The 110,073-nt window shown below is 41.4% G+C and overlaps 3 protein-coding genes, 1 long non-coding RNA gene and 2 pseudogenes across 4 annotated transcripts; 3 read left to right on the top strand and 3 right to left on the bottom strand.

Moving 5' to 3' along the window:
* Nucleotides 1-5,176: 5,176 nt before the first annotated feature.
* Nucleotides 5,177-20,975, bottom strand: LOC128105081 (alcohol dehydrogenase class-3). The gene is made up of 9 exons (XM_052729927.1): nucleotides 20,851-20,975; nucleotides 18,441-18,542; nucleotides 16,579-16,720; nucleotides 15,750-15,837; nucleotides 10,604-10,823; nucleotides 10,218-10,478; nucleotides 7,465-7,600; nucleotides 5,730-5,868; nucleotides 5,177-5,425 (listed from the first exon to the last, which is right to left on the bottom strand). The coding sequence occupies exons 1-9, from the start codon at nucleotides 20,860-20,862 to the stop codon at nucleotides 5,401-5,403; spliced, it is 1,125 nt and encodes a 374-aa protein (XP_052585887.1). The 5' UTR covers nucleotides 20,863-20,975; the 3' UTR covers nucleotides 5,177-5,400.
* Nucleotides 20,976-32,665: 11,690 nt separating this feature from the next.
* On the bottom strand, nucleotides 32,666-49,912 carry LOC128105079 (all-trans-retinol dehydrogenase [NAD(+)] ADH4). The gene is made up of 9 exons (XM_052729925.1): nucleotides 49,895-49,912; nucleotides 48,532-48,633; nucleotides 47,754-47,892; nucleotides 46,406-46,493; nucleotides 44,084-44,315; nucleotides 39,926-40,186; nucleotides 36,703-36,832; nucleotides 35,596-35,734; nucleotides 32,666-32,690 (listed from the first exon to the last, which is right to left on the bottom strand). The coding sequence occupies exons 1-9, from the start codon at nucleotides 49,910-49,912 to the stop codon at nucleotides 32,666-32,668; spliced, it is 1,134 nt and encodes a 377-aa protein (XP_052585885.1).
* LOC128105083 (uncharacterized) lies at nucleotides 38,476-81,308 on the top strand. Its single transcript, XR_008216196.1, has 7 exons — nucleotides 38,476-38,863; nucleotides 44,068-44,233; nucleotides 55,738-55,793; nucleotides 56,414-56,534; nucleotides 57,481-57,528; nucleotides 71,134-71,213; nucleotides 80,341-81,308. It is a non-coding gene; the product is annotated as an uncharacterized LOC128105083 (long non-coding RNA).
* On the bottom strand, nucleotides 72,200-84,775 carry LOC128105082 (alcohol dehydrogenase 6). Its single transcript, XM_052729928.1, has 6 exons — nucleotides 84,210-84,775; nucleotides 80,491-80,578; nucleotides 80,169-80,385; nucleotides 77,305-77,565; nucleotides 76,021-76,156; nucleotides 72,200-72,342 (listed from the first exon to the last, which is right to left on the bottom strand). Exons 1-6 carry the CDS (start codon nucleotides 84,349-84,351, stop codon nucleotides 72,200-72,202), a joined length of 987 nt encoding a protein of 328 aa, XP_052585888.1. The 5' UTR covers nucleotides 84,352-84,775.
* Nucleotides 84,697-90,674, top strand: LOC128106698 (BRCA2 and CDKN1A-interacting protein-like; annotated as a pseudogene).
* On the top strand, nucleotides 89,797-89,895 carry LOC128106776 (uncharacterized; annotated as a pseudogene).
* Nucleotides 90,675-110,073: the final 19,399 nt, after the last annotated feature.

Raw genomic sequence — 110,073 nt, 5'->3', positions numbered from 1 at the left:
TTAGAGGAACAGTTTGTATTCTTACAGAGTTGGTAAAGTGGGGATAGTGTTCAATCTATTCAAGTAGAAAATAAAGCTTCAGAACAAAATCTTGGGATAGTTTTGTGAAAAGATCAGACATGCTGGTAGGAATGCTTTCCTTGGTTTGATTTAAAACAAAACAATGTTGATTCTAGTCTAGTTATATATCTCCAATTAAAAATAATTGATTTAGTTTACAAAGTATCCACTTTCATCATTGTACAACCACTAGTTAATTTTGGTCAGTACTGGGATTGAACTGGTGGCCTTGTATATAGTAGGCAAGTGCTCTACTCTGCTGCAACATCCACAGGTTAACTTGTAAGATGGTCGTTCTTTTTTATCCTGTCTTGTACTTACGTAGTTATAATCCAAAAAAGAAAACATGTCTGCCCTTGGTACTAGTGCTTTTTTTGTTGCTAACAACACTCAACAAAAGCAACCTAGGGGGAGATTTATTTGGGCTTATAGGTTAAAGGGACATGGTGTATCTTGGAAGAATGGTGTTTTCCTGTGTCCTGTAGCCATTCAGTCCCAAATAAACACACAGAGGCTTATATTAATTATAAACCGTTTGGTCTATGGCCCAGGCTTATTACCAACTAGCTAACTCATTTTAACTTAACTCATTTCTATTATCTGTGTATCGCCACGTGTCTCATGGCTTTACTTGAGTTCCATTACATCTTGTGTCTCAGGTGGTGGCTTGCAGCGTCTCCTCTGACTCCGCCTTTCTTTTCCCTGTATCTCTCTTGGATTTCCCGCCTGGCTGTCTCCTGTCTTGCCATAGGTCAAAGCAGCTTCTTTATTAACCAGTGGTAGCAGCATATATTCACAGCATACAGGAAGACCATTTCATAGCAGAATGGTGTCCTGGTAGAGCATCAAGCTTGTGTCCTCAGGAAGCAGATGAGATTATGCTGGTGCTTGGCTTGCTTCTTCCTTTTCCTCTTTGTGTTTATTCCAGTACCTTAGCCCATATGATGTTGCCATTTACATTCAGCATGGGTCTTCTCTCCTCAGTTAAAACTCTATGGAAGCACTCCAGACACTCCCGTGTGTCTTCTAGGTGACTCCAAATCCAGTTATTAATGAAAATAAATGATCACATTCCTTTGTTTTGTACTTTTTGTGGATAAGCAGTTTAGAACTCCTTCACCGGCATGTATAATGCTTGTCTCCCATGTGTTTTAAATTATAGACAAGAAGGCTGGGGATTTGCTCTTGTTCTTCTTACTGTCTTCTAAATCACTTCTGGTTTGGTTGAAATGGACAACAGAATGCTCTACAAAAGTAGATACACACCCATGGTGTATGTAAATGAGCTCTATCTTTAAAATGTTTATTCTTGGACTAGAGAGATGGCTTAGTAGTTGAAGTGTACTGGCTTGATGCACAGTTGTGAGCACCAGAGTTGTGATCCCAGCACCCTTGTCAAAGCCAGGTGTGTCCCCACACATGCCTGTAATCCCAGTAGTAAGGGAGATTGCTGGGGTTTGCTGACTGCCAGCATACCTCAAAACCAGGGGCTCCAGGCTCAGTGAGATGCTGCCTCAAAGGAACAAAGCAGAGTGGTAGAGAGGGATTCCTATTTTCTTTAGTCTCAGTGTAGCTGTGTACTTCTACACACACATCTTACAGAAAATAAAATCTCATGTTTTGAAAATTTTATAGGAAAGTTCAAAGTATAGTGGAGTGAAATATTCGTTACCTATGTCCAACTGTAGAAATTTTGCCACTTTTGCTTCATATATCTGTCTACTTTATATACTTGGTCCTGGGATTGAACCCAGGGCTTTGTACACAAGAAAAGGGTATTATACTTGGCCTGTTACTACTTCAACACATATTTCTTTAAGGGTGTTTGTTCCAGGAGTATAGATATAGAGTGCTCAACTAGCACACGAGGCTTTGCAGTTTAATTCTCAGTAAGTACCCACACCCCAGGAAAGAATGATCAGAATGTAATTGTTATACCAACGAAGTTTTAACATTGTTGCATAATAAATTATATACAGACTCAGTTTCCCCCAAGGTTCTTCTGTGCACCCCACCCTGTTATGGAGCAGTGCTTCTCTTCGTTCTAGAAAAACTCCCCTTTTAGGGTTTTAAGAAATTAACACTAGAAAAATTGTGTCAGTTGCATATAAAAGTCTAATTCTCATGAGGATATGCTGAGGAGAAATATTTTGACAGACTTCATAGACATCACATTGCATTCATTATGGCCCGTGAGTTGTCATAGTATTCCAATGTGCTTGATCACTTCGTGTCTGTTCCCATCCTTGTGAATTTTTTAAACAAGTAGATTGGGAGCTACTTGAGGCAATATGGATATCATGTTCACACACTGATTTTAGCATTCATTGATATTCTTTCCTAAATCCACCATTTCCTTGTATTTGCCCTGCAAGTTTGATTTCCCAAATCTAGTATTCTATTTATACTGACATATTACAAAGAATATCACTATCAGCTCATAGATTCTTTTGTTGAAAGGGTCAGGGCAGGTTGGAGACAGGCTTTGTGTAGCCTTGGCTGTCCTGGAACTTGCTCTGACTCAGAGATCTGCCTTCCTCTGCTGGGATTAAAGGCACATGCCATCACTGCCAGGCTAGATTCTTAAATTTTTTATTGAGAATTTTATACAATATATTTTGGATCATATCCCCCACCCTCCCACCTCCTCCCAGATCCACCTTCATCTTCCTACCCACCCAACTTTGTGTTTTCTTCCACTTTAAACTCATTGAGTCCAATTTGTGTTGCCCAACTGCTCAGAGTGGAGGCCTGCCCTAGAATGTGACCCCAGGGGTTGCTCCCTAAGAGCTCCTCAGTTAGTGATGGCATTTTGTGTTCTCTCCTGTCTTCATGCTGGGACTCTTGACTTGATCACATGCAGTTCTTGTGTGCGTTGTCACAAACTATGAGTTCCTATGTGCAGCTTCTAGGTTGTATCTGGAAAAGTTTGCTTGAAATCACCTACTACCCATGGCTCTTACAGTCTTTCTACCCCCTCTTCCACAAAGATCTGAGCCTTGGAGAGGGGTGTGATAAACACATCTCATTTAGGGTTGAGCAATCCAGTTATTCTCTGCATGTTGACCAGTTGAGGATCTGGTAATTGCCATCTACTGAAACTTCTGTGAAGAGGGTTGAGAAATCCCTCTGTACAGCTTAAAAAAAAAAAAAAAGATGGGTTAACAAATTCCCCACCAGTACCTGCCAGTGCAGATTTCTCCCAGGGTCCAGAGTAGACACTACTAGTGGCGGCAAAGAAATTAATCTGAGGGATATCAAAAGAATCTAAGCATACCGAGCTCTATAGCCCATTCACTTTATTCTTCTAAGTCAATTCTATCTACACAGCTTCTTTTGTGTTTTCATACTTAGCTCCTCTCTGTCCCTTCTGTTTTCTCACTGTTCTATCTTAGTTCTTTCCATCTTTGTTCTCCCCCAAGTCTCTAGTTTCCAGTTTATATACACATACAATCAGCAATTCTCTGGCTATGTGGCTTTCTGGTAGGGCAGGGGAAGTTTACTCAGTTGCTAGGCAAAATGCGTCACAATGTGTAGTATTTGGTTAGTAAAAGCACTTTCGCTCTGAATTAATTGCTAAGAGGGAATCTTTAGAACTTGGTATAGCACCTGGGCTGAGATAAAAGAGGGAGGGCAAAAGCTTAATAATTCACACAAGAAATGAAGCTTGGCACCTATCATCTGCCTGGCCTTGTCCATTGTCTCCTTGGGTCAGTGGGAATATTTACCTTATCTCAGTAACTAGCAGATGGCCAAAACACCATCCCAGAATTGTAAGCAGTAAATCTCTTAAATTAGGGTCTTGTGTTAATAAACCAGGGTGAAGGTAAGGAGTTGATTTAATTGTTAGTGGTTATTTTCTCTTATCTGTAGGTGAGATGAGCTAATGCTTATCTATCTGGAGTCTGTCCTTGGATGTAGGAGAAGTATCTCAGATGAAATACTTTTGTCTGGAGAATAGCCCTGTCCAGATGTTTGCTAATAAATAAACACCACTGAGGAATGTTATTCAAAATACCCCAATAGTATATGGGAAGTTGTGCTCAGTAAATGATCATTCACACTGTTGGAAGTTCTTGGGAAAATAATCAAATGGGAAAGCTACAATAGCACACAAGAAATTCACTGCAGGACAGTGAATTAAACGGACAGTAAATAAAAAACAAAAACAAAAACAAAAACAGTATCACCGATACTCCTTGAGTTCTGGCTTCCCTCTGGAAAAGTTCTTGATTCTTCCAGCTTTGCCGATATCAGCTGAATTCCTACTTCATATTTCTGCGGCTTGCAGCAACGGGTAAAGCTTTTACTTGGTAAACTTACTTTTTTCTTGAGTAATGAGGTTCTATTGTTCACCTTCCCCACCCAACTCTCAATAACAAACAAGCCAAAGATGCCATTTTCAGAGAAGCAATGACCAAGACACTAGGGATCTGATTTGAACTGTGTGGCTAGGGGGACAAATTATACCTTTGTGCACTGATATCAGGGCTTAGCAACATCTTATACGACAATGTGACTGTGAAGTAAATTTGCATCATCAGTAGCTAGGTAGGTCACCAGTTAATTCAGGTTCTGTTTAAACTTAAATCAGTATATGAGCTCTGAATGAGAAGACAAGTCATGCTCCTGCACACTGTTCTGCAGTGATCACAGCATGGCCTCATTTTGGGCTGTTTGGGAGCAGTTGAGTATACATTTAAGCAGGAGGTAATCCTCTGGTGCTTTCTGCATGCCCTTTATTTGCAATATTTACCTCACACATGGAACTGTCAGGGTGCAGTTGACAGAGTATACTGCACTGTTTGTTCTCAAAATTCTACCAAAAGAAGCCCTATGGAGTGGGCAGAGCTGAGTTCACTTGGCCACTTGGTTGCTGTCAAGACAGTACTATGCATTTATTATTAAAATATCTGCCTTAATAAAACTTAACAAAAGTTTATTGAATGCTTTGTAGTATACATTCCTAAAAGGTATTTGCTGACAAATACTCTAATCTTGGCTTGTTAACTAAACTCATGTGGATGAATTAAAAATCAGCCTTTCTTTTGGGTCAACACTGTTTCTAGACACTGTACTGGGCAGAGAGACGACAAGATTACAACTTATACACAAATGCAGAAAGTATTTTTATTATGTAAAAGCATTTCTTGATGAGCAGCAATTATTTATGTGAAGAATTAAAAAAACTGACTTGCGATTATTTGCCTTGTCCTTGATTAGAGCCATGATTACACACATTCCTTCTAGTAGTTTCTGAAGTCTAAGAGGCTTGCAGGTCTGTCAGTCTGTTCTTATCACAGGAAAAAAGTACAGGATGGACAGTGTTCTCTTCTGAACTTACACCTTTAGAACAGTTCGAATGCTGTGAGAGCAAGAAGAATAAAATTTGAAAGATGAACTAAAAAAATTACATTTATTTATTCCATGTGTATGTACGTGTATGTATGCCTCATGGCATGTGTGTGGAGGGCAGTTCTCTTTTTCTACCATATGGGTCCTGGGGATTGAACTTGAGCCATCAGGCTTGGCAGCAGGCACTTTCTCCCTCTGAGCCCTGAATGGTGAATTTTTAGACCACTGATATTCTATTTGTTTTGATCCTCTCTCCCTCTTTAGGTATCAGGTCATCACTACTTCTGTATTATACAGCTGAGTTGAAAGCTCACCTTTTCCCCGAGTGCAGCAGGTCGAAGGCTTTGTTAATTTGGTCGAAGGGTAGATTGTCAGTCACAAATTCGTCAACTTTTATCTTTTTGGACATATATTCAGACACCAGCTTTGGGACACTCTCTACACTCTTCCAGCCTAAAAGAAATCACATTCTTAAGGATAAATTAAAAAAAATAATTTGTTTAACTTTATTTTATGTACATTGGTGTGAAGGTGTCAGACCCTCTGGAACTGGAGTTGTGAACTGCCATGTGGGTGCTGGGAATTGAACCCGGGTCCTCTAGAAGAGCAGCTAGTGCTCTTAACTGCTGAGCCATCTCTCTAGCCCCTCTTAAGGATAAATTTATGCGACAAGTTTCTATGGTGTACCTAATTAGTCATGTTCCTTTCCTGGGTGACACTGATACAGTTAAGAGGTTAAGTAGAATTCAAGGGGAAATGAAACATCCTATAACTGGTGTGAAGTGGAGGAAGAATTAGACACATCCGTAGCTGTGAAAAAGTACACACTTAGAGTTAATTGTTCTTTTCCTATATTAGGGCTACTAAACACTGGGCCTGATGACACAGACCTGAAAAGTTAGTTACAGTGGAGGCTGAGGCAGGAAGGATTGTAAGTTCAAGCCTAGTCAACTCTGCCTCAAAAACAAACAGCTTATAATTCTGCCGGAGAGCACTTGCCTAGCTAGTACGTGTAACTCTGGCTTCAAAGGCCCTTTCAAATCCAGCTCCTGGAATATGGTGCCCCCAGGAGCATGTGCCAGTTAAATAGTTCCAAGATACTAGAAACTATTTAGTCAGACTGACATCTCCTAAGGTAAACAGTATAGTCATAAAGAAGAAAATTTTGGTCATGCCCTCATTTTAGCATTTACTTTCCAAGGCTTTTATTGTGGGTTTCAAAAAAGTTGGTTCAATACACAGTCTGGGATCTTGACACATTCTCTTCAACAGATCATTCAAAATGTCTGGGATATTTTCCGCCCAATAAGGATGATAGGATAGGTTTGGTTATTTAGTTTTTTGAAAGCCTGTAAGAACTACGGAGGTCATTCATTCACAATAGTTGTGAGACATGTTTTGGTATCTTCTCCCCAGCTGAGCACCACAAAAGACTCTTTCTCCAATCTTCTACCTGTAGTTAGATACTGCCAAATGACTAAACAATGATTACACCAGGGGAAAATGATCAGTTTGATAGCTTTTAGTTTGCTAAAAAGTTTTGTCAATGTTTTCGTTTAGGACTCAGTATTGGTTACTACAGAAACCAGTGTTATTCAGAAAGGAGTCTGATCACACCCAATGATGGCTGCATTCTCTCTTGCTCAATTAATTCTTGCTCTCTCATTCTTTTGGGTCTTACCTTTTTTTGAGACAAGGCCTCACACTGTGTAGCTCTGGCTGTCCTGGGACTCACTATGTCCACCAGGCTGGCCTTGCACCTGCCTCTGCCTCCCAAGTACTGGGGTTAAAGGCCGCTCCACCTTGCTCTTGCCCTCCTTTCACAAGTGTGTATCATTTGGTTCTGTTTACTTCAGAAGCCGAATGCCTCCCCAGCACCAGCAGCCAACACTGATTGATTCTGAAAGCCTTCTTTTCAAGTCTCCCACAAACAATTCATGATGGAACTAAAACGTGTGATGATTTGTGTTCATACAAGACAATGAGACTGGGATTTAAATTACACCAATGGAAACAGAGTAGAGAAAATCTACTTCTCCACTGCATTACCTCCAAAGGCAGTGCCTTTCCACGTGCGGCCTGTCACCAGCTGGAAGGGACGAGTGGCGATTTCTTCACCAGCAGCAGCTACGCCAACCACCACACTGACTCCCCAGCCTTTGTGGGCTGCCTCAAGGGCTGCTCTCTGCAAGCACAGAGATAATAAGATGGATCACAGGTGTCTGTGAACTGCAGAGAATGCCCTCTTACCCAGAAACTTCCAGCGGAGGAAGGGTGACAGAGCCGTTTAAAAATGGCAACAAATCCCCACACTTTTTACAAGTATCTTTAAAAATTAACCTGAGTATTAAATGGGACAAATTTCCTTTTCTTTTTAAACTTTATATCCTATATCCACAATGAAAATGAATGAATCTAGACTGCTTCTCTCTCATAAGTTATAAAAAAAACCCACTACAAATGGACTTAAATTTAAGACCTGAGACTTTCAAAGTACTAGAAGAAAACATAAGAGAAATACAGACACTGGAACAGGGAACCTTTTTGGGTAAGATTTCAAACAACACAGGAAGTGAAAGCAGAAACAAACAGATTGAGCAAATAAAGACTTCTGCACGGCAGAGAACACCAGAGTGCACACAGATCATTTGTAAAATGACAAGAAACCCCTAAACTCCAACAACAAAGAGCCAAACAACCAGGGCCAGGGATGTAAAAAGACATTTCTCCAAAGCAGACACAGAGGGCAAACAGATAGCTGAAAAAATGTTCAACATCACTAGTCACTCCTGAGACTCAAAACCACAACACATCACCTCACTCGAGTGAGAATGACAGTAATCAGGAAGGTTACAAAGGAACTTTCTAGAATTCTCCATGAAAGGAGGAGGAGGAGGAGCAGGAGCTGTCCACCCTTCTGGCCTCAGCTTTCTCATTAGCTGTAGAAAGTGGGTAAGGAAACCATTTATTGTGATTGTTTTTTTCTTGGGGTGGAGGGGGGTAGTCAAACCCAATGTTACCTAGGAAGAGCTAAAAAAGGCCAGTAGAGAATCCAAATGAGAGAGAAAGGCTTAAACAGATTTCTCAAGCCTCTGAGAGTCTGATTCCAACAGCAGGGAATTACATGACAAGGGAGAAGAGCAGGTAATTGAGAATGGTGCAGGTGGGGACTGTGGTTCCGACATGGGTGATGGTTTCTGGAGGAGGAGGAGAGAGGAGAGAGATGGAAGTGTACATCAGCTCTCAGTGTCCTTGGAGAAGGTCCAAAAGAAAAAAAAAAAGGCTCTGCAAGTGTCTGTGACAATGTGAAGGCCAAAGAGGTAAGAAAGGAGCTGTTGGGAGTGTAACCTCAAGTGCTCAGGCCCTGTGATGAAAATCAGTACTCAAAAGCTAGGACAGGGACGGGCTCAGCAAATTCAGTCTGTGTGCATGAAGTGCCAGGGTCACGGGGGACAGCTTGGTCCCAAAGACAGACTGAGCTGCAATGGAGGAGAGATGGTTCAAGGGCAGATTCTACAAGTTCATCTTGAAAATGAACTATGGCTAGAAGATAATACCGTCTGGTGTAGGAAAAAAAGCCCAGGATTGAGCCAGGGGATACTGTTAGATTAGAGGGACCATGTTGTTTTTATTTGATGAGAAAACCTTTTATATGTACCACCAATACAGCTTCCAAAAGCCAATACCTACTCTTCACAACCAAGTCACACTCATCACCTCATCCAAGACAGACTGTCAGCCACTGAGGAGACATAGAAGGTGAGCTAATTGAAGACATCCCAACACATCATGAAACATGCCAATACCATATGGAAAGACCTCATCATCAAGTTAAAGCTAAGATTCCTAAGAATGACGTACGTCTTCTCTCCTCATAAACTCTCTGTGCCAAAAAAACTTCTTCCTAAGAGAAAGGAAGAGAATGATGAAATGGATCAGGTAGAGCTGGGGGACTCTGACCCAAACAAGAATGGAGCAGCCACGTGTTTGCCGTAGCACAGCCCAAGTGTCTGCAGCTGCTATTCATACTTGACAAAGCTAGACAATCTTGAAGGTTTCCCCCATTTAGGCAAGTGTAAACAGTACACAAAGGATTGATTGTTACCTGGTAATCCAGCAATGTGCAAGTTTTATGCTTCTAGGTATCAGTTTAAAAATAAAAGTAAACCCCAACTCAAAATTAAAGATTGTAGTGCTGGAGAGAGAGCTCAGCGGTACAGAGGACCAGGTTTCAGATCCTGGTACCCACAAGGTGGCTCACAACCATCCCTAACTCCAATTCTTGAGGATCCAATGACCTCTTCTGATTTTGTGGGCACCAGGCACATGTGTGGTGTACATTATGTACACAAAGGCAAAACATTCAGACACATAAATCTAAAAAAATTTTTTTTTTTAAATTCAAGATTTCAGTGCAAGAAGCTGTCAAAAGTAACTGTAAGACACTCACTATTTAATGTTACCTACGTCTGTTAGAATCTGCATCCTTTACTCAGGTCACCATGTAAGGATGTGTGTGCACATCCAATTCCAAAGCTTGTGCTCTCCACACTATTCAGCTTTTCATTCCATGCAGTCAGAGGCAAAGAAACATTGTTTTGTTCATCTTTCCCTGATCCCTTCTATCACTTCCCACTCAAATAGTTCCAAGTAGTTGAGAAGCTATTACCATCCTTCGCTTTCTTTAGAATTAATTCCTATCAAAGCTGTTCCTTCCAAAACAAAATCACCTTTAATCTTAAGGAAACTGCATTTTAAAAAGTATTATAAGCAGAAAAGAATGGAGATACACAAATACTCACCATGACCTTCACATTGCCAATACACTCAAAGGAGTAGTCTACTCCCCCATCTGTCATCTCAATGAGTACTTCCTGCATGGGTTTAGTGAAATCTTGGGGGTTAATACATTCAGAGGCTCCAAACTCTTTAGCCTTTGCGAATTTATCTTTATTGATGTCGATGCCAATGATTCGGGATGCACCAGCCACTTTACAGCCCATGATCACTGCCAATCCAACTCCTCCCAGGCCGAAGACGGCACAGGTAGAACCAGGCTCCACCTATCACCAAAGACAGTCTGTAAGCAGCAAGCCAAGAGTCACGGCCTCACAGGACAGTCACTGTTCCAGCCATGTCGCACTGGACTGAATTAAGGCAGAAGCTGAAGCCCAGGCCAGTCTCTTACCTTGGCCGTGTTCACAGCAGCACCGTAGCCGGTTGAGATGCCACAACCAAGAAGGCAGACTTTATCCAAAGGCGCTGCAGGATCAATTTTAGCAATGGAGATGTCAGCCACAACTGTGTACTCAGAAAATGTGCTGGTTCCCATGAAATGAAAAACAGACTTCCCTTTGCAGGTAAATCTGCTAGTGCCGTCTGGCATTAGTCCTTTCCCCTGAGTGACTCTAGAGAAGAAGGGAAAAGGAAAATGGAAGGGTAGACTCATTTCCTTAACTCTCGAGAAAAAAAAGTCAGTTTAAAAATAATACCAGCAAATACTCAGAAAAGTATACTAAGTCAAAAACTCCTAACTTTGAATGCAGTGGTTCTCAACCTTCCTAATGCTGTCACCCTTTAATGTTGTGGTGACCCCCAACCCTAAAATTACTTTGCTGCTACTTCAAAACTGTAATTTTGCTACTGTTATGAATCATAATGTAAATATCTAATATTTAAGATATCTGATGTGTGACCACTATGAAAGGGTCATTTGACCCCCTAAAGGGGTTGTGACCCACAGGTTGAGAACCGCCACTCTAATGTATTCATTAACAACTTTCCACATTCCAACAAAACCTTACTAGATAAACTTACAAAGACTGATCGTACTCAGCTTCGGTATCCTTCTGGGATCTGCATACCATAAGCACTATATCCACCTATGTTCTATCTCAGTTAAGTTGTGCTATCAGAACAGAACTGATTTTTACAGGTTCAACTTCTGTGACATTATTTTAAAATTCTATAAAAACTTACAAGCAAATAAGGCTTCATAAATGATGAAGCCCAAACTAAAATTTATACAAGAAGAGATTCTAAACAATTATCTAACTCATCTTGTAAAAAACAAAGGCATCTCCATAGAGCTTCAACAGGATAATATTTCTCAAGGATTTGAATTCTACCCCACCTCTTCTTGAGACAGGGCTTCACTATGTAGCCCTGGTTGGCCTTCAGGGTGATATGTAGACCAGAATGGTCTCAAACTGAGAGATCCACCTGACTCTACCTCTTGAGTACTGAGATTAAAGATGTGCACCACCATGCCTGGCCTTTCTCTTTGACTGTGGTTAATTATCACTAGGGTGTGATGATATTGTGTTCCCCAATATATTGTGTACCTTAATAAACTTATCTGGGGTCAGAGAACAGAACAGCCACTTATGGTGATATTTTATTTGTACTGAAATGTGATTTTATTTGTATGTTAATTAAAATAAAGTTGCCTGGGGGTCAGAGCTAATAGCAAGCCATAGCAGAGCCGGGTGTTGGTGGCGCACACCTTTAATCCCAGCTCTTGGGAGGCAGAGCTAGGCGGATCTCTGTGTGTTCAAGGATACAGCCAGCACTGGAGACACACACCTTTAATCTCAATACCAACCATAGAAGACCTGGAGGTCTGTACAGACGGGCAGTGACGAGGAGGTCATGTGGTTGGGTTTACAACCAATGAGAAGGCAGAACAGAAAGTCTATATAAAGACAAACACACAGGAAGTAGGTCTCTTGGCTGAAGAGGATAGCTGCAGCAGTGAAGGGTAAGGCTCTTAGCTCTGACCTCTTGGGCTTTCATCTTTGCATTGGCTCTGTGTTTCTGATTTAATAAGACGGTTACTTCTACAGCCACTAGATATAGAGGCCAGAAAATGGTGGCACACACATCTTTAGTCCTAGCATCCAAAGGCAGAGATCGTCTGGATCTCAGAGTTCAAAGCCACACTGGAAACAGCCAGGCATGGTGACACACGCCTTTAATCCCAGGAAGTGATGGCAGGAAGCAGAAAGGTATATAAGGCTTGAGGACCAGGAACTAGAGCCTGGTTAAGCTTTTAGTAGCATTTAGATTTATTCAGGTAAGGACTCAGAAGCTCCAGCTCAAGGAAACAGGATCAGCGGAGAAGTTGGTGAGGTGAAGAAGCTGTGGTTTGTGTTCTGTCTCTCTGATCTTCCAGTATTCACCTCAATACCTGGCTCTGGGTTAGTTTTTATTAATAAGACCTTTTAAGATTCATGTTACACTAGGGGGAAAAACAAGCAAGCAAAATGCCCCCAAAACAACTCCCTAACCTCATTTATCTCACAAGAGATGGGGAACGAGCATTTGCTTAGGAGCACAGGCCCAGTCAGATGCTGATGGCCCTGAGCCACTTGACGAAGTGTTGCTTCTGGTGCCTCATTGCAGTGTGGAGAAGCAGCAGCGTCTTCCTTGTGGATTACTGCTACAAAACTCTGAATGTGTGGCATGAAAAGCATTAACACTGTGTCCAATGGTGTGAGGGTTCACTGCATGTGTGTAGGTCAGAGGGCAACCTTACGGTGCTGCTCTTAGTCCCCCCACCCTGTCTGAGACAGGGTCTCTTTGCTACTGTGTCAGTTAGATAGCTCATCTTCTGACTGTCCTGTCTCCTTCCATCTCCCTAAGGGCGTGTGGGACTACACTCTTGTGCTGCTGCAGCTGGCTCCGATGTGGTTTCTAGGGATCTAAAATTTCCCATCTGAGCCATCTTCTCAGCTGCAACATTTGTCATTTCTAATACATACAATAACCTGATAGACACTCAGATAAATAGTTTGAAATTTATACACGAATAAATACACAAATGAGGAGAAAACAGGTCTTCTACACATTGTTGTAGGAGTATAAACTCTTCCATTCACTTTGGAAAGCTGTGTGTGTGCTTCTCACAACTTAGCCAATCAAATCACAGGAATCCACCTTGAGAAAGTAGCATACATACCCAACAAAAAACCGGTAAGAATGCGGCGCTAATTTTAACAGCTCCCCTTGGTATGACCTAGGGGGAGCTAGGTATTTGGAGTGGAGTATGACAGAACAACACAAAAGGAGACATGCACACAGAAACGTGGACACTGCTCAGAGACACAAATAGAAGAAACCTGACAGCACATGCCTCGTGATCCAACTACACAAAGCCCTACAGGGAAAGCTACCAGGACAGTGGTGTCTTCTGCATGAGTCAGGTATTCGTTTGGAAGGGACATGAGGAGCACAGAGCACAGTGCTTGCAGAGATCTCTATCTGTACCTGGGAGAAGGGTCTACCCAGCAGGTAGGTATACAGGTAAACATTTACTGGGCTGCACATTTACAGTCTGTGTACCATGAGTAGTGTACTGATGTATGGTCTACCTCAGTAAAAAAGGGCAACAAACAAGATCGAAATGGTCTCAAAGGGTCCTCAAGTGGCAAGCCATACCTCACAACAGAACTGCCCTTTCTGTGTCAAGGGGCTTCTTATCTCCTGTAGGCTTCACACAACCCTTCTGTGGTAATTTTTATTACTTTGATTTAATGGGCAATAAAATAGCTCATAAAAAAGACTTCATTTCACTTTAAAAATCATGTTTTTCCTTGCAAATTTAGCTGGCTGTTACAGGAAGGGAATGTATTTAGAAAACTCTGACTCCCCTATCCCCACCACCCTTCTTTGGCTCTTTCAAACAAGACCATACATCCGTAGTCTGGACTGTGACCCTCCTGCCTCCATTTCCTGAGTGTTGAGATTACAGTTGTGGGCCACCACGCCTGGAAACAAGCTCCTGTTTTATATCTTAATGCCTGGTGAAACTGGGCAAACTTGGAGATTGCTAGGCCATGATTTTCTCATCCTTGAAAAATGCTTAGTAACGCTGACAGTGAGGCCTCTTTAAAAGACAGAATTAAGTAACTCCCGTAAAAAGCACTATATAAATCACCACACAATTACTTGCTGTGATCTATTATTTTTCTTGCGTGTATAGGTCTTTCGCATGTATGTATATATGTATGTATGTATGTATGTATGTGTACCATGTGTGTGCCTTGTACCCTGAGGCCAGAAGAGGGTATCAGTTCCCTGGAACTGGAGTGACAGATGGCTGTGAGCCACCATGTGGGTGTTAGGAATCAAACCTGGGTCTTCTGGAAGAGCAGCTTGTACAACAAGTGCCTTTTGGACCACTGAGCCATCTCTCTAGCACATACTTACTGTTAATAAGATCTCTTATTATAAGACTATGTTAAAAGAGGGCTGGGGAGATGGCTCAGCAGTTAAAAGCACTTACTGTGTAAACATGAAGATCTGAGTTCAAAGTGTAGAATCCATGTACAACACAAGGCATGACCCCATATGCTGGTAACCCTAGTGCTGGGGGGGCGGGGGAGAGGAAGCATGGAGTCAGGCCACCCCAGGAGCTGCTGGCCAGGCAGCTCAGCTGGAATGGAGAGCTTCAGTTTGAGACCCTTTCTCAAAGGAATGCGGTGGGGAAGTTGTGTAATAGTTCCCTCTGAAACTGAAACATGACATTCTACAAGGAAACTCCTTAATCAGAAAGGTAAACAATTCAGAAGAGCTTCAGGAAGTCCCTGAAACTGGCCGGATTCACTCGGCCCCTTCTTGCCAGAATAAGCAATAAAAGCTAGGAGTCCCCTTCAGACAAGCTGCAAAGAAGACTCGCAGACCAGAGCAGCGTCCTGGAAGAGGTTTAGACCAGCACAGGCACCTGGAAAGGACACTCTGTAACTTGTTGGGCTGCCTGCAGGCTGTGCAGTGTGCCCCATGTTCCCGGCTTCTGTGAGCTGTCACACATGCTAGGATGGACTTTGGTGATGCAACTGTCTTTGAGTATTTCTGCTCCTGTATGTAACCTCTCATCCATATTCCTATAAATAACCCCCAATAAAACTCATGGTTCGCCGGGCGGTGGTGGCGCACGCCTTTAATCCCAGCACTCGGGAGGCAGAGCCAGGCGGATCTCTGTGAGTTCGAGGCCAGCCTGGTCTCCAAAGCGAGTACCAGGAAAGGCGCAAAGCTACACAGAGAAACCCTGTCTCGAAAAAAAAAAAAAAAAAAAAAAACTCATGGTTCATTTCACCAAGCTGGACTTCGGTAGTATCTGTACTTTGGTCTGTGGTGGGGTAGACATATGTGTTACACCTTTCCAGGAAAAGAGTTTTGTCATGCAACAGGGAGGAAGATGAAGGTGGGGCGTGAGCCTCTTGGATGCCCTGCTGTGGCCCCTGCATGTGCAACAGACATACACATAGTACACGTATGTACATTAGATTTTTTTAAAAAGAGCTATATATATATATTTAAAAAAAGATACTAACCTTATCTTCTGGCAAAGGTTTGTTTTAGGATTCAGACAAAACTTGCATTCTCCACACTGTGGGATGTACAGGGGGATGACAGTATCACCTGGAAAACAGATGTGAGGTTGTTATCCTGAATGGCGCAGCTGGTTCTAAGTGAACACAGCAATCCTCTCACTTCCGTCAACAACCTCAAGGCTTAGAAACGCTGTCTAGGGCTGGAGAGATGGCTCAGAGGTTAAGAACACTGACTGTTCTTCCAGAGGTCCTGAGTTCAATTCCCAGCAACCAGATGGTGGCTCACAACTATCTGTAATGAGATCTGGCTCCCTCTTCTGGCCTGCAGGGACACATGCAAACAGAACACTGTATACATAATAAGTAAATAAATCTTTAAATAAATAAATAAACTGTAAGATAAATTAAAAAAAAAAAAAAAAAGAAACGCTGTCTAAAGAGCATGGTCCAGACACTAGCCAGCCATGCACAAAAAAGTACGTTTCCAAGTTTTTGATCTTAATGAAACTCTAAATAACTGGAGGATAAGGAGGATGGTATGTTTCAAAAACACCAAATCATTGATGCATCTCTAAAAATTCATGCTTAACTTGCCAAAACTGCTTTATGGTAATGTACTTAAAACAGCTTCAAATGAACAGCTGCTTGAAAAATCAAAGAGGAAAAAATGCATCCAAATACTTGTCCTTCTAAGATAAGTGAAATTAACTGTGACAACTTTTCAGGTGATGACCTGCTCATAAATAAATAGCTGTATAGTTATTTAGACAGTAATGTCCTCACAGAAACAAGCCAAAATCATTATGAGTGAATTAAATGCTTTCCTTACCTGCCTTCACCTTAGTAACCCCTTCACCAACGCTTTCCACAATTCCAGCACCTTCATGTCCTAAGATCACTGGGAAACACCCCTCAGGATCAGCTCCACTCAGGGTATAGGCATCGGTGTGGCAAACAGCAGTGGCAATGATCTACCAGGATGTTAAGAGAAAAAGCATCTAAGTATGCACGTGCAGCTAGAGATAACACATTTTGCAGCTTTTTAGATACACGTCTTTAATAATTTTACTTCTCTAAAACGAGCATGTTTATAATTCTTAGACCTGGCAGACTTCTTGGCAGTAATGAGAATGGTGGTGTGTTAACATGTAAGGAGGTGTGGCATAGCTATTTTCTTTCTGGTGTATGTGAGCAAGCAGAGGTAAAGCTGGTGGCTTTACCGTACCGTGCCTTCAGTAAAGAGGATCAGAACAGCGAGGGCCATCTCACTGCTGGCTTCCTACCTTGGGGGGAATGTGATGCCTAAGAAGACACTGTTTCTGAGAGGTACCTGTCTGTCTGGTCTCTGCCAAAACTCAGAGCTTTTAGTGGAACGGAGTTTTTTTGCTGACATACACAATTTCTACTCAAACAAGCCTTTCATTGGACTTCTCTGACTTCTAATAATTGTGTCTTGGGGCTGGAAAGATGGCTCAGTGATTAAGAGTGCTTGCTGCTCTTACAGATGATCTGGTTTTTCGTTTTCAGCACCCACATCAGGCAGCTCACAACTACCTGCAACCGCTCTGGGCTCCAATGCCCTCTGGTCACCTCAGGTTCCTACATGCACTTGGCATATATAAACTCACAGAGGCACATAAACATAAACATTAAAGAAAAAAAGCAATTAAATGCAAAATCTTGTTTGTATTTATGCTTTTCTGCTTCTGTCCTATGTACTCATTCTTTGCTGTAAGCCACCAATTTCCTGGGGATGAAAGCTGTCACTGTGTCCACATTACCCATCTCAGTTTAGGACAAACTGTCTTTACTGGCAAAAACACCAATCAGCTTAACTTCTGAACATGAACAGAAATACACAAAGTATTTTAAGATTTCAGAGTCTTAGATCTTGGCTGAAAAGGGCCTTGAAAAGCATTAGGTTTTGGGCTTCTCAACCAGATACTTGTGAGCCTTGGGACACAGGCTAGTGTGCACAGTGTGTCTGGCAGTGTCATGATGGTACAAGAGACCAGTGACTCTTTTCCTCGAAGAGCAACATTGTTTCAGAATGCTAAGGAGCAAAACACATGTAATGGTTATGACTTTAAAACATTAACTTTTCCCCAAAACAAGTACAGAGCAGAGGGTAAAACGAAGTTTTACAACTGTCAAAGAACCAAAGGTCTCTCCGGAATGCTGTCTTCTGCCTCTCTCTAGGGGTAACTTCTTTTCTTAGCCACAGTAGAGGGTAAGGCGCAGGGGACTCATGAATCCACTGAACCCTGGCCCAGTCCATCAGGGGCAGGGTCTTTTAAAGTTCTCTAGGCAAGGGCAATCTGTTTATTGCTCTCATCAATCAAGAACTCTTTTTCCAGTTTTCTGGAAGTAAACTGAAGACCAAGCCTATTCTTTGACTCTACTACACCACACTGTGAGTTATGGGATCAGCAGAAAGGAGAGGATCATATAAAGCCACCTTAAACCCAACCATAAAAGTCCTATCGTGGTAGTCCACTAATCCGGAGGCTTGGCTTCTTAGCCTGAGAGCAAATACAAAATGATGGAGAGGTTGATTCTGCAGCTGGAAGGCTTCCAATGCCGTCTCCTCGACACCACCCTTTGGGTTAATCCTCTGCGGCCCTCAGCCCACTCCTCTATGGGGAGACCTAACTGTAAGCTTTTTCCCACAGTGCCTTGCTGTAACGTTACCTTAATTCGGACTTCATGAGCCTTTGGAGGTGCTACTTCTATTTCCTCTATGGAGAGAGGCTTTCCGGCCTCCCAGGCGACTGCAGCCTTGCATCTGATCACCTGAAGTGGGGAAAAGGGAGTAAACAGTTTATCCTCCTAAATTAATAATTACTTCACGGTCGAATCAGATAACGATGAATGCTAATGTGGAGTGTACCAGGGCTGGGGAGATGGCTCAGTGGGGAAAGGCCCTGCTGTGCAAGCATGTGGAGCAGCTCAACTCCACAGCACACTTGGATGTAGTGGTCTGTCTGTAATTCCAGCACTCAGATGGTAGAGAGGGGATCCTCAGAGCAAGCTGGCTGGCTAGACTAACTGTACTGGCAAGCTCTGAGTTCAAGTGAAAGACTCTGATTAAATACATATGGTGGAGAGCGACTGAAGAGGACTCCGGATGTCATCTTTAGCACTCCACATGCCCACATTTGAACACGCATACACACACTCACACACTCCAGATTCGGATACATGTAAAACTAAATAAAGTGAACAACACATTCACAGAAAAACGTATACCTCTGAATGAGATGGTGAATTGTTTTCTAGGTTTCATATAAATAATATACTTAAAAAAATATATTTGAAGGGCCAGGGATGGTGATGCAAACCTTTAGTCCCAGCACTTAGAGGCAGGTGATCTCTGTGAGTTTGAGGCCAGCCTAGTCTACATTTCAAGTTGCAGGACAGTCAGGGCTACACAGAAAGATCCCATCTCAAACCCTCCCTGGAAAGTACACCACCACCACCACCACCACCACCACCACCACCACCACCAAACAACAACAACAACAACAACAACAACAACAACATCAACAACGCGCGTGCATATACATGCAGACACATAGATATTTGAAAGGCTGAAGAGATGGCTTGCTGCTCCTGCAGAGGGCTCTAGCTAGGTTCAGTGTTCAGTATCTACATGTCCACCCTTACTTGTAACTCCAGTGCCAGAGGACCTGTGCCTTTTTCTGACTTCCACAAGCTTCTGCATGCATGTGGTGCACATAAACATACACAGATACACATTAAAAAATTTATTTAAAAAAAGCATTTAATTGACACACTCATGACACTGTACAATGTATAAAGAACAGATTAAGATACAGGTCCTGCTGGGTGTGGAGGTGCATACCTTTAATCTCAGCACTGGGGAGGGAGAGGAAGGAAGATCTCTGTGAGTCTGAGGCCCACATACAGAAAGTTCTGGCCCAGCATGAGCCACATAGTGAGACTTTGTCAAAAGAAAAAAAAAAAAGAGGAAAAAATAAATACAGGTCCCAAGTTAGGGATGTAGCTCAACGGCAGAGCACTTGCCTCGAATGCACAGGCCCTGGATTCGATCCCTAACACAACAAAAGGCAAGCCAAGCTAAGAACAACAATAACAACAAAATTCCACCCCGATCCTGTCAGTAGGTTTGACAAGTAAGTCAAGGAACCACAAGTTTATTACTATGTATCCTAATAATCTTTTCCTTGGGATAGCTTATAAAACACCACTTTAATGTAAAACTGCACAGTGGAAAGGATCCTAAGAAATATCCAAATGGGAGATATGTAAAAATACCATAACCATCTCTTCTGTGTTAGCTAACACATTAGCGATTTGCCATGTGTGGCTACTGAACACTAGAAAAAGGTCAGTGTGAACTGAGATCGATTATAAATGTAAAATTTTGAAAGCTTAAAAGAGTAAAAGTATCTCAATTTAAAAATACTGACAACATATTGAAACAGTGCTGTGACTATTAGGCTGGGTAAACATGCCATTGGAATTAATTTTATGTGTTCTTTTTAATGTGGCTTCTGGAAAGTTTAAAATTCCATATACAATTTACATCGTGCATCTAAGGCAATGAGCTACCACAGCGATTACACCCAGCACAACCCTTCCTTACCACAGAAGCATGCCTAATGAGGAATGTTGGGTTTTGTTACTTCACTTGATGCTTATGAAATACGTTGACAGACTAAAGGTTGCAAGCCACCGGGTTTACAGGAGATGGGCTTCAAAGTCAATAAACACTAAAACGTGATTTAAAGAAACAGGTACACGGTGCTGCACACGGCAAGCGAAGGCCGGAGGAAGAGCCTGACTTTTCTTAGTAGTTTTGAGCACGGTCAGTGCTCCAGCTCCGCCATCCTGCAACTGCGACGCGGGCAGGCTACTCCATCCCGCGTGAAGGGCACGGGCCTCTCCCCAGCCGGCTCGGGCCGAGCAGAGCAGAAAGCAAAGCTGCTCTCCAAGCGCAGGGCCGAAACAAAGCCTCCCTGCCCTCGCTGCGGCTGCGCTCGCCTCCCGAGGCTGGCGGCAACGTGCCACCCGGGCGCTCCCTTCCTCTGCTCGGGCCCATCGCGCGTTTCAATACCTGGTTCGCCATGTCCGCAAGTTCGTAAGCTGCACGTCTACTAGTGTAGCGGATCCCAGGTATGGGCGGGTCGTGCGTGGGAGGCGGGGCTGAGCGCGGGAGGCGGGGCTCTAAAGCAGAGACGGCGTGTGCGTAGGGGCGGGACTTGAGAGGGGCGGGCCCTAACACCGGAAAGGGCAGGACTTGAGTTTTGGCTCCCGCGCTGCCCTGCAGAGGGCTGGGGTTTTGTCCAGAGCCGGTGAAACTTTTTGCTCCGGACTGGTCTGACCGAGTCGCTGCAGAGCATCTCTGTGGAATTTCCCTGACTAGTTTTAGTGCAGTCGTTGTAGGTAAGGCTTAGAAGTGAGAGAAGTATAACGTGAAGAAACCGGAATGCCACTGAACCGCGTGGAGGACAAGCCACGCCTTCCGTGTCGTCCCCTCTCCCCTAACTCGTGCTTGGCGCTTCTGGGTACAGGATACATCAACGCTGCTTCCTGCTGTGAGACTCCTGATAACTCGGAACACTAGAGGGAGAGAGAGAGGCCGTCCTGGAAACAAACTGCCCCAGCTTCGGTTCCAGCAGCTTCTGATGTGTTCCTGGGATTTCAGGGGCCATAGGTCACGGGGAGAAAAATTAGCAGGAAGGGAATGAGGGAGCAGAACGGGCGCGTTTTAAGAGCAATCCTAAATGCTGCTTGTAGCCGGGGAGTTTTTGTTGTTCTCTTTGTTTTTCAAGGCTTATTTCCTGAAGACAGACCTTATGAGTTGACGTTCTCCACAATACTGTTCGAAGCCCTTCCCTCAACTCACACTAACTCACACTCTGACTTCTAACTTATATATAATAATTATAGGATGACCACCAAATTCTGTCCCCAATCAAGGTGGCTTTCCTAAATGCCAAGCTTGAAGTGCAGAGTACCTACTAGATACCTGTGTGTATTAGGGTATCTCATAGTGCTTACAACTCAGCTCATTTAAAACTAATCTTGTACTTTCTTCTCTACATCGCTGTCGATGGGAAGTAATGCCCATCTACCTGTTCCAGCCAGAAACCCGAGAATCACAGTGTAGGGTACTTAGATTGTCCCAAATGACCAGAAGACACCCGATATGCAATTGCAGAAAGCAGCTTTATTCTCAAGACAGAAAAACCAGCATGCTAGGGTCCACCCAAAGTGGCATTCACCCTAGGGAAGAGTGAGGCAGTTCCTTTTAAACTTGCTTAGTGGAATTCCAGCTGTGGTTAGGTGTTCCTTGAAGTGATTGGGTATAGACCCTGACTGATACAGGAGTCATTCAGTGATTGGTTCATGACATCTGCTGAGCAACTGTGGTTGCTATGTCAGGGGTCTGAAGACCGCAAGAACAGTTCCTACTTGTGGTGGGGTAGGGCACTGATTGGCCACCGCACTGAGCATACTTCCTGAGGGTCTGGTTGAAGTCAGACATGAATCACATAGGATAGTGGGGTAATATGGGGCACAGGTCTTAGCAAACTGGCCCCTTAAAAAACAAACAAACAAACAACTGGTTCTGATGCCTCCATTCCTCCCTCCCTTGAGTTGAAACATAAGTCAAATCTTTGAACTTAATGGAGTTCTATATTATTTGTAAGCTGGGACCTATATTGGCTGTGAAGGACCATTAATTTAATTGCTCCTGTGCATTCTTTTATAGTACAGAGGAGCGTGTTGACTATATATGGCCCAAAAATCAGTGCTAGCAGTAGGATCAATAGGGGTCCTATCAATGTGGTTAAGGTGGTGGCTCATGGGGACCATGAGAACAAGGTTTCGTACCAGTTAGAACTGTCCCTTCTTCGTTTTTCTCTATCCTGTAACCTTTTACACACCAGGGGCAGATTCTTTTATCAGTCTGAATGGTTAGTGTAGAAGCAACATTGTTGTCCGAGGGCCAGGCATAGTCCTCCCTGTTGTAAGAGGAGGAGGTCTAACCCTGGTGGTTCTGTAACACTACCTCTACTAAAGAAATGAGGGATGATTCGAGGTGGGAAATAGATTTTTCTAACTCAGCCAGATCTGCATCAATCAGGGCACCTAAAGTTTTGTAATTTTCATGTTGTAACACAAGGGCAGTAGTGCCTATTCCAACTATCCCCAGACCTACCAAAGTGAGAATCAGGAGCGCTGAGACTGCTGTTGTAGGGAAGATGGCTAGGTGGGTTCTCATAGTCTCATCCGAAAAGAAAGAACTTGAGGGAAAATCTGAAAGGACACAAAATCCTGAGTTTTGTTGTAGTGTCTGGGTGTGTACACATGGGGTAAGACCTGTGGAGCATGCCCACCAGATGCCTTTAGGCACCTTGAGGTAACAGGTGGTGGAAGTCCTGGTAATAAAGTGGATGAAGTTGCAGAGGGGCAGATAAGCCTCCTAGAATGCAGGATACAAAGGCCAGTCCTGCTGATGGATACTAATGTAAGCTTGGGGTGTGTTCCCCATGGGCAGGTCAGAATTATTTAGGTAATCATATGTAGCCAATAGGAAAAGAAAAGCTTGATTAATTGCTCCTTGGGACCAGGAGAGTACCCTAGCAGGGGTGATATTATAAGGGGGCTGACTGTCCCGGAAAGGGGTGGTCCCGTGGGTGTAGCCAAGGCATTTATACCTGGATTTGGGCCAACTGGGATAGGCTGATGTAAAGGGACTATGAATTGTTGAATGGTGAATAAGACACTGTCATAACCATTGAACCATAGTCTTAGCCACCAAATCTTTCCAGTAGTCCAGTTAACTTGTCTCCTGGCTGATATAATGGATCCAGATCAGAATGGGGTTGCATTTACCTGACCCTGCACAGGCTTGGAGGTCTTTTTTTTTCCAAAGTTGGGGATTAGAAATTCCTAGTAACAGAAATATGGTCTGGCTTGTTAGTATCCCAAGAAGTGCTAGTTTCACATCCCCAAGTGGCACAATAGAATTGTCCTGGTCCTCCACAGTTGTGCATGGCTGGTCCAGGACAAACATAGAATTTAGTAGCTTTTAAGTGGTCCTTCAGGCATTATCTGTGACAGTCATAACCTGCAGAGCAGTCATCATAAGACAGGATCTTTCCATCTATACCAGTGTCCCAGGTTGTTCCAGCAAGATCATAGAGATCTATGTGCTGGATGATCAGATCATGCATTTTATTTTTTCTTTACTTTTTTCTCTTATTGAAAATCGTTTTTTTCATATAATATATTCTGATTATAGTTCCCCCTCCCTCAACTCATCTGAGATCCTTCCTGCCCCCCCACATCTGAATCCACACCCTTTCTGTATCTGGTTAGAAAGCAAACAGGCATCTGAAGATAATAATAAAATAAGATAAAACTGGAATAGGGCAAAATAAACAAACGGAAGAAGAGAGTCAAAGAAAAGCACTAGAAACACATAGCTGCAGAGAATACAAATGTTCATATACACAGGAATCCCACTGAAACAAACCAGAAACCAAAATACAGACTCAAAGGATCTGCAAGGTTAAAAGAAAAGTTCTGGCAAAACATGAAACAACCTCCAAAGGTGCCAATGGATCGTTTTGTGTTTGCCATCTACTGGGCACGGGGCCTGCCCTTAAGGGTGGACTGTGTCCCCAGTGAGACTCTGTTGGGGAGAACTAACTTTTCTTTTGTGAGTAGTTATAAATTGGGGATAACTTCCGGGTTAGGGTTGGGGGCTTGGGTCTACTTCCCCTCTCAGGGCTGGAACCCCATTGGCCCAGACCTGTGCAGGTACTGTGCATACTGCCTCAGTCTCTGTGAGTTCAAATGTGCTTCAGTCCTGTGTTTATAAGGCCTTGTTTCTTCTGTGTCCTCCATCCTATCTGATCTTACAATCTTTTTACCTCTTCTTTTCTGGGGTTCTTTGAGCCCCGAGGGGGGGGTTTTGATGGAGACATCCCATTTAGAAGTGAGTGTTTCAGGTCTCTCACTCTCTGCACATAGCCCAGCTGTGGGTCTCTGTGTTTATTCCCGTCTACTGCAGTAGGAAGCTTCTCCAACGATGGCTGAGCAAGGCACTCTTTTTGAACATAAATAATCTTGTTAGGAGTCACTGTATGGCTATGTTCCTTTAGCAGAACAGTAGTGTTTGGTTTTCCCCTAGCTCCCTGTCCTATCTGGTCTCAAATGCCGAAGCAGTGTTGGTGATGGATTCCATCTCATGGAGTGGGCCTTCAATCCACTCAGATAGTGGTTGGTTACTCCCACGACCTTTGAGCCCTATTGCATTAGTGCATCTTGCAGGCAGGTCGTCATTGTAGATCAAAGTGTTTGTAGGTGGGTTGGTGTTTAACCTTCTCCTTTGGTAGCATGCAGAGTACCTTCCAGTACCATGAACACTTGTCAGTAGGGGTGACGGCCCTAGGTAAGGCACCAGCTTGATTTCTCCATGTTCAGTGAGTTGTATAGGTGTTGTCTTCAGCAGTGGGGCCTTACTGTCAGTTTGTGGAGATCAACCAATAGCCTTGGCAATAGTCTGGGTTATTTGGGGGTTCCCATGGGGCTCCTTTTGCCAACAACTTGATTAGATATAGTTCATTCCTGGCACTGAAAGTTTCATTTGATGATGAGAGATTTCCAGTTGGGGATCCATTTCCTCCATTATTTGGCAATTTTATTTAGATCATCTTCATATTTTAGGAAGGTTCATAGTGGGTTCCCATACAACCTCTCAAATGGCCCTTAATTTTAGCTGTTCCTCCCCATATTTCCTCTCACCCCCTCTTTCCTCCCACTCCCCATTTGACTCTCCAATTTATGTGTCCCTCCTACCCCCATCCATCCATATATATCCTGTTTTCCCTTCCCTGGGGAGCTCTACCTCTCTCCCCTAGTCCCTTACTCTATACCTAACTTCTATGGATCTATGGATTGTACCTTGCTTATTGAATAATTAACAGCTAACATCCACATACAAGTAAATACATGCCATGTTTGTCTTTTTGGGTCAGGGTTACTTCACTCATGATTATTTTTTTCTAGCTCCATCCATTTACCTTTGAATTTCTTTCTTTCTTTCTTTTTTTTTTTCAAAGCTGAGGACTGAACCCAGGGCCTTGCCCTTGCTAGGCAAGTGCTCTACCACTGAGCTAAATCCCCAACCCATACCTTTGAATTTCATAGTGTCATTTTTTTAAAATAGCTGAGTAATACTTCATTGTGTAAATCCATGTAGGCAGAGTTTTTCGTCAGAACCGCCGGCTCCCCAATAACCACACAGAGACTTATTAGTTATAAGTGCTTGGCCAATAGCTTAGGCTTGTTACTAACTAGCTCTTACAACTTAAATTAATTCATAATTCTTATCTACAGTTTACCACATGGTAGTATCTTTTTCAGCACAGCAGATTCATCTTCTGCTTTCTCTGCGTCTGGCTGGTGACTCACTGTTCTTCCACCCTTCTTCCCTGTGTTCTCTCATATTTTCTTTATCCATTCTTTGGTTGAGGGACATCTATGTTGTTTTCAGTTTTGGCTATTATAAATAGAGCAGTGTATCTGGTTTTGTGTTGATATCTTTGATACCTTTGGGGTGAATTTTGTGCAGGGTGGTAAGTATGGATCTACTTGGATTCTTCTACATGCAGCCATTCAGTTGATCATGACAATGTGTTGAAGATGCTGTCTAAAAAGACAGTGTGTATTTTTGGCTTCTGTAAGTGTGTGGCTTTGTCTGGGTCTTCAATTCAATACCATTGGTCAAGGTGTCTATTTTTATGGCAACACCATGCTGTTTTATTACTATAGTTTTATAGTACAACTTGAAATCAGGAATGTCGATACCGCCACTCATTCTTTTGTTGTTCAAGATTGTTTTAGCTCTCCTGTTTTTTTTTAAATTTTGTATTTCCATATGAAGCTGAGAAGATTTGTGAAGAATTATGTTAGAATTTTGATAGGGATTGCATTGAATCTGTAGATCGCTTTTGATTGCTTTTTGATTGACAGAAATGGAGAGAGGGATTTCCATATGACTTTCCTGGGAAATAAGAGAGACTTCTATTTACCCCAGATAGAGCATTAACAGACCAAGAAAATAAGTTAGCCCAAGTGGTAGTGTGATGAACCAATGTGTTTATTGGGGTTACTTACAGGAGTCTGTTACAGGTACATGGGTGATACAAAGGCATCTGTGTCACAGAAAAGCCCATCTCAGTATGGAATGCCTTGGTTGTCAACTTTGTATATTTGGGAATATGGAGCCTCAGTTGGGGAAATGCCTCCATCAGATTAGATTTTGGGCATGTCTGTGTGACGTTTTCTTTTTTAAAAGATTTATTTATTTTTGTTTCATGTGTATGAGTTTTTTGCCTGCATGTATTTAAGTGTACCCTGTGAGTGGAGCCTGCAGAAGTCAGAAGAGAACATCTCATTCTCTGGAACTGGATTTGCAGGCAGTTATGCCTCCTGATGTGGGGGCTAGAGAGCAGACCTAGATCCCGTGTAAAAGCAGCAAATGCTCTTTAACTCTGAAGCATCCCTCCAGCCCCTGTGTGGCATTTTCTTAATTGTTAATTGACACAGGAGGAACCATCCTACTGTGGGCAGTGCTTCCTTTGGGCAGGTGGTCTTGGGCAGTGTAAGAAAGGTAGCTTAATGTGAGCCTGGATCAAGCCAATGAGCAGTGTTCCTCCATGGTCTCTGCTTAGTTACTACCAAGAGTTCCTGTTCTGACTCCCCTCAGTTATGGACTGTTCTCTGGAAGTATAAGCTGGAATACCCCCACCCACCCCACCCCAGTGGGGTCATGGTGTTTGTCATAGCAACACAGAAGCAAACTAGAACAGATGATGACCTCAGAAGAGCTGCATCATGGAGTCCTACGCTCAGTCAGTCTCCCACTTCCTCTCTACTTCAGCATCTCCCAGGACCACATGCAGCTGGGAGGCAGGAAGGAGTGGCAGGTGGAATCTCAGGTAAGGGTCTAGTGACTTCCTTCTTCTCTGTATAATTGATACACTCCTATCTATCTCTGGAGTGTCTTGCTGATTTTGTTGCCATGACTATGGGGCCAAGGTTTTCTGTAAGTCACACAGTGGTCTTGGCTTTATGAACAGCAATGGTCATGATAGGCCCTGAAGAAATAGCTACACAAGACGGATCACTTTTAATTTAACAGCAATAAGAGAAGGAGGTACAGTTTTCCTTCTATATTGCTAAGTGTCTTGTTTATAGTTTCCTTCTAAAACAGACCTTGAAACTTCAGTGACAGAAATGATCTGTCCTTGGCTTTATGGTCTGGAATGAGAGCAACCTGGCTTAGTAGCACTTTAGAAAGGACACATTTGGGCATTTTACAGAGCCCAATATCTGCCAGTAGTGAGAGAGCAACAGAATAACGCAGAAATACAGACAGAATTCACTAGTGTGTTAGAGGATGTAGTGGAAGGAAAAGTGTGCCGGCCTTTTCACTGACAAAGGCCCTGGGCATCCTCTGCTGTGCTTCTTAGCTTCTACCACAAGGGGGAAATTGGCCTGCTAGATATTAATTAATTAATCAAGGCTGTTGATTTTGTGGAGAGGCATGTTTTTAAAGGCGATTTCTTCATTATGTTTGCATCTTCACTCAAGTTTTTAATCCTCAAAATTCTTATCTTCAAAATGTCTTCACCAGTTTTTTTTTATTTTGAAATGTTTCATAATTTGAAAAAGAAGAGAATGAACATCTCTAGGTCTGTCACTTAAGTGTACCAATGGATACTTGGGCCACATTTACTTTCTGCCTCTTTCTGAACTCCCAAATCTTGTGAAATCACCTCTATCTTCTTCAGCAAGTATCACTCAAGAACAAGAACATTCCATGTTTCCCTATCCATCCTCAAGAAAATGTTTACCTTGGCTGGGTGTGGCAACACATGCCTTTAATTGTAGCACCAGGAGGCAGAGGCAGGTGGGTCTCTCTGAGTAGCCTGGTCTATGTTTGAGACAGTATCTCTCAAACAATGCAAAATAAACCAAAAACCAACCAAACATCCATCATCACCAAACTAAAACCAACAAAGAATGTTTAGCTTGCAGAGAAATCATCTTCATAAGCCAGTTGGAAAAGTAGTGTGTGTGTTCTTGTAACAGATTCCCTCGCAGGAGACAATAAAGTCTGCCTTGCCCACTCTACGGGATGTATGGCTGGAAGCTGCTCTATAAAGCACTCAGGTTAGGAATATGGCCCTACCTTCAGGGGCCTTAGAACAGAAAGTTTTGAGAATCACATTAGGTAATTCATAGGAAGGGACACTTTAAAATGATAGCTTTGATATCAATAGAAATTGCTGTTCTTCCCAATTTGTTTCTCTCAGTGAAAATGGCATCTAGGACATGGAAAATCAGAAGCAACACCAGAGGGTGCTGTGGTAGCATTTTGAAAACTAAGGTGCCAGAAGGCATAGTGATTACGTTAAAACCCTTTATCCTTTTCAGACAAATGTATAGTAGTGCTGTGATCAGATTGCCTTCTAAACTCAAGTGTTCTACACTATTATAGGAATGCATAAATATTGTCAATAATGTTAGACCCACAAAACAGCTTTTATAAATAAATATGTGCCCTGTTATGTTGGGGAAAACACATTTTGATATTTAGATTTAATATCCCAAAGAAGGTCAGTGGTATATGTGCCTTAAAACTTTAATCTTTAGACTAAAACATTGGCAAATAAAGAGCAGGCAGTTCTTTACAACAACCAAGTACATTGCCCAGCAAACCATTACTATAATATTTTTTGTTTTTTCCCTTTGGAGGGAATGAAGTTCTAGTCTGTTACAGTGGCTGACACTCTAGACATGGTGTAGTATGTGTTGCATGTAGCCTTTCAAGAAGTGGTACTCATTAGTGAAAGATAGCTTGCAGGAAAAGGAGCCAGCTGTCAGAATGCAGACTTTCATGTATTCTATGCATTGCAAACTGCATTACTTGTATGTGACGTTTTTTAAAATAAGATGTCTATCTGTAGTCAGGGTTGGCCTTGATTAAAGAAAAGAAGAATATAGAAAGTGTTTTTGAAAAATTCCACTCAAAACAGGAAGTCTGTTTTCAGATAGTGTCTTCTATATATGACAGGGAGCTGCACCGATGAAATCTTTATACAAGACCTGCACAGTGACAACACCAGTTGAGATTCTGGCATGAACAGGGGATATCTCACAAGGCACACCCCTAGATGAAGATCTACAGGCAATTAATGGTTACTAAGAGAGGAAGAACCAGTCTTTCCCAGGAAAGAGTCCCCTAAGAGGTTATCCAATCCCAATTGATTAGCCCTAAACACATATAGAATATGAGTGATACTAAATGGACCTAGCAGATTCTATTTGTATATACCTGTGTTTGTGTGTATGTGTGTTTGTGTGTGTATACATATATTTATACATATATATATACACATATACGTATATACATATGTATGTAACAGTTGAAGAAGAGGTCATGAATTTGAGAGGGAATAGGGGAAGGAATATGAGGGGAATTGGAGAGGAAAGATGGATAGAAACAATGTAAATACAATACTCATATATGAAATTCTCAAAACAAAAAACCCAAATAACCCCACCAAACCTCAAATGACAGCAATCAAAAAGAAAGAATATAGGTTATTTGGATGCATATAACAACAGACATTACCAAACGTGTTTCCTGTCTATGTGTTCAAAGATTGTTCTGCCTTCAAGGAAACTGCAAGCATAGATTTGAGAAACAGTAGTAGCAGCATGTGTTAAGGTTTCAGGAAAGTCACTGAGTGCCAAAGGCAATGGGAAATGATGCATTTTGTGGTAGCCAGGTCTTTAACATAGGTGGGTATGAAGCAGTCTAGGGGTCAAGAAAGTGAAGGAGAAGAGAGGATAAGGAGAGAAGACAAAGCATACTGGGATAGCACAAGAGGTTAACAACTGTGAAGTGTGCCTTAGTCCCCACAACACTGAGAAAGAAAACATGCCTGTAGATGGAAGTTTCTGTCCTGCCTGGTCCTACAGCCGTTCAGTCCCAAATAAACACACAGAGGCTCATATTAATTATAAACTGTTTGGCCTATTGCTCAGACTTATAACTAACTAGCTCTTACGCTTAAGTTAACCTGTAATTCTTGTCTATGTTTAGCCATGTGGCTTGGTACCTTTTGTCAGTCCAACATTCTCATCTTACTTCCTCTGTGTCTGGCTGGCAACTCCGTCTCTGCTTTTCCTCTTCCCAGCCTTCTCCTAGTCTGGTTGCCCACCTACACTTCCTTCCTGGCTACTGGCCAGTCAGTGTTTTATTAAACCAATAGGAGTGATAAATCTTTACAGTGTACAAGAGCATTAGCCCACAGCATTCCCCTCCCCCCGTTTTTTTTTTCCAAAACAAAAATCCTGAATCTAATCTCCTTTGTTTAGTTTTTTTCCTGACCATTATCCATAACAATTTATAGGCTGACAAGAAGCGTCCCTCTATCAGGCCAGATAACCCAACTACCACACAGGTCCAGACCAATTTTCTTCTATTTCTAAAAAACAGTCTTCAAGAAGCAGGAACAGATGATACATGTCTGATCTCAGCACTTAGCCACAAGGAGGAGGATGGCCTGTTTATTTGAGACCAGCCTGATCGATGTCATGGTTTTGAGACCAACGAAGACTACATACCATAACCCTGTTTCAAACCAACCAACCAGGAACATGAGCCACTGCTTTGAGACATTACTGCTCTGTAAACAGGCTGGCCTTAAATTCAGAAGTTCACCTGCCTCTGCCTTCTGAGAACTGGGATTAAAGGTGTGCGCCACCAGCCGGGCGGTGGTGGCGCACGCCTTTAATCCCAGCACTCGGGAGGCAGAGCCAGGTGGATCTCTGTGAGTTCAAGGCCAGCCTGGTCTGCTGAGCGAGATCCAGGAAAGGTGCAAAGCTACGCAGAGAAACCCTGTCTCGGAAAAACTAAAAAAAAAAAAAAAAAAAAAAAAAAAGGTGTGCGCCACCACTGCCCTGCTTGTTCTTCGTTACTTTCAGTTGACTTCAGAAAATAGCATCAGTTTGTGCCAATTACAGTTTATTGTCCGGCAAAGCACAAAACATAGTGTATTTCAATTATCAGACAAAAGAATAGTTATTTTATAGAGAAAAATTGAGAGTGTAGATATATTTTTTCTTTTAAACATTTTCTTTTGTATAGATTTTGATATCCCATTACTTATGATTGTAATGAATGATTATAAAATGGGGCTAAGAGAAATTAACAGATATTAAAAAAGAAATTATAAAAAAGATTTAAGAAGAATAGCTTATAGTTTATTAGAACACATAAACCATATAATAATATTTTATACACATATATACATATAATATATGTGTTGCAGTTTTCTTTCCAGTAAAAAGTCTCTTTATTGTGGAAAACTGTCAACATAGATGAAACTGGAAAGAATAGTATAATGAAATTCCATGTATTCATCCTCATCTTAAGAAGTTACAAACATACAGCCAATCTTATTATTATTTTTTATTTTCCACCTCTACTACTGAGAAATAGTTTTAAACAATTCCTAACATATGATTCTATTTATCCAGGTATCTTATTCATTCCTCATCCATTTATTTTTCTGGGCTTTGAACTCAAGACTTTTCACATGCTAAGCAAGGGATGTTCCCCTGAGCCACAGATCTAGCATCAGTTATTTCATATAGGAAATCTGAATATGTTTTATAGGTGCACTTGCTATACAATTTATAGTTTATTTAAGTTGAGGTGTGAAGTGTAAACTTGTGCTTAAACTCATAGCTTTCTTTGGCTCATCTGTGAAGTAGTAAGTCAACCAGACAGACTCAGATCCAATCAGATAATATTCCAAATTACTTCTGCATCTTCAAAAGGTCAGGATTATTCGGATGCTGATAATAATAATAAAACAACAATAAATACAATTTATATGAACATTTATCCAAAGTCCACAAGGTTGTTTTTCTTTTCACTTTAGAGTTTGAGCTTATATTTCTTTAGAGAAATATGTACTATTAACATATACTATTTATATGCAGTAACGGGGTTCATTATGACATTTTAATGCATGTATACAATATTCTTTGACCATATTCACCCTCATTCCCCTCTCTTGTTTCATTCTCATTCCTTCTTTCAGTAGATGCCCACGTTGTTAAGAATCATTTCTTCTATTTTATCATCTTTCTCCATTCATGGTGTTAATAATGTTTGTGACAGTGTTAAGAGACTGGGGGAAAGTGGGAACTTTGACATGACAGAGTTAGCCCTTGTTGCTGGTGGTACTGTCAAGAACTAAGGCGTACTAGCTGAGGAATGAGGCTTTAGTGTTGGGAAGTCACCACTCATGGCAAAGTAGGACATTAAAGGAGAGAGGCTGATGTACTCAGATGCCGCTTTCTGAAAACTACTGATGGCAGTCCTGAGTCATCCTGATGTGTATAAACAAGGACAGAAACCCTATCTCAGACACCACAGTAGGAGCTGAGGAAGGCTGGCATATGCAGTGTGCCATGCTTACACATGCTCTTTACCCAGGAAATGGAAGTTAGGTGGACTGTGGAGTGAGTCGTCGTGTCCCTTTGCTTTCTCATCACTCCCTTTCGTCTGTGTAGTGAGGAAGGCAGGAGGACCCCTCATGGGATTCCTGTACCTGTGTGGAATGTGTCTGTCTGTACCTACAGATAGACGGGATTCCTGTACCTGTGTGGAATGTGTCTGTCTGTACCTACAGATAGACGGGATTCCTGTACCTGTGTGGAATGTGTCTGTCTGTACCTACAGATAGACGGGATTCCTGTACCTGTGTGGAATGTGTCTGTCTGTACCTACAGATAGACGGGATTCCTGTACCTGTGTGGAATGTGTCTGTCTGTACCTACAGATAGACGGGATTCCTGTACCTGTGTGGAATGTGTCTGTCTGTACCTACAGATAGACGGGATTCCTGTACCTGTGTGGAATGTGTCTGTCTGTACCTACAGATAGACGGGATTCCTGTACCTGTGTGGAATGTGTCTGTCTGTACCTACAGATAGACGGGATTCCTGTACCTGTGTGGAATGTGTCTGTCTGTACCTACAGATAGACGGGATTCCTGTACCTGTGTGGAATGTGTCTGTCTGTACCTACAGATAGACGGGATTCCTGTACCTGTGTGGAATGTGTCTGTCTGTACCTACAGATAGACGGGATTCCTGTACCTGTGTGGAATGTGTCTGTCTGTACCTACAGATAGACGGGATTCCTGTACCTGTGTGGAATGTGTCTATCTGGACCTACAGATAGACGATGGCCACTTGTCCATCTGTAGATAGTTAGGTGGTTCCCTCAGGGCCAGTGAGGGAATATGAAACTCACCTCAGGTAGACCTATATCGAAGCTTCTGCTCAACCACTAGTTGCTTAGAAATTCCTTGTGGAATATGGGAGATTTGGCCATCTTCTAACAATGCAGCGTGACGTTTTTCACTTGGCTACTACCACTTAGTAGGTCTTGTGGATATATTCTGTGACTGGGAACTTAGGAGAAAAGGGGTTGTGGTAGAGGAGCTATGAAGCCCAGTTTTTCAGCCCTCCCAACCCAACTCCTAACTTGAGAAATACTGTGGGCATATTGAGATTTACAAGATATTGCAGGGTTTATCTATTGTATTTACATAATATAGCTATAAAAATAACCATTTTTCTCTCTTTCTTGAACTTTTTGATATGGAGTGACTAATGTGTTTGAAAACTGGGAAAGTACGTGTCACTGGGATATTGTCTCCTGTCTCTTCTCCATGAAATAACCTGAGTCCTTAATCCATGGACCTATTTTTTTTCTGCAGCGTTTATCTTCTGCTTCCAGCTCCCATCACTTCCACTTTAATTTAGGCTCCTCCACTTTAATTATCCCTCTTCTTTTTTTTTTTGCCATGTCTTTTAAGTTCTTTGCCCTATTTCTCTTTTAAATATCATTGTTCTTGGTGTCCACTCTTTGCTTCTATTAATGAAGGCTGTAAATTAACTAAAATGATTCTTCCCAGTCTTACCCAGTCCCCAGCCTCTAGGAATCCCTCATTTGGAGCATTGTTATAAGTTAATACCTAGGAACCAATACTGAGACACAGTCCAGCTAAACTTGTTGGGTAAAGGGATCTTACAGGAGCCCCTGAATAAGGCAAGGCAGAGAGAGCTGAAGTCCTGTATATACCTGCTACTCTGCTCATACCTCAGTGGTTGCACAGGGCTCTGACCATGAAAGCCCTTTGACAAATCACAGAAAATGATTCTAGACTTAGGCACACTGGACCAGAGGAACCTACTGGCTTGAGTTAACACTTGTGAGAGGGAAAACATCTGTCAGTGTATGCCACTACTGTATACTGCATACCATAGAACACTGTATTGCAGAAATTCCAAACCGCTACTATTTGATCTGTTAAGACATCTAGTGATTTTGATGTAGAGAGTCAGAAGAGACATCTAGTTAGTTGTTAGATTAAATAAAAATCATAAAGGTTGGGGTTAGAAAGATGGCTCACTGTGTAGGAGCGTTTGATGTTCTTGCACAGGAGCCAGCTTCAGTTCCCAGTACCCACATCAGATGGCTCACAAACGCCTGTAATTCTAGTTCCGGGGGATCTGACATCCTGTCTTGGCTTCCTTAGGCACCTACATGCACGTAGTGCATATGCACACACACACAGACACACGAACACACACACATACACACATGTGCTCATAAAACAAAATGACATAAATAAAAAATCATAAAGGATTTCTAAGACACTCAGTCATAGACTTGGCAGTTTACCTTTTTCCTTGGTTCATCAGGTCAATTGCCTCATTGATTTTGTCAAAAGGTAAGGTATGGGTCACCAGTATGTCCAGATTGAATTTCTTATTTTTGTAGTCAGTAACCAGGTTTGGGACAGAATCTACACTTTTCCAACCTGTAATTAGGCCACAATGCCATATAAAGAAAGGCGTGTCATTTGACGTACAGAAGTAGTTTAACGTTTCTCCTTTAAAGACATCTTTATGGAATTCATACACGTATGTAACATACCTTGCAAATATCTACTCTCCCCGAGTTTTTGCTCTTGTTACCTGCCCCACCTCCTGCTGGTGCTCTTCTAGTTCAATGCCTTTTTCATTTATTTAAATCTAGATAAGTGTGTTTGTTGAAGGGGTGAAATTACTGGGTCAGATTTGGGTTGCTTTAAATACATTAAGCTTAAGCTTTGCTCCATCTTTAATTTTATGGATTTATTGTATTTAAATTTTTTTCTTTACCAGGCAGTGGTGGCACATGCCTTTAATCCCAGAACTCAGAAGCAGAGGCAGGTAGATCTCTGGGTACAAGGCCAGCCTGGTCTACAGAGTGAGTTCCAGTACAGCGAGGGCTACAAAGAGAAACCCTGTCTCAAAAAAAACTAAAATAAGTAAATAAATAACTAATAAAGTTTTTCTTCATACGAAAAATTCAAGATTATTATCCACTCTAGCTAAGAATTATCTTAATTAGACAAAATTTCCCTTTTGTTCCTTTCAGCTGATTGGTTATTTCAATACCTCTTGAAATTTTTTCTTTTCTTTTGAGATAGGTTCTTGTCATGCAGCTTGGGTAGGCCTTGAACTCAGTATATGAAGGCTTACCTCAAACTTACAATCCATCTGCTTCATGCTCTTGAGTGCTGGGATTGCAGGCTAGCACCACTAAACTCAGCTACTTAAACTCAATTTCAAATTTGTAATCATAGTCATATTTCCACACAAACTTCATTTACTTTTCAAAAATTGGAATAGTTTTTGTATACTCAATGTTTATACAAATTATTATTCTTTTCAAAATTCAATTATCTTAAATAGTTTCATATATTAGCAAGGAAAATGAAAAACTATAAAGAAAAACACTGACCACCAAAGAATGTTCCATTTATAGAACGGCCCATTATAATGTCCACAGTGGATAGATTCATTTCTTCAACCTTTGCTCCAACCACAGTACATGATCCCCAGCCAAATATCGTGCACTCCACCGCTGCTTTCTGAAATGTCAAACAGAAGATTACCCGGGCAAGCAGAGAAAATACACACGAACTCTGGTGTGGCTATATACAGTGCTCCAGGGAAACTTTGTACAATGTTGCCAGTTATATAATAGGTTCAAGTTAAGAAGGCCATCACATTATGTGATTGAACCTTGAGGCTCTAGTGTTCTGTTACATGTAAAACTCACAAAAATCATTCTTTTTTGTTTTCTTTTGTATTTTGAGACAGGGTTTCTCTGTGCAGCCCTGACTGTCCTGGAACTTGCTCTGTACACCAGGCTGGCCTCAGACTCAGAGATCCACCTGCCTCTGTCTCCCAAGCACTGGGATTAAAGGTGTGCATCTCCACATCTGCCTTAAAAAATAATCTTAATAGTATCAAAAGTATATTAAAAGGAAATGGGACATAGTTTACCCTGTACAAATACCATTGTTTGACCGCAAAGTATAACATGAATACTGAGAAACATGAACGTGGAAATAAGAAGACTATGTAGAGCATGAACTTTAATCAGTAATGGTTTGGCAATCTACCACAAACATTTACTGGGCCTGTGATCAAAATATTGAAAAGTATGAAGAGAGTAAATGATTCCGTAGAGCCTGTGTGGCCTGACCTCCTGCTAGGTGAACTGCTTTTTTCTCTCTCCAGATGTTTTCTTGTTCAAAGTTTTATTGCCAGAGTCATAAATGAGAAGCATCAAGCATTGTTCAGTGGTGAAGAAGCACACATTGAATACTTAGATTTAAAAGTAGGATAAATGGGCTGGAGAGATGGCTCAGGTTAAGAACACTGGCTGTTCTTCCAGAGGTCCTGAGTTCAATTCCTAGCACCCATATGGTGGCTCACAACCATCTGTAATGAGATCTGGCTCCCTCTTCTGGCCTGCAGGGATACATGCAAACAGAACACTGTATACATAAGAAATAAATAAATCTTCAAAAAAAAAAAAAAGAAAGAAAAAGAAAAGCCGGGTGGTGGTGGTGCACGCCTTTAATCCCAGCACTTGGGAGGCAGAGGCAGGCGGATCTCTGTGAGTTCGAGGCCAGCCTGGGCTACCAAGTGAGTTCCAAGAAAGGCGCAAAGCTACACAGAGAAACCCTGTCTCGAAAAACCAAAAAAAAAAAAGGATAAATATGGAGAGATGCTATTTAAAACTGAGCAAAAATACTAGAAAATTATACTTTGTTTCCCTACCTTTTTTAGCCTACAGTTAGGATGTATCCTGCCTGTTATGTCTGCTCTTGTTGAGATGGTGAGGCCGTGGATTTGAATTTGGTTGATTGCTGAGTCTTCACATGGAAGAGCAACCCAAGAGATTTAGATATAAACTATAATCATTGACTGAGACAGAGAAGATTGTAAATCTGGGGTTGATGTAAAAATGCTAAGAATTGAAAATGTAAGTTTCATTGTGGAAGACCATTCCATGTAGAAGCCATTAGGCAAACAGATAAATATTTTAAATCTTTTGAGACTCATATAGAAGACAAGTGTAACTTTGTTCACATACTTTGTGGCCAATTTGATTTTGAACTTTTGGGGTGATACTTTTACAAAAATCTTTGTTGGCTTCACATTGCTGAGCAGCTCCTGCCTCCAGGGTCCTGTCCTGTGTGAGTTTCTGTCCTGGCTTCATTCAAAGATGGACTACAGTGTGGAAGTGTAAGCCAGATAAACCCTTCCCTCCCCATGGAGGAATGGTGTTTCATCACAGCAATAGAAACCCTAACTAAGGCAAAGTCTAGTGCCAGCTCTTGTGACAAATAAAACAACGTGGCTGGTAGGTCGCCTCCCACTGTAGAATCTGAGCCCTGGGAAGTGCAGAATGGATATGAGCACTGCAGCTGCAGGGCAGGAAGCCCAGAACACAGGACACAGCACAGAGAAGAGCCCTGTGCTGTCCTCAGTAGCAGCCAGTGTTTACCAGCTTTTGCCACCTGCTAGCTGCTGTCAGGCGGTTTGTGTGTGGCTGTGGAATGGCTTTCTTTCCGGCTCCATTCCCTTCCAGAGAGTGCACGAGTCAGGTAAGACCCAGGGAAAGAAACAGCACAAGATCTGTTTCCTTCCAGCTTTTACTTCTTTAACCACCTCTAGGAGGAGGGTTAGTAACCAGGCTGCACGACAGTGTCACTCACGTGGAAAAACATCACAACTGCTTCGCACCCACATTACTGGACCAAGAAGAAAAAAGACAGATAACTTAGCTGATAAACTCTGTGGTCATTTCATCCCCAAACAAACAAAAATAAAATCAGTATCTTGAGCAAGTACAATCTAGGTGATTATTTCCTGAGAAATAAAGCTGCTCACTACGACAATTGAAAACTACAGAGATGACCTGTCTGTGGTGGGTGGTTCATCCTCTTTTTTATTTGACTTGATAGAGGCAGGGAACTTCCCTGGCTAAGCAAAAATAAAGGAACCCCTAAGTTTCCTGTTAGAAATAATTGGAATCATCATGGAAAACAAAGTTGGAAAATACTATTTTCTTCCTAAGAAGAGATGTCCAAAGAACAAACACGTGGAGATAAGTGGCATGGCTGCTCACGTTGGGGACCTGAACTCAGAGGCCACACTGGTGTTTGGGACATGCTGTGACTTGGACTCGATGTGACTGTGCAAGGATTCACGCATTGGTCTTCTGCGTGGCAGTGTTGATAACTGGTGGGATCTTTAAGAGGCCTAATGGACACACGTGCTCCCACCACAATCCATTGCATGTGGGGTGATGCAGATGGGAGAGTCTCACCCGAGTTGACCCTGTGCTGTTTAGATGTTTTCAGTTTCCAAAATGTAAGCAAAACAAAACTTTCTCTTAAGCACCAGAATCACAGGTAGTTTATTATAGTAACATAAAACGGACTAATACAGAGGCCAGAGCAGTGAGCTTGGACGGAAAGTGGCTGAGGGAGTAGTTGATAATTTATAGTTGACAATTCTTTTCTTTCTGACCCTTGAAAATATTAATATGAGGAAGGACATCTACTGTTAATAGACTTGGCTCACTTTCCCTTATTATTTGGTGATTAAAGAACATATTAGAAGTAAGATGCAATTGCTGAGGATGGGGAGAGAAATGCACATACCAAGGTCTGAGCTGTTCCTGCACAGTCAAGGGAGAAATCCACACCTCCGTTGGTCAGTTCAGTGATGACATCCTGGATAGGTTTATCTAGGTCCTTGGGATTAAGGCAGTCAGTGGCTCCCAGGGCCTTGGCTTTTGGAAACTTCTCGCTGTTGATGTCAATAGTGATGATTCTGGAAGCACCTGCCATTTTACATCCAATTACTGCAGAAAGACCTACACAGCCCAGGCCAAAGACAGCACAGGTAGAGCCAGGGGTGACCTGCAGGCAGAAAAAGTGCAGCATGACTTAGAGCTGCTGCTCTTAGCTTCTTCTTTCATAGGAGAGGGAGAGATGACTCAGACACATAAATTAAAAAATGTCTGTTATAAAGCTAGGATGTATCCAATGGTGAGAATCTGCCAATGTAAAGACAGATGCATTCCTACCAAAGTTTGTAAAAGTTTTTAAGGGCCATTAAGCTATCAGTTCATAAGGAGAAAACGGAAGTGGAAAGAATTCCCTTATTTCACTTTGCCCTTCAGTGGTGTTAGAAAACAATTAGAAAGCCCACACATTCTAAAGGAGTTGTTTTTTCCCCTCATTGAAACTGGGTGGGAGGTAAATTGACATCTATAGTTCTAGTGGACCTTATTTTGCTGTGCTGTTGTTTTTGAATGACGATTAATATTTCTATAAATGTTATAAATATTTCTATAAATGGTTGTACTTGATTATTCCAGACTGTCACTTTATTTAGGTGGGATGAAATCCAAATATCTTTGCGTGGAACTGAAGGATGCTCATTTGCTTGTTGGAGACACGTTCTCACTAGTAGGCCGCAGTGGTCTTGAACTTGAGATCATCTTGCTTAGGCCTCCATATAGTACTGTGTAGTACAGGCATGGGATACCATACTTGGTAAATTTTTGATGACTCCTATCCCTTTCACTTTCATTTCCATTTCCATGATTTTCCACAGCAGCCATATGTGGTGCACTTTTCTCTCATTGTGTCTCAATTTCCTCTTCCTGAATCCAGCCAGCGTACTTTCCATCCCATTTCCTTAGAGTAGATCCTATCCTTCTAGGCCTGGCTTAAACAACAGTCTCTCCATGAAACTGGTCTTGATTCTTCCGTCAGAAGTCAGTGCTGTTTTGCTTTTCTTATACCATACACAATACTTTATAACCCCCTTCCCCTTTCTTGGTTTGGTTTTGAAGCAGGTATCACATTGTAGACCTAGCTGACCTGGAAGTCATTATTTAGCCAGTGTTGGCCTCATGGTGATCCTTTGGCCTCAGTCTCTTGAATGCTGGGAATACGGGTATGAGCCACCATGGCTAGCCAGTGTTTTAATGCAGAAGCTTGTTTAATCTCCTGCATTATTGAGGACTCATGTATACCGAGTCCTTGATGAAGGGCTTCTTACATTGACTTAAAATATGGTTAGAGAAGTCATGTAGTTGGCACAAATTCTTAGAAGAGTGGCAGAAAATATGACACAGAGAAAAGCTTAATTAGTATTTTCTGATGAGTATTAGAAACTGTTTCAATTACAGAATAAGCACAAAGAGAAGATAAAATCTGTCCATGGGACATGTTGATGTCAACTAATTTGGAAGCATAATTAGTAAGGAGCACAGATGTTACACATTTTTACTTTATGCAGCGGGGAAAGACAGACTTTTGAGTAAACTCTGCTGAAAAAAACGATAATAACATGCAAAACAAAATTAGACTTCCTTCCTTTTTTTTTTTTTTTTTTTTGAGACAAGGATCTCTCTGTATAGCTCTGGCTGTCTTGGAACTCACTATGTAGATCAGGGTGGCCTCAAATCCACAGAGATCCATATGCCTCGCCTCCCAATGTGATCAAAGGCATGTGCCACCATGCCCAATTGACTCTTATACCATATACAAATTCAGCTCACAGTGGGTTAAAGACTTAAGTGCAACAGATAAAGCTATAAATCTGCTAGAAGAAACATAAGGCAAAGTATTCATGGCCATGATCTACACAGTGATTTCTTGGATCTTACTCTAGAGAGCACAGGAGCTGGGGCAAAGATCACAAGATCAAACAAGGCCATTGTGGGCTTCCTAGTGAAGCCCTGCCTCTAAAAGAAATTGAAGCAGGGGAAACAAAAGAAAAATAGATGAATGGGATTATATCAGTCTAATAATTTGCATAACCAAGGAGACAGACAACAGAATTGAGAAAACCTATGAAACGGGAGAATATATTTTCAAACCATGCAGCCAACTCAGTACTAATACCAAAAACATCCGAGGAAATTTACACAGAATGGTGACTATCATCAGCAGCTAATCTATACTTAAATATTGCTGGAGATACAGGTAAAGGTTTTTTATTATAAGAAGTTAATTTTGTGAGGAAATAGGTATGTTATTTTATAATTTAACCATCCACTCACCCACCCACCCATCCATCCATCCATCCATCCATCTATCTCTCTCTGCCTGTCTATCAGAACATCACATTATATCTGTCTGTATGTCATAACATCAGAACTCCATATATAATTTCTGTTAATTAAAATCATTCAAGGAACTGAAGAGAGGGCTCAGTGGTTAAGAACACCTGCTGTTCTTGCAGAGGATCCAGGTTTGATTCCCAGCCCTCACATGGGAGCTCACAACCATCTGTAACTCCAGTTATAGGGGATTGGATGCCCTCTTCTGATCCACAAGCACATATATTCTATAGTGCATATACATGCAGGCAATATACTCAAATACATAAAATAAATACATTTTACGAAAAGTAAAAAAAAAACCCAAACCATCAAAATCTAAATTCGAAGTGGAAGTCCAGCATGGTGTGGCTCATGCCTGTAATTCTGGCACTTGGAAGGCAGAGTCAGTAGGACCGTGGGTTTGAGGGCAGCCTGGTAGACATAGTGGTGGTGGGAGCAATGAATGAGTGAGCTACAGATAGACAGATGATGATGATGATAATGATGACGATGATGGTGGTGGTGGTGGGAGCAGTGAATGAGTGAGCTACAGATAGATGATGATGATGATAGATAAATAGATAGATAGATAGATAGATAGATAGATAGATAGATAGATAGATAGAAATGTTAAGGAATATTTGTTTACACTGTAAAGATGTGTCTTTGCCAAGGCACCTTCTGATTGGCTTAATAAAGAGCTGAATGGCCAATAGCTAGGCAGGAAGAGATTAGATGGCACTTCCGGGACAGAGAGGACTCTGGGAAGAAGAAAGACTCACCAGCTGGATGCAGAGGAAACAGCATGGGCAGTATGGAGAGATGAGGTAATAAGCCACATGACAGAATGAAGATGAAAATAAATGGGTTAATATAAGTCATAAGAGCTAGTAGGACAAGCCTAAGCTAAGGTCAAGTTTTTGGAATTAATAAGTCTCCATGACACTATTTGTGAGCAGGTGGCCCAAAGAAAAACCCAACTACATAGATAGTGATAGACTTTACTTATATCTAATATATCTAGTGGGGTCAGCAGGGAGAGATGGGACTTCTTTGCTGGAGTCCTTAAGGGATGTCTGAAGTATCCACCTAAGAAATCTTTTTGTTTTAAAACTATCTTCTCTCTTTGTTTGTAACCTAGTCAGCCTTGCAAGAGTGTTCAAATCCTAATAGGACCCCAGGAACACATCTTGCAAGAACATACTCTCTTGAAGCCACAAGGGGATGAGAAATGGGTAAATTCTTATTGACTGAGGGAGAATAATCTACAGAATCAGGGAGAAAGCTAGGTGGCCAAATGGAGATAGGTGGGGTTTCTTATTTAGAGGTCATGTTTAAATGAACTTTATTTAAATCAGGGCACATGTATATGTAGCCTGATAAACCAATGTTTTATATATGCAATACAACTTAATATGCTCACAACTACTGAAACTATTATTTAGAGACATCTAATAGCCCACATAAAATCACAGAGGCTGAACTGGAGATGTAGCTCATTGGTACAGCATCTTCCTAGCAGGTGCAGAGCCTTGGATTCAATCCCCAGTACGTGGAAAAAGAAAATCACAGAGGCAATAAATGATCCAGCTAATTATAGTGACAATAAGCAATGTAGCCAGATTGTGAAGACAATTCTAACTTCTTTATATAACATTGTCTCCCGGTAACCTCTGTTTACAGACAACATAGCATTTACCTTGGCAGTGTTGATGGCAGCCCCGTAGCCTGATGAGAACCCACATCCAATCAGACAAACTCTCTCCAAGTTTGCGTCATCATCGACTCTGGCAAGATTGGCTTCTGAAACTACAGTGTACTGAGAGAATGAACTGACTCCCATGAAATGGTAAATTGGTTTTCCTTTGCAGGTGAATCTGCTTGTTCTGTCTTCCATGAGCACTTGTTCAGTATTGGGGTATTTAAAGTTCCTAGAAAAAGAAAAGGACACAGTTATCATATATTTGTCATGAATGTTTTATGGAATCAAACGGCAAAGTTGGGAAAATAATTTGGTACGTTTCACATCATACATAGTATTTTTGAACTGTTTTAGTGTTAATACCAACAAACTTCTGTTGAGTGCTTTTTGTGTGTCAGGAGCTCTTTTAAGGGCTATATTGTTAACTCACATTTTTTTTTTCTGATAGAAAGTTCAAGTAAAACTAAAAATAGATTAGTACAATGATCCTCCATGTACTCCAGTGACCTTCCATCTTAACTGTCCAGTCAAGTTTCACCTGCCACCTTCCACAATACGCATCTCCCACATCATATCATTTCATTTGTATTGAGATATCTCAGTACATATTTCTAAAGGATTCCTTTAAGTCAGCATATTGCATTTTATTAAGATGTCGTTTTAAATTTATATTTCCCATATTGTAATTTCCTTGTGGATAACTGGAGTCATCAGTCCTGAGTTTCTCTCCTTACGAGTGTTGCTGGTCGTTCTACTGAAAGCTGTTTTAACACAACTCTCTGTTTCAGCCTTTCCTCTTAAATTAGAAGTTTTTATTGAAATGTCTGATTCAGATTTCACATTTTTTTGGGGGGGAATACTTCAGAGGTGGTGTGATGTACCTGGAGGGCTCATTGCATCTTATTATTTCTCTTTTTATACGGTTAGAATTCATGGCCATTGTCTAAATTCATCATTTCATTAATAATTTGCAAAAAGTATAGTTTTAATTCAGCCTTGCAAACTGACATTAGTATCTTCTTGTAGATAGCGTAACAGAGGCATGGATATGAGTAATATGGTTTTCACTTATTTTTGTAAAAGATTTGCCTATTATGTGTGTGTATGTGTGTGAGTATATGTGTGCCACATGTGTTTAGGTGCCACAGAGACCAGGAGAGGGAGCTCCTGGAACTGGAGTTATAGGTGGTTATGAGTCACTGTGTGGATGTGGGTAACTGAACCCAAGTCCTCTGCAATACTAGTGACCACTTTTAACTGCTGAGCCATCTCTCCAGCCCAGGTTTTAACTTCCTAAATAACAAGCTTCAATCAGCATTCAGGACAAATGCATCTTTCTATGGTCTCAATAAAATAAGTCTGAGGAGCCCGGGTAGTGGTGGTGTACGTCTTTAATCAGGAGGCAGAGCTAGGTGGATCTCTGTGAGTTTGAGGCCAGCCTGGTCTATAGATCAAGATCCAGGACAGGCACCAAAACTACACAGAGAAACCCTGTCTTGAAAAGACAAAAATAACAAAAACAAAACAAAACAAAAAATCAGTCTGAGGTGATTAAGATTCACAACTGTTGAGCCACAGTGTCTGTGTGAAAAACCTGAGTTCAGTACCTGAAGCTGTGTGGCCCTGGAGTAAACTACTGTGCCTCTACCTATTCATTCTCCCACCCCTAGAAGTACATACAAATTTAACTTGGAATTTATCATTCCAGTGATGTGTTTACATGTTTGTTACATACACATGTAACCATAAATCCTGGTACTGTCTTTCTGTGACACACTATATAATACATCCTTTAGCATCTTACTTCTTTCTATTAACATGTGTGTAAAATTAGGTTAGTATGTGTATTTTTTTTTTTTTTGGTTTTTCGAGACAGGGTTTCTCTGTGTAGCTTTGCGCCTTTCCTGGATCTCGCTCTGTAGACCAGGCTGGCCTCGAACTCACAGAGATCCGCCTGCCTCTGCCTCCCGAGTGCTGTGATTAAAGGTGTGCGCCACCACCGCCCGGCTTAGTATGTGTATTTTAAGACTAGCTATTTTCATTATATTGTATTTCTTTATGTTACTATATAGCAGTAGATAAACCTATTCTTTCACTGAAGGACACTCCTGTGGTTTTTTTTATTGCTCTTATAAACCATGTGATTGAACATTTTAGTGTGTTTCTCTTCCTGTGTGTTTGGAACAATGTCTTATAGGCACATAGAAGTAGAATTAGTAAGGGAAAGTTCTCATCTTTTCACCTCCATTTATGTTTGGCCAGTGTGTCCAAGACAGTCATACCTACTTACACTCTTATTAACAGTCAGGGGGCACTTACCGGATTTTCCCACAGAGGTTTGTAAGAGGACTCAGACAGAACTTGCACTTTTTACACTGCGGTGCAAAGAATGGAATTACTTTGTCACCTAGAAAGAAAGGCTGCATGTTAGATGGTACCTAAGATGTAGTCATAGTTTCTGAAGCATGGCTATGATATGAACTGGTGGTAGAGAACTTGCCTATTTATGTAAGGTCTCAGGCTTGATTCCCAGCCCTAAAAAACTTCCTCCCAGATAAATCAGTGGAAAACACACTTTTTTATAGTTATACATTTTATATTCAACAAAAATATAGTATTTCAGGAGAATAGAGGACTGTGGGTTCTTTCAAGTACTGCACTCTTTTCTTTCTTAATCTGCTCAGCAGCCAAGTAACAGCCTGTACTGGTATTAGCAGGTACAGAGTTCTGGCTGGGAATATGTTCATTGAAGTCTCTTGAGTATGACTGTTTACTGCCTTCTCAAACACTCTGTATTGAGTGTATAGAGAGCATCCGTGTAGGACAGAGGAGGTGGGACATGCTAGGCTAAAGGTAGAGCACAGACTTTATATCACTGCCCATTTTGTACCATTCTGACTCACTTTAAAATCCCACATTTTCTAGCTCCCCATTCAGTTCCTATTTGGTTCTTTGATGACCAACGTTAGTGTATGGCAGTCAAAACATTGCTAATGTTATTATTTTACTTCTCACATCTGCCATTTTAGAAAAGAGAAATCCAAATCCATTCACAAAAAACATTATAACTGTCCCCAATCACACAGCTAGTAAGTGGCAGAGTCAGGACTAAAGGTTGACACTGGTCACACCTTCAAGAATGAAGGTTTTGAGGGAACAATCTGTTTCTGTGCACATAGTATATATGTTACATATATATGTTATAAAATATGACTCACTGGCTTGCTTCAGGGTATTGTGTTTTATCTTAGGAACTTCCAAAATGACACTTCAACTAACATTTACGTGTGTGTGATGCTTTTTCCTTAAGCCTCCTGCAAGCCTTCACTCTACATAACCATAAAGTAAATTTCCATTTCACATGGAGGAAGTATCTGTAAGCCATGGAAGCTTCAATTTACACTAACCCTATACCTGTGCTTTATATGACAATTTCTCTGTTTATGTAAATAAATGGCGGTATTTCCAGGATTTTAGGAGGCAGTTCTGGTTTCAGATATTCTGCTTCCTTGTTATGCCCTGACAGACGGCTTGTGTCACTGTTTCTCTGGGAAAGATGAGCTCTGTAAGCAAAGCCCAGACAGCATAAAAAGCAAAGGCAGTTATGAGGAGCCATCATAGGAAAGGCTGGGAATTTCTAGTCCATTGAAATCAGAAGGTTAAGTACCTGGTTTGAAGTTGGTCACTCCTGGCCCAACGCTTTCTACAATTCCTGCACACTCATGGCCAAGGACTACAGGGAAGAGAGCTTTCTTCTTAGGGTTGGTAGCGTTGATGTCAGTTGGGCACACGCACATGGCAATTACCTACAAAGCAAGACAGACTTGAGTTGTGGTTTTGTGGCTGTGCTCTTAGGCCCAGTGGTATCTTGAAGCATTCTAGCATCCTGAGTATTCAGTAAAAGAATTATAGTTTGAAAAAAAAGGGTCATATATAATTTACTAGACTTTATTCCTTTCTTCCTGGAATCCAGTTTAATTTTATAATTTTCATTGTTGCTGGGGAAAAAAAGCAGCGTTGGTCATACTGTCTCTAGAAGAGGAAAAATCAAAGGTAAAAGGGATGAGAGAATGTATACCAGGCAGTGGGGAGAACATAGGTCTACATGACTTGTTCTGTTCTGTGGAGACTGCAGGAAGTGAAGTGGAAGTAATAAATCTTCCGTAGTAAAGAGAAATAATGTCCCAATCTCTCTTCAACTTGTCCCAATGTGATTCTTCAGATTCGTCCATGAGGCTTCTTCGTGCATCCTCACACACAAACCTGTGATAGTTTGGTCTAGAGGAAAAGTGGATAACTTTGGACTTCCTGTTAATGGTTCTGCTCTACTCCTCCATACTGACCCAGCCCTAATCCCTCCTATTGGCATCTATGACCAATTTTATCTAAAAATAAAGCTGCCCATAGGGCCATGTCTGTATTGCTCAGCTAAAGTCCCTACTCACCTGAATTCGAACTTCATGAGCCCTGGGGGGAGACACTTCAACTTCTTCAATGCAAAGGGGACTGCCTGTTTCCCAGGCAATGGCTGCCTTGCATGTAATAACCTGAAAGAGAGAGGAAGGAGAGAGGTGAGAGAGAGAATAGTGGTGAGGGGAGGGAGGGAAAGACAGAATAAGATGATTTTGTCCAAAGAGGCCAATGCCATAACTGTATGAGAAAGGAGTTTGTGACTAGATGCACATATACTTACAATATTTTCAGAAGATCTTAACAGAAGTTAATTTCTATGTTATAGCCATTGTAATGTTTATATTTTGAAGAAACAAATATATGAAAACTTATTCTAATACCATGCCTACATATTTATCTCTATAGCAAAGAAGATATAATTATTATAAGGCTTACAGTTTTGGTAGATGGCCAGTGGGCATTTGTACTCTAAAGTACCTGAGCCCAGGTCGTTAGCATAGGTATGATTTACTACTGGAGTGTGGTCATTGGACCGACAGGTATACCTGTTACTCTGGAACTGTTAGAGAAGAATGTCCCATCCTAAACCCACTAACTTGAGTTTAACTGAGGTCTCCAGATGGTAAGCTATCTGGGAAGTGAGGCTTACACAGTCAGTTTATCAGGAGAATGTAAGTTCAATAGAAATTGTTCTCGTTCTAGAATTGAGTTAAAGTGCATGAAAAGAAACCAAATGCCTAAAGCTTTATAGTTAATTCCTACATTATTTTTTCAGTCTCAAATTACATTTTAATTTCATATATAAGTAAAATTGAAAGAAAGTCTATAATCCTTTGTCCTTACTACAACCTGTACTGTTGATAAAATTTTTTTTGACCATTTGAAAACTTGCTTCTCAATTGTTCTTTGCAATATTTAATTATGGTTTAAATTGTTATTTCTTATATTACAAATACAAAGTACATTCATTAAAAAATTTCAAAATACAAATAAGAAAAAATAATCCATCTCTACTTTTATCATTTTCTTCCTCCTTAATGTTGAAAAACCTTTGAGTGTCCTCACATGGGGTCATACATATAGCATTTTGCAATCTACTTTGTCCCATCCGTTCCCGTGTTTTAAATACATACTCTGCATTGATGGTTAGAACATAGACAACTTAATTTTCCCCCTGCCACCATGTAAATAATATGTGAGTACCCTAGAAGACACTTCAGCAAATCCAGAGTTGTTTTTCCTTAGAACAGATTTCTAGCTTATGGACTGTTCCTACCCTTTAGTGGACTTTAAATCGCTGGGCCTTAAGTGTAACCCAGAAGGAAGCATCTTCAGCAAAAGTGCAGAGACACAACAGAAGCAGAAACCAAATGCAGACATAGGTTATGTACTTACTTTTCCCTTGGTGCCCATCTTCCTTAGGCAGCTTGTTTTGGAAGTGTCTTTCTGACTGGCCTTTCACCTCTCCCCAGAATGCTCTGTGTCCTGTACTGAGGACTCTGAACAAATAGCATTCTTGCTGGCTGGTTGTCCAATCACAGCCCTGCCTGACGCCTGCTGTGACATTTGTGCTGTCATAGTTCACCTACAAACTCATCGTTCCCAGCTGGCACCAAGACATTTTTTTTAATTAGCTCTTTTCTTATCTTTTATTACAGTATATTAAGTAGAGGATAGTGCACTAGTTGTGTAAGGATGAGTTACAAATAACGACTAATTAAAGGTATTTCAATTGCTCTCAACTTCCCTCTCACCAGTTCTTCTCTTCTACACCCTGATAATAATTTCCTTGCAGTTTGTGATTTTACTACATATTTTGCCTACTTATCTAATAGTTTAGTTTTGTTTATTACTAAGTTTGTGTGAATAGACTCTTAGTGTATACCCTTCCACGTGTCTCCCCTTAATTCCGTCTGTTGATCGGTCCCAGTGCCTTTGTTTATCTATTGTGTGTGTCTGGGTGTTTTGATTGCATTTGTGTCTGTCGTCTGTTGATCATTCCCAGTGCCTTTGTTTATCTATTGTGTGTGTCTGGGTGTTTTGACTGCATTTGTGTCTGTCGTCTGTTGATCGGTCCCAGTGCCTTTGTTTATATATTGTGTGTGTCTGGGTGTTTTGACTGTATTTGTGTCTGTGTAGCACCTGGGGGCTTGGTGTCCATGCAAGCCAGAGGGACTGTCAGAGCTCTTAGGATTGAAGTCATTGACAGTTGTGAGCTGCCATTTAGGTTCTAGGAATTGAACCCAGCTCCTCTGGAAGAGTGGCCAGTACTCTTAATTGCTGAGCTATCTTTCCAGTCATCCACAGTGCCTTTGATTGTAGTTTATTTTTCTTATTGTTGAACATTACACTGTTTCAACTCACCATAATTTATGCATCCCCCCTTTTTATGCTGTTTTTTTCTTTTTGCTCATGGTGAGTCAGTGGCTGCATAAAATTTCTCTTCGTGAGCCCTGCTGCACATGCTCGAGTTTGCTGAGGGGATATTCAGGGCTGGTACAGCCAGCACATACTAACAAGGCAACACTGACTGTTGGAACACGGAAACACTTTTGTTTCAGGTGCTAAAGAGCCACTGGCTCAAAAGCTGCCCGAGTGGCTTTTAACTGCTGCAGTCAGGGAGTCCTGTGGTCACTGTCGGGAACAACTCTCATTGTCCCTCTGGATGTGTGGGCCTGACAAGCAGTCCCAGTGACTCTGGGTCTCACAGTGTCCTCCACAGACAGCAGTGCTGCAGCCCCTGAGGACCAGTGCCTAGTGCCTACCTGACCTGGACCCTGACCACTGATGCCGTGGGCCAGAGTCACACATGATGGCTGTTTGAGAAAAAGGAATGTCTCCAACTGACTACCAACTCAATTTAAAAAAATTATATTTTATCTCTAAATTTACAACCTTAGACCTATGTATAAAATCATGTATCCATCACTCAGACGATGAGTGGAGGAGTTCACATCTCCCAAGTTCTTCCTGCTGCATCTTCTCTGAAGTTCTGCCCTACAGCGGACTAGTTTTCCCTCTGTAGTCTGGCTGTAATCTGACTGCGTCCTGATTGACAGCTCTTTTGGCTGCTGTGGGAATGGCCAGATGTGCAACTTGATGGTCAAAGTGACTCATGTTTACAAACTAACTGGACCTATGAGTGACAGGATGGGGAAACTCATGCTTAGTCACCAGACTTAAATTTGATCCTATGATGGTACATAAGGATACATAATTCTTTATGATCTTTGTTTCCCTGACCATCATTGAGGATAAGCAGTTTGGTGTTTTGGAGTCAGGTCACAGTGCTTATCAGTTGGTTAATAAGAGATTCATAAAGATCATTGTTACACAGTTTTTATTTCTTATAGTACTTTTTCCTTACACATTTAAAATTGTTTATTACATTTAGTGTGTGTGTATGTGTGTGTGTGTGTGTGTGTGTGTGTGTGTGTGTAGATTAGGAGAAGTGAAGGGCTAAATTCTCTCCCTTAACTGTAATGAGCTCTGGGAATTGAACTCAAGTGGTCGGCTTGGAGGCAATCGTCTTTACCTGCTGAACCATCTTGCTGACCCTGCTTTACATATTTCATATTTTGATCATATGAAAGCTCTGTATTCTGTGTATTAAAAGTTTGATATGTTTTTGCCAGCATTCCTTGTTGGTGTGCTTCTCTTTAGCTATGTCAATCTTTTTCATGTTCCCGTAGTATTCACTCACTCTTCTTGACTTCAGTAGCTTAATGTTGAATAAAGGTATTTTGTTCAACTTTTTAAAGTACACAGCATGTTTTCTCTGCCACATGTTTATTTTTTGTTGCTGTTCTTTTTTTTTTTTTTTTTTTTTTTTTTGGTTTTTTCGAGACAGGGTTTCTCTGTGTAGCTTTGCGCCTGTCCTGGAACTCACTTGGTAGCCCAGGCTGGCCTCGAACTCACAGAGATCCGCCTGGCTCTGCCTCCCGAGTGCTGGGATTAAAGGCGTGCGCCACCACCGCCCGGCCTTGTTCTTTTGAGACAAGTTTACTCTACATAGCCCTGCTGTCCTGGAACTCAGTATGTAGACCAGGCTGGTTTCAAACTCAGAGATCTGCCTGCCTCTGCCTTCTGAGTGCTGGTTTGTTTGATTTTATAGCATGCCTGGCCTATTCCACTTTTCAGGACCCCCATCCTTCATTTTGTAATTCACTGGGTTCCATCTTTATCCTTCTACTTAAACATTTTTTTTTTTTTTTTTTTTTTTTTAGATTCCTATTTTTTTTTAATTTATTTTAATTTATTTTGCAGTACAATTCAGTTCTACATATCAGTCACGGATTCCCTTGTTCTCCCCCCTCCCGTCCCCCTCACCTTCCCCCCAACGCCCCCCCCCCCCCCCCATTCCCATCTCCTCCAGGGCAAAGCCTTCCCCACAGACTGGGGTCAACCTGGTAGACTCAGTCCAGGTAGGTCTAGTACCCTCCTCCCAGGCCAAGTCAAACAATCCTGCATAGGCCCCAGGTTTCAAACAGCCAACTCATGCAATGAGCACAAGATCTGGTCCCACTGCCTGGATGCCTCCCAAACAGATCAAGCCAATCAACTGTTTCACCCATTCGGAGGGCCTGATCCAGTGGGGACCCCTCAGCCATTGGTTCATAGTTCATGTGTTTCCATTCATTTCTGCCGGCAATGGTCGAGAGACAGCCCGAACTGACCTACTCTGGTGATGGGATGGCCAAACACCCTAATTGTTGTGCTAGAAACCTCATCCAACTACTGAGGGATCTGGATGCAGAGATCCATGACTAGGCCCTGGGTGGATCTCTGGGAGTCCAATCAACGAGAATGAGGAGGGTTTATATGAGGGAGAATTGTTGAGACCAAGGTTGGATACTTAAACATTTTTTAAAAAGGTTATTAGAAGTCTCCTTGTAAATCAAACTAAACCTTCCAAACACCTATTCTTTTATAAAATTTCTCTGTAGCAGTGAGCTTTTCTAGCCCTTATCATCTCTGTGTTCAGTATACTGTAGTCCTTCCTTCCTTCCTTCCTTCCTTCCTTCCTTCCTTCCTTCCTTCCTTCCTTCCTTCTTTCCTCCCTTCCTCCCTCCCTCCCTCCCTCCCTCCCTCCCTCCCTTCCTTTCTTTCTCCCTCTCCTCCTTCTTTCCCATCTTCCTTCCTCCATCCCACTCTCCCTTCTCTCTGTCCAATCCTCCATCCTCTTCCCTCTCATCTTCCTCTCCTTCCTTCCCAACTTCCCTGGTGCTCTAGGCTGGACCTGCTAATTGCTTGTAGACATCTCTATTTCCAGTGTTTATGTTCACAAAACAACCTGTCTCCTTTTTTCAAACTTGAAAATAGCCCTCTCTTACTGCGGCTTTGACATGAGAGTCTCTCTTCTTTTTCTCATGGTTCCCAAGCTCCCTTGGCTGTCCTCTCTACAGCACTGACCAGCTCTGTGCACCCCCTTTCATTTCCGTCTTCCCACTCTTTCTAATCTGCAGATAGGCTTCTCATTATTTCTTGTTTACACTGTGGTAGTAATCTTGATATGGAGTCTCCTGTTGGCACAGCTCTGTCTGCAGTCCCTGTTTCGAAACACTAGATTCATATTCCTAGTAGTTTCCTTTAAAAAAACCTTTTCTCTCTCCTTTTCTAGTTTTTAAAAAGTCAGATACTAGTCTAAAAGTATTCAGAGTTCTCTAAATCTTTCCAAATGAACCTCCAAACCCACTCAGGTGTTCACGAACACTCATCCACACACTGAACTATGTTAGCCCTTACCCTTGAGGGTCCTGACTTGTGTTCTGCTCCCTGGTGCTTTCTGCCCTCCTCTGACCCTCTTGCCTCTGTGCTGTCCTAAGTAGAGCTCTCCCACAGCTGTCCCTCCTACTATACTCTGAGGTAGCCATCAGACACATAGGCTCTGTCTTCCCCACCCCATCCTGGCCCACTCTTTAGGCACACCGAGGTAGCCACACGAGCCCCAACTGATTTCATGTTCATGTTCTGTTATTTGTACCTGCTTGTACAACCCCATCTACTACAAGAAGAAGCTTCTATGATGTCTGGTGAGCTAGGCATGACCTGTGGGTATAGCAGTCTGCCTAGGGATCACAATAAACATGAACACAGATAGGCATCAATACATCCTCCCATGTGCTTGTGGTGCTGCGTTTCCATCACCGTCTTTGATTTCTTCCTTCCTTCCTTCCTTCCTTCCTTCCTTCCTTCCTTCCTTCCTTCCTTCTTTCTTTCTTTCTTTCTTTCTTTCTTTCTTTCTTTCTTTCTTTCTTTCTTTCTTTCTCTCTCCCTCTCTTTTTCTTTCTTTCTTTTTTTTTTTTTGAGACAGGATCTTACTATGTGGCTCTGGCTGTCCTGGAATTCACTATGTAAACCAGACTATCTTTGAACTCACAGAGATCCATCTGTCTATCTCTTCCTCCTGAGTGCTGGGATTAAAGATGTGCACAACTCTGCCAGGTTTTCAACAGCTTCTTTGGAAGTAAGTGTAAACTGAAGTTCCCAGAACAAAGCCATGGATGTGTTGAAGGGTCTGCAAGTGTGAGGACCAGGACTTGATTCCTCGAAGCCATGTTCTAGGCCCATGCTGGCCATGGTGGCATTTGCTTGTGATCTCAGCACTGGAGTGGCAGAGACAGAAGGCTCCCTGTGGCTCACTGGCCAGCTAGCCTGGTCTCCCTGGGGAGTCTAGACCAATGGGAGACCCTACCTCAAGGTCAAGGAGGTGAACAGTGTTCCAGAAGATGACACTTGACATTATCCTCTGTCCTCCAGCTGCACACATGTGTGTGCCCACACCACGTCCCCACCGGGCACACACACACTCACACATGAGTGCCCACACCACATCCCCACTGGGCACATACACACTCACCCATGTGTGCATACACCATTTCCCCCACCAGGCACATACACACTCACACGTGTGTGTTCACACCACTTCCCCACCGGGGCACATACACACTCACACATGCATTAAAAGAATGACATCATTGTTCATAACAGATGAATGTTTGGCCTCTGGCTTGGGGCCGGGGCATAGCAACACTAGCAGGACTCAGAGAAGAGCACAGGGCAACTGTAGACCAGGCCTGATGAGCTGTGGTGGGGGAAAAGGCCAAGGAGCAATTCTGCAAAGGGCAGGGACCCGGGGAAAATCAAAGCCTTTCCTGAGTTTAAGCACTATCAACACATGAATTCTGTGGTGTGTCAAGATTCTGTTACTTGCCAATATTATTTCATTTTCTTAATAGATTTGCAGAGGGGCTAAGAAAATGAGAAGAAATGGAAAACATTTTGAAGAGCAGAGGTAAGCTCTTCAGAGAATGTCTCCATGGATACCCTTTAGTTCTTGCCTTATTTTCTGAAGCCACACATCCGTATCTCCCCTGTGCTTGTCCCAGTCATCCTCTGTAGCAATCTGCCAGTACCCTTGAGAAACCAAGCTTAGAAGTGTCACTCACTGGATCTACCTGTTCCTTAAAGATCAATCCTCTAAGTCCATGTCACCTGGCTTGCAGTTCTGGTGACTTCCCCAAAGCTCCAGCCAAAATAGCAGTAGAATTTCAGGGTAAGGTTCAGAGTCTAATATTAAGTTCTATCTAATCTATCTATCTATCTATCTATCTATCTATCTATCTATCTATCTATCTATCTATCTACCTATCATGTATGTATGTATGTATGTATGTATGTATGTATGTATGTATGTATCTATCTATCTATCTATCTATCTATCTATCTATCTATCTATGTATCAGCTATTTACCTAGTATCTATCTAGAACAGTACAATTTGTGGAGTGGTAGCTCTATGATCCTGGTCCAAAGGTTCTAGGACTGTGTCTTCTATGTTGGTTCTTCTGGGTAATGTTTCTCCCAAACTGAAGACTAATCTTTTTTTTTAATTTTTTTTGGTTTTCTTCCATAGACTGATTTTGTCACTTGTCATAATACATAGTATACATGTGCTTGTAACCTGAGTAATCATTAATTCTTAGAGAATGTATGATATAAAACTACATGGAAGTAAAGAGAGGTCAGTTTACTAGGTAAGTAACGTGAAGCCACTATGTGACTTCCACAATTCTGTAAGTCATTTTGTTCAGGTTAAATGATTTTCTCCCTTGTACCATCCAGAATGTTGAGAATTCAGTGGCAGGCCTCTGATTCCCAGAAAATAGACTTTGAAGTACCCTTTCTGGCAAGGACTCTATTGAGTTCCTATCCAGGGACCTTTGTTTCTGCTGTCTCAGTCTCAAGGGAAAAGAGAAGCCATGTCTCTCTCATGGGTCACTTTTATAATGGGATTGGTTCATATTATAAATTGTTTGCTGTTTAGCTAATTCATATAGATAAAAGTGTTGCTTACTTTTGTTTAGTGAGACCTACCTATCTGTCGTAGTATGAGGCATTTCATATGTAAAATAAAGCAATGTTTGTTTAGTGGAGCAACGGTTTGAAGTCTGTTTGACTACAAAGTTCATATCTATCATCAAGCTACTGCTTTGGCAGCTTTAGGCATTTGATAAAATTTGGACTCTGTAATTTTCCTCTCTTTTATTACTGGTGAATAGATTTCTGGACTCTGGGACCTTGTTCAGTTCACTTTTATTATTTAAGTTAATAATTGCCTGCTGATGTTAGTCTACTGGTCTTGGTTAGAACTCTGGAATAAAGGTTAAATTTCTCATCTTCAGATGAGTATATAGTTACTTTAATATTGAAGTATGAAATACAGTTTTCCTAATCACCCAGGTTTCAGCTTATTCCTTACCTCTCCTAATTTGTCTAACTGGGTTCAGGCTCTCTGGGCCACAAGCCTCCTGTGCCTTTCCTTCACAGTCCTTCCGCTCTCACGCTCACACTTGACATGCTCAGTGGTACCCCTACTGCATCCAGTGAGTTCTCTTGGCAGAATGTTGTGTGCAGAATTTAGATGGAACCACGAGAATTCTGCAACACTGACAAACAACACAAACTGTGTGTTTATTGCAGGCCACAGCAAGAAACTGGACAGACACATCTGAGCTGCCTGGAAGCAAGGTCAGCATCATGGGCTGTTCTTCCAGGGGAAAAAGGTCAGAGTGTGGAAGACACAGAACGAGATGCACAAGCACTGAATATCACATACATCTTATTTAATATTAATGAAATATAAAATGAGCAGTTATAGCTAGTACACTTTTTGTATCCTGTGAATGTTAAAAAACAAAGCACAGCTACAAAAACATATAAGAAGGCTGTCTATGGATGTAAGTAATTCGAGAAATCCACGGAGTCTGCTTAAAGGGTGAAGGAATTTATCAGGGAGGAAAACTCACTACAGCATGGGAGATTTATTGTAGGGTCCTGGAAAGCTGAAGTACCGTCCAACGTTGTTCTGCCTCTGAGATGGTCTGCACCATCCAGCCCACGAGTGAGAGAGAAGATAGCCTACCTGTGTCTCAGGTCTTAAGGGTAGCCCCAAGCCACGCCCCTGGGGTGGATACTTTAAGGTCATAGGTAGGTAGGACAGTTACCTGCTACATCTCTAGGGGCAGTGTTTCAAGGCCTTAGACAGAATAGCTATCCACTGTATGTAGGCCTAGTGTCCAAGTCTCTTCCATGCCTACAAGCTTAATTGGTATTGAAAATTTACTTCAATATTTAAAATCTGTCTTTCAGTCCAAAATAAGTCCACTTTTAAATTCTGGCTTTTCTAATATTTTTTGCATTTTGTGATTAACTACCTGTGTGTGCATGCATTTGTTATCAGTTTTTCTCATGAGACTGAAATCTTTATGAAGGTAAGGACCGTGTCTGCTTTGTTCAAATCATACACACGATGCCCACCTAACAAGAGCCTGGCCTTGAGTCGTTATACAAGCTAATTACTGACTGTTGAAGGAGTGGGGTCAGATGAACCATCTTCAGTGAGAGGCCAGATTTGGCCTCTGCAGCAAGACTGGGAATGGTGTTTAAAAGTCTCTAATCACTGAAGACACTACACACCGGTGGCAGGACACAGAGAAATCATGCTGGAATTGGGCTGGATGTTTCCTCCTTGCTGGCTAGCTTTCACAGTGTGGGAAGTGCTTTACATGTGTCTAGGGGAGAAAAGTCACCAACAGCCACACTCAGTTGTAGACCCTGAGTGTTACATTACTGACTTTCTGTGCCCATGTGTGCATCAGTGGCTGTGACGAGGTGGCCAGCTGCTTTCTGATTGGATTGACACCCACTCCAAAGGGGGCATTTCATGTGTGGTATGTAAAGTAAACCTGCTGGAAGTCAGTGCCTTCTCAATAGCTACCTTTATGCCTATATATAGAGATTACTCGTCACTAGAGATCTCTTCAGTCCGTGGTGCTGGCTGCTGTTCGTCCTTTATGCTTGTGATAGTCAGTTTTCCATCACTCTCACAATCAGATAAGGTAAGAACTTTTTAAAAAGAGGAAAGTTTGGTGGATGTGGTAGTACACATGAGTAATCCAAGTTCTCAAGAGGACGAGGAAGGAGGGGTGAGAATTCGAGGCTACCTTGTGGTGTAGAGTAATATCCTAGTTGCAAGGAGGCTTGAGAGGTTTATTTTGCTCATCATTTTGGGAGTTAATTGGCCTATTCCCTTCGGGCCTATGGTGACTGTACATAGTGGAAGAAACCTTTCATGGTAAAAACTTAAACAGAGAAAGGAAAAGCCAGGCACACTCCCATCCATTCAAGGCCATACTCTTACTGACCTGAGACCTCTCCCTCTTACTATGTCTCATCTCTTGATGAGACTATTACCTCCCAATAGTGTCATGGGCCAGGGGCATGAAGCCTCTAACACATGCTCTTGTGGGAGACACTTTCCCACAGTTGCATTGTCCGCTTCTGTGACTAGGCCCATCTTGCTGCTGATGGTGAAGTGTTGCTTCCTGGCCTCTGTTATTTCAGACTGGCATCATCCCAGAAGCCTGGAGACTCTTCACTTCTGCAGCGTTTCCTTACTTGTGTCTGGCTTATTCCAGACACAGCTGAGCTTCTTGGTGAGGCCAGTGCCCTCACCCCTGCCTTTGTGGCTTCTAAGTCATGACATAGTTCTTATTGTCCTGGTGAAAGAGCTGTCCCCTTTCAAGTCACCCAAGGAGTTTAGTCATGTGTTGGGCTTCAGTTCTTCTTACAGACTGCTTTACTGTGTCTGCTTCTCAGAGCCTCTTGACCTCTTCCTTGGTCCTGTCAAAGCATCTCTTCCTTTCAGCAGTACTGCTTGCAGGCTACTGTTTCTTTTTCTTCCTTCCTTCCTTCCTTCCTTCCTTCCTTCCTTCCTTCCTTCCTTCCTTCCTTCCTTCCTTTCCTTCCTTCCTTTCTTTCTTTATTTTTTTTCCCCGAGACAGGGTTTCTCTGTATAGTGCCTGTCCTGGATCTCGCTCTATAGACCAGGCTGGCCTCGAACTCAGAGATCTGCCTGGCTCTGCCTCTTGAGTGCTGGAATTAAAGGTGCATGCCATAACTGCCCAGCTCCCAGGCTAGTGTTTTTATCTCAAACTTCAGGGAGCTATCTTAGTAGGATGGAAATGACATTACATTTTAGGGAATTAAGTCCTCAGTTACAGGTTCGTGTTCCTAGTTCTACAACCTCTCCCTTACATTATGCTTTCCTGGCCTAGTGTGCTCATCACTGACTTCACTTGTTTTTTTCACGTCTTACAGATATTTATAAGCCACGTCTATAGTTATTTTCTTCTGCAAATTATTTTCTTAGTCGTGGTAAGACTTGACCTTTGGCTTTATTCAGTGGGCTAGAAACCATGAGGGGATGTAGGGGTGTTCCCCAAGGACAGCAAGCATGTCCTATGAGTCATTATCATGGCTCCTCGTAGTCTCTAAGCCAGGAGAGACTGGAACCCCATAACAAGGGGGATAGAATCATTGTATTTTTTATTGGCATATATTGTTTGCACAAAATAATGCTTTTTATTGTGATATTTTCATGCATGTATACGAAGTACCTTAACCATATCCCCTCCCCTCATCACTGTTTCTTGTCCTTCTGGTGATCACTCCCTCCCCAAATAGTCTACTTCCATGTGCTTTCTAAAGATTTATTTTTGTTGTTTTAAATATGTGTATGTGTGTATCTCTGTGTGGGTATGTGCATGTGAGTGCAGATGTCCATGGAAGCCAGAGGCAACTAATCTCCTGAACCTGGAGTTATAGGCAGTTGTAAGCCACGTTTTGTGGATGCTAGGAACTGAACTTGGGTCCTCTGAAAGAGCCCCATCATGTTAAAAAAATTTTTTTAAGTCATCTGCCTATGAGAAAAAACATGGGTATATGTATATATTTTATTTATTTATCCATCCAGTGATAGATGTATAGGTTGATTCTGTAGCTCAGTTGTCGTGAATAGTGCATATGGTAGTTTGAATGTTAATGGCCTCCATAGCCTCATGTATTTGAATGTTTGGTTACCAGTTATTGGTAAGGATTAGGAGGTGTGGCCTTGTTGGATAAGGTGTGTCACTGTGAGCCTTGAAGTTTCGAAAGCCCAAGCCAGTCCATTGCCTCTCTCCCTGCCTGCTGCCTGAAGATTAGGATGTAAAGCTGATGTTCCTGCACCATGCCTGTCTGCTTCCTGCCATGATGACCATGGACTAACCTGAAACTGTAAGCAAGCCCCCAACTAAACGCTTTCTTTTATAGGAGTTGCCTTAATCATGGTGTCTTTTCATAGCAGTAGAGCAGGAACTAGGACAGTGTAACAATAAACAAGGGCCTTAGGGATCCCTATAGTGAAGCATGAACCTAGTTAATCTTATCAATAAAAACCAGGAATCAGATATTGGGGTAATAACCTGAAAGTTCAGAGAAGCAGAGGAGCAGCCACCAGTGACTGTTGCTGGAGAGCTTCTCTCCAGGTCCCACCAAGCCCCGCAGTCCCACAACCCACATATAAAATAATCACTCAGACGCTTATATTACTTATAAACTGTATGGCCATGGCTGGCTTCTTGCTAACTGTTCTTATATCTTAAATTAACCCATTTTTATAAATCTATACCTTGCCACATGTTGCTTGTCCTGGCAGTAGCTGGCAGTGTCTCCTCTTCCTTCTTCCTGTTCCCCCAATTTTCCTTTCTCCTTGTCCTGCCTATACTTCCTGCCTGGTCACTGGTCAATCAGTGTTTTGTTTATATAGAGTGATATCCACAGCACTTCTCCTTTTCTTCTTTTTTTAAAAAGGAAGGTTTTAACTGTAATATAGTAAAATTACATATAACAAAACAATTATCAAGCAAGAATTACAGTTACAATATTAAAGAAGGTGTCCTATCTACCTTATATTTGTGAATTTAAGGTTTTATATCTAACTTATCTTTTATCATAACTGAGGAAATTACAACTATCTAGTCTTTAACTACATCAAAGACCTCAGAAGGATATAATATTACCTGAGAAATGGGAGAAGGATGTAAACAACTTTCGGGAGTCTTGCAGGGTAGACAGAGACAGCTGACAGCCTGGACAGTTACCTAATGTTCCTTTGTAAAGTTGGGGCATTTGTCTTTAGCTCACAGGGCTAGAGTTTTTCCGTCATTTTTTTTAGTGTCATGTAGAATGTTTGGCAGTTTTCTCTGTGAAGCAGGAACTTGAAGGACCATCTTGTCAAGCAAAGTTCAGTGGTCATCCTTCTATGGGTCTTGCATGTCCAGTCAATCAAGCAGTCCAGGCAAGAACAGTTTCTTGCCCGAATGGCTATCTTTGCCAAGGTGAATATAAACTCCATATGGAGTGTCTTCGATGCCCATCCTCCTCTGAAGTAAATCCAGTGTTGCCAGGAGCAGATATGTCTCACTGTCCAGAACATCTAAAATTTTAAAACATTTTAAATGCCATATTCTGTAGGTCTTTGAAGTGTTTGAAGACTACCTATCTATCTGAAATATATCTATGTATACCTAGAAGACTTAACTAACATGGCTATAAATATGATTATCATAGATGACTAATTATTAATTTAATTTTTAATTATCCATTACAATTTTAAATGAGTTACATAAATATAATACCTCAAACAAGAATAGAAATATATATACAGTGTAACAAAATTAACTTTAAGTTTGTATCAATAAACTAAAATTTATACCAATGTAAAACATTTTAAATAAGTTGTTGTTTTTTAAAAGTAGGTTCATTAATCTACCCTTTTATCTTATCATCTCTATATCCTATATATCTATATCATATCCCCTTTTCTTTTTTAGAAAGAGATCACACTTATAATCAACCTGTTTTAAATAAAAATATTGGGTTTTTTTGTTCCTCACCAGAGGGTTCTTCTGATTTGGGACACAAGAATCTCTTAACCACTTTTTTTTTTAAGCAATATGTCTGGGTTTAGAGTGGGAGTGAGCCAATTCCGCCTCTAAAGCTAGCTTGGTATATTTGGGAATTTGGGCGTAGCATCTCTTACTACTTCCTGGTGGAGGGGGGCGCTGTATCTTATGGGGATGCAAAGAAAATTTTAGGCTTATGGGGTACTCCGTGGGGCTGTATTGTCTGAGCCAGTTGTCTTGAAACTGTTCTGGATGTTAGATTATCTGGGCCATGGTGTCATCGGAGACCTTTCAGGGGGTCTTGGCTGGTCAAACCTGATGTATCTTAATTTGGAACAAATCCATAGCCTCTGGCTTTTTAATTTGGAACAAATCCATAGCCTCTGGCTTTTTAACCTCTTCTTAACCTCTCCGGATTCCCTGACCAAAAAGGGCCAAGATCCTGCCTTATCACTTCCTGCCTCTGGCTCCTGAGTGCTAGGATTAAAGGCATGAGTGTCCCAAATGCTGAGATTAAAGGCGTGAGCTAGTATTGCCCAGTTTCTATAGTTAACTAGTGGCTAGCTCTGCCCTCTATTCTCCAGGCAAGCTTTATTTGTCAGAACACAAACAAAATATCACACAACACTATAGTGTGTTGACTTTGATTTCTTTAGGCGTGTACTCACAGGCACTAGTTTAAGCTAGAAAGGTTCAAGGCAATCTGGAGTTCAAGGTTCTCAAGAGAAGCTCAATTCAGTCTAAGATCCACCTGTTTTTCATTAAGGCTTTGACTTTAGTCTCAAAGATTTATTGAGACTACAGATTAAAATGGCTCTGCAGTTTGGATAGTCTTAGGGCCAAACCCTAGGCTTGATTTTCAGTCCAAATCTCCTAATGGTGGGAGATAAAGGAAGCTTAAGTGCTGCCCTAGAGCCCTCTCGGCACTCAGCCACGCACGCTCTCAGTGATGGGCTGCCTCAAACCTACCCGTCTCTTACCTTCAGCATGCGACACCTGCTCATTTTCTAAGCTCAGTTCCCTGTAACTGTCAGGGTTGTCTGACCTCTGAAAGTGTCAGTGATACTGCCCAAGGCAGCACATACCCTGTGATCGCTATCCATTTCAGGTCACCACATAGACTAAGAAATTGTTAGTGCTGTAATTAGTTAACTGACTAAGCTCACTGACAAGACAAAGAAAAGCTACTGGACTGCATTAGGATCATGTCAGTCATTCTGGTGGCGAGTTACCTGGCTTTTGGAGGAAATTGGAGAGAAATAGTTGGAAGTAGTAAATATGTTTTGAAGTTATAGTGTAGGTTAATGACAAATGCCACCACTAGGGGGAATGCTGGCATTAATTTACAACATTTAATAGAAAATTGAGGGTGTGTAAAGGAAAAAACACTAAATAAACATTCATACACTTGGAGGAATCTCAACATGTTGGAAAGTCAGAATTCCCCAGAAAGGCATTAACAAAGCCCAATTTTTCAAGTTACTTTGAATATCTTTTTTCGACTTGCCCCCTCTTTTTGAGGCTTCCAGTGGAGGGACTAGGTTACATTCAATTGAGTTGTTGGCCCAGGGACTCCCCAAACAACCCAGGCGCTATACTAAGATAAAATGTTGCTCTCTGCAAACCGACAGTGGGGCCCCATTGTTGAGGACAGCACCCATATAACTCACTAGAGAAGTTGAGCTGGTGCCTGACTGGAGCCCTCACTCCTTCATTCCAGTCTCTTTGGTGAGGGAAGGTACTCTACAGGCTACCGAAAGAGACACGTGGACACCAGCCCAGCCACAAAATCTTTGACCTACAATATGTTCTGTAGCTGGAGTTTTCCTGCCTGGCCCACAGTCAGGACAAATCTCTCTCACCTGCCAGTCCCACAGCCGTCAGACCCAACCAAGTAAACACAGAGACTTATATTGGTTACAAACTGTATGGCCGTGGCAGGCTTCTTGCTAACTCTTCTTACAGCTTAAATTAATCCATTTCCATTAATCTATACCTTGCCACATGGCTCGTGGCTTACCGGCATCTTTACATGCTGTTTCTCATCGTGGCGGCTGGCAGTGTCTCTCTGACTCAGCCTTCCACTTCCCAGCTTTATTCTCCTCCTTGTCCCGCCTATACTTCCTGCCTGGCCACTGGCCAATCAGTGATTTATTTATTGACCAATCAGCAACACATTTGCCCATACAGAACATCCCACAGCAATGTTCTGCCTACAAAATATTCTAGGGAAATAGTGGCACAGAATTTGCGGGAGTAGCCAACCAATGTCTGATTTGAACTAAGACCCACTCCACGAGAAGGAACTCATACTCAACTCTGCTTGGGCAACCAAGAACCAGAGACTAGATAGCCCAGAGACCTAGGGTAAAACCAAACACTCCTTGAAAGAAAGATAGAAAGAAAGAAAGAGAGAAAGAAAGAAAGAAAAAAAGAGAGAAAGAAAGAAAGAAAAAAACAATAAAATGATTCCTAATGATATTCTGCTGTACTCATAGATCAGGGCCTTATCCAGTCATCATCAGAGAGGCTTTCTTTGGCAGCAGATGGGAATGGATGCAGAGACCTGCAGCCAGACATTATGTGGAGAGAGAGTCTAAATTGGAGGTCTCCATCAAATCCCACCTTTCTGAGCTCAGGGAATTCTGTGGAAGAGGAGGCAGGAATATTGTAAGAGCCAGAGGGGATAGAGGACACCAGGAGAACATGGCTCTCTGAAAATTAAGCAAGGCTCATATGAGCTCACAGAGACTGAAGCAGCAAGCACGGGACTTCCACAGGTCTGCATCAGTTCTTCTGCACATATATTGTAGCTATTAGCTTAGTATTTTTATGGAACACCTAACTGTGAGAATGAGTGGGTCTCTGACCCTGTGCCTGCTCTTGGGACTCTTTTACTTCTGTTGGGTTGCCATGTCCAACTTTGATATGATAGTTTTTCCTTCTTCATATTATATTTTATTTTATCATGTTTGGTTGTTATCTCTTAGAAGCCTTTTCTTTTCTAGTGCGAGACAGAAAGGGAGTGAATCCAGAGGAGAGAGGAGATGGGGAGGAACTGGGAGGAGTAGAGGGAGGGGAAGCTATAATCAAGATATGTTGTATGAGAAAAGGATCTATTTTCAATAAAAGAAAAAATAATATTTTCAGCAGCTTGTAGTACACCAATATAAAAGATTCCTTGTGAATATGCAGGAGCTGATGGCTCTCATTTCCAGGTTATTAGGGAACATTGCCAATAACATGAATGCAGTGCCACAGCCCAGCCTTTGCCTACTCACTGTATTTCAGTAGAGGACCTCTATATTTTATACATACTTTATTATGATTTGAGTGATAGCTAATGATCTAACTATTCTTTCAGATAAAAAAGTGGAAGAGACTCAAAACTTTGCAAGATTTAGGCAAGATGTATTTAGAAGCTGGATACCTGCTTATAGTGTGGGTCTGGGATTAGGCAAGCCTAGGTAGAGGTCATAAACCACCCCTGTAGTCACTATTCAGGGAAGCACTGTGCCTAGAAACTGCAAAGTTGTGTTTTGCTTGGTGGTTGGGACAGGGCCATTAAATGTGGCTGAAGTGGTAGGGCTTGGAGGCAGGACACAGGTTTATAGGACCCTACCCTGGGAGTTGAATGTAGTCTTCAGCTAGCAACAGTGGTGACTGGCTATGTACTGATGTAGAGAGCCATTACTTGTGTAATATTTTTGATCAGGTATTAACAGAAAGAAGACAGAGATGCTGCTTTTGTGATAAAATTAGAAGTTTTCAGTGAGCACCATGAACAGGTGCTTAAAGAAGATGTAAGCAGAGGGGGGTCGCTCACACCTGTACCTTCAGTACACTGAAGGTTATGGCAGGAGAATTGTAGGCTGAGGTCAGCCTGGGCTACATGGTGAAAGTCTGCCTCAAAAAGGGGGAGAAAGCTGTTGAGAGATATTCAAAGTAGCTTTGAAGAATTGGGCTTCATTAACTCCTTTCTGGGAAATTCTGACTGTCCAACATGATGAAGTTCCTACAAGTTCTCACTGTTACAAAGTTTGTTCTAGGGGCAGAGTAGGCAGGACAATGGTTTGAAATGGAAGGCAGGGGAAGAGTAGGCATAGATTTCCAGCTCAGATGTGGGAAGATGGAGAAGATTCCTCTGTCGCGACCACCTCGACCAGCAAGGAAGACATAACACCGAGCTCTTCTTTCTGCCATTTATTCAGGAACCTTGAACAATCTTCTGACCCCGGGGAAAGCCAGCCACGCCCTTTATAGCCACTGGGCAACCAACCCCATAGTGCCACGTGGACAATGCTGATAGGGTCAGACATACGCAAGCAAGCCAGATTCCACGCCCAAGCCAAATAAGGAGTTGTTTATCCCAGAGAACACCCCCATCGGGAAGGCGGAAGCCGGACGCCGGCGCCATCTTTGAGGCACGGCCGTGCACGGCTCTCTACATTCCTCCATCATCCAGATGCAGGGAGCAAGCATCTCAAAGCTCATGGTTTCTTATCAAAGCAGCAGAAGTAACTGACAAGGAGCTTTATTTCATTTTAAAAATTAATGTATTTTTATTTCTATTATTTTTTAAAAGATTTATTTTTGTTTTAGATGCATGGTGTTTTGCCTGCATGTATGTCTGTGTACTATATGCATTCAGTGTCCATGGAGGCCAGAAGAGGGCACTGGATCCCCTGGGACTGGAGTTACAGATGGTTGTGAGCTGCCATGTGGGTGTTTTAAACTGAACATGGGTCCTCAGAAAGAGTGCTCATAACCACTGAGCCATCTCTTAAACATCTTCAATTTATTTTTAACTGATGCATAAAAGCATAAAGTTATACATAACTATGGAGCATGTGTATACACTTTGGCATGTTACATCACAGTAAACATTCTCCTGAAAAATCGTTTCTTTATGAGAACAACACTCAAAGTCCTTTCTTTTGGTATTTGTTATCTGTCCTCACCTGACAACTGTTGACAGCACAGCAGCACTTCTCATGGTACTTTACTCCAGACTGCGTGCTGTCTCCTCACGGGGTGACAGCTTCCCTTGCTGTGCAGAACCCCATCTTGGTCAGCTGCAATCCCATTTGTCTAATTGCTTTTCTTTCCTGTGTCTGTGTGCGTGGGGGGTGGGGTGGGGTGGAGTTGTCCAATGATTCCTTGTTCATTGCAAGGCCCAGAACTGTTTACCTACATTTTCTTATAGTTGTTTTAGTCCTTACATTGAAGACTTCAGTGTGCTTAGAGTTCATTTTAGTAACTGGTTCAAGAGAAGGGCGGTATGGCTTTATTTTTTTATATGTGGAAAAAAATAACTTATTTCCCATCTAACTTCCTAGGATCATTAATTGAAAAGATCCCCCTGTCTCCAATGCATCTTCTTAGCAACCCCTCAGCCTGCTCACTGCACATGCTTTAGTTTTTCTGGACACTGTTTGGTTCCCTTGGTCTGTGATTCTGGTTTTTCTGCCACACCAGCTGCTGTGGTCACTAAGACTCAGTAGTGTGTTTTGGAGTATAATGGCTCCTGTTTTGTACTTTTTGATCAGGATTACTTTGTCTATTTGCGTTTTTCTGAGTTTCATACAGATCTGAAGGTTATTTTTATCTGTGAGAAATATTACTAACATTATGGTAAGATTGCACATTTAATTTTTTAAAATATTTAACATAATTTCTTTATTCATTCTTGGGAAATTCCACATCATACACCCCAATTACACTCACATTCCAGTTCCTCCATATCCTCTTTTTACTCCTGCAGTGTCCCCCAAAAATGAAATTAAAAAAAATTCAAAACAAACCAAACAAATAACCCTCTTCACTCCTCTGTTTTTCCCGCCTCTCCAACACCTCTGCATTTGTCTTAGTGACATTGGGGGCTATGGTGTGTCACACAGTCTACCCTTCTGTGTAATCAGCTTTACTTGCAAATGTTCATTGCAGTGAGTCATTGGTCTGGTTTCAAGGCCTCTGGTTTCTGGTACTCCATCATCAGTGGATCCTCACCTAAACTCCTCTAATATCCTGAAGCCATTCTAAGTCATGGAGATCCTGTGGGTATCTTTCCATAGGACCATTCCCTTCATGAGCTCCAGCAGGTCCTAGGTGGGGTAGATGTTAGGGTGAGCCAACCCAAGGTCCAGCTGTGCACCTGGGGGGTAGCTGAGCTGGACAGTCCAGGCCACTGGTGCCACCCTGCCTCAGGCGAGGAGCGGGGCCAGCTCCCCTCTGCCCATGCCATCAGGGTCAGTTTTCCCTAACCTGTGGTAAAGGATGGTGTTGTGATATTTTATTTGTGCTGAAATGTGGTAATATTTTATTTGTATGTTAATAAATAAAGTTTCCCTGGAGATCAGAGGACATAGATAGCCAGCCATAAACAAAAGTCAGGTGGTGGTAGTCCATGCCCTTAATCCGATCACATTGTAGACAGAGTCTCTGTGTATTCAAGGACACAGCCAAGCTTGGTGACACACACCTTTAATCCCAGTACCAACCATAGAGACTTGGAGGTCTGTATAGACAGGCAGTGATGAGGAAGTGATGTGGTTGGGCTAAGAGCCGATGAGAGGGCAGAACAGCAAGGCAATAAAGGCACAGGTTAGGCAGGAAGAAGCTGGTTCTCTTGGGAAGCTACGGCGGCATGGTGAGCTAAGGTTAGCAAGTGACTTCCTATTCCTCTGATCTCTATGGCTTTCACCCCTGTATTTGGCTCTGTGTTTCTTATTTAATAAGACTGTTTAGAAATTCGTCTACAATTGGCATCCCATGTTGTGTGCCATTTGTAGCTGGAAGTTTTTCTGTGTCCCACCCAGTCCTGCAGCCACTCGAACCCAGTTAAACACACAGAGGCTTATATTACTTACAAGCTGTTTGGCCTATGGCAAGGCAGCTTAGAGGCACGTGGGAAATCCAAACAGATAGACAGGAAGAGAAAGGAGAGGCAAGGCAGATGCTGCGAGCTGCTGCCAGGAGAAGCAAGATGTAAAGGTATTGGTAAACCACAAGCCATGTGGCAAAGTATAGGTTTATAGAAATGGGTTAATTTAAGATATAAGAGCTAGGTAGCAAGAGGCTTGCCATAGACCATACAGTTCGTAAGTAACATAAGCCTCTGTGTGTTTAATTGGGTTCAAGGGGCTGCAGGACCAAGTGGGACACAGGAATAATTCCAGCTACAGGACAGGGCCATCTCTCCCAAGTGCAAGGTGGGTGGAGGGGGAATAGCTCTCACATAAGGGTCGGGGATAGCTCTCTTGCTGCAGTGTCCATTGAGGGGCAGGGCCAGCTTTCCTAGGGTCCATGAAGGGCTTAACTTAGCCCTCTGATTGAATCACCCATGATTCCTATGGCTCCCTGTGGGTAGTATAGACATTTAAGCAACATTCTTCTAATTCATGAACAAAGAATGTTGTTTCATTTTTTGTATATATTTAAATATGTATATATTTGAGACTTGATTATATCATGATCAAGCTATATAGAACTTGCTGTGTGAGCAATCTAGCCCTGAACTCACATAGGTTGGCTCTCCCTGGCCACTAAGGCGCTTAGATTAAAGAAGCACACCACTATATTCTGCAATGTTTCACAGTTTTTATTATAGAGATCTTTCACCTTTGGTTAAATTTGTTCCTAGTTACTAATTTATCTGCAAGATCAATCTCACTCTAACTGTGAGATTGCTTCCTTGATTTCCATATCAGATAACTTGCCATTGCTATATATCCATACTACTGATTGTTGTGTGTTGGTTTTGTGACCTGAAAGTTTGCTCAGTTGTTTATCAGTTCCAGTAGCTTCTCTGGTGGGAGTTCTGATTCTTGTGGACAATACACAGAGCTTCATGTGCAGATCCATACAGTGTGGGAAGGATCCAGTGGGTGAAGACATGTGGGTCCGGAGCTGTGCCAATGGAGCATCTTGGTGTGCCTTCATCTGCAGAATGTGCTATTGGGTGGTTCAAATCAACCTTAACATAGCTGTAAAAGGGAGGCTGGTCCTGCCGGCACTGGGTCATGTGAGAATAACTTTGATGGTGTGGTCAGGTGAGAAGCCTGATACAAGGTTGTTGTTGAGTGAGTCAAAGACAAGTAAACAGAAAAGCGTTGTGTGGCTGATTCTTCTAAATCACAATAATATAGAGAATCCAAGTTAGTGATGAAATACTGCAGATCTTGTAATTAAGGTAGTAGGACACAGCGGATACTACAGAAAGGAAAAAGAAGAAAAACAAAACATTAAGGAATTTCCAAAGCAACATGTATTTTAGATTCAAATTCTCATGTTTTAGACTTTTGAGGTCTGTGTTTCTCATGTTTCTTCTCATGTTTTTTCCTTTGAGGTTGGAGAAAAAATGGGCTGACTCACAAGCTTCGAGGAAACTGAACAGAGTAAGATGCAGTTCTCAGGGTAATGAAATAGGTAAGGAGGCTTCAGCTGTGAGAAGTGCTATCCTGGCTGCTTTTCTGTGTCAATGTGACACAGGCTAGAGTCATCAGAGAGGGAGGAGCCTCAGTTGAGGAAATGCCTCCAGGAAATCTAGCTGTAAGGCATTTTCTCAGTTAGTGATCAATGGGGGAGGGCCCAGCCATTGATGGGTGGTGCCATCCCTGTGCTGGTGGTCCTGGGTTCTGTAGGAAGCAGGATGAGCTAGCCATGGGGAGCATGCACTCCTCCATGGCCTTTGCATCAGCTCCTGCCTCCAGGTTCCTACCCTGTTTGAGTTCCTGTCCTGACTTCCTTTAGTGATAAACAGCAATGTGGAAGGGTAAGCCAATTAAACTTTTCCTCCCCAATGGTGTTTCGTTGCAGCAATAGAAACTTCAATGAAGACAAATGCTGATGTCATTTATGGCTAGTTTCTACTGGGAAGATTAAAGAGGTTTCAGAATTAGGAATCTTGTAGAAAACCCCCACACAGAAATAAAACAATGACAACAATGACTTCTTTGTAAAATGAACTCAATTTTTCTTGTCCTATTCTATTCTATTATTCTGGGGAAGAGTGGAGGGTAGACGTGAGCTAAGGTGTGCATAAGGAAGTCAGAGGACAGCCTTGTGGAGTCAGTTCTCTCCTTCCATCTTTAAGTGGCTGCTGAGGAATTAGATGTTCATCTTGTGGCAAGTGCTTTTTACCTGCAGAGCCATTTCTTCAGCTCTGTAAACTGTGTTCCTAAACTTGGACCATAACTTCATGGGATGACACCTTTAGTTCTGTGTTGTATAAAAAATAATGCTAAGATATTTACTACCTTAGTACTTGTAGGATCATGTAGTTTATAAGTCAGCAATAAAGCCACATTCAGAGGGCAGGGGAGGCTCTGAGCTCCTCAAAGGTTCTTTGTGCAGCATTTGCAGCAGTGACAAGCTGTCTGTCCCCACACCCACACACAGATTAAAAACGACTTTTACCATTGCCCATTTTTCATGAGCTGAATTGCTTCATTGACCTTATCGAGAGTCAGGGTGTGGGTGATCAGTGGATCTAGGGTAAACTTCTTGGCTGTATAGTCAGAAACTAGCTTAGGGATATCATCCTTGGTTTTCCAGCCTGGAAATACACAAAAAAACATAGACTTATGAAAGACTCTACCCATGAGATTTCAGTATAAAAGAAAGGTCGTGTTGGGAATGGTATCATGTGTGGATTTGACAATACTATATATGCATATTTGAAATTCTCAAATCATAAAGAAGAGATTAAGGACAAAAGAAAGGAAAGAAGATAGAAAGGATGACAGGAAGAAAGATTGGCCATGTCAAACTGCTAGAGTAGTTTTGCTGTTCCATCAACTTGCCCCATCATAATGAGTGCTGTTCCAACCATACAGACCACACCTAGGGTTGTGCTCTTCCAGGGACCGCTGATGCCTCTGACACAGAGGGCATCATTCAAAGTCAATAGAAATTCAATCTCATCTTGTGATGTTCCTAGTGCTAGGTTGTAGTCTCTGTAGATCAGTGAATTCAAACCTAATGTATAATGAAGGCCACAGTCCTGGGATGATTAATGAATTAAAAGGTTAGAAATAGGTGTTGGGAAGTAGTTCAATTGGGAGAACACGTGGCTGAGGTATGAGGCTCTAGGTTTGATCATCAACACTGCACTCTCTAAAAGCATAGAAATGTGTGTGTGTGTGTGTGTGTGTGTGTTTTGACATGCAGCTTCATGAACAAGCCAAATAAGAAAATTAATGTGTATGAATTATTACTAAAATGTGTCCTCTGGGGTTAACTTAAGCAACATTATTAGCCTTGCAATGTATTTTCTCTATTCTCGTGAGCTTTCAAAAGTGTATATATTTCACACTGTTCTAAGTACCTTGGTCAATGAGTCACAACCAGAGTTTTCTGGCCTCCTGTGTGGAAGAGGTGAGCATGGCGTAGCTGCAGGGTGTGATCTCCTCTACTCTGCTTAGTGCCCTCTGCTCATAACTATGTCATAGGACTTTGTCAGCTGCTTGATTTTTTTTTTAAAGAAAAAAAAATAGATATGACTGGAGAGGTGACTCAGTAGTTAAGAGCATTGGATGCTCTTTCAGAGAACATGGGCACCAGTCCTTACACCCACATGTCAGCTAACAACTGTCTGTAACTCTAGTTCCAGGATAGCTGACATTCTCTTCTGGCCTCCATGGGCATAAGGCATATGGATACTAGGAACTCTGGTCCTTTGCAAAACATACATGCTTATAACTGCTGAGCCATCTTTGTGATCCTCATGCTTGCTTTTCTTCATTCCAATTAATGTCGGCTTCTCTAGCCTTTCAACCTACTCTCAAAAGTGCCCCAAACTCTTCTAACAGATGTGTTTTAAAAGTTAATGATCCTGTTTGTAACCACAAATTCTAGCTAGTGTTATCTGTTGCAGCCTATGAGGCTCGTCTATTTTTTCTTTTGTTTTTATTGGTGATCTAATGAAGCATTTTGGTAATGTATGTAAAAACAGTTGTTGTTATTTATTACTTCAGTGGGAGAACACTAAGAAAGGCACTGGGCTGGGGAGATGGTTCAGTGGGTGGAAGTACTTGTGGTGAAAGCCTGGAGAACTGAGTTGGATTCCTGGAAGTCTTGAAAGGTGGTCTGAAGAACTTACTTCACAAACTTGACTGTTGACCTCCACATAAGCACTGAGGTGCTTACATACCTCTTACACACACACACACACACACACACACACACACACACACACACACACACACACACACTAAAATATAACATAAAGTGAAATGAATAAAGAAGGAAGGTCCTGGGTACGTAGACAAAATTAGGCAGTGTTTTTCAAAAAACAAAGAAAGGCTGTGTTGTTTCTCAGCGAGGGCACTAATGGAATTTTGAGTAGGGGAGGTTCTTCCCTATACACACTGTAGGAGGTTAGGAGATCTGTCTCCCAATCTTAGTAACACCCTTGATTGGAAGCTGTAAAACCAGAGGACTATGCTCTCTATAGGGGGAATTCACTTCATTAATGATTGTTGAATGAATGTTTAAGTGCTTAAAAAATTTGGTTCTTTATAAGGGTTTTTCAAGATAACATGATCTTATGTTACGAAGCTTAGTCGGACACATGCATTTGGAATGAACACCATCATAATAAACACAGCAGAGGGAAGCAGCAGTGGTGTTTATCCAGTGAGCCAAGTAGAGGAACTGAACAGCTAAAGCGTTTAGCTGAATTAGGACTCCCCCCCTTACAGGTCTTTTTGCTCACTGTACAAATGAAGTGGGTAACACTCCAAACGCCTGACAATTCATTGCCGCTGTTTACTTGGAGATCACAGTTCCCAGTGCTCAGAAAACTCCTAATTTCATGTTTTTGTTCAAGAACTAACGCCACCTAGAGGCTCCTTAAAAATCAAACTGTGGTCTGGAGAGATGGTTCAGCAGTTAAGGGCACTAGCTGCTCTCTCAGAGGACCTGGGTTGGACTTCCAGCACTCATAGGACGGCTCACAACTGTGTATGACTCTAGTTTCAGAGGACTGGATACTCTTTTCTGTCCTCTATGGGCACCAGGCACCCAGGGGTACACAGACTTACATGCAGACAAAACACCCACATACATGAAAGTAAACAGACATTAAAATCTTAAACAAACAAACAAACAACAACAACAACAACAAAACCCCATTAGGTTGCTTGCAGATGAGCCCAGAATCCTAGGCAGGAATACATAATTTCATTTATTTCCTACTTTAAATAAAAGTCTTCTAAAGTCTTTATATTTTAAATAATGGAACCTAAAGGATTCCATGAAATGATTTATTTCTCTGGATAAGAGAATTTGCATTTTCTTGTTATTAAAGAACCCCCCTTTGTTAATATTCCTTGAAAATTATGAATCCATCATTTTTAATACTGTTGAGTTGGTATATTGGCAGCTCATTCATCTGGGATAAGATATTATACTGCTTTGATAATGACTACTAATAGTTGAGCATATACCTGAAAGAATCGCAGGGGACATTTATATAATTTAGCTGGGGTACAGGTATTTGCTGTGGATATCGCTCTGTATAAATAAAATGATGATTGGCCAGTAATCAGGCAGGAAGCATAGGCAGGACAAGCAGAGAAGAGAATTCTGGGAAGTAGAAGGCTGAGGCAGAGAGACGCTGCCAGCCGCTGGCATGAGTACCAACATGTAAGATACTGGTAAGCCATGAGCCATGTGGCAAGGTATAGATTTATAGAAATGGGTTAATTTAAGATAGAAGAAGTAGATAACAAGAAGCCTGCTGTGGCCATACAGTTTGTAAGCAATATAAGTCTCTGTGTGTTTACTTGGTTGGGTCTAAGCGGCTACGGGACTGGCGGGTGAGAGAGATTTGTCCTGACTGTGGGCCAGGCAGGACTGGAGAAAACTCCAGGTACAGGTATTTGTTTCAATACTGTTGAAGTTTGGGTAGTTTTGAACCTAGGACTTCAGCAATGGCACGAACATTGTGTCACTGAGCTACATCCCCAGTACCTAGAGTGTTGTGTTGTTTGTTTTACAATTCAATAAATAAAATTTTGTCTTTTTCTATTTTCCTCTCCTTGCATGAAATAAAGCTTATGAAGAGACAGAGGACATAGCTAATATCTACTTCTTAACTTGAGTTTTAAACATTAAAACAAGAAGTGTAATCTAGAATTGATTGATGTTTTTCCTTAGGCACTTCTGACCCATTTTTCTATTTCCTCCTGCTAGCTCCTCATTTTTAGTATTCAGTTTCTTCTGTACATACCTCCTAAAACTGACCCTTTTAGAGTACGTCCCGAGAAGAACAACTGACTATTGATGTTGAGTTGATTCCAAGATGCTAATGATCCAACAGTCACGCAGACTCCATGATCCTTGTGGCAGGAGGCCAGGGCAGTTGCCTGTTGTTGAGCAATGTAAGACAGAAAAAGGATAAAACCACCTCCTTCAGAGTTGGACCCACTCTTACTCAGCTTGACTGCTTAATGACCTATCACTTCCTTTCTGGTTTTCCTTGTTCTCTTTGAAATAGCATCAATATTATGAAGATGTTCTACAACATAGGTAAGATATTGTTTTTGCCTAGAATAGTGCTTACCATTTTAGGATTCAACAAATTGAATAAAGATGAAGATCATTATAGACCATTGTAGTAATAAAGATAACAACAGTTTTTGTAAGACTTATGATGTGGGCAGTTGTTTTGAGTTCATGTTTTTCTTTTAGGTTTCAAAAGGGACAATCAGGTATTTGTATAATATGACATGCTAACAAAGTGACCACCCACAACCTTCCCATTAGTCATTTTCAAAGGCTATTTCTCAGAACAAGACTGGGATAAAGGTTTTGCTGTATGTTTCCTCAGATGAGAGGGTTATCTGTGGTGAACTGTAAGAAATTTTGAATTCTGGGGAAAAGACCTGGGTTTGAAGGGACTCCTCTTTGCTTTCTGCATAACTTCCTGGAAATGGATCCATGGAATGATAATGTATCATTCCTTCAAGAGCAAAAGAAAACTTTCCTCAGAGTCTGGTGTGACTGCCTTTCATGTTATCTCCATATGTTAACCATGTTCACGCAGAAAAATCCCTACTCTTTTTCTTCATTTTTTGGAAATGACCCATTTAATCAAATGAGGAAATGCTTTTCTTGGTTCAGAAGCTCACATCTAACATGAAATGAAAGATTTTTTATCAAAAGTAAAAAGCTCATTGTTTTCTAGGACAATTTGGTGGAGCTTTCACTTAAGTGTTCTGGCTTGAAAATCATAGTCATCTCAGGCTACCTGTGGTCATGTAATCTCTGTCTGACGGTTCTTTATGCTTAATTGAAGGAAAATAATTTTGGAATAGAGGGATAAGCAAACTCAATAGCAGAGTTGTAGGTTCAGTTGGAAAGTAAATAAACAAAATGTTCTAGTGGGCATGACATGGACCACAAGGAAAATTAAATAGAGGAATGTAGAAGGAATTGTAAGATGTTCATTCAATTAAAATATTAAACAACTGGTATAATATACTGGTAATTTTCACTTCCAAAGATCACATACCACTGTTTCTGGATTTCCAGTGACCTCAAACGTGAAGTCTACTCCATCATTCATCATATCAAATAAGACTTTGTGAATGGGTTCCTCAAAGTCTTGTGGGTCTATGCACTCAGTGGCACCCACTGTCTTGGCCTTTGCAAACTTGTCTTTGTTGGTGTCCACAGCGATGATCCTGGCTGCTCCTGCTGCTTTACAGCCAATGATGACAGACAGGCCAACACCTCCAAGGCCAAACACAGCACAGGTGGAGCCTGGAGACACCTGAGCACAAAGGCAGACAGATCAAAAGCAAAAGGAACATGAACATTCCCCTCTATGGTAAATAGTGATACCAAGTCTCATGCTAAGAAGGAAGCTTCTACCAGTGAGCTGTTCCCCAGTCTTCTGTGTCCTTACTGAAGGAAAGGACATTTTTAGGTAAAATACATCTAGAGAATTTTAGTTTCTCAGACTGTTTCTTGGTGTGTGATACTTTTACTACAGGGACAAAAACCTACCTACAAGGAGAGAATTTCAAGTCCCAGGATGGAATCAGCATGAATGAAAGTAATGTAATGAAATTTTGCTGGAGGCCATAGAATATACATCAGATGACAACTAATATTCAACAGTTCGACCCACCAGAAGAATTAACTCTCTGATGGGTTACTGGCTGGATACCATTTGTTTCTATTGGTAACTTTCTCATGTGCTGCCACAGTTCCTCCCTAAAAGAACAGCTGTGGGGTTCTCTCCACAGCCCACTGGTGGTGTATTTTATACTTTCTGGGCACACATTTATCTGTGGATGGTCAGAAAGATGATTTCTTCTTAAGCTGTATAATTTTGATGAATAGAAACAATACTAGAATATTTTTTATAGCTCAGGCTGACATAGGAAAATAACAATATTCTCAGCTTTTTACACTATTAGCTGATTTAAGACCTCAGCGCAAATTCAAAGCAGATAGTTGCCCCTGCAAATAAATTGCACAAGGACAGATTCCCAAGTGTCTGGTTGTTGAACCAAGTTGCTTCAGGCACGAAGCAACTTTAGTGTCAGCTCTTCACTTGCAAAAGTCTGGCTGACAACATTAAAGACATAACTCCCTGCACAGATTGACTCTGCACATACTTCTAGCATCAGTTGTATAATGCAGGACTCAAGGTTTAGCCAACTAACTGTTTATGTTTAGGTCCCAGGACACTTTTAAGGTCACTGTACCTTTAGAACATGCAGAGTACTCCAGTGCTACATGCCTCCCTCCTTGCTTTATAGACTACACATCAGGGAACTTGGCTGACAGCCCAGAGTTGCCATGGTTACTCATCATGCCAGGTCAGCGAGATATCTCTAGCCTGAGAGAAACTGTGTGATTTCTCATGTGTTATCAGAATTGTTCTGTTTCCTATTGTTTACTCAAGAAATGTTATGTGATGCAGTGTGGCACCAATTTAAATTGAACATCTTCCAACTTGATATAGTTTGCATTTTGAACATGCTCTAAAGACACATGTAATAATGGTCTACTCCTCAGCCCTTGGCATCTTAAGTAGCAGAACCTTCTGAAGGAGCCCAATGGAAGGAAAACATCATGGGTATATACCCTAAGGGGATTTTAGGGCACCAGATCTCCTTTGTTTTTGTTTCCCATTTGTAATCTTTCTGATCCTGGATACCATGAGATGGTCAGCTTTGTCCCACTCTACATTCCCTGACATGACTTTCTGCCCCAAGGTTGCCCCCAAGACCACCCCACAGACTAAAATCTCTGAGGTAATGAGCCAAAACAAACTTTCCTTCTTTGCAATGTTATTATCATAGGTATTTTGTCACAATGACACAAAGCTGACTAAGACATATCCCATCTCTGTGTGTAGCCCTGAGACTAAAGGACAGTGGACAATGCAAAGAGTTAAATGTCTAAGGCCCCTTATAGAATTGAGATGGGATGTTTAGAATGATATCCCAAGAGAAGGAATTTAACTGTAGCTCATTCAGTCAGAATGAGATTCCCTGGTCAGTATAATCACCTCTCCATTGGTTCTCTTATACCCTTAAAAATTCATTTGGTGTTGTGGTTTGAAAAAAAATGGCCCCCAAAGGGAGTGGCATTATTAGGAGATGTGGCCTTGTTGGAGTAGTTGTGCTCTAGTTGGAGGATATGTGTCACTATGGAGGTGGGCTTTGAGGCCTCATATATGCTTATACTGTGCCCAATGAGGCAGACCACTTACTTCCTGTTGCTTGTGGGTGGAGATATAAGAACTCTCAGCTCCTTCTCTAGCACCATATCTTCCTGCATGCTGCCTTGCTTCCCACCTAGATGATAATGGACTAAACCTCTGAACCATAAGGGAGCCACCCCAATTAAATGTTTTCCTTTATTAGAGTTGCCATGGTCATGGTGTTTCTTCACAGCAATAGAAACCCTAAGACATTTGGTGTACTTGGATTGAATCTAGGACCTTGTGTACACTAGGTATGTGTTCTGTCCTTGAAGTACATCTTCAGTCCCTCTCCCTTTCTTTTTTTAACATTTACTACTAAGTAATATACTATTAAATTAGAATGTAAACTTGATGAGTTTTTAGCAGCAGAACAGTGAAAATTTTCACCATTGCTTGATAAATTAAATACACTGGAATGTGGAAAGATATAGTCATGTTATAATTATGTTGTATTTAAAGTCTGAATACTTATACTCCTGCATGGCAGGGAGTGCATTGGGAGGCAATCATATAGTTTAATGAACTTTGCAGTTCTCAGAGGTAAGTTTGTTCATTTTTTCAGGTGGTATGACCATGTGGTACCCCAATGTGAGAGGTGTTTCACCTCCTTATCCTACTGATTCTATTTTAAAATGGACGTGAACGCCCCTCACCTTGGCAGAGTTGATTGCAGCGCCAAAGCCAGTGGCAAACCCACAGCCAATTATGCATGCATTCTCCAGAAGAGCATCTTCGTCAACCTTGGCGACTGAGATTTCCTTTATGACTATGTATTCGGAGAAGGTGCCCGTAGTAATGTATTGATACACTGTCTTTCCTTTGCAGGTAATTCTGCTGTTGCCTTCAGACGTCAGATGTGTCCCTGACAGTCTTTTTATAGGTGAAAGGAAACAAACTTTATGTTGTATCAAAAAGCTTGAATCTCTTCATGTGAAACTGAATTAGACTTTTAAAAAGATAGTTATAAAGACTTACCTAGCTTCCTTACAAATATTGTTCTTGGAATTGAGGCAAGTGTTACATTCTCCACATTGTGGTAGACATAAGATGATGACTTTATCACCTAAAAAGCAAAGTAACTATTAGGGTGTTAATGTTGAGTAGTCTGATTTCTTAGGTTGTCAATAGCAAGGCACCAAGAAGATGTGATAATGAAGAACTATTTATTTGTTTAATTGTGCTTGATCACAAACATATTTGCAGCATCCTATCCAGTCCAAGGCCATGGCTGAATACTTAGGAGCTGGCTCCAGATATGCCCACCTTGTATGACACTTTTGGAATACCCAGGCAAAAAATTTAGTTGTGTGCCATTGTGGTGGTTTGAAACAAAATGGCCTCCAAAGAGAGTGGCTCTATTAGGAGGTGTGGCCTTATTGGAATAGGTTTCATTTTGTTGGAGGATATGTGTCACTGTGGAGGTGGACTTTGAAGTCTCGTGCTCCATTCACGGCCAGTGAGACAGACCACTTTCTGTTGCCTGCAAGTCAAGATGTAGGATACTCAGCTACTTCTCCAGCACCATATCTGCCTACATGTTGCACCATGATGATAATGGACTAAACCTCTGGAAATGTAAGCTACCCCAATTAAATGTTTTTCCTTTATAAGAGTTGTCATGGTGTCTCTTCACAGCATTAGAAATCATAACTAAGACAGCCTTCAACTACATGTTATGTCCTCTGCATTAACTTCCACTGTGGGGCTAGAGTCAAAATAGATACAGTGCTCAAAGAATGAGGCCCAGAACTGGGGGAAGATTGACCACAAGTTGTGCTCTGTGTTGTACTTCCTCTCTTTCTTTGTGGCCATGGAGAGCAAACATATTCCTTTTTTTTTTTTTTTTTTAAGTGCTCTTTGTACCTCTATGTTCAAATTAAGAGAAGAAAATCAGAGTGTCTTGCTTGGGGTGAATTTATTGACTGCTTCATTGTCTGTTACTGCCAAATATAGTAATTTATTATACATTTTAATTTAAAAGCTTTGTTAGAATTTAGGCTCTTCTATTATGGTTTTAGTTTTAGGAGGTCAAAGACCTCTATAATGAAAACTTGAAAACTGAGAAGAAAGAAATTGAGGAGGACGTTAGAGAAGGAAGAGACTCCTGTGCTCATGGATTAGCAGATGGATCATTGTGAAAGTTGCCATCATATCAAATTTACAGATTCAATGTGATCACTATGAATATTCCCATAACATCCTTCACAGAAATAGAACCAAAAAAAATCCAAAATTCATATGGAAGTCCTGGGATAGCCAAAGCACTCCTGGGCAAAAAGAACAATGCTATATAAATTATCACACCATATATAAACTTGTATTACAGAGCTATAATACTCACACAAAACCAGAGAGGTGGGTCAGTGGATCAGAATAGAAGACGCAAACTTAAGTGCATATACATATAGTCATCTGATAGTTGGCAAAACTCTACACTGGGAAAAGACAACTGCTTCCACATATAGTGATGGGAAAACTGGATGTCCATATATAGAAGATTGAATTAGACCCATATCTATTACTCCTCAAAAAAAAAAGAAAAAAGAAAAGACTCCAGATAGATCAAAGATTTCAATATGAAATCTGAAATGCTGAAACTACCAGAAGAAAACATAGTGAGTACTCTACCAGATATCAGTGTAAGAAAGGACACTCTGAATAGGACTTCATTTGCTCAGCAATTAAGGCCAAGAATTGACAAGCGGGGCCTCATAAAACCAAAAGGCCTCTGTACAACAAAGGGAACAGTCCACTGAGTGAAGAGGATGCCCAGAGTTGGAGAGAATTTTTGCCTGCTGTGTATTTGATAGGAAATCAATATCCAGAATAGACAAAGAACTCAAAGAACAAAGGATCAAGGAAACAAACAACCCAATTGAAAAAATGGGCTAATAACCTGAACAGAGGGTTCTCAGAAGAAGTGAAAATGGCCCAAAAATAGCTAAGATATTGTTCAGCAACCTTAGAAATGAGGGAAATGCCAATTAAAACCACTTTGAGATTTCATCTTACCCAAGTCAGAATGGCTTAGGGTCAAGAAAACAACTGGCAGCAAATGCTGGTGAAGATGTGGGGAGAGGGGACCCTTAGTCACTGTTGGTGGCATTGCAGACTGGAATCCACTCTGGATTTGCAGCCATTCGTGAAATCATCGTGGAGAATCATTAAAAAAAACAAACAAACTCAATTTTTTCACTGTATGACCCAGCTAAACTATTCTTCATCCTAAGAGCAAAGGACTCAAATGTTCTACCCCACAGCCATATCATTGTCTCTTATTGAAAATAGTGACAAGATGGAAGCGCCTGGATGCTCTTCGGTTGATGGAAGTGGGATGAAATCATGATCTTGATACACAATGATACTGTTTTCAGCTGCAAAGAAAACGAATTCATGAAATTTACAGGCAAATGGATGGAGCTGGATAATATACTGGTAAGGTAACCTGGAAAGACAAATGCCATGTGTTCTCTTATGTTTGAGAATTTACATTTTGGATTTGAATATAAATCCTGGAGTAAGCTCAGAAGCCAGGAAAGCAAAAGAAACCATGGGGGAGGCAGAGAGGAGGAGTTCTAGGGAGGAAGCCATAGGACAAAGATGCTCTAAAGAAGGAAAGGGAGGAAATGGGGTGCGGACTAAACGGGGAGGGGGAAATGGGAGAATACAGAGGGAGAAAGAGTGAGGAAGGATAAATAACACTAAAAACTATTTGAAAAAGCCATAATGAAACATTATTTTATAAACTTAAAAACAAATAAATATGTATATACATACACATATATACATATCTATACACATACATATATAGATATCTACACACATATATACATATACATACAAATAGATATCTACACACATTTATACATATTTATACACACATTTAAACATGCATATATATAATTTATATGTAATGATACACACAAATATATCTATATACACATTTACACATCTGTACACACATATCTATACACGTATCTATATATCTTCATACACAATACATATCTATACACACATTTGTACATACATATACACATATCTATACACACGTACATCTTGTTTAAATTGTTTCCAAACATCTGGTGACAGTGTTCCCTCCAGGAGCCACAGACTATCAAACTCCCAATGCCAGTGAAGGTACACCTTGCTTCAAGTTGTTGGTCAAGGGGACCCAAGAGACCCAACCAAACAATTGGGGCCACTGCCCTCACTTCATTGATCGATTTATTCAGTAGTGCACTCCAGTTTACTCATTCCTTGTCATTTTTTCTCCTCATTGTTTCTTCATTAACTCTAGATTTGGTGCATTTTTCTTCAAAATACAAATGTGAAGACTAACCCCCATTACAACTGTCATGTTATTTAGAGACAGTTGTGACTCCCCCTATGAGAAATGGGCAGTGTTTCACTTTTCTTTTTTATTTTTATTTTTTTGTGCATTGGTGTTTTTGCCATGGATGTCGGGTCCCTTGGAACTGGAATTACAGACAGTTGTGAGCTGCCATGTGGGTGCTGAGAATTGAACCTGGGTCCTCTGGAAGAGCAATCAGTGCTCTTAACCACTGAGCCATCTCTCCAGCCCCACCTTTCTTTTTGTTTGCTTCATAATGACACATTTAAGGGATGCCCTTAACCTGATTTTCTGCTGTGGTTCCACAACTTGCCATTTCTCAATGCCGGATGTTGCTTCTTACCTGTTTTCACCGTGCTTACTCCTTCTCCCACACTCTCGACTATGCCGGTTCCTTCATGGCCCATAATGATGGGGCAAAACTGGGCAATATTTTTGTCATCCATACTTTTTATATCTGTACCACAGATTCCTGCAGCCACCATCTGTGTGGAAAGCACAGAGAACTGAGATTTGTCTGTTGTGAAGGAGCTTCAGATCTGCTGCTCTGTGAAGGCTTCTAGTGCGTTCACTTCTACCGCTCTCATTATTGACAGCTGTCAACAATTACTTGTGTGAAGGAACACAGTGTTCTTCCTTGATTAATTTCCAAGATCAAGTGCTGAGTCACAGTTTAATGGAGTCAAAGAGAAGCTGGAGAAGCACACTGTGTGCATTAGTGACTTCTCCACTGCTGTGACAAACTGTCACGGCTCAGACAACTGACAAAAGGGAAGAGTTTATACTGAGCTACGGTTTCAGAGGAAGACTCGAGTAATGGAGGGACAGGCATGGCAGCAGACAATCAGAGCACGAAACTGAGAGAACACATCTTCAACCAAAAAAGCGAATCAGAGCACATACTAGATGTAAGGTAAGGCTATGAGCTCCCAAAGCCTGTCCGCAGTGTCTTCTTCTGGCAAGGCTGCGTCTCTCAATAACCTTCGCAAACAGCACCTCAACTGAGGACCGAGTGTTCAAACACTTGAGCCTAACGGGGAGATTCCAATCGAAATAACCTCAGTGTGATACCAAAGATCCGACCTGGCCCTTCCGTGAGCTTGAGGGTGGGAGTGTGGAAGAAGACAGCTAATTATAGAATTAAAAGGTTGAGAAAAGAGTAATGCTCCCTGTTTTAACTAAAGTTTTAGTTTATCGTGCAAAACACATTTAAAAGCTGCGTTAACAATCCTGCTTTATTGTAAGTCCCAACTGTGTTGTGCTTGTGACCCAACTGTAGGAAGGGCATTTGAAGCTCCTGGGTCTAGAACTGCACCAGCCAACGTGTTTTTGCGTTCATTATTCTGTTCTGGTTCTGACACTGGAGCTGGTATTGTCCTGTTATTCCTCAGCAGATAAGTTTCCTGCGTTTGTTTATCGTAATCACCTGGATAACAATGGCTAGCGGCACTGGCCCCAGTCTCTCTCCCCCGCTGGCCAGCACCTGCCTTGCTCTATAACTTGGTTCCAATGCACAGGTGAGAGCGACAGAGGGTAGCTTGTCAGACAGTGGCTGGGTGTCTTGAGTCTAAAACTAGTTGTGTGAGTTTTAACCTTGTTGGAGTATGCTTGCTAGGGATTGCTAAGTACTGCCCTTCTCACTCAGTAGGGGATAGATACCAGAGAAGGTTCCTTGAGAAGAGGGTATGGTTTGTGTAGGTAAGGTAACTTAGAACTGTCTCTCTGTAGTCCATCTGTAAATAATACATACTCCCCGCCACTGTAGTGGAAGTAATCTAATGACCTTGAACCACAAGGTCAGTCAGATGAGCTGCATTTTTGCTCTCTGGGAGCCAGTTAGAGTCGTCTGGGGGATAGGTGCCACCCCAAACCAATCAATCCCTAACTTCAGAATTTCAAAATCTCCAGGATGAGAGGCAATTAATGTTTTTCAAGCTCCTCAGTGATTCCAAGTATGTAAGCAAGCTTGAAAAACCCCACTGAATGAGTTTTCTTCTTCTGATTAGCAGTATGGACAGATACTAACCTCTCTAACCTTTTCCAGACAGAAGAAACATTTAGTTTTCTTTTTGAGTAGGAAATTCTGAAAAGGATATATAATTTGTATCAAACAGCTTTGGTTGTGATGTGGAATTGTGGATTTTGTCTTACCTTCACTCGAACTTCCTTTCCCTTTGGTGGGGCCACGTCTATCTCCTCCATATTCAGTGGGGCTCCAGGCTTCCAGAGCACAGCAGCTTTGCATCTGATCACCTGGGGACAGCAGATGGGGGGAGAATGGGAGACTTAGGAGGTCTGAAAGGTGGAAGATTCTTATATTAATCATTACCAGAAAGTACTTAATTTGTCTATACTCAATAGGAAAATAAAGGAATGGAAAAATCTAAATATATACTGAAATTGGTGGGTCTTATAATTTAAGTTTTTCTTATGCTTTCTTCCTCTATATTTAAATTGGTCTAACAAATATCATATATTTATAGCAAAGCACATATATAAAAAAGGATGGATAGATCTCTCTCTCTCTCTCTCTCTCTTCTGAAACAGTCTTATTATGTAGCCCAGGCTATTCTTAAACTTATGATCCTCCTGCCTCCAACTCCCTAGGCTGCCATTACAGGCACATGCCACCACTCCTGGTTAGATGCCATGCATTTGCTATTATTATGAATGAAATTGCCCACTTACTTCAGGGTTGTGATGATATTACGGTGTGGGGACATTTATGATCCCAGGTATGAGGGACCTTGGATTGAAGCAGTGAGTTATGGCACAAAGAGTGAAGACAATCTGATGGTGGAGATCAATAAATGGGAATGTAATCATTGGAGATTGATTGATGTTGGAGAGATTGCAAATGCCAAGGCAGTTCTTAGGGGTTCTGATATCAGCCCACCATCCTTAGTATAAATGATCTTCCACTTTTATGTATTCAGTCACTGCTTTTATGTAGATGACTTGTACAAACTGTATCTATGGGACAAATTTCTCCTGAAGATTTAGACAAGCATTTATATGCTGTTTGAATGTCTTCCATGGACTGCAAACTCAATATGTTAATAGACAAACAAGCCATTCTTTCTCTCATCTGTACCTTAAAGGACACAGTACACATCTACTTTCCATGTTTCAAACATGAAATCCAACCACTCATCCAAGACAGAAACGTGGGAAGTAGCCTTAATTTTTCTCTGTCCTTCGCTGTCCACAATCAGACATTTTCTGGAATCTGTGCCCTCCTCTTCTTTCTCGCTACTTCTGTGTGGTCTGGACCCTCCCGTTGCCTTTCACATGAACCACTGGAAAAGCTTTCTGCTCCACTGGCTGGTGTGCTCATCTTCAGATGCACCCTCCCTGTCACTGCCTCAGTGGTCTCCCAGGCTGATGCAGTAGGAGTGATTCTTCTGCCAGTTGCTTAGCCGTCTTCTGGTCTCTCTGCAGTCCTGTTTCCTGTCATTTTCCACCTCAGCCTTGTCACACAGGCTTCTGGGAGATGATCAAATAGGAGGTCTTTCTGCCTCTATACTTTCTCTGTGGTTTCACTTGCTTACAAAGTCTTGTCCTCTGTTACCTGGTGAGTCTCCATTTCTCAGGTAACTTTCTCCCTCAGTGCCACCTCCTCTGGGAAGCCAGTGTAGGTTTGAAACTTCCCTGAGCTGCCATCTTCCAGATCTCTTTTGCAGTCCTTGCGTCCCTTTTAGCTAACTATCCATGCCTGTGAGGAATCCTTAAGAAGGGCTTCATCTTTGAATGGGGAAATCGGAAATAGAGTCTGTATGGTACTTACTGCAGTAATGGAAAAACTGAGAAGGGACAAGGGATAAGTGAAGGGAAGGGGGGAGATCTTGAGATCACATGTCCTGCAGGAGCCTAGGGGATTGACACAACCATGGCATGACATACACAGAGAGAGGACACCTACCTTGCCTGCAGTGCTCATGGTGACTTTCCTCTGTTCTTGTTGTAGAGGGGACCGTCTGGTGCCAGGAGATGGCGATTTTCACTGTGGGAACGAGAGTGTGTCAGTCTGTCAGCAATGGCAGCTCAAGGGTCTGGGATCTGAGCTTTCTCTGTAGTCAAGTCAGATCATTAGTACACCACAGCCTGTCAAATCTCTGTAAATGTGTACTTTCTTGTTGCGTGAAGGAGATTCCTATGAACCTGTGTTGTAGGCTTCCTCAGGCAAAGAGCACAAAATGTAAAGTTTAACAGTCTCCCTCCCTTAAGCAGGATGGCCTCTTTTTAGTATCCAGTCTGTTGAGCTTTTAACTTGGAGTTTGAAATGTTCAGGTTTTGAAATTCCGCATGTAAAATAATCTTTTTGTTTTCAAATGTAGAGATAATCATCTTTGCCTCAAAACAAGCAACCTTGAGTTTATGAACACACGTTGCAGCTGAGTATTGGGATGACTAGACAGTTTCTCTGGCAGTTTAGGTGGTCACTCAGGAAATAAACCAGCCTACAGAAGGAGCGTAAGGACCGGGATCCGGCAGTGAAAAGCACGCTGTGTTCACTACGACAGTTTTGACTGAAATGCAAGGATCTTCATGAAGTCTAGAGATGAACACATTCCCAATAAGAGGCTACACAGTGCTTTTCTCTCCCAATTGAGTGATCATATGATTTTCCTTTGTTATCTTTCTAATGTGGTGGATTATATTGATTATTTTTTATTGTGTTTATTGCATACATGAAACAAATCCTACTTGGATTAATTCCTTTTATACAAAAGGGACTATGAATAACTCCATAATATTGTTGAATCCACTTTGTTCATATTTTGCTAAGCATTTTTTTGAGTTTATATTCATAAGAGATACTTGTGTTAGTTGTCTTTATCATTTTTGCTTTATTATATGTTTGGTTTTGGTGTCATGGTAATACTGATTTTATGGAAAAAATGAAAGTTTTCATTCTTGTAGAAGAGAGCTTATAGTATTATTGTTAATTCATTAAATGCTTAAAAGAATAAAATTCCTCAGATCTATATATTTCTTTGGGGGGCCCTTTAAAAATTGAATTCAGCTATGTTAATAATTATAGCACTATACAGATGATCTCTTTCATCTTTGATAAGTTATTGTGGCTGTGATTTTTGAGAAGTGGTTTCATTTGCCCGTGTGTCAGGTCCACATGTGCCGAGTTAACAGTGTTATTTCCATTGCCCCATCAATGCCCGTGGGGCCTGTGCATGCCTCTGCTTCATTCCTGATTTTGCTAATTTAAGTCTCCGCCTTTCTCTCAGCCTCATCAGAGCCTTGTCAAATGTATTGCCTTAAAGAACCTGCTCATTGCTTTACTCATTTTCTAGATTGCTTGTCTGTTTTTAAGTGTGTTAGCCTCCACTGTTACCATTCTTATTTCCTCCTTTCTGCTTGCTTTCGTCTGATTTTACTCTTCTATTTCTGGGCCCCTGAGGTGTGAGCTAGAGTTACTGATTTGCAAGTTTGCTTTTCTGATGTAGTGGCTTAGTTGTATGGATACCCAATTCAGCATGGATTTAGCTGTGTCACACCAATGCTGGTGGAAATTTTTCATTTCATTCAATGTGATGTATTAAGAAAATTTCTTTGAGTCTTCTTTGCTATGTAGACTGTTTTAGAGTGTGTGATTTAGCTCTCAGTTAATTGCAGTTTTCCTTCTCTTTTTATTGTAACTTAATTCCATTGTGGTCTTTTAGCACCTTCAGTATAATTTCTTTTCTTTTCTAAAAATTTGTACAGGGTACTTTGATGCCTTAGCAGCTGATGCGTATTACTGAATATGCCTTAAAAAGCACGTGTACTGTTGTAGCGTGGGCTACAGTGTTCAGTAAACATGGAACAGGTGCTGTGGGTGGTGATTCTTGAGCACCCCACCTTTCTGTTTAATGTTTTTATCAGTTGTTCAGAGGGGCATGCTGGTCTTCAACAAAATTATAGACGGGCGCTGGCTTGGGCAGCAATTGTACTAAAATTAGAACAACACAGAGATTAGTAAGGACCCTGTGCAAGGATGACATGAAATTCATGAAGAGTTCCATAGTTTTGCAGGAGGAGAAAAAGAGGATCATGTTGACATTGAGGATGAAGACCATGATGAAAAGAATGGAGACAATGAGATTGTGGGCGGGGAAGTGAATATTGAATTTGAAGTTTATTCCATCTCAGATAACAATTCTGATGCAATTAAGAAATCACTGCAGCTGCTTTTCCTGAAGGCTCCTGTGAGCACCTACAGAGATAACTGAGCTATTGATTCAGCAGAACCACGTTGGGAATGTGATTAACAAAGGGATGTTTCAGATGACAGCGATGATGAAATGGATGAAGATAAAATCTTTGGCTTGCTAAGTCCTTTACATTTAACTCAGAGAATGAGTACCCAGAATGCTGAAGCAATTTAAGAGTTGCTTCTAGTTAAAAAGTACGCTTTTCTGAGAACTATGAAAAGAGTGTGATTGAACAGCTGGACAGGCAGAAAGACACCAGCAAGCAGATTGCCAGATTTCCCCAGATTGCCCTGTCCATGCACCAGCAACTTTAGAAAGATCTAGCCGAGGTACACAGAGATAATACTTCATACTTCTACCTGCTGATCAGTAAGACATTTGTGGGAGCAGGAAAATCTCATTCCAAAAAGAGGCAGAATGGCCCAAAGCAGGGTGTATTGATGTTTGCAAATGCAGAGGAAGTGTTCTTCTATAAGAAGGCAGTTCTGAAGTTCATCTACTTCATACAGGAGGAGAAGGACACTTGTCTGGGAGGCAGATGGTTGGTTGATGATGTATTGATGAAGCCCTTGTGTGAATTTCAGATGACAAAATGAGTGAAATAGAATGGCAAGACCATCTATGTATCTAGTCCATTTCCCACATACAGTGATGACGTGTTTGTATGCAAATACCGGGAAATCCAGAGGGGAGATACTCAAACACACATTACTTTATTCATTTTGAAGTCCTCTACAGAAGTAGTGTTCTGTTCCATGTGACTGTGACACATTTACAAAATGCTCTAAAATTTTTTGATCAAATGATGAATGGTTGATTAAAAACTTCCAATAAAAATAACATAGAATATTAATTTTAAGTACTGAATAAGAACTATTTTTATTTAAAAATTACAGACTTTCTTATTTTTCCTTTTGATTCTGCTGTATTTTGCTTGACAGATTCTCAGCTGCAGCATACATATATTTATAATCACTATTTTTTTTTTTTGGTAATTGCTCTTCTATTACTGTATAATGCCCCCTTTCACTTCTGGTAATTGTATTTTCTCTGGGGTCCACTTTATATTGTATTTACACAACTGCTCTTGCTTTATTTTGTTCAGTCTCTCATGATATATATTTCTCTTTTTACTCACCTGTATTGTCATATGTTGAATGAGTTTCTTGTGGGAAATGTACAGCTGAGCTATGCTCTTAAACCCCTTCTCTAGGACCTGTCTTTTAAACAGTTTTCTTGTCATGGTCTACACCTATTTAAAGTATACAACTCAATGTGTTTTCTCTAAATTTGCAGAAAAATGGAATCATCACTGCAGCTAATTAGAGGATAGTTCATCACATCAGAAAGAAATACTATATCCGTTATCTCCCTTCTCCATATTCCTCTTTCCTGCCTCTATCCCTAAGTGACCAACCGTTGACTTCATCTCTATGGCTTACATCTTCTGGGCACTGAAAAGAACAGAATCCTGTAATATATAGTCTTTTGTCTCCACCTTTAGTCTCCATATAGATTATAGATATGCTGTTTCTTTATTTTGCAATTTAGGGTCTACCTGTGGAGGCCATAGCTAGCATCTCTTCTCATACACATGCTAACCTAACTAAAGTGCCATTTAAAAGAAAAGTGTGTTGTAGCCCACATTTAATTTGTGAGATATGTGGATCCCACAGGGACTTGTGACTGATGGAGAAGGGTTCTTCCCAGAGACCAGAGATCACCCGATGGGACAGTGAGAATTGTTTGCTGTCATCTTGGCTGATGACCTCATCCAGATGGAAGCAACCATGTGACTTGGCCTCACCTTTGCTAATGTTATCATAAAGACAGCAAAGGCTATGTGAGTTCACTACTACCTTGGTTAATGTAACCACAGGGCATAAACCAAAGCGGCAATACCTATAAAACCTCCTGGTCCCACTGAGCCCTCTGGTAATCATAGCATCTTTTTTTTTTAGTTTTTAAAATTTTTATTATTTATCAGACTAAGGATATAATTCCAGACCTACAATGTGGTTTATTGTTCTGTTTTAATTTTGACACATTGTTTTGCATAATGTATTTACTGGTTTCTAGAGGAGACCCAAGAGTTTCCCCATCTACATGCTTTAACAATGGCCTATTGCAAAGGAAGCTAACAGTTTGACGTTTGTGGTCCCAGGGATAACATTGGTTAGACATAGATTCCCAAAAGGGCCTCAAGGGATCAACTGTCAGATGGTAGACAAGTACTGGCAGTGGGCAGCTGCTGTGGCCAAGGCAGGACCAGTCAGCTAGGGCAGCTCTTTGTGCTTGGTGTCTCCAGGCCCGTTTACCTCTGAGGTGTAGAATGTGCTCCCCCCCCCCCCCCCCCCAATCTTCCTTTGTTTCTCCCATGTTTGCTTTTGTCTCAGTCCTGTGGTATTCTGGGTGCCCTAGCTTTTACTTTTACCTTCCAGTTATAGTAACAGAGGAAGGAAAAAGAAACAGCCTAATGCCGTCCTGTTCTGAGTTCTTCTAAATGTCTTTATTTGGTTTTTCTCTGCTAACTATCGTCTGAATTACAAGGACTTAAACCCATTTATCTATGATGAAACACAAAGAGCCTTCCACATCCAGAGAGTCACCTTTGAATAAGAAGTCACCATGAGTGATTATCATGCTTGCTTCCTGTCTGAATTTTAAAAGCATGTAATATGGGTTTAGAGATTACAAAAACAGGAGTCAAAGCGACCTGAAGATGGGACATCTGATTCCTTTTTTATCTTACTTGAAACAATATGTACCTTTCACCTCCCCCTTTGTTAGAGTCTAGCCATTTGAGTTCCTTTTGTTTGCCCCTTAAAGAAGTGAAAGGCAGGAAGTCTTGACAGGTAGCGCCATAGAACTGTTGAGCACAGCCGTGGGAGTAGACAGAACCAGCAGTTGAAGAGAGACACAAAGAGAAAAAGACCTGCAAAGCAGGGGGCACTCAGGAGCCCCCCCAATCCAGCCTCCTCTCCAGGGCTGAGGGTTTTTCAGTCTCTGAAGACTCTTCCTCCCCTAATTTAGGGTTGTTCGGTCTGAAGAATGATGGAATGGTGGCTTGGCCCCCAACTGTTGTGTGACATGTCCTGACCTAGCCCAGAACCTGTTGAACTAGTTCATGAACATGCCTAATACTTTGGTCTCAGGTCAGGAGGGTGAGGAAAAAGCCAGTCCCTTTCCTTGTTTGTCTGTCTGCCAGGGGATCTGATTCCTGGTCCCTCTTTCCCCCCCTCTCAGATGTCACCCTAACTACTGTAGGGATTTTGGGGTGCTGACTACTCTTAACTGTTTTGAGCTATCAAAAGGGTTGATGAGGGAGGGGCAGCAGTCAGATTGCCTTAGGGAGGGGTTGATCTAAGGGGCCAAGGTAATGCTTAGGTGATGTCAAAGATTCAGAACATAATAGCCATTTGATGGTAGCAGGTATTCTAGGAGTGTGCTATACAATTGAGTTGAGGAAGCACCTGCAACATACAGCAAGTGAGAGACTATTTGGAGTACTATAATTCTACTGAAAATGGAAGTTAGAAAAATAGCTGGCGCAGCTTTGCCCTTATTAGAGGAGGAGAATAGTCAAGAAAAACATTTAAAGAATCCTTGGCAGGCTTTGTCCTAGGAATCAATGAGATTGATGTTTTCTGCTGTCATCATGGTCCACCATAAGATGTAGATTATGGATGAGGCCACTTGACCTGTTCAAGAGTTCAAGGAGCTTTTCATCAGCCAATTTAAGCTCAGAAGTCAGCCATTGAGTTTCTTTTAGTGTATCCTCATGATGAAGAGACAAAGTTAATGAGGGAAAAATTTCCACATTATAATTAACCTAAGTCCTATTTAATATGGTGAAGCATAGTTGTGTAGCTGGCCAGACAGTGTACCAGAACCTTCATATTAGAATCCTGTAGAAGGATAACATCAGAGAAATTCTCCTCTCTATGTCTCAGTTGATTTAAGTCATATTTGACAATCAGCTGTTTGTTACATTAGACTCCTGCATAAGGAGTGAATGCTTGGAAACTTTCTAAAAGAAGTAGTTAAAGTAAATTTCCCATTGTCAGTAATAGCTGCAATGGACACCTCTGCTCATGTACTAGGTGTGATACCCAGTGGAGGTGGACAGTGTGGACCCCACCTGAGGGAAATCCAGATGCCAGTTGTTAGAGTCACAACCAGACAGCTGCAGGCAGCTAACTAGTAATCTAAAAGAGAAGTCTCTCTCTCTCTCTCTCTCTCTCTTTTTTTTTTGATTGTGTCACAATGTCCCAGAGACATCATTTGGGTGTCCCAAATAGTTTTTCAAACCTGAGTTTGACAACAGGACATGTGGCAATCTCCTTTAATCACTGACCATGAACAGTCAGAGTGCAGAAGAACACGTGACAGTTGTGAGAAGTCTTCTTCCAGAGATTGTGTGCTGTGGTTGGTAGACACAGTTTTTACAGATTAGGTCTGAATATTTAAGGGTATAGGACTGTTTTCTTTTCCCCTACAGATAATAAGACACTGCAGTGTTGAATTAAGTTAAGGTCCTGTCCTGTGTCTATGCAATGTATATATTTGTCAGGAATAGAATCATTAGTGAGACTGTTGTCCAAATAATCTCTCGTATGATTATGTACCATGTCTGAGGACTGTAGTTCCTTAAACTGTTGAAGAAACATGGATCATTTTAATTCTAGCTATAGCTTTATACTGGGTGTTTAAGATCATATAGGTGGCCAAAATTAATCATTTTCTTTTTCCTGCAAAAGGGCGGTTGAAGATTTGGTCCTCAGGAATGACTCGGGTTTGGGAGAAAGCCCCTGGCTCATCTAGTCTTTTTTTTTTCTATTTAGTCCATCTGTGTGAGGATAAGTCAGAGACCTTGCTTGACCATTGTTTCACTTCGAAGTGTGGAGGCAATTTTTTCTGTGTTGACCATCGTTTTGGCAGGCTGGACACTGGTTTACAGTCCACTCAGTGATATATCCAAGGCCTCCCAAGACAAGAGAATAGGTGACTCCCCACAGTTACAGGACATTTTGAAAGATGTTGCACAGTTCCTTGGGACTTAGTTGACCTTGTAGGATAAGGGCAAAGATATCCTCTCTTTCAGTTCCACTGACCACATCAGTGTAGTCATCTCCAAGTGTGGTTATTGAACACCCAGAAGGTCAGTTATACCAGTTTGTTATTATTATTTTTTAATCCAAAAACAATGCCATTTTTTAAAAAAAAGATTTATTTATCTATTATGTGTGCAGTGTTCTGTCTGCATGTATGCCTGCGGGCCAGAAAAGGGCACCAGATCTCTTTATGAATGGTTGTGAGCCACCATGTGGCTGCTGGGAATTGAACTCAGGACCTCTGGAAGAGCAGCCAGTGCTCTTTACTGCTGAGCCATCTCTCCCAGCCCTCAGCTTGTTATTTTTAGTTAATCTGTAATATTATGGTGAAGTTTGACCAGAAATTAAAGTGTGGTCATTGGACCGACAGGTATTCCTGTCCACTCTGGAACTGTTAGAGAAGAACGTCCCATCCTGAACCCACTAACTTGAGTTTAACTGAGGTCTCCAGATGGTAAGATATCTGGGAAGTGAGGCTTACACAGTCAGTTTATCAGGAGAATGTAAGTTCAATAGAAATTGTTCTCGTTCAGTGACCAGCCACACTAGTGGAAGCCCATGAACTGTGGACTGGTGACTGTGGAGCCCCCATGGGACTGGACCAGGCCCTCTGGATACAGAAGATGGGTGTTTGGCTCAACTGTTTGGGGGGCACCCAGGCAGGGGGATTGGAATCTGTCCCTGGTCTATGGGCAGGCTTCTGGGAATCTGGTGCCTGTGGTGTGACGCCTTGCACAGCCTTGGTGCAGTGGGAAGGGGCTTGGACCTGCCTAGGCTCAGTGTGTTGGGCTCTGCTGACTCCCCATGGGAGACCTCGATTTGGGGGATGTGGGGATGCAGGGTGGCTTGGGAAAGAGGGCTGGGGGGTGGGAGGATGGAGGAGGGGAGATTTGTGGATGGTATGTGGAGTGAGTAGAAAATTTCTTAATATGAAAAATGAAAAAGAATACATCAAATGTGAAAAAAATGAAATTGTTCTCTTTCTAGAATTGAGTTAAAGTGCATGAAAAGAAATCAAATGCCTAAAGTTTTATAATTAATTAATTATATATAATAATTAATTCCTATATTAATTTTTTCAGTCTCAAATTACATTTTTAATTTCAAATATAAGTAAAATTGAAAGAAAATTGAAAGGAAGTCTATAATCCTTTGTCCTTACTACAACCTGTACTGTTGATATAAATTTTTTTGACCATTTGAAAACTTGCTTCTCAATTGTTCTTTGCAATATTTAATTATGATTTGAATTGTTATTTTTTATATTACAAATGCAAAGTACATTCATTACAATAGGTTTTGAAATAGAAGAAAAAATCCACCTATATCTTTATTACTTACTTTCTCCATATGTTTTGAAAAGAATTTGGGTGTCCTCACATGGGGTCATACACATAGCATTTTGCAATCTACTTTGTCCCATCCATTCCCATGCTTTAAATTACTGTGCATTGATGGTTAGAGCATAAACAACTTAATTTTCCCCCTGCCACCATGTAAATAATATGTGAGTACCCTAGAAGACACTTCAGCAAATCCAGAGTTGTTTTTCCTTAGAACAGATTTCTAGCTTATAGACTGTTCCTACCCTTTAGTGGACTTTAAATCGCTGGGCCTTGAGTGTAACCCAGAAGGAAGCATCTTCAGCAAAAGTGCAGAGACACAACAGAAGCAGAAACCAAATGCAGACACAGGTTATGTACTTACTTTTCCCTTGGTGCCCATCTTCCTTAGGCAGCTTGTTTTGGAAGTGTCTTTCTGACTGGCCTTTCACCTCTACCCAGAATGCTCTGTGTCCTGTACTGAGGACTCTGAACAAATAGCATTCTTGCTGGCTGGTTGTCCAATCACAGCCCTGCCTGACGCCTGCTGTGACATTTGTGCTGTCATAGTTCACCTACAAACTCATTGTTCCCAGCTGGCACCAAGACATTTTAAAAAATTAATTCTTTTTCTTATCTTTTATTACAATATATTAAGTAGAGAAAAGTGCATTAGTTTTATAAGGCTGAGTTACAAATAACTACTAAATAAAGGGCATTTTAATTGCTGTGGAACTTTCTTCTCTTTTATACCCTGATAATTTCCTTGCACATTTGTGGTTTTGCTACATATTAGTGCTTTCCTTTTTAGTAGTTTAATGTGTTAATAGGTTTGTGTGAATAAACTCATCATGTGTATGCCCTTCCTTGGTTTTTTCCTCAGCTGTGTTTGTTGATCACTCACAGTGACAGGATGAGTGACAGGATGTGGACATTCATGCTTAGTCACCAAACTTAAATTTGATCCTATGGCGATACATAAGGATACATAATTCTTTATGATCTTTATTTCCCTGACCATCATTGAGGATAAGCAGTTTGATGTTCTGGAGTCAGATCACGGTGCTTACTAATTAATTAATGAGAGATTTGTAAAGATCATTTGTAGCTGGAGAATTTCTCTCCAGCTCCCTCCAAGTCACGCCAGTCCCGGAACCCACTTATAAAATAAACACACAGACTCTTACATTATTTAAACTGCTTCGCCATTAGCTCAGGCCTATCATTGTCTAGCTCTTACTCTTATATTTAGCCCATTTCTATTAATCTTTACTTTGCCACATGGCTGGTGGCTTACCGGTACTTTACATCTTCCTTGTCCTGGCAGCGGCTCCAGGCAGTCTCTCTCCCTGCCTTCCTGTTCCCTCAATTTTCCTCTCTGTTAGTCCCACCTATACTTCCTGTTTGGCTACTGGCCAATCAGTGTTTATTTATACAGAGCGATATCCACAGCAATCATTGTCATGCAGTTTTCATTTCTTATAGTACTTTTTGCTTTACATATTTAAAATTGTTTATTACATTTATTTAGTTTGTGTATGTATGTGTGTGTTGGCTGAAATGGTCTTGATTGGGGGCAATTGCCTTTACTTGTTGAACCCTCTCACTGACCCTGTTTTGCATATTTTACATTTGGATCTGTGAAACTTCTGTGTTTTAAAAGTTTACAACATTTTTGCCATCTTTCCTTGTCAGTGTGGTTCTCTTTCACTATGTCGGTCTTTCCTGTGTTCTCATAGTATTCACTAGTTCCCTTGACTTCAGCAGTTTATTATTGAATTCAGTTATTTTTATTCAACTTTCAAAGATATAGTGCATGTTCTCTATTCTGCTTTCTTACTACCTAGCCTTTAATTCATAATTCATTGGGTTCCATTTTTATCTATTTAAACTTAAAAAAATTTGTTAGGTGGTTGTCCCCAGGAGCATCATGGCCAGCTGGTAAACTGGCAGGGAACAACCCATGTGTGTGAGGTTAAGAATAAAACTCAGGTCTTCACGACTTTAGCCAGTGCTGGGTCAAAAACTTCTGGAGTCTGACCAAGTGGTTTACTTTTCTTAAACGTTTAAAGTCAAGAAAACTTTAGAAAAAAGTTCCCACTCAACGGTGATCATAGCAAAGTTTTAGGCTTGGCTGCTGGAAACTTTCTTGCAAAGTACATCTCTTTAACAAAGCAGTTGTGACCTTCACCATAAGAATGGGTGTTCTATTAACAGATAAAGTGCTCAGAATAAGGCCCTAGGTTGGAAGGATTTGTAAGCATAAAGATGGGTTCTATTGATTGAGAATGCCAAGTACATGGCACCTCTTTCATAAGGATGAGTTCTGTTCATTGAGAGACAAAGCTCAGGATTAGGGCCTAAACAATGCTCAGGATTTTGGAGGAGGATTCAGCTGAAGGCTAGCGTCATAGAATAGCAAAAGATCACCAGGTTGTTAGACAATATTCACTCCAGCCTTCTGGGTGAACAGGAGTCATTTCCTTCCCTTGAAGAATTTTAAAAGTCTACATGTTTAACAATTCTAGTTTCTCTAGTGTTGTGGTTTTCAACCTGTGGGTCACAACCTTTTGGAGGGTCACATATCAAATATCCTGCATAAACCGGGTGGTGGTGGCGGCGGCGGCGGCGGCGGTGGCGGCGGTGGTGGCGCACGCCTTTAATTCCAGCACTCAGGAGGTAGAGCCAGGTGGATCTCTGTGAGTTTGAGGTCAGCCTGGTCTACAGAGCGAGATCCAGGACATCTCAAAAAAGCCAATATATATATGTCCTGCATATCAGATATTTATATTACAATTCATAACAGTAGCAAAGTTACAGTTATGAAGTAGCAATGAAAATAACTTTATGGCTGGGGGTCACCATGACATGAGGAACTATATTAAAGGGTCACAGCATTAGGAAAGTTGAGAAGCCCTGGTCTAGTGCTTCTGTAAGCTGTGTCCTCTACATTGTTAGAAGTCTCCTTGTAAAATCAAACAAACCAAACCTTCCAGATGCCTATCCTTTAGTAAACATTTCTCTATAGCAGTGAGCTTTTCTAGCCTTTATCATTTGTGTTCAGTATACCATAGTCCTTCCTTCCTTCCTCCCTCCCTCCCTCCCTCCCTCCCTCCGTCCTGTTGTATGTATTGCACACGCATGTACTCGTGTACCATGATGAATGAGTGGAAGTCACAGGATGACTAGCAAGGGTCAGTTCTCTCCCTCCAACACACAGCGATTGAACTCAGTTCCAGTCTGGTGGCAAGCATCTTTCTTGCAGATTGATCCTCTTAGTGCATTATACTCTAGTTTTTGCCATCTTCTACAAAATGTTTTCTTCCGCGAATACATGACACAGCCAGAATCATGTGCAGAATTCAATTGTCATGTCCCATCTGTGTCTTTTAATTTCATGGGAAATTGTGAGTAGTTTTTTAGATTCTCTTTACTTTTCATGCCATTGACATTTTTCAAGTAAACACACTATTATTTTTATCCAAATTTCTCTTCAAAATAGGAATTTAGCTTCAATAGCTTTAAGATCATACATATATATATATAAAGAACCAAGAGCATTTTGATAATTTAGTAAAGAAACACAGGTTGTTTTTCATGAGATACCTTTCTAAGAACCTATGCTTGGCATTGACTCTATTTATTTGTTTTTTTCAGACAGGATTTCTCTGTGTGATAGTCCTGGCTGTCCTGAAATTGACTCTGTAAACTTGCTTGGCCTGGAAATCACAGAAATCTGCTTGCCCCTGCCTCATGAGTGCGGGGATTAAAGGCATGCACCACCACACATTGACTATACATTTTGCCTCAGGCAAAGCACCCTTCGATATGTGTATGTACTTCCATTCAGACAGGCATATATTTTTGCAACAGGAAGAAATAGTGTTAGGGAATCTGGCTGTAGCTTGTAACAATTAGCCAAAGCAAAATGAAAGATTCTCACTGGTGTGGAAGGAATTCATTATAAAGCTTATAGCCAGTGGTTAGATGAAAGGGGGGTATAGAATAGAGGTGTAGTTGAGCTGGAGAGATCCCAGTCAGTAAAGAACCTGCCTTACAGGTGTGAGACCTGGGTTTCATTCCTCGAAGCCATGTTCTAGGCCCATGCTGGCCATGGTGGCATTTGCTTGTGATCGCAGCACTGGAGTGGCAGAGACAGAAGGCTCCCTGTGGTTCACTGGCCAGCTAGCCTGGTCTCCCTGGGAAGTCTAGACCAATGGGAGACCCTACCTCAAGGTCAAGGAGGTGAACAGTGTTCCAGAAGATGACACTTGACATTGTCCTCTGCCCTCCAGCTGCACACATGTGTGTGCCCACACCACGTCCCCACTGGGCACATTTCCCCCACCAGGCACATACACACTCACATATGTGTGCCCACACCACTTCCCCCACTGGGCATACACACACATACACACACACACAAACACACACACACACACACACACACACACACACACACCCTCACACGTGTGTGTTCACACCACTTCCCCAGCGGGGCACATACACACTCACACATGCATTAAAAGAATGACATCATTGTTCATAACAGATGAATGTTTGGCCTCTGGCTTGGGGGCCGGGGCATAGCAACACTAGCAGGACTCAGAGAAGAGCACAGGGCAACTGTAGACCAGGCCTGATGAGCTGTGGTGGGGGAAAAGGCCAAGGAGCAATTCTGCAAAGGGCGGGGACCCGGGGAAAATCACAGCCTTTCCTGAGTTTAAGCACTATCAACACATGAATTCTGTGGTTTGTCAAGGTTCTCTTATCTGCCAATATTATTTCATTTTCTTAATAGATTTGCAGAGGGGCTAAGAAAATGAGAAGAAATGGAAGACATTTTGAAGAGCAAGATGTAAGCTCTTCAGAGAATGTCTCCATGGATACCCTTTAGTTCTTGCCTTATTTTCTGAAGCCACACATCCGTATCTCCCCTGTGCTTGTCCCAGTCATCCTCTGTAGCGATCTGCCAGTACCCTTGAGAAACCAAGCTTAGAAGTGTCACTCACTGGATCTACCTGTTCCTTAAAGATCAATCCTCTAAGTCCATGTCACCTGGCTTGCAGTTCTGGTAACTTTCCCAAAGCTCCAGCCAAAATAGCAGTAGAATTTCAGGGTAAGGTTCAGAGTCTAATATTAAGTTCTATCTAATCTATCTATCTACCTACCTACCTATCATGTATGTATGTATGTATCTACCTACCTATCATCTATTTATGTATGTATGTGTCCATCTATCTGTCTGTCTATCTATCTATCTATCTATCTATCTATCTATCTATCTATCTATCTATCTATCAATCTATCTATCTATGTATCATCTATTTACCTAGTATCTATCTAGAACAGTACAATTTGTGGAGTGGTAGCTCTATGGTCCTGGTCCAAAGGTTCTAGGACTGTGTCTTCTATGTTGGTTCTTCTGGGTAATGTTTCTCCCAAATTGAAGACTAATCTCCTTTTTTTTTGGTTTTCACCCACAACTGATTTTGTCACTTGTCATACATACATAGCATACATGTGCTTGTAACCAAAGGGTAGTCATTAATTCATAGAGAATGTTTGATATAAAACTACATGAAAGAAAAGAGAGGTCAGTTTACTATGTAAGTAACATGAAGCCACTATGCGGCTTCCATAGTTCTGTAAGTCCTTCTGTTCAGGTTAAATGATTTTCTCCCTTGTACCATCCAGAATGTTGAGAATTCAGTGGCAGGCCTCTGATTCCCAGAAAATAGACTTTGAAGTATCCATTCTGGCAAGGACTCTATTGAGTTCCTATCCGGGGACCTTTGCTCCTGCTGTCTCAGTCTCAAGGGAAAAGAGAAGCCATGTCTCCCTCATGGATCACTTTTATAATGGGATTGGTTCATATTATAAATTGTTTGCGTTTAGCTAATTCATATAGATAAAAGTGTTGCTTACTTTTGTTTAGTGAGACCTACTTATATGTTGTAGTATGAGGCATTTCATATGTAAAATAAAGCAATGTTTGTTTAGTGGAGCAACGGTTTGAAGTCTGTTTGATTACAAAGTTCACATCTATCATCAAGCTACTGCTTTGGCAGTTTAAATTGTTTGATACAATTTGGACTCTGTAATTTTCCTTTTCTTGCTTTTGTTACTCCATGAAGCCATAGCCCCAAATTAAACATTTTCTTTTATTGGTTGCCTTGGTCATTTTAAGTATTACAGTTTTGAGGGTAAACGTATCTCCAACACATGTGTTACAACTCTGAGGGGAAATGTATCCTGGAGGTCAGGAGCCAAAAAAATACTACAAAGTCACACTGCAAATAAACCTCACACAAGAGATTTATTGGGAAAAACACAGGAGTGGGAGGCAGGCTTATACAGGGTTTCTTGGGGGCAGAATTTTCCAGGGTGTAGATTTCTAGGATGGGGAATGGTGGGATTTTAAGTCCTGAGCTTGGGGACTGGAATTGGTGTGATTTCAAGCCCGGAATTGGCCCAGGCCTTTTACCCTATAGTCGTGGTCTGTTATCACAAAATAGAAAATGAACTGATCAGAGAGCAGCTTTGTACATAGCCTGCTCACTGCACATGTGTTAGTTTTTCTGAGTGCTGTTTTTTGGTTCCCTGGGTCTGTGACTCCATGTTTTTTCTGCCAAACCATGCTGCTGTGGTCACTAGGACTCAGTAGTGTATTTTGGAGTATAATGGCTCCTGTTTTGTACTTTTTGATCAGGATTACTTGTCTATTTACATTTTTTTGTGGTTCCATACAGACTTAAAGGCTGTTTTCCTAGTTCTGTGAGGAATGTTATTAGTATCTTGTTAAGATTGCACTGAATCTGTAGATCTCTTTGGGTAGTATGAGCATTTTCAACAATATGGGTTCATGAACAGAATGTTTTTCCATTTTTTTGTGTCTTCAGTTTCTATCATCAATGTTTTATACATGTATATATAAAAATGTTTATATATATTTGAATATGTATATTTGGGAGACATGATTTCATTATAATGAAATTATGTTGAACTTGCTATGAGTACCAGGCTAACCCCAGACTCACATAGGTTGGCTCTCCTTGGCCACCAAGGCGCTTAGATTAAAGAAGCACACCACTATGTTCTGCAATGTTTCACAGTTTTTATTATAGAGATCTTTCACCTTTGGTTAAATTTGTTCCTAGTTACTAATTTATCTGCAAGATCAATCTCACTCTAATTGTGAAATTGCTTTCTTGATCTTCATATCAGATAACTTGTTATTGCTGTATAACCACACTATTGATTCTTGTGTTGATTTTGCAACCTGAAAGTTTGCCCAGTTGTTTATCAGTTCAAGTAGCTTCTGAAGGATCCAGTGGGTGAGGACATGTGGGTCCGGAGGTAAAGACAGCTGTGCCAATGAAGCATCTTGGTGTGCCTTCATCTGCAGAATGTGCTATTGAGTGGTTCAAATCAACCTTAACATAGCTGTAAAAGGGAGGCTGGTCCTGCTGGCACTGGGTCATGTAGAATAACTTTGATGGTGTGGTCAGGTGAGAAGCTTGATACAAGGTTGTTTCTGAGTGAGTCAAAGGCAAGAAAACAAAAGCATTGTGTGGTTGATTCTTCTAAATCATAATAATATAGAGAGTTCAAGTTAGTGATGAAATACTGCAGATCTTGTAATTAAGGTAGCAGGACACAGCAGGTAACAAAACAAAACATGAAAGAAAAGAAAGGAAGCAAAAGAAAACATTGAGGATGTTCTGAAGCAACGTTCTTTGGATGTAAATTCTCATGTTTTAGACCTATAAGCTAGAGTCTCTTTCTTTGAAGTTGGGTAAAAAGTGGGCAGATTAAGAAACTGCAAGAAAACTGAACAAAATAACATGTAGTTCTCAGGGTAATAAAGTAGGTGAGGAGTTTTAAACTGTGAGAGGTGCTAATGTCATTTATGGTTAGTTTCTTCTGGGGAGATTAAAGAGGTGTCAGAATTAGGAATCTTATAGAAAACCCCCACACAGAAATAAAACAATGACAGCAATGACTTCTTTGTAAAATGAACTCAATTTTTCTTGTCCTATTCTATTCTATTATTCTGGGGAGGAGTGGAGGGTAGACGTGAGCTAAGGTGTGCATAAGGAAGTCAGAGGACAGCCTTGTGGAGTCAGTTCTCTCCTTCCATCTTTAAGTGGCTGCTGAGGAATTAGATGTTCATCTTGTGGCAAGTGCTTTTTACATGCAGAGCCATTTCTTCAGCTCTGTAAACTGTGTTCCTAAACTTGGACCATAACTTCATGGGATGACACCTTTAGTTCTGTGTTGTATAAAAAATAATGCTAAGATATTTACTACCTTAGTACTTGTAGGATCATGTAGTTTATAAGTCAGCAATAAAGCCACATTCAGAGGGCAGGGGAGGCTCTGAGCTCCTCAGAGGTTCTTTGTGCAGCATTTGCAGCAGTGAGAAGCCGTCTGTCCCCACACCCACTCACAGATTAAAAACGACTTTTACCATTGCCCATTTTTCATGAGCCCAATTGCTTCATTGACCTTATCAAGAGTCAGGGTGTGGGTAATCAGTGGATCTAGGGTAAACTTCTTGGCCGTATAGTCAGAAACCAGCTTAGGGATTTCATCCTTGGTTTTTCAGCCTGGAAATACACAAAAGAACACAGATTTATGAAAGACTCTACCCATGAGATTTCAGTATAAAAGAGTTTTCTCATGTCTGGTACTGGGGTTTTTGTTAGTCTGTGATTCTTGTGGGGAGCATTGTCAGCCCAAGTTGTTTAATTTCTTTTAAGATATTTATATCTTAAAGATACCTTGATATCTTCCCTTAAGGTATTTATATCTTAGCTTCTTTTAAGATATCTATGTATGTGTGCATGTATATACATATGTGTGTGTATTATATATACATATATAATACATATATATCACACACAAACATGTATATACATACTGAAGAACCAGTCTGCCTCCATCTTAGGCTTAAAAGCCATCTTATAGTAAAGACAAATTAGGTTCATTCTTGTTTATGATTAAATCTGTTTCTCAAGGATTGAGCTGTGCCCCACCAGTAACCTTACTTACAAATGGTTCTGAACTGTCTGTTCCAGAAATGGCAATCATCTTTGTTTTAAAAAGTTAATAACTATCTTGCAACCCTACCTTTGTTTCAAAAGGGTGGTTATGGCTACCTTGTTATGACCACCTTGCGATCATGTCTTTGTTTCAGGAGGTCGTTATGACTAACTTGTTATGCTTATGTTCTGCTCCTGTAACCCCACCTATTTTGACCACCAAATCCCCCATTTGGAAATCCCCTACCCCTGAGCTATAAAAACTTGTCTTCCTCACATCCAATGCTGACCTCTCAAATTCCACCTTAGGGGGAGGCAGCCCATGTACATGAATAAAAAAAATCTTGCTTTAATTAATTTGGCCATGATGATTTAGGTAAGTGATTTTTCTCCTCCCATCTTTGGGATTAACTATATATATATAATTTTAGGTAAATATAAAGTAATATGATAACTTGAGGCTTCATTAGACAGCCTTGATATTATTTATCCCTCCTTCTCCTTCTGCATTGACCTCCTTTCCACCTCCCCAGTTGGAGGCCCCAGCCTATTATCCCATTTACCACTTTGTATCACATGTATTCTGCTCTTCACCTCCCAAGTCCCCAAACTCCTTATGGTCCCTTTACATTTTTTCTTTTCTGTGGTTACTCCATGCTGTGTATTCACATCTGAGGATTTTAAAGGGACGTATCTTAGTTACTTTTCTATTGCTGTGACATATAAGGCAACTTATAAAAGAAAGCATTTAATTTTGGGCTCATAGTTCCAGAGAATTAAAGTCCATGGTCCTCATGGTGGGGACTATGGCAGCAGGCAGGCAGGCATGGTGCTGGAGCAGTAGCTGAGAGCTCACCTGTTAATCTGCAAGCAGCAGGCAAGCAAGGGAACTGGGAATATCACCAGTCTTTTGAAACCACTCCCAGTGACACACCTTTTAATCCTTTCCAAAGAATTCTAACTGGGGACCAAGTACTCAAATATATAACCCTGTGGGACCCATTCTCATTCAAACAACCACAGAACAACAGATGAGAGGGAACATGTGGTGTTTGTTTATTTGTGTCTGGATTACCTCACTCAGTGTAATCTTTTCCAGGTCTACACATTTACCTGCAAATTTCAAGATTTTATTTTTAATTATAGTATTTCATTATATATATGTATCACATTTTATACCTATTCATCTATTGAAGAACACTTAGGTTGTCTTAATTTCCTGGATATTGTGAACAGAGCAGCTACGAACATTGCTGAACAAGTATCTGTGAAGTATGATGTTGAGTCCTTTGGGCATATGCCAGGAATGGTATAGTTTTATTTGGTCATATGGTAGATTTATTTTTAGCTTTTTTGAGGATTCTCTATACTGATTTCCACTGTGGCTGCACCAATTTGCAGTCTCACTAACAGTGAACGAGGGTTCTCCAGTCTCCACAACAAACGTCGGCATTTGTTGTCAGCTGCTGATTTTGGCTATTCTGGGATGATGTGGTGGTTTGAAGAGGTATGGCCCCATAGACTCATGTGTTGGAATGCTTAGCACACAGGGAGTGGTACTATTAGGAGGTGTGGCCTTGTTGGAGTAGGTGTGGCCTTGTTGGAGGAAGTGTGTCACTATGGGGGCAAACTTGGAGGTCTCAGATGCTTAAGCCCAGACTCAGTGACACACAGTTCTTTTCCTGTTACCTGCAGATCAGGATGTAGAACTTTCAGCTCCTTCTGCACCATGTCTGCCTGCATGCTGCCATGCTTCCACCATGATGATAATGGACTAAATCTCTGAAACTGTAAACTTGAGACACAGTGGGGAAAACTACTCTCAGGGTGAAACCAAGGAAGCCCCTCTAACAGTGCAAAGATTGATCCCAAGCCCAAACACCACCAGTTAACAAGGATATTGCAGTCATCAAGAGGAGGGACCTTACCACCAAACTGAGAAACACAAATGTAAGAAAAGAGAACATGTTTAGGGGGAAACTGCCATCTGGTGCTCCAGCTGGTGCTACCATTGATAACTAAATATCCTCAGCTTTCATATATTTGGAGGAAAATGGAAACATTTGACTACAGATGACTGGCTTAATTTTCCACAGAAAACTGAAGTCCTTGAAAGAAGGTACATCTGTCTTCAAGATGCTGAAGGCTACTTGACCTGTCTAGTTTTAGCCCACAATTATCTATAAGACAAATAAATTAGTCCACATTTTTGAATTTGCTAAGACTTGCTTTGTGGCCTAAAATGTAAATTATTTTAAACAAAGTTCCTTAGGCTGTTGAGAATTATGTGTTTCCGCAGCTGCTGGAAGGAATACTCTGTAGATATCTGTTAAGTCCAACTTGTTTATGGTTCCATTTGACTCTGAAGTTTCATTGCTTATTTCTTATGTCTGGATGATGATTTATTAGAGTAGGCTATTGAATTTACCCACTGTTATTGTATTGGGATCCATCCCTTTGTGTCCATTAGTGTTGGTTTTATGAAATCGAGTGCTTGCGTTACTTTTCTCATTGTTATGACTAAAACGATTTTTCAAAGGAAGATCTTATTTTGACTCCTGGTCTGAGAGTACATGGTGAGTCAAGGGGGTCATGTCCATGGGAATGTAAGGTCACATCACATCAACAGTCAGGAGGCAGAGAGAGAGATGGCCATGTTCAGAACACATTCTCCTTTTTTCCCGATTTGACTCAGTTCTCAAGACTCCAGTGAAGTAGAACAGGGTCTAGAATGAGAAGGCCTCATGCTAATCCTTAGAAAAAGTAGTGTATTAAAAAAAAGTTTGCAAAGACGACTGGAGCACACCTCCTATCACATGTGCAAGGTAGCCTGAGATAAGTAGATGAGCCAAAACCTTGTGCTGTGTGATATAAAATTTTGCCCCCATCCTTTGTACAGTGATCATATTAAAACCATACAGAGAAAAGCAGGACTAAGAACTTATTAGACACACCAGACCAAGGAAAGGATGTAACTCCTTCATTTGAGTCCCATAAAGAGATGGGCACCTAAGATGACTGGCAGTGGTTGGCGAATATTGTTTTAAGGTGTGTTACTTTTGCTTATGTTGCTTTTGTTTAACTCTGTGAAGCTGTGTTACTGTGCCTGTCTAGAACACCTGATGGTCTAATAAAGAGCTGAGTGGCCAATATCAAGGCAGAAGAAAGGATAGGCCTGGCAGGCAGAGAGAATATAGAGGAGAAATGTTGGAGGAGAAGGAAGAAGGAGCCAGAGGAGGAGGAGGACTCTAGGGGTCAGCCACCCAGCTACACAGTAAGCCACGGATTAAGAGTAAGATTTACGCCAGCTGGTGGTGGTGCATGCCTGTAATCCCAGCACTCGGGAGGCAGAGGCAGGTGGATCTCTGTGAGCTCAAGGCCAGCCTGGTCTACAGAACTAGTCCAGGACAGTCTTCAAAGCTACAGAGAAACCCTGTCTCGAAAAACAAACAAAAGAGTAAGATTTACAGAAGTAAGAGAATGGGGAAAGCCCAGAGCCAAAAGGTAGATGGGATAATTTTTTTTTTTTTTTGGTTTTTCAACACAGGGTTTCTCTGTGTAGCTTTGCGCCTTTCCTGGAACTCACTTGGTAGCCCAGGCTGGCCTCGAACTCACAGAGATCCACTTGGCTCTGCCTCCTGAGTGCTGGGATTAAAGGCGTGTGCCACCACCACCCGGCGGTCTTTTTTTTTTTCCAGAGCTGAGAACCGAACCCAGGGCCTTGTGCTTGCTAGGCAAAGGCTCTACCACTGAGCTAATTCCCCAACCCTAGATGGGATAATTTAAAGTTAAGAAAAGCTGACAAGAAACAAGCCAAGCTAAGGCCAGAAATTTATAATTAAGAATAAGCCTCCCTGTGTGATTTATTTGGGAGCTGGATGGCGGGCTCCCCAAAAGAACAAAAACAAACAACAGGCAGTGGTGGCGCACACCTTTAATCTCAGCACTTCAGAGGCAGAGGCAGGTGAATCTCTGAGTTTGAGGCCAGTTGGTCTAAAGAGTGAGTTCCAGCACAGCTAAGCCTATACAGGAAAACCGTGTCTCTAAAAATCAAAACAAACAAAAAAAGATGGAGAGATCCTTCACTGACCACCTAGGATGTGCATCAAGAGACTGACAGGCAGGTAATTCACAACTGTCTCAGGGCCTTCAGCTCAGCCTAATCTCTGTTGTTGGTGTGACATATTCAAACTGTCACTGCTCATCTACCTGTTTACTTGCCTAGACCTGCCATCTACCCATCTACTCATTTGTTCATCAGGACCTAGTTCTGCCCTTTTGTCTCTATAGCTGGTCTCAACTCTGAGCCTGAAGCCTGACTCTACAACAGCCTTGGTAGATTCTCTAGCACAGTGGTTCTCAACCTGTGGGTAATGACCTCTTTGGGGGGTCAAATGACCCTTTCACAGAGGTTGCCTAAGACCATCTGCATATTAGCTATTTACATTATGATTCACAACAGTAGCAAAATTATAGTTATGAAGTATTGGTGAAAATAATTTTATGGTTGGG

This window comes from Peromyscus californicus, unplaced genomic scaffold (assembly GCF_007827085.1).
Source record: "Peromyscus californicus insignis strain IS unplaced genomic scaffold, ASM782708v3 Scaffold_9__1_contigs__length_137607984, whole genome shotgun sequence".
NCBI classification, from domain to species: Eukaryota; Metazoa; Chordata; class Mammalia; order Rodentia; family Cricetidae; genus Peromyscus; species Peromyscus californicus.
Note: the sequence above shows the minus strand (reverse complement) of the source record. Positions and strands in the feature narration are given on the sequence as shown.

Excerpts from the sequence above, each read along its gene's own strand:
- LOC128105081 (XM_052729927.1), bottom strand. Across the intron at positions 5,869-7,464 it reads GAAAGGCACTGCCTTTGGAG|GCTGGAAGAGTGTAGAGAGT; the intron begins GTAATGCAGTGG and ends GATTTCTTTTAG. Across the intron at positions 5,426-5,729 it reads CTGCTGCACTCGGGGAAAAG|CATTCGAACTGTTCTAAAGG; the intron begins GTGAGCTTTCAA and ends TTGCTCTCACAG.
- LOC128105082 (XM_052729928.1), bottom strand. The coding sequence starts at position 84,351 with ATGGTGGCTGCAGGAATCTGTGGTACAGATATAAAAAGTATGGATGAC. Across the intron at positions 80,579-84,209 it reads AGTAAGCACGGTGAAAACAG|GTGATAAAGTCATCATCTTA; the intron begins GTAAGAAGCAAC and ends TTTGCTTTTTAG. Across the intron at positions 72,343-76,020 it reads AAAAGGGTCAGTTTTAGGAG|GCTGGAAAACCAAGGATGAT; the intron begins GTATGTACAGAA and ends GTGTATTTCCAG.
- LOC128105079 (XM_052729925.1), bottom strand. Across the intron at positions 47,893-48,531 it reads CTCATGAAGTTCGAATTCAG|GTAATTGCCATGTGCGTGTG; the intron begins GTGAGTAGGGAC and ends CTTGCTTTGTAG. Across the intron at positions 36,833-39,925 it reads CAGGAACAGCTCAGACCTTG|AAAGCAGCGGTGGAGTGCAC; the intron begins GTATGTGCATTT and ends TTGACATTTCAG.